This window comes from Psittacula echo (assembly GCF_963264785.1).
Source record: "Psittacula echo genome assembly, chromosome: 12".
Taxonomy (NCBI): domain Eukaryota; kingdom Metazoa; phylum Chordata; class Aves; order Psittaciformes; family Psittacidae; genus Psittacula; species Psittacula echo.
Window position 1 is genome coordinate 9,423,122 of NC_137747.1, and position 116,995 is coordinate 9,540,116.

Genomic DNA, 116,995 nt, shown 5'->3' on the forward strand with positions numbered 1-116,995 from the left:
GGCCCCGCTGCAATTTACATTCAGAGGGAGGAGGAGGAGGAAGAGGATCCCTTCAACCGGGCACAGCCTCAAACTCCATCCTCACTGCGATCAGCTCTCAGCAGCTGGTGTCTGGGGAGAAAGGGGCTGATGTGAGGGCAGAGCTCATTGCCTCCAGCCTCTCTGCCTCTTCCTCCTCACTCCTCTCCACCACAGGGATGAGCTCTGCCTGGAGGAAGCAGGGACGGGACGGGGATGCTGCAGGGAAGCTCCATCGCAGCGGGGCAGCCCTGCCTCTTCCTAGGGCCTAGGCATGCCTGAGATGGGAGCAGGGAGCCTCGACCCTCGCTCTGGCTGGGGAACCTTACCTTAGTGACACATCTACACACACGCACGCACTCACACATGCAAAAATAAGTCTGTTTATTCTCTTCCAAGTGACCTGGAGGACCCTGCGGGGACGGGGGCACCTTCTGCCCCCCTGCCCGGGTCCCCCCAGCGTGGGAGCTGGTGGCTGAAGTGCTGCCGTGGCCTCAGCGCCTTTAAAACACAACGGGAGGGAGGAGGAGAGGGGGCGCGGGGGGGCCCCGCGGGGCTCGGTGCTCGGGAGGAGTGTAGTGGATGGGGGGGGCCGCGGCGGGGCCGCTCACTTGCGGCTCAGCAGGGATCCCAGCAGGAGCACCCCGGCCACCGTCGCCCCGGTCAGGAGCCATTTGTTGAAGGTCTCTTGGCCCTTCCTCACCTCGGCAGCAGCATTGTTCCCATAGAGGTCCACAAAGCGCTCCTGCGGGAAGAGGGAAGCGGTGAGCAGAGGGCTGGGAGCGGAGCAGAGACCATCTCTGATGCTTCCCCCCACGGCATGGGGCAGGAATGCTGCCGGGCTCCTGCCGGCAGGAAGGCGGTGGCGGGGAGCAGGCGGGTGACAGATGCCGTGTGCTTCCCTGCTCTGAGTCATGCACAGAGGGCAATGGGGAAGCACAGGATCAGTCATGGGAGAAGGGGATGCCAGGAAGGATTTGCAAGGAGAGCACCATGCGGGCAGGGTGGGAGATGCTGCATCCATCACGTGCTGCGAGCATCAAAGTGTGATAGAAATCATGACAGCAGGAGGGCACTGGGCTTTACCCCATGGCCAAGGCGTGGGGAGCTGCAGCAGGGCTGGTGCCCATGGATGGAGCAGGAGCCCACAGGGTTCATCCGTTTGCATCCAAAGTGGAGCCTCCCATCACCACCAGCACTGCCACATCCTGGCCGGCACAGGTTACCCTGCACCACGAGCTGGATTTCAGGAAGCCCTGTGGCAAAGGCAGACACTGGGTTACCAAGCTGCTGCCTTCCCCTTGGGGAGAGCGGCCAAGCAGAAGGCCTGGCCAGGAATGCAGCCACTCCAGCCCAGCTCGTCTGAGCCAGCCGGCTCCAGTCCCTCACCTCCAGCACCAGCAAGAGCCGGGCAGATCCCAGCAGAGGCACAGCAAAGAATGGAGCGACAGCCCCTGTCCTTGAGGGAGGCAGGTGACAGCACTGGGACACGTGGCATGGCCTGGACTATGGGAGATGGGGGCAGAGAAGAGCATCGGAGAGCATGTCTGCCCCTGCACCCATGCAGCACTCACGGCTTGGAGCCACCCTCTGCTCAGCCAGGGACCATGGATCACCGGTCAATGGCTGCTCAGGTCCCCAGGGAAGGAGGGGTCCATGCGCAGGGGCCTTTAGCCCCAGCAGCTCCCAGGGTTATCAGGGCTGAGCAGGAGCCCCAGGGCTGGAGGAGCTGGAGCTGAGCTCCAGGCTCCGGGCCCAGGCTGGCACAAGCAGGAGCTCGCCATTGTCGCACCTCGAGCCCATGTTCCCAGCAAGGTCCCTGCTCCCTGATAAGTGAGAGCAGTTCCAGTAACCCGGCGGCTCTGGGAAAGCACAGATAAGCCCAGCTGACGCTGTGCTTGTGTCACGACTCACCATGGCCTCCCCGAGGCAGGGGCAGCATCCCTGCCTGCCCTGCCATCCCTGCCTGCCCTGCCATCCCTGCCTGCCCTGCCATCCCTGCCTGCTCTGGCATCTCTGCCTGCTCTGGCATCCCTGCCTGCTCTGGCATCCCTGCCTGCCCTGCCATCTCTGCCTGCTCTGGCATCCCTGCCTGCTCTGGCATCCCTGCCTGCCCTGCCATCTCTGCCTGCTCTGGCATCCCTGCCTGCTCTGGCATCCCTGCCTGCCCTGCCATCCCTGCCTGCCCTGCCATCCCTGCCTGCTCTGCCTGCAAACTGCCTCCCATACCTGCCCAGAGCCCACAAAGACCTGCAGTCACTGTCACAGGACCTGCAGGTGTTCAGTGCCTGGATCACATCTGGGATCAAGAACCTCTTTAGGCAGGTGCCCCTCCATCACTCATGGATAGATGGTACCAGTGCTCTCACTCCTCCAAAACAGCCCCAGCGTGGTCACAGCATGTGCTTACCTCCTCACCTTGCCACAAACACACAGCTTTTTGACAGCAAGGTGTGCAACACATATGGCTGCTGAAAGGGAGCATGATGTGCCCCTCTTCTTGGCCACAGGCCTCCTGCCTCAGGGTACCTGAACAACCACCCCTGCACCTCAGCACCACCTCTCCCCCCCAAGCACCATCTCCAGCATCTCAAGACCCCCCTTGACCATGAGCAGGTATCAGCAGATGTTGGGCAGGGTGCTGGGACCGCAGGGACTTTGGTAACTCACCGCAGGGCACATCACTGCTCAGCCCGAGTCCCCTCCAGGGACATGACACCATCCCCATGACTCCACACAGCATGGCAGGAGCTCACTTCCCACCAGCCTGCCAGTGCCTTCAAGGTGCTGCACAGCATCCCGGGGTGGGCAGGCCAGTGGCTCACACACAGGGGCTATCCAGGGAGGAACAAAGGGAAGGCTGCGCCCTCCTTTTTCCCCAGGGAAAGCCACTTTTCCGAGGGATTCGTTAAGGTCAGCCCCACTGGAAGCCCCACACATCACCACCAATGGGGATGGCAGAGGTGGAAGGAAGGGACAGCCAAGCGCTGGGCAGGCACCAGGAGAGGGCCCCCGAGCCAGCTGGCAGCGGCTGCTGCCCTCCATGGTGTGTGCCACGAGTGAGCGGGGGGTGAAAGGCGCTTCCAAGAAGTGAGGTTTGGGGCCTTGCTTCTCAGAAAAGGAAGTGTTTGCTGAGCAAGAGATAAATGCAGAGGGGGCAGCGGGAGCTATCGGGTGCTACAGGCAGAGGAGAGCAGGGAGGGGATGCGAATCCCTCTCCTTCCCCCGGGAAGGGAGCAGCAGATGCTGGGATGCAGCTGGGGCTGCAGGGACCCGGAGGAGGGAGCAGTGCCCTCCCTCAGGAGCCCCGGCACGACTGCGATCCCAGATGTGACCGCTGGGAACGGCCATCCCAGAGTAGGGGCAGTGGGAAACAGGCAGCAGCGGCCTCCCTTCCGTCCTGGGAGCGGGTTGAAGGTTAGGGAACGGCAGCTTGCTGGGTTCCCACACGGCCCCGGGCCCTGCACCTGAAGCTCAGGACTCCCAGCACCGATCCTGCCCTCTCGGTGCTGAGATCGGTGCTAGGACCTCAGGCTTGCCCAGACACGTCCGGATATTTCTGGCCTTCCCCAGTCACCTTTATCTGAGAGGAAATACTTGGAATTCCTGAGTCGATCACAAGGACTGTGGTAGCAACAGCACCGCAGGGTCCCAACAGCATTGCAGTGTTCCAGCCGCCCGTCCCGCATGCCCGCCGGCCCTTCCACCCAGAGAGGACAGGACAGCACAGGACAGAACAGGACAGCATAGGACAGGACAGCATAGGACAGAACAGGACAGGCTGTTCCACCACCAAACACTTGTCACATCCCCTTCCCCACCATCCAAGAGGAGGATGCTCGGGGCCAGGCAATGAGGAAGCAGTGTGATGTCTACGTAAAGGGCTTCCCCTGGCTTTGCCTCCCCCCTCCACCCAGCACTGGGGAAGGAGTTTGCTTGCTGGAGCCTAAAGCAGCACTCACTGGGGAAGGGGCTCTCTCCGGATGCTTCTGCTGTGTGCAGGGAGAGAGAACCTGGAGATCAGACTCCAGCAGTGCCCAGGACCCTGCAGAGCTGGGCAGGGAGGTTCTGCAGTGCCAAAGGCTCTCCAGACACCTGCAGTGCCCCGGAATGCAGCCCAGCACCAGGGAGGATGCAGCAGCTCCTGAAGCCGTGCCCAGTGACAACACTGCGGTACTGAGGAGAGCTCTGACCCAAAGTGCTCTCAGGAGCACGAGGTGCAGCTGAGCCCGAGCTCACATCCTGGAAAGGGGAAGGGAAACACAACGGTTCAGTCTCCTGCGGGTGTCCCCCCCCGAGGTTCAGCTGCTTTCATTCACCAGCACTGCCCAAGAGCTTCCCCAGCTGAGTGGAGGGGGAACCGCTGCTGGATCCCATTAAGGGAGAGCAGAGCAGGTTCCTCCTTCAAGGTAAGAACCATCACTTGGGGGAAGAAGATTCAGTGACACTGAACCACGAAGGAAGCAGATGTTGCAATGAACGACATTGTCTGGTCTCTTGTGAGCCAGGGGCAGAGCAGAAAGGGCAGATACGGGCTCTACTGGGACTATTCATAGAATCCCAGCCTGGTTTGGGTTGGAAGGGACCTTAAAGCTCCTCCAGCTCCAATCTCTGCCACGGGCAGGGACCCCTTCCACTGGAGCAGCTTGCTCCAAGCCCCTGTGTCCAACCTGGCCTTGAATACTGCCAGGGATGGGGCAGCCACAGCTTCTCTGGGCACCCTGTGCCAGCGCCTCAGCACCCTCACAGGGAAGAGCTTCTGCCTAAGAGCTCATCTCAGTCTCCTCTCTGGCAGGTTAAAGCCATTCCCCTTGGCCTGTCCCTACAGGCCCTTGTAAAGCTGTTCACAGTGGCACTCAGCTTCAACACAGAGACCGACCCCAGGAGCGACAGAGCTCCCCCTGACCCTGCCTGGGGGTGTCCCAGGAACAGGAACCAGCTCAGTACATACAGGAGCCTCTCCCACCCCAGAAGCCCAACGTGTTTTATCAGAAGCCTCCCATGTGATACATCAGGACTGTTCCCACGTGGACCGACAGAAGTGCAAAAGTTAAGTGCTTGCCCTAGAGCTGCATGAGCCGCAGCATCTGCCTCCCAGCCCAGCACTCTCGTCATGAGGCCATGTTTCACTTGCAAACAAGGCTGTTGCTGTTCTACCTTGGCTGTAACTGCAGCTGTGTTACTGCTGAGGGGTCAGACACTGCTCTCCAGCCAGGAGCACTCATCTGCATGACCAGGCATTTGTTAATGAGATGCTGGGAACAGTTTTGTGCTGAGCAGTGCCCCAAGCGTGGAAAAAGCAAGGCAGGAGCTAGGCACAGAGCACACAAAGCCCTGCATGGAGCAGCCTGTTCCCCGAGCCCCTGCAGGCTGCCAGCTCTCCACATGGGACCGGCATATGTGAACCTGGAGCTACAACAGGGGGGAAAGGAGATGATCCTTCAGGAAAGAAAGAAAACAGAACTATTCCCAAAGGCCGCTATTAGGATCCTGTAAGCACAGCTCAACGGGTCGGGTCCCTTTGTGCTATGGAAATGGAAGGGACACCCTGGAGGTCCTCCCTCCACCCTAACACCGCACCCATGCTTGTCCCCATCACCCCCAGCCCTGTCTGAAGCCCAGGCCTGAAGAAAGAGCAGCAGGGACAGGAAGGGGCCCACACCATCATGCAGCATTGCCTGCAGTATCGGGAGCATGCCTATGGAAACCTGCCATCCCAGGCAGAGGCCTCGGAGCTTCTCCAGATCCCCACCCTGATCCCCACCAGAATGCTGGGCAGGCTCAGAATGGGGAGGGGAAGAGGCTCTGGGGACATGGGGACATGAAGGGGCTCTGGGGACAGCACAGTGCAGGTGCAAATGCTCCAGAGACCCAGCTCTAACTGTTATGCAAATGGAGACCTCCAGGGAAGCAGCTGCTGATCTCCATGACAATGGCAGGGAATGCCACTCGCCTGCTGCATCTCCTGCCCTGGGAACAGTGTTGGGGTGCTGCGGATGCTGGGATGCTGCTGGGTGCTGCTGCCCCAGCCCAAGCTCCAGGGCTCTGCATTGTGTGGAGCTGGCAATGCTGAGGGATGCAGCCATAAACTCGAAGGGGTTAAGAGAATAAGCACATCCCTGCCTTGCTCTCCTCCTGGCTGGCCAAGCCCCTCGCCATCAGGGATGGAGGCTGTCCTGGGGACCTCAGCCCAACAAACCTGCGGGGTTTCTGCCTGGTGAGGGCCAGAGCCAGCTCTTTTCCAAGCAGAACCAAGCCCTCACTCGCACATTCCAGCCCTAATCCTCGCCGCAGCAGCTCCTGTCAAACTGGTTCCATCACCAGCGCCAGGGGACCTGCACTAACCCTGCACCATTCAGCACGATTCCAGCATTTCCCAAGCACATGAAAGGGGTGAGAGTGACAGCTCTGACCCCCGTCCCTGCCCCGGGAGACGCTGCGCACAGCACGACACGGAGAGCCGGGAATTGCGCTCTCCCTTCCAGAAACCTCCTGAAACATTCATGTGCGTTCCAGCTGGAGCTGGTGCCAGTGACTAATCCACTTGCATCCATCTTTCATCAGTGTTTCTCCCGGAACTAATGGGGCTGAGGGCTCCCAAAGGTGCGGAAGCACCAGGATTGGGCACGCTCGGCAGCGGCGCGGCTGCGGGACAAAGAACACATTGGCTGAGCCGGATCCACTCAAGAGATTAGCACCTGCTGGGAATGGGATTGTTTTCCAAAGGGCATTAAGTGGAATAGTCCCAGGAAAGACGGTCTCTCTGATGCTTCTCCCCACCGGACAGATGGTGTCTGAGCCCCGCAGCAGAGCCTTTGTGCGAGGGGCGCGCTCGGGGGGCAGGGGAGGGCTCAGGCTTTCATTTCATGGTTATCTGCTCGCTGCACCGGGCACAGGCACCTCGGCAGGGTCCCTGGGTCGGGGCACACAGCTCCATTTTCACCTTGTCATCGCTGCTCCCGGACGTCAACAGCTCCTGTGCAATCTGCCCTTGTGTAACCATGGGGAAACCTGCGCCGAGGGGACGGGATGTGCTCGTGTGTGGCCACCGCGGAGCCACCTTCCCTCCCAGCCAGGGGCTGAGCTGTGATGCAAACACATCCTGGTCCTGGTCCTTAATAGCACCGGGAGCCTCACCCAAACCCACCCTGCGGGGAACAGCACCATCACCAGAGCCTGAGGGAGTGAGGCGAGGTGCAAGGACAGGCCCCAGAGGAGATGGGTCCCACAGGGCTCTCCCACCTCAAGCCATTCATCCTCATGCACCCCGGAGCAGCCTCCCCACTTCCCACTTCAGCTCCAGCACCTCACGAGGCTGCTGTAATTCTTCCATGCCACTTGAATGAAAAAGGGGAAAGGGTGGAGGTGCAGGAAGATGTCCTCATTCTGTTTTCACTTCCTGTTAGTCCACATGAAATCTCAAATGATTCAAGCCACCAAGTCCCTTTTAGCAAGCTCCTTGCTGGCTGGAGGGCAGGAAGCAGTGGAGGCAGCAGCTGATGCAGCACAGGCTGGAGAGAGGGATGCAGCACGAGAAGGAGACTTTGTGCCCTGCCCTGGGCTCCTCCATACGTGTTGTTGCACGCAATAATCACTGGCTGGTGCACTGGAAGCTTCTAAATGAGGTCAGTTGCTCTAATAAAAGGTATTAGCTCTCCGGCAAGTTTACCACACTGGTGAGCCATGTCATTACAGGATGGAAGCACTTGGAACACCATTATGGCTCTTTTACAGGTAGCAAGAGCTCATTTTCTCCATACGTAAGCTGTGTGTCACCCAGCCACTACCCAGGCCCACACACACACACCCAGCCCGAACCCGGAGCCAGCTCACCACGAGTCACACACAGAGCAATGGCACACACTGCCACAGCCCTGCACAACACTCGTGCTGGCTCCAGCCTTCCTCAGCCCCAGTGATGGCCCGAACCAGCCTGAGGTGCAGATGGGACTGGTATTGTGTGGAGAACTAACGAAGTGATGCACACAGCTGTGCTGCTCCACCTGAGCGTGGCATCAGCTGCATTCAACCCAAACCAGCACCGTGCCAGCCCAGGCCTCTTCTCTGAGCTTCCTAAAGAGCCCTTTGCCCTCCTGTAGAAGGAAAACCCTTCCATGCTCTTTCAGGAAGCAGAAGCTCCCTCCTGTCGGGCACAGTCCTACCCCCAGTAGGTCCCTGCATGGCTCTGCCCGTCACCCCTCTCACACCTATGAGCAGCTCCTGCTCCAGGCCCTGTCTGCTGCCCTGCTGTCACGTTTTGGAGTGCTTGGTTTCAGTCCTGAGCACCCAGCTGGCAGTGGGACAGGGAGAACCTGCCTGCTCTTTGTTTTTGCCTCGCTTTCCCCCTGAGCTCAGGAATGGGGAGCTCTGGGTCCATCCCAGATCAGGAGCAGAATGGCTGAGCCTGGCCCTGCTCCCACTGGATGCTCCTGATCTCCTGGGCTCATGTACCCCAGCAGGATGCTGCTTCCAGAAGCCAGCTACTAATTGGATGTACTTAAGTCAGAACTACGTCTGCAGACACAGCTCAAACACGAGCTTGAGCAGGAAGGAGGATAATGCAATAAATTCAAGCAGCTCTCCCCAAGGGAATTGCACAGACCCCTGCACTTCCCCTTTGCACATACAGCCTATTACCCCGCCTTGGGCTCGCGGCATGAATGCAAGTATTGGTTGAGAGAATAACCATCCCAAAGCCTCCCGAAACACCGTGCTCACCCTGCTCGCAGTAGCAGAGGGAAGGCAGAGCAGTTACAGCACCGTGTTCAAACAGTCCCCATGGCCTCTCTGGTTAAAGCTTTGAATCCTGCTCCTCCCTCCCTCCCTACCCTGGAGGCAGCAGCAGCAGCAATGAGTGTGCTGGGTTTCCCATTAAAGAGATCCTGAGAGACAGCACTGGGCTGGTACACGTGAGCACGTGTCCGAAGGAAGACACGGGCGGCTGCAGAGATGCTTCCTGCCCGCAGGAGCTGCGGCCGGCGTTCCTGCCTGCAGGCATGGCCCTCCTTCCCAGCACTGCTCAGCCCTCGGATCCTTCTTTCTTGTAACTAAATTAAACATGAGGAGCAAATAAGCAAAATACCCAACTATAAAGAACTCAAGCGTTTCCAGAGCACAAGTAGGTCACAGCTCCCCAGCGCGCGGAGCCGCGGCTCAGCCCCCCAAGCCTCCTGGGTTCAAAACTGATGTCTCTCTTAGAAGGCAGCTTCCCAAAGCCACACCTGCGCCCCGGTGAACCCATCTGCAGCCATCTGCCAACGGCTCCGCACCCTCACCCCACCGGGCCTGGCTGCTGCCGTGGCCAAGAGTCACCCTCGCCCGCAGTCCGGTGCGAGCGGCAAAGCCCCGGTGTCCCCTCCATGGTGCACTGTGGGGAAGCACAAAGCACATGCCTTGATTCAATCCCTTGGCATTTCAAGGGTGATTGGGAGCGGGACTGTGGAGAGATCTTGTGCCAAACACCCCTCTGCATATCCTTCAGGTGAGGAGCAGGGAGCAGGAACAGTTTCCCTGTCCAAGGCCAGGGCAGTGAACCAAGGAGTGCCCTGGCACTGAGGGAGCCGTTTCCCTTTCATGCCTTTCATTATCCGTGTTAATCTTTAGTTGCTCAGAACAATAGCGTTTCAGGGTAACCTCTGGGAGTGGGGAGGAGGAGTGTGGCTGCTTCCTGCCACCCCAAGGCAGGGCCACTGCGGAGCAGAGCATTCCTTCACCCATGAATCAGCCAGCAGGAGGTCAAAGCCCCTCTGCTATCAGGGTCACTGGTGGGGAGGGGAGCAGCTCCCCCAGCCCCTTCCTGCTCCATTGCTAATCCCTCACCTCGCGGTTCAGCAGGTCTGCAACACTTCCACAACTGATATCCATCCCTTCCCTTCCCCCAGCTCCTCCTGGGAATACTCCAGCACTACAGCTAGTGGGGAAAGAGCTGCTAGAGAAATGCTCCCTGCAATGTCGAGATGGGACCGTGCCTTCAGCTGCCAGCAGCTGGGTACACAACAAAGGAGAGGAGCTCCAGCAAAGGCCTTGGAGCATCGCTCAGCCTGCACCCGGGCTGAGTATTGCTGCTCCCGGGGTTAAACCACATCACAGATCACACAGGAGCTCCATCAGCTGCAGCACCCCAAAAACCCACAGAAAGCTGCAGCTTCCACAGGGGAAAAGAGCACATTGCTCCCTCTACTTGTGCTGTGGTGGGACACCCAACTGCTTCTGAATGGGGAGAGAGCCCAGTCAGCGTGCAGGGAGATGCAGAGCCTGCTTCAGAGAGGAGCAGGGTGATGGAGAAGACTGAGATTACCAGGAGCAGCTGTGAACACAGAGCAGCACCAAACACTCTGTTAATTATTTCACAGGTCTTTTTTTACATGACACTCCATCCTCCGGATTAAAGAACCTCGGAGTGCTTTACAAATCCCAGTTCCCAGCAGCTCCCCTGGGAGGGAAGGAAACACAATCCCTTCTGCTGGAAGAGCACGGGGTTAAGTGGGCTGCTCTGAGCCCCGGATGGGCTCTGGGGCTTTGCCTTGCAGGCCCTTGCTCTGATCACAGATCTAAGGAACGTAAGCAAACTGCACCGCACACCCAGAGGGAGCGAGGAAAACCAGGGCAGGGCCCCAGCGAAGGAGAACCGAGCGAGCAGGGTGAAGAGCAGAGCTCTGAAACTCGCCTCTGCGTGGGTCTCGCTCCAGCAGCAGGAATGCTGCTGCGGGCCGGGCAGGAAGCTGCAGTGGAAGTCATTCCAATGGCATTTCCTGGAGAGCGCTGCAGAAAAGCCTCCCAGGTCGCAGGCAGGGTGAGGAGCTGCCAGGGATCTGCAGGCTCAGGCCAGAGCAGCCTTCAGTGAGGACAGAGCAACCTGGGACAGCCCGAGCCAAGGCCCTGCCAGTTCCCATGGCCAGGGAGGGATCCCCAGTCCTGCAATGGGACAAGGCTGGCAGGAGGACAGTGCTCTTTTCATCCCAAGCAGGTGATGACAGTGGGGGCATCATCCCAGCTGCAGGGATCCAGGCTGTAAAGTAATCTTGGTGGACAACAGCAGCACAATTCAAACCTGTGCTTATCCCACGCTGCCCAAAAAGCTTGGACTGAGAAGATGTGAGGATCCTGGAGCACCTGGGATCACCCAGGTAACGTGGTGGCTGCAGGGAGGGTGTGTGCGGGATACCTGGGCAGAGAAGAGAGCTGAGAACCAAAGGCTGGCTCTCAACCTGAAACCATTGAGGAGGCTGGAGCAGGAGCCCAGGATGCAATCCCAGCTGTGCTGTCATATGACACAGGCTGAGTCATTTCCTATCATTCAAGAAGAAAATGTAAAAGATACAAAATCACAGAATCATAGAATAGTCAGGGTTGGAAAGGACCTTAAGATCATCCAGTTCCAACCCCCCCTGCCATGGGCAGGGACACCTCACACTAAACCATGCCCCCCAAGGCTCTGTCCAACCTGGTCTTGAACACCACCAGGGATGGAGCATTCACAACCTCCCTGGGCAACCCATTCCAGTGCCTCACCACCCTTACAGTAAAGAACTTCTTCCTTATATCCAATCTGAACTTCCCCTGTTTAAGTTTGAATCCGTATCACTACAGTCCTTAATGAAGAGTCCCTCCCCACCATCCTTATAGGACCCCTTCAGGTACTGGAAGCTGCTCTGAGGTCTCCATGCAGCCTTCTCTTCTCCAGGCTGAACAGCCCCAACTTTCTCAGCCTACCTTCATATGGGAGGTGCTCCAGCCCCTGATCATCCTCATGGCCTCCTCTGGACTTGTTCCAGCAGATCAACTGAACCACACAGCTTGGTGTCATCAGCAAACTTGCTGAGGGCGCACTCAATCCCACTGTCCATGTCACCCACAAAGATGTTGAACAAGACCGGTCGCAGCACCGATCCCTGGGGAACACCACTCGTTACTGGTCTCCAGCCGGACATCGAGCCATTGACCACAACTCTTTGCGTGCGGCCATCCAGCCAGTTCTGTATCCCTCGAGTGACCCATCTGTATAAAATGAGATGGTTCTATTCAATCTGCTAAGGGTTTTCCCCGAACAGAACCATGAGCTTCCAGTCCAGCACAGAGCGACACAACACATACATCCCAGCACTACGGGCTGGCTGCGAGCCCGGGATGCACAGAGCCGACATGGGAAGCACTCTGTGTTCCTTCAGCCTGGCCCAGTTTGTCAGGATTCAGATGCCACAGACTGGTGACAAAGATGCTGTTTGCTCTCCATCCCAGCCTGACACTGCCCCTTCATGCTGGTCCCCATCATACGCATGGAAACAGGAAGCCTCTTGCCTCTGGGTCCGCAGTTCCAGCTCCCAGTCTCACAGAACACCCTCTTTCAAGCCCACTCTGATTTAGCCTCAAAGGAGAAGCTGTCATCCCCTGGAGGGGCACAGCCAGGCAGCAGCTCCTGCTCACTTCCCTCTCACACAGATTAAGCACGGTCAGTACCTTTCTGCCTGCCGGGCTCCCACCCCACCAGATTCCTCCCCTCACGATTCCCCATCCCCACTGAGATCAATGTTTGAACTTCACAGTCAATGGGACCTGGTCCTGGCCAAAGCACCTGCCCCAGAAAAGCCTCCTCTTTGGTGCTGATGGCTCACAGAGGCAGCAGCTCCCTTCTGGCCGTTAGTAAATGCCCCCCTCGGGTTGTTCTTGTTTGTTTGTTTTCACAGTGCCAGATTGCAGAGGAGGCAACCCAAGAGCCAGCAAACGTGACAAAACACACCCACGTTCACACCACAGCGAGATTTACCATTTCCCCCTCGCCTCAAAGCAGCCTTTACAAGAGAACTGCTGCAGCCCAGCACACAACAGCCTCAACAGGCCCCTCCAAAGGCAACCTGCATCCCGCTGCCATCCTACGCTCGCCTTTGTTCCTCTGGTGGGGAATGAAAGAGCTTCCTACGCAGCCAGGCTGTGCAACACTTGGGATGCAGCCACGCTCCTTCCCTCTCTCAGTGGGGCTTTCCAGGAAGAGCAATGCTGCAGCGCTGCAGAGCACAAACCAAGGGCCTGCCACAACTTGCATCCCTCTCTCAGGACCTGCCTGCTGCACCTCTCGGGAGAGCTTTGTTTGCATGGGACAGGCTGTAACAGCTCAATGCACCAAACAGGCTCCCTGTGCAAACAGGGTGGCAGGAGAGGGACCCTCCATCACAGCAAGTGCAGGGTGGCACTTGCAGGGAGAGCTGGCAGCAGGCCACTGCTTTTGTGCCTGCAGCTGGAGGCGAGTGAGAGCAAAGTGAAGCATCCCCATGTGTGAGGCACTCGGGAGCCCTTATATGAGATATATATCCCTTAGACCCACTGCTGCTGCGCTGTCCTTCATGTAGAGTGGCACAGCTGCCCCAAAAAGGACACCGTGAAACCTCAGCACAGAGGAAAGCTACTGAGACATCAAACAAGCTGCCCAGTGCTGAAGTTTTATGGTGGTGGGGTGGATTCTCCCCACTACAGCCTTTACCACCCTGCCCGGGTCCCCGTCAGGCAACAGCACAGCCTGAGCAGCGCAGTCAGAAGCCCCGTTCAAGGTTAGAAGAAGGGAGCAAGGTTGTTCCCTTGGGTGGGAAACACAGGGAATGGCGATCTTCAAAGGCAGCGCTGGTGGGAGGGTCAGATAAAGAGGAGTCCTGACCCCTCCGCAATCTGTTGAACAAATATTTGCTCCAAACGATTAATTTAGAGACAGACAGACAAAAAATGGACGAGCCTGGCTGGGGGTGGGGAGGCGGGAGGAGGGGCTCCATTCCCTGCGCGCAGGAGCAGGGATTTTCCACCACTGATTTAATCTAAATCCACCCCCCCCCCCCCCGAGAGTTCATTTACAAAAAATCAGATTGCATTATCGCCGGGTCTCCAGGATACAGCCCAATCCGTCACCACCAGCAACAGCCGCCCTCCGCGGGAGAAACCTCCATCTCAGCGCTCAACGCCAAGACTAATCTGTGCCTTTAAAAGCCAAAACCAGAGGGGAGGGGGAAGGAACTCAGCATTTGGCCAGGGGGATGTGCAGGATGAGAGAGCTAATGGGCCACATAGAGCCTGATGAAATGGGCAGCAGATCCCATTATTAATCGAAACTCCCCTGCCTGGGCAGCCCCACCCAGGCAGTGCCCCAGGGCAGCCACATTCCTGGAATTCTTGCACCGTGGGTGAACAGCTTCCTTCTCCCTGGGTGCTCCTTTTCCATGGGTGCTCCTTTCTCCGGGGTCCCCAGCATGGCCAGCCGGGTGCAAGGAGCTGGGAGCTCTTTGGGGCTCCTGTACCTCTCCTTTATCAGGAGGGTGCAAAGCTCCAAGGTTCCTGCTCCTTCCCGAGGTGCAGGGCCCTGCTGACGGATGAGGAGGGCTGAAGGCCTCAGCTCACCAGTGAGGCAACTCCCTGCCTGACAGCTTGAACTCTTCCCAGTGGGTGCCGGTAAAGGTTACACCAGCAGGGAACCACTGAGATGCAGCAGCAGAAAGAAAACTGAAGACATCTGTAGGTCACAGACCTCCTGTTCCCAGCAGCATGGCACAGCCGGACCTGGCATCCCAGGAATGCTTCCTGGAGAAATGCTTATTCATGGTAATACCTCACCACCGGGAGGGAGCTGAGGGGTTTGCTGCTGGGGCAGCTGGGAGCATCACTCCCTGCCAAGCGGGAAGCAGCTGCAGGTCCAGCAGCTCCCCAGGGTGGAGGCTGTCCCCACCTCAGGCCCCAGCAGCCACCAACCCCCCAGGAGGTGCTGGGGGGTCCCTTCCCTGTTAGCACGGCAAAAACCAAAGTCTTGACTCCAGAATGAAGTCGCTGTTACCTCAGTAAATCACACATAGGGTGCCAGGAGAGGAGGAAGCTCCACTCCCTGCTGTTAAATGACACCAGGAACATGCCCAAGAGCTCCTGCTTGAAGAACAAGCTTGGGTGACATTAAGTTCCCAGAGACTCCTGGAGAACAGATCTTTTACGTAACGTACAGGGAGAAGGAGAACAAACAGGGATGGAGAAGGACACATCTGAGCATAAACTATGTCACTGCAGTGGACTGACCCTTTTGGGGCAGAGTGATAAGAGCACAGAGGGAAAGGCCAGGCGCCCCTTGATGTCCCTCCAAGGTCTAGGACATGAGTTAACACAAACACTGCTGGTCTGACCAGCACCACTGCCAGCCCGGAGCGAGGGAAGACACAGGCAGGGAGAAGATCTTACCCATCCGCCATTCTCCTGGATCCAGGGATCTAGGTGGTCGGTCAAGTAGGTGGTCATCCAAGACACAATGCGTCCCACCAATACCCGCATCTCCTTGTCAACGCTCTCCACACACAAGGCTCCTCCGAAGGAGAAGAAAGCCACGATGCGCCCCCAGTTCACTCCATCGCGGAAGAGTTCATTCACTACCTGCTCAAAGCTCTGGTATGCGGTGCCAGGGGTGATGTGGAGCTGGGACGTGAGGTCGCTGAACGCCCGCCGGTACCGAAGCTCAAACTCATCCCCTGCCTCTCTCAGCGCCTGCCTCACGTCGGCCGCTTGAACCATGTTGTGGACCTGGAGGCTGCTCCGGTGCACGGTGGCTCCATTCACTACGTGGCTGGCGGGCGGGTGCCAGGAGGGGCTCCCGTTGAGAACGCCGTCCATCTCCACCTCCTCGGCTGCAAAGTCCGTCCTGTTCTCATCCTCCTCCTCCAGCTGGCTCCAGCTGTGGCCCTTCTGCGAGAGCTTGTAGGACACAAAGTCAATCACTAACGCCCGGTTGCTGCTGGACATTTTCACACCTGGGGCGCCCTCAATGAGTCCATGGTCCGGAGCACGCACAGATCAGCACTCAGCAGCTCTCTCGACCCCGCTCTTGTTCTGCAGCGCCGATGGGAGCATCTGACCTTTGCACACACAGCAGAGGAGAGAGGCAAAGAAACGGTTAATGCCATAGCTCCGAGATGCACCGGCCCGCTAATGCGGGCAGCTCATCGTTAAACCGAGCTCCTTTCTGCCGTGACTCAGGGCCACCGGATCGGAGCTGCACCAAGGACCGGCTGCCATCTCCCCCCCTTCCCTTCCCGGGAAACCAACCTGGACCCCAGGGAGCCCCCGGGTCTCACCGGCTGCGGGCAGGCGGCTGCGGGCCGGGCCGGGCCGGGCTGCGGGAGGCGGCTCTGGCGCTGCGCTGGCTGCGGGCCGGCCCGGCCGCGCTCCGCCAGTCCCGGAGCGCAGCGGAGGCGGAGGCAGCCCCGCCCCCCGCCCCGCCCGTTAAAGGGCTCGGCTCCCCCCGCCCCCCTCCGCCGGCGTTGCCCAACGGCTGCCGGCGGAAGCGGGCAAGCGGCGTTGCCAAGGGTTACGGCAGCCCCGAGAGGGGCCCGGTGTGACGATAACCGCGGTGTCACCCTCGCACCCCCTGCACCCGGCACAGCCCCCCCCCATCCCCGAAGCCCCTCGCTCGGCCGCAAACCGGCGAGCCCTCGCCGCCAGGGCCGGGCTCACGGGGCACGTTCAGCGCGGGGACGCCGCTGCCACCCGGCTCTTACAGGAGCGGTTCCGGTTGGTCGCTGCGGTTCGGGCCCTGCTGCCGCCGGGACCGGGGCGGGAGGCGGCAGGGGGCGGCCAGCAGGGGGCAGCCTCCCCCCTCCCGGTGCCGTCCCGCCCCTCGCGGCCGCCGTACCGGGGCGGGGCGGTGAGCACGGGACCCGCCCCTCACCGTCAACCAATCAGCCGCCGGGAAAGCCGCGCGGGGCGGGGCCTGGAAGCGAGCTCTCCCATTGGCTGAGCATCGCGTCGCTCAAGGCCTGCCCCACTCCGCCCCTCACCTCACGGCCGGTGGAGCGTCCGGGTCGCTCCCGCCCCTACCCCGCGGGCCCGGCTGGCAGCGCCGCCGTGAGCCGCCGGGAGCGCCGCCGGGCCTCGGCCCGCTCAGCAGTCCCCGGGCTGCTTCCGCATCGCCCGCCGCGCTGCTGGGCCGCGCCGGGGGGGGTGCGGGAGGGGGCAGGAGGCGGTGGAGCGCATGCGCCGAGCGGCCGCTGTCAGTGCGCAGGCACACAGCTGCGGGGCGGAGGGCGGTGCTTTGTCGCCCCCTGTTGGCCCCGCCAGCCAGCGGCGGCTCCGGTAGCTCCAGCCCCCGCCGGTGCCACACCTCATGGGCACGGTAGAGCCCGCGGCCGCCTGTCCCCTCACAGCAGCCTAGCTTTCTCTGTGTGATCGCTGTTGTGACTCCACAGTGCTGCGGGAGCTCGCGGCCACCCCGTGGGTGGTGCCGCTGCTGCAGGCGGAGTACCGGGACGTGCAGCCAGTTGCCCCGGTAACCACGTGCGGTACAGCCGTGCACCGGCGACCCGCCCCGCCAGCCCGGCCGGGGGACACGCCTACCGACAGCTGATAGGCCTCACCCAACACCACTCAGCCCGTCGCTTCGTCTGATTGGCTGGGCCCATACCGCGCAGTGCCTTATGGGAGTTGTTGTTTACGGTTCGCCTCCCCGCTGTGGCGCCTTGCTCTTGAGAACTACATTTCCCTTCAGCCTTTGCGGGCAGCCGGCTTTGTGCAAGGTGGGGTTTACTCATCCGGGTTCTTTGGCCTCTTGGCGGCTCTCCCAATCGGCCCTCACCGAGGGCGTTCCCGAGTCGTTGATTGGTCCGTTCGGAACAACAAGCCCCGTTTGAAATCCGTTAACGGTGGCGGGTGGAGGCGTCGCGCAGGGCGGCCGCTGGACGGAGGTAAGGAGGAAGCAGCCGGGGATGACGGGGCATCGGGCGGCTTCCTTTACCCCTGCTCTGTGGTCACGGTTTTAGCTCCATCTTCCCTAGCCGGTTTGCTGTTACCTGACGGTCGCCGCGGCCCTACCCGAGATCCGGTGCTCCGTGCCCGGATATCAGTAACGCGGGTCGGCAGGACGCGGCTGGGAAACGAGGGCCCAAAGCAGGTCGGGCCTCTGGGTCCTCCGGAGCCGGTGGGTGTCGGGCGGAACGCACCGGAGCTCCGTGGGGCCGGGGGTGTGGGGAGCGAGCTGGGCACGGAACTTGCCGTGCTGAAGCGGTCCGCGCCGTGGTGGTGCCAGCGCGGCCCGCTCGGCTCTGTCATCGATCGCTCCTTCGCAGCCGCTGCTCAAAGCCTGCAGGAGTTTGTGTCTCCAGTTTGGAGCGAAGGATAAGCTGGCGTGGCCTCTGCTCAGAGTAAATCCTGCTTCTTGGAAAAGGAGGGAAACAACCCGGGCAAAACCCGGCTTAAGTGACAGGAAAGGTATTAAGGAAGTTGTTTTTATCCAGTGTATTTTTAAAACTAGAGGAGCCTCAGCTTAACCTAACAATAATTTGAGGTTATACCAGCTAAAAATAATGTACTTTTCCTTGAGCAGCTATTCTTAGGCGTCCCATCTTCCTGTCTTCTGAGGCTTGTGGGACCTCATTTATGGAGTGCGAGGCGTCAGGGTGGGTTATTCTGGGCTCTTGGAAAGGACGCGGGGCTGGGCCCAGAGCAGAGCAAAAGCTCAGCTCCAGCACCTCCCTACTCATACCATGGGCACAAGCTCTCTGCATCCTCATCTCTTGTCTGTGCAGAGGCAAAGGCTTTGTCTCCCAGTTTGAGTGTCATGTGGTGGAGCAGCAGTGCTGCCTGTACCCAAGGGGATGAGTTCAGGGGTGTGCGGTGGAAAAGCAGGTGAAAGCATTGAGTGAGGGGAAGGAGAAACTGGAAATCACTTAACCTGTGGAAGAGCAGGGATGAGTCCTCTTAGTGGCTGCTGGTGTTGTGCTGGAGATGGTCAAGTGACAGCTTTGGGGTGGGAGCTTTCCACCAAGCTGTGGTGGCAGGGTTGTACCTATGGAGAGGCTATTTCCAGCCCTTTGTAATGGTGCAATTCACATATTAACCACTCAAAAGCATCTGGGATCTCTGGGTTATTGTGCCTATGAAGGGGAAGGGAAAGCTTTGGGCTGCAGGACAATAAAGAGCCTTCCAGGCTGAGTTAAACCAGTTGCCTGGTTAATGCAGCTGGTGTTGAGCACCCAGCAGAAGGCACTGGAGTTACTGCAGCACATTACTATGCAGCTTTCTTAGCCTCCAGGAAGCTTCTTTTGCTTGTTCCCAATTGCCCATATCGGGTTTTGATGTCTGTGGGTCACCTGGCTTCAGATTCATCTGCTGAAGTAACTTGGGATATCCGGTTGTGTCTGTTACAATGCACTTGGTGCAGTTTGACGTGCTGCAGCAAGGCTGGGGCTGCACAGGTCTGGTTGGAGTCCTCCTCTCCAGCCTTGGGTGGCAGAAGTGTTTCGGGCAATAAATTAACAGCTACATTGAGCAAACGATGCTGAGTGCATCCATGATGGAATCGTGTTGGCATTTCAAAGCTAATATGGATTACAGGGAGGTGTGAAGTTATTCTGAAATACCTGTTGCACTTGCTGTTGGATCAGTCTTATTCTGGGATGGGAATTCTTGTTCCAATTTAGCTTAATCCTTTTCAAAGCTAACTAATGTAAAGTAGGCCAAGGCACTCCTGGAACGTGTCAAAGTGTGGTTACTCAGAAGAAACCTGATGTGCAGAGGAGCCCTTCATCAGTTCCTCTGTGGGGACATAGCTGTGCTGCTCTGTGTGGGGCTGTGAGAGGAGCAGCCCTGGAAGAGCATAAAGGTTTCAGTCACTTTTACCAAAGGGATCTGGGCTGGTTTGGAAAGGAGAGGACCAGATCCTCCTCCTCCTCCTCCTCCTCCCGAGCACCAGTGGGATGTGAGCAGCTCCTGTGAACCAGGAGAAAGCTGATCCTGTGGGCCAGGGGTGAGGGTTCTCTGACCGGCTCCCTGTGACACTCTGGACCCTCGTGTCAACATGGAGGGTGATAGATGTGGGGAGAGCAGGGTGATGCTTGAAATCCACACTGGAGCTCTGTGGGGTTACAGTGTGTAACCAGGGTGGTGAATGCACACAGTGCCTGCTCATTATCAAATGTCCTTATTAATAAGGAGAAGTTTCTGCACCTCACTTCTGGTGGAAAAGTGCCCCAGTGTGGAGAGGGAATTTTGTCTCCTGTCTTTAAGAGGAGGCCATTTGGATCAGGGGCTGGAGAAGAGAAGCTGTGTGGAGACCTCATAGAAGCCTTCCAGTATCTGAAGGGGGCTACAAGGATGCTGAAGAGGGACTTTTCATCAGGGCCTGTAGGGACAGGCCAAGGGGAGACTGAGATGAGCTCTTAGGTACCTGTGAGGGTGCTGAGGTGCTGGCACAGGGTGCCCAGAGAAGCTGTGGCTGCCCCATCCCTGGCAGTGTTCAAGGCCAGGTTGGACACAGGGGCTTGGAGCAACCTGCTCTAGGGGAAGGGGTCCCTGCCTGTGGCAGGGGTTGGAGCTGGAGGAGTTTAAGGTCCCTCCTGACCTAAACCATTCCCTTGATTCTCTGGAAATGCCTCCAGGGGTTGGGCAGCAGCTCGGTGGCGCCTGTTCGGATCTCAGGAGCATTGCAGTGGACACATCGCAGTGATAAATCACTGGAACGTTCCCAGCTGACTGGAGCTGTGTCCCAGGCTGAGCCCATGGCTGGAGGAGTGAGATGCCTCTCGGTGCACTGCGGCTCCTACTGTTCCGTGCAGCACTCAGGGATACGGAGGGATTTGAGGAGTGGATGCCGTGAGCTCATCTGACTGACATGGACCCCCTGGAGCTCAGTCAGAACTCTCACCTCCCACTGACTCTTTCCAGAAACTTGGAGTATGAAACCATGGCACTGATGCACTCCCGTTCTTTCCATGACTGTTCGCTTCTGCCTGGGATGGAGGGAGGGGAGAGCTGGGTCCTGACGCTGTGACAGGACATGGGCTTTCCGCAGTGAGAAGCTGGAAGCAGCAGCAGTGGACACAAGTAGCTGTGAAACCTGATTCCCGAGCTCCGGCTCTGGGCACTGGGAGGCTGAGGGAGGAATGCAGATGACGCATTTGATTTTTAAAAAGTGGATAGTGCTGACAGAAACCTTATCTTGATGAAGGGCAGTAGGAAAGCATTCGGTTCCAGCCCTGTCTCCAGCTCCATTACAGTTGGTTTTGGCTGCAGTTCTTCTCTTTGCCTTCTTTGGGTCCTACCTTGACATCCTCACAGCCATGTAGCTGATGGGGAGCTGAAGGCTTCTCCATGCAGCCATCCTCAGGAGTGGGACACCCCCAGACCTCTGCTTTGATTTCCTCTTGAGCATCTTATTTGTGGTGTGTGCTGTGTGGGTTGAGCAATGTGTGGTCTGCCTGGCCAGATGGTTTGGGTCTGAGATGTTGCAAATGAAGAATATGCTGCTTTAGAAGTTGCTTGGACCCATCAAAGCAGAGTTCAGGTGATTTCCTCAGGGAGTGTTTGATAAGGAATGCGTCCTCATGGGCTTTGCCCTGCAGCTGTGTGAGGCATCAGGAAAACACCTTCACAAAATGAAGGGTTTGTTACAATTTATAAGGGTTTATAAATTGTCACTGGCTTTGTTCCTGTTCCCTTGGGTTCAATATCACCTGTTGACACAGGGACTCCTCCTGCTGTCAGTGCTCCACTAAATAACTGTTCCTGACACAGAGCTTGGCTTGTTTATAGCCTGGCCAGCCCGGGGTAGTGCCCTGGAATGCAGAAGGGCCCTCCGCTGCCCTTCTTCCTGCTTCTTGCCCAGTAATAATGCTCTGCAGAACTCTCTTCCTGCTTTGAGCATCATTTTAGCTTGTAGAAGAGCCTGTTTGTGTCATTAGCTCTTGTTTGTAGCCTTTCAGAGGGAGAAAGGCTGCGCTGTGCAGTGCTTGAGGTCAGCCTCAGCACCAGGCTCTTGCTTCATAAACCTGTGCCCTGCTGAGGGTAAGAGCCATTTGTGTGAGGTGAGTGGGCAAATTGGCCACTCCCTGGGAAACCTTTGTACTTCCCTTTAAAAAACACAGTTCTGGCACCTACAGCTACACAGAAAACCTTCAAAGGCTGGGATTTACAAGACAGGTTCAAACCTCTCCTGTGTCTCTCTCTAGAAGCCGTGCAGAGGAAGAGAGGTGGGGAACAACTGAGCTGACACTGCCTCGGGTTTGGTTTAGCAGGTGACCAGTGCTTGTTGTCCAAAGGAGCACGAGTGGGACTCACAGAGACGGCTGCAGGTGAAGATGTCCCACCAGGAATCTCGCTATTCCTTCGATGTCCCAAACAATTGCATCAACTTTGCAACTCTGGGCGAGGAGGATGATGTACCCAATGCAGACTCCTGGTTTGGTAGGTTGCTTCCAGCTCCTGCGTTTGTTTTCTCTTCGGGAGGGGGCTTGGTGTGATCCTTGTTTTGGGCTTCCTGTGGCAGTTGATCAGTCATGTTGTTCCCTGCATCCCGCCTCATGCCTGGGCGTGGTTTTGTGTTTAAACTTTGATTGTCATCTTTACCTTGTCAGATGACTGTTAACATCCTGATGGTATTGTGAGGTATTGTTGAAAACATACAATGAAAGTCTCTCTTTCCTAACAGACCAAAAAGCCAACCTGGAGAACATCTCTCCTGCAGGAAACCTGGTAAATGGCTCCCAGAACAGCCCTGCTTTTTCAAAGCCTGATATTATTCTGTCTGTCACATCACAAGAAATAACAATGGGTAAGCTGGCATGGTGTGCAGGGAGGGGAGAGATGTTACCTGCTCAGCCTGGCTTTTGTGGGACCGTCTTTGTTGCTGTCTAGCAAGGTCTCACATAGCTTCACTTGAGTGTTCTTCTGTGCCTGTGTATGTGTGTGTATATAGGAGTTGGTGTTTGTCACTGTCCTCAGGTGAAAGCCACGGCGAAGGCAATGGGGAAGCAGAATGTGTGCAAGCCCATGAGGTTCCTCAGAATATCATTGGATCCCTGACGAGCTGGAGAGCTGCTGCTCCTGCAGATGCCCCTCAAAGGTGAATTACTTCTATTCGCATTGATAACTGTAACTAAGCAGGTCTGTGCTCCCAGGATCTGCAGTGCTTGCTGTTCTTGGGGCATCCTGTGAGCCTGAAGTTCTTCTTCAGCAAGAGATCTTATATTGGGATATCTGATCTGCTTGCTGAGCTGGAGGGACAATCTCCAGGGTGGAAATGTAATGCAGTGTCTCACATACTTGTGAAATGAGGCTCGGCAGCACCAGGAGCTCCTGGAATGTGAGAACATCTGAAACTGAAGTGGCTTATAAAGTTTGTTTGTATCTGCTGGACTTGGGCAGAGCTCGTTCCTGCAATAAATGCAAGGGATTGTCTATTATCATAAATCCTAAAGAATATTAAGTTTATGGTTTGTTAACCTGAAGTAATTAATGCTGCATTTGGGTTGTTGTGTTAAACACCCAGTTTGCATAGGGGACATGCTGGAGTTAGGTGATGCACTGATGTAAAATGTGTTAGATGGACCCTGTGTCTTCTCAGAGCTGTGGAAAAGCTAACCTCTGTTTTCTGTTCTACTCTAGAGCAGGCAGAAGACAGGCCATGAGGCAGAGAAAAGCACAGCAACACACCCAGCCAGCTAGAGTCAAAGCAGAGGGAAATGCCTTGGCTAATAAGGAAGAGGTTCCACCTCCAAAGAAAAGGAGAATGTACGTCATCAAAGTTTGGGGCTGGGAAGGGGGATGCAAGTGTTCCATTGGAAAGGATTTACACATGGTCAGAGGGTACTTGCAGGAAGGTTATGAGGAGGTGACTGAAACCTGATTCCTGATGCTGGTTTCATAAACAAGAAGAAATGGCTGTAAGACCTGAAGGAAACACTATTTAGAGATAGAGATGTGCATGAAACAAGCTTGGGTTTCTGAACCTTCTTGCTGCATTGTCAGTGTCTGTCAGCCAGCTTGAAATTGGGCTTAACTTGTCCATCAGGAAGTCATTGGGCTACAGTCATAAGCTAGGAGAAAATCACAGCCAAAATAGTTCTCAGATAAATGTAACCACTAAGATCACCATATGGTGATAAACTTGAGATCACAAAATTGAACTGTGATCTTTTAAACATTGCTGGACCTAAATGAGCTACAATACATCTGCCTCCTCCAGAAAAGCCACAGTTCCCATAACTCAGTCATTCATCTTGCCTTCTACAGCCCTAGGGCACCAGGGAAAACCAGGTGCTCTCTCCCTGGGCCTGTGGAGAGGTAAGGATGGTCTGGCACAGCTTGGAACTCACCAGTGTCAGGGTGTTTTGCATGGGGTGAGCACTGCAGGTGACCTTTCATTTAGAGCACAGTTAATTGGAGTGGTTTGTCACAGTCCAGAGGAGGCCACTGAGCTGCTGTGAGGGCTGGAGCAGCTCTGCTCTGGAGCCAGGCTGAGAAAGCTGGGCTGGGTCAGCCTGGAGAAGAGAAGGCTCCTTAAGGGGAGACCTTAGAGCAGCTCCAGTGCCTAAAGGGGCTACAGAAAACCTGGAGAGGGGCTTTGGATAAGGGCCTGTAGGGACAGGCCAAGGGGAATGGCTTTAACCTGCCAGAGGGGAGATTGCGATGAGCTCTTAGGCAGAAGCTCTTCCCTGTGAGGGTGCTGAGGCGCTGGCACAGGGTGCCCAGAGAAGCTGTGGCTGCCCCATCCCTGGCAGTGTTCAAGGCCAGGTTGGACACAGGAGCTTGGAGCAAGCTGCTCTAATGGAAGGTGTCCCTACCTGTGGCAGGGGTTGGGACTGGATGAGCTTTAAGATCTCTTCCAACCCAAACCAGGCTGTGATTCTATGATGATAACTGGTTACCTTAGTTCTAGCAACAGAGAGAAGCAGACAGAAGGATCCACCAAGAAAGAGCCGCTGCAGAATCCTGGGCTCTCCCCAGGGAGAGGGAAAAGCAAACTGACCATGCCCTCCACGCCAACCATGTTAAAGTACGTATCTTTCTTGTGACTTGTGCTAATCACGGTTGATTTAGGTGACAGCCTTGGCTAGAGTGTTTTCAGCTTCAACTTAGCATGTGATGGTATCACATTTAGCAAACACCAGACTAAGGCAAACAATGTTAAGATGAAATATACTTCACCAGCTGAACATGTGCAAAGGAAAGCTTTTGTTTTTAACTTCAGGAGAAAGCCATTCTTGCTGATGGTGTTCATACAGCATGCAAGTGTGCAGAACAGCAGTTAACTGTGAGCTTTCAGCTCCAACAAAATCCAGCCAGATCTCTTCTAAAGAATATACCTCTGTAATGTTTTTCTTGCCATGAAGTCAGATAAGCATGTTCCTTGCACTAACTTCAATATGCCAATAACCAGTGAAGCAGGAAGAAATGTCTCAGCCTTTAACATGCTTCTGCAGGAGGACCAATCATTCTGGCAAACTGAAGAGTACAGAGGAACAGGAGCTGGAAAAGATGCAGCAATTCCAGCGGGAGGTTATGGAGCTGAGGAGGAAGAATGAGGAGTCTCTGAAAGCAGCGATTGCTGGAGCAGGTGAGCTCTACCTGAACTGCAGCTGTACTGGGCTGGGCTGGACAGTGTTGCACAGAGCTGTGTGAACACGTTTCAAACCAAACACTCCAGATGTTATGGATCTTGTAATAAGTATTAGGAGGCTTTTAATGTAGAACAGCCCCTAAACTGGCAAGAAAAAGGCTTGCTTGGGTTTTGTTGGGTTTTGAAAGGTTACAGATGAGTTCTCCAAAACTGTCCAAGTTATAAATTAAATGCCACACACACACATTTCCCCCACACGGAAGTCCCTCCCTCCCCACCCCTCCAAAAGGCTTCCAGACCTTACATGTTCTTTTTTCTTTAGGACAACCTGTGAAGAGAGCTGTTGGTCAAGTAACAAAGGCAGTTGACTTCCACTTCTGCACAGAGAACAGAATTAAACAACATGTGGAAAGCCAGCCCAGGAACGAGTACAGGGAGGTGGATTTTGCAGCAGAGCTGAGGAAACATCCTCCCTCCCCGGTGAGATCTGGGCTCTTCCCAGCAGGCAGCTGACTCCTTTTTGACATCACCCTCTTTCTGCTTTTGCAATGCACTGGCAAAGAGGGTGATCAGAGAAGAGGCAAGCTTTGTGCAGACCTAACTGTTAACTCACTGTGTATCTCCATTGCCACTAAGACTCTAAAGGACCCTGTAATGTCAGATCTTTGTGCTTGTATCTTCCACTTCATACAGTTTCCCAATATGACTAGCATTTTCAGACACTTAAGTCTATGTCTAATGTTAAGTGTTACCTTTTCAATAAGAGAAGGGATAGAGACTGTCAATTGATGGGGAAAGGAAATGTCATCCCAGTGTCCTGTGTGAAATGGCCATAATGACCAGCATGTTCTGTCTCCAGCTGCGGATACCGAAGGGACCCACTATTGCCAAACCTTTCAACCTGTCCCAGGGAAACAAAAGAAAACTTGAAGAGAACACATCCGAATACGTGTCCCTTGCTGAGCAGGTAGAAGCATTCCAAAAAACCACACCCCCTCGTTACCATTTGAGGAGCAGGAAATCTGATGAAGGTGAGCAGTCCTGGTGATGTCCAGCCAGGAGGCTGGCCACAGTGCTGGTGGTAGAGCAACAAGGGTGTTTTGACTGCTTTACTGAGAGCAATTTGTGGCTACTGCAGGCCTTGCCCTTAACTGCTGGTCTCTGTGACTTGAATTTATAGGCCCACCTCCAGGGAGGACTGTGAAGGCTCGGTTTACCAACCCTAAAACACCATTGCTTCTGACAAAGCAGCGCTTCAGACCTGCCACCTGCAAAACTACAGCAGAGTTAGAAGCAGAGGAAATAGAGAAACTTCAACAGTAAGTAAAAGATTATTCTAGTCCTATGGCTGTGATAGGGATGTGAGAAGTAGCCAATTCATTTTGAAGAAAGTGCACTTAGGAAAGCTGATCTTGGGTTGGGTACAGCTTATGACTAGTAAAGCAAACCCACTGTAGCAGGACAGCCTGCACACACTTCAAAACTCCTTTAGACAAAGGTTTGGATTCCCAAGAACACAATCCTTAAGATTTTCCTGAAATCTTGATGTTTCAGAAGCCAAGGAGTTGCAAACTAGAGCTGCACACTATGGAACATGTGTGTGGCACAGTTCCTTCTGGACCTGCTTATTTCTCTTTTATGCTGAAAGAAGTCTTTTGCTAGAAGCTGCGTCTCACTATGTACAGTGTCGTGACTGTCTCACCTTTCCTGTGTAGGTACAAATTCAAAGCACGAGAACTCAATCACAGAATCTTTGAGGGTGGGCCACTCCTGCCCAAGAAACCCACTGTGAAGGCACTCACACAGCCCATTGGCTTTGATTTGGAAATAGAAAAGAGGATTCAGGAGCGCGAGAGTAAGAAGCAGCAGGAGGAAAAGCACTTTGAATTCCATTCCAGGCCATGTCCCACGAAAATCCTGGAGGACGTTGTGGTAAGAAGTTTGGTAATACCTAGACCTGGGAGTTGGGACTGAGGTGGGGATTGGCATCTGGATGTCCTTAGCTATGTTATGTGTTAATAATGTACAGTAAACACTGTCTGTCATTAGGTAAGAACTGCTACAAGTATGTTCTGTGCTACTTCAGGTGGCTTCCCTGTAGTGTTTGTTCTTGGGTAACTCCTTACTGGTTCTTCTAAACAGGGTGTTCCAGAGAAGAAAGCTCTTCCTGTTACGGTCCCCAAGTCTCCAGTCTTCACCTTGAAAAGCAGAACCCGAATGTCTGGCAAAGATGAAGAAAAGGTAACTTGGGACTAAGCTGTTGTTTGGCCTCATGGTGCCACTGCAGTGATTGCTGTACCCCTGCCTGCTGGGTGCTGGGGTCTGCTTCGGTCAGCCCCTCCCCTTCTGCTGGGCAGCCTCCCCCCCGCAGTCATCTTCCCCTGTGCCATTCCCTCTGCATGGTGCTCCTTTAACAGCAACTGAACTCGCACACAAAATAACTCAGTTTAAACAACGGCATTGGGGGTTTCTGGGGGTTGCTGCTATGAATGAGGGAAGTGAACAGCTTCAATTTCTAAAGGATGTTGCCCTTCCCTATTGCATTATTGAGAAGGGCAGATATTACACATGACCTTTCTTGTACCCATACCTCCTAGATCCCTGGAGATGGGGAGCAGGTTTCAGAATGCATACAGTCCTTCCTCCTTTTCCTCTTGTGAGGAGGATGTTAGAGTCTAAGTTGGATAAGTACTAGAACTGATAGTGGATTGGAAATAAGAAGAGCTTGTCTATGGTACTTTCCAAAATACTAATTCTTGCAGCGTCCAGAGTGTTTGCTTGGTGCTGCTGTGACACTGGTTAAAGGAACTTGAATATTCCTGGCTTTGTTTGGCAGGACTTGCAATCTTCCTACAAATATAATGTGGTGCGGTGTCAGATCCTAACACTAAAATCCCTTTAGGAAAAAGAAGAGGTGCCCGTGATCAAAGCCAACCCCATGCCACACTATGGAGTGCCCTTCAAACCTAAAATGCCCGAGCAGAGGCACGTGGAAGTTTGCCCCTTCTCTTTCGATGCCCGTGACAAGGAGCGGCAAATGCAGAAAGAGAAAAAGATCGAAGAACTGCAGAAGGAAGAGGTAAGAACTAAAAGCTGCCCTGGATCCCATCCCTTAAACAATACCAATCTGCAGGACTTGCCTCTTGTTGTCTGTTAAACTCCCAAAGCTTTATGCCTTTGACGAAAGGGCAGGAAATATTTCAAGTTGTTTCTTTCAGGTGCCCAAGTTCAAAGCGCTGCCTCTGCCGTACTTTGACCACGTGAAACTGCCAGAAAAGAAGGTCAAAAAGCCAACTCAGCCTGAGCCCTTCAATCTGCAGGTGGATGAGCGGGGAGCTGCCAAGCTCCAGAGCTGGAAACAGCAGGTAGGATGGGAAGGGTATAATGGGGTGACCAGACTTAATGCAGCTGTTGGAGTTGTAATAGACTTCAGGTGTCCTGCTTGGGGGCAATCAAGAGCTGAGCTTGAGCATGAGACTTGTGCTATGGGTTAAGGATTGGTGGATTGTTTTGGGATGGTTTTTCTTCCTTTATGGTAAGTGATAGGATTTCCTGCAGCTGGATCCCTGTGACCATCTCTGTGCTTGGGTATTTCTTGACATATAAATACCACATTGCTCTTCTCATGTGAAGTCTGCAGTGGACTCCTGAAACTCCTCAGTTTTCAGGCTATTTTTGGCAAAAGTAACTGGAAGGAACAAGTGATGCAACTTTTTGGCTTTAATACAATTTTATCTGCAAATGACTTGATCCAAGTCAAAGTGGCTTTTCCAGTGTTGAGAGGGCTGATGGGCAGGGATCTTCTTGCTATAGCTGGCACTTGATGGGCTCTCTCCTCTTGCAGCTTAAAGAAGACTTGAAAAAGCAGAAAGAAGTGGCTTGTTTTAAAGCTCGTCCCAACACAGTGGTGTACCAGGAGCCTTTTGTGCCCAAGAAGGAGAATAAGTTGTTATCAGGTGCAGTACTTGCTACATGGGCTTGGCTGATAACTCATGCAATTAAATGATGTTTAGACTGGCTGTTGCCTCCTCTTTATCAGCACGGCCAGTAGTGCCTTGCTCTTAATCAACTAATTCCCTAACAGCTTGTGTCCCCAGGGAGCGGGGGGAGTTTCCTCTCTGCTGCCCCTGTCCTGCAGTAACCTGGCAGCTGTATTTAGCAGCTATGCTGCAATTGGGGGGTGATTGATGTGTACCTGCTTGGGAGAAGGGTAAATAGCGTGTGAGGAGCTCCCTGTGGGGACAGCTGGCATTTCTGCAGCAGCTGTCAGTCTTTTCCTCCCATCTCTAATGAGATGAAGGCATCTACAGCATGGGGTAGACTAAACTTTGTAGGGTATAAACCAGCCCAAAGCTTGTTTGTACTAACAATTGTGTGTGCTTGCTCCCTCCTACAAGAACACCCATGATGGGGTAATGTCTGCAGTAACACTGCTGGAGGTATCTACTAACTACCCTTGCAAGGTGAAGCGCTCCAGAGGGAGGCTTCCATGGCACTAGTACTGCTTTGCTTTACCTGACTGCCTTTGCACCAATGTTATCTCCTCTATTTCTAAACTTAGAGAGCCTTTCTGGTTCTGTAGTTCCTGAAAGCTTTGAGCTGGCAACGGAAAAAAGGGCTAAAGAGCGGCAAGAGTTTGAAAAGTACTTGGCAGACAAAGAAGCCGTAAAGGAGAGGCTTCAAGAGAAGGTGAAACAGGAGCAAGAGGAGCGTGAGAAGGAAGAAGTTGCTAAGCTCAGGCAAGAAATGGTAAGTGAGCTGTTTCTGAACAGGAGCTGTAGAGAGCAACCCATGGGGATGTGTGAATAGAATAAATGAGCTAATGTCAATGTGGAGCTGCCTTAAGACTCTTCTAAGGTTCCCTGTTACAAACTGACTCCTTGTTAACTTTACAACTGGTCTTAAACAGACCCAAAAGGCAGCTCTGCTCAGGTGACTGATTTCTGGAGCTGTACCCATTGTCACTGGAGCACATTCATCTCTGAAATCCACTGCCCCAAAACTGCTGTGTGTGTTCCCAGTCACTCCCTCACCTGCAAGGTTCAGCTTCATCATACCTCAACAGTGTCCTTCATTTCATCCTGTACTTCTGGTTCCACAGGTTCACAAGGCAAACCCAATACGCAAATACCGCAGCATAGAAGTGAAGTCCAGTGAACGGCCACTGACCACGCCGAAGTCTCCCAACTTCTCGGATAGATTCCGGTGCTGATTCACATCCATGTGATGGCAGGAGGGAGATCCCATCCTTCTCTGCTCTCTTAGTAGAGAGGGAACAATATTCTTACGTGACTGCTCAGTCTCAACCTCGTTCCATTATTGTTCTCTTGAGTAGCTTACCTCCACCTGAGGCACAGCAACGGGCCCTGCCACACAGCCTAACTTAATCTCCCCACCTCTTGCTCTCTGAAGACTAAACCAGGGTTTGGTCATGTATACAAATATTGTGTACCTGAACTAAATAAAACTCCTAACCTGCTGGCTCGCTCTTGCCAGTGAGCTGAATCCCTCTCCTACAGATGGGTTTCTGGTATTTTGCTTGTGTGCATCTGGAGGAGCTGCCGTTGTCCATCTAACTATTGGTTTCAAATGTCTCTTTCTGGGGTTTTAGTTTGTATTAAGCTTGATTTGTGTTAAGTAGTGTGAGGTTTCTGCAAGTCAGCATATTGCAGGTATGACCTTTCTTGTTGATGTTTATTTAGATGAGCACTAATGTGAATCTTGCCCACATTTGATAGTTCTCTGTATATGCAAATATTAAACCTTCTCCTGTTTTATAGCTTAAGTCATTCTATTTGGGGAATTGCTTCAATGGCAAGTGACTGTCTGAGAGCTGCCTCCCTGGCTCCTGCCAGGGCCCTTCTCTTGGCTGAATAAACGTCATCTCCTCACCAGTCTAGTGCAGACAGAACTAAATATAGACCAAGTGCTTCGATGTGCTGGAGGGCAGAACTTCCAGCATTGTGGAGAGGTGATTGAACTTAGATTAAAACTTACTGAGGATGGTTTTTTACCTTGTAAGATTGTTTTTAGGCCTTTCCTTGGACTTGTCTTAGCAAGAAAGTTAAATCCAAAAGGCTGAGTGAGGGCAAGAAAGGGGTTAGGGGAACAATTCCATCAGAATGATGATCTTGAATGCTGCTGCTGCCCACTGATGTGCCTGTTTTGCTGTTACTGTTCTGCTGACATGGTGATGGTGTGGTCCAGAAAGGGACTTGCAGGAAAAGGCTGGTGTGGCAGGTGTTGGGAGCTGTGCTTTAAGCTGTCAGCAGGAAGGAGAGCAAGCTCTCTGGTTGAGGCTCGGAAAGGTGTAAGGCTCTTGGGGCTGGCCTGGCCTGACCCGGCTGAGGTGCAGCCCATGGGAATGACTGGAGCAAGAGGAACTTGTAATGATGCTCTCCTGAAAGCAAAGACTTGTTGGGCTCACTGCAGGGGTGTGGATTGGCCCTTGCTCTGCCTTCACCTTCCTGGCACAGTGGAGCTGCTCTGTTTCATCTGCTGCATGGGGACATCGCAGGACCTCAACAGTGCAGTCAAGGAAACTGCTGCAGCCTGGAGTGCCAGCTCCAGGAGCTGCACATACCTCTGGTGAGTCAAGAAAGCCTCAGTGATGATGAGCAGGGGAAGAATGCAAAGGCAAGCGAGAGAACAAGGCTGCTGAGCTGGAGCAGATGCCAACCCTGCAAGGATGGAGCAAGGATTTCCGTGATGGCCCTACATGGCCTCTGCCACAGCCCTGAGGAAGGCTTTGTGTGCCCGACAGCTTGTCCGTGGTTCCCCAGCCATCTCACGGGTCTAATAAAAGCAACCACAGCCTCCTCTAGTCCTCAGCACGGGGGCTGCTGTCCCCTACAAGGGTATGGGACACCTGGGGGGGCTCTCTGGCGTCATGCTGTGGCTCCCTTGGGCCAGTGTCAGTGTAACCTGTCCTCGGGGGAGGAAAGTGCTGACATGCTGGAAAACTGCTCTGTTGAGGAAGATGTAAAAGATGGGGTCCTGGAGGAGCTGAATGTCAGGGTGTGGTTGAGGCTTCAACAGGGTCACGGGGGCAGAAGCCGTTCCCAGGCGCAGGGGAGGACAAATGGGAGAATAACAGGACAGGGCTGGGGTTTCAGGGTGCCCCTTTTGCACCTGCCCTGTGGCCAGGGCAGGCTGGCAGATGTGTAAAACCCATACTGTTGAGTGGGTTCTGCAAAACCATTCCTGTGTTCAGGACTTGCATCTCATCACCTCCCTGAGGGTGATTTGAGAGCAAGTGGTGCTGGAAGGGGGGGGATAACCCAGCAGAGCTGGAGCTGGGAATGGAGCCTTCCTCTGATGCATTTATAGTTGAGTTGTTACCGAAGTGATTTGCTGAACTTGGACTAGAGCTGGAGCTAAGAGGCAGATGATGTTTTTTTCCATGGACTTGCATGTTGAAGAGGGGCTGAGCAAGGCACTGATCTTATCAGCTGGTGAATGGGGTTCTTACAAAAAGCTTTGATGCTGCTTTCAAACCCACAGCTTTGCTTCTCACTTGCCTCTCTACTGGGATACCTTGTTGGCTGCCAGCTTGGCCTGGCACGACATGGACATGTCCTGGTGCTTTGGATCCATGCTGGCTGCTCCCTGGTGTCACTGCTGGCAGCCACGGGGCCCCCCTGATGTTGCAGGGTTTCAGAAGCTCTTTTGCTGTCGTTTTTCCCTTGTCTTTCCCTCTCCCATCAATGGGCCCGGCCACAGCCCAGAGGCAGCTCTGCCGGGGAAGTCCTTGGTGCTGAGGGCAGCGGCGCTGTGCCGCTCGCTCCCCCGGGGCCGGGCTGGCCGCTTGGCTCCGCTCCGACTGCCGCGGCCGGGGCTGGTCTCGATTTAGCCGGGTGTTGGGTTTCCCGGGGCCGGGTGTGCGCGAACCTCCCCGCAGTGCGAGCAGAAAGGTTAAAGAGCGCTGCTGGGTTGTGACAACCCCGTCGCTAGGGAGCCGCGTGCTTGATGCTGCGCCAGAGCCCCCGGGACAGGCTGGTTTCCAGCGGCAGCCAACGGGGACTCTGGCTTCAGCTCGTGAATGGGGAGGGAAAGCAGCCCAGCCCCATTCTGAAAAGCCCCGGTGGTGGCTGGGTTTGCCCCTGGGCTCTGCAGAGCTCTGCAGCGCTGTGCTGTGCGCTGGGGTGAGGGTTGTTGGACCAAGGTATCCGAAATCCTGGTGTGCAGCAGCTCTTGCCCTTCACTGCACATCTGTCTTTGGGGGATGGTTTTCAGCTTGTTTCTCTTTACTCACCACTGAATTTCATCTTATATCAGCAGAACACTCACCTTTCACATGTGTCCCCTTTGAAGAGCCGTTCCCATGGCTCCCCAGCACTGCCGTGTCTGCTTTTACTTTGCTTCCTCCCCTTGTCCCAAGGCTTCACACCCAGACACCAGCCCTGGTGTGTGTGTAAGGCTGCAGGTGCCCTGGGAAGGTTGGTGGCTTCCAGGTAGGTCCTGCTCTCCCTGAGGGATTTTATCCCAGCTCCTGGTGAGTGGATGTGCTCCTTCCACTCAGGATTAGCTGGGGGAGGGTGGAGCAGTGGCAGCGTTTGCCTTGAATGACATTGGTGGCCTCCAGGTGCCTGGCAGCTCTGGGAAAGGTGATTCCAAACTGTATGCTGGCGATGACAGTCAGTGGGCAGAGGCCCTGAGCATGGCATTAGCCCGTCATTTCCCTGGCATTCCCTGTGGAGGCCAAGCTGGAGGGGCTCCTGCTCGCCACCGGAGCAGTGCCTGTGCTGGGAACAGGCGCTGTGGGTGCCACCATCCCTGAGTGCTGCAGGTGCTGGTGATACTCCAACCTCTGCATGTGCGCAGGTGCACTGGTGCTGCTGGTTGGAGCTGTGTGCCTGCTCCCTGCTACTTCCCATCACATTCCAGGTTCTGACCCTGGTCTCAGGAAGAAGGATGCTCGCTACCTCCAGTGTGGAGCTGGGCTCCTTGGAGCAGCAAATCTGAGCTGTGAGGGCTGGAGCGGGAGAGCCCAATGTCTGCAGCACTCTTGGGATGCTGCCACCGGTGGCCACACACGAGTCCCTGCGGAGAGCAGATGGGCTCAGGGTCTGGCAGGACTTGAGCTCCATGTGCCTGTGGGACAGAGAGCTCTGGAGGAGCCCCCAGTAATTCCAGCCTCCCTGGGGGCACCTGGAGCTGCTCTCGCTGCTTTGTCACCATCCCTGAGCCCCGGCCTCCCCTGTCCCCCCCAGGGGAACACCATTGCAATGAGGGGCTGAGCCCTTCCTCCTGCAGCCGTTCCTGCTGCCCTGACATTGACAGATGAGGTCTTGGGGTTTTAATAGCCAGTAGCACTTGAGAGCTTCCCCCTGCAGCAGTGGGTCCGATTACCAGGGGTTCCTCCTGTACCCCCTGCCTGCCTCCACCCCAGCAGCAGGCAGCTGCCTGTGTGCCCTTGTGAGCGAGGCTTTCCTCACCTTAGGGTTCCAAGGCTTAAATGGGGCTCTGCTGAGTGGGGAACCTGGGGTAGCCCTTAGGACACCACCAGCTTCAGTGCCCTCCGTGGTCATGGCCCTGCTCTTGCCCAGCTCCATTTGTGGTCACTGCAGCCCTGACGTGGAGCAGCCCATGGTGCCCCCTCCCCAGAGGTTTTCCATGCCCAGTTTCAGCACTGCCAGACCATACCCTAGGATGCAGCAGCACCTTCAGCAGGGGCTGGTGATGCCTGATCCCTTCAGCAGCCCCCACTCCTTTGTTTCTTCTCCTAAACCCCAAAACTCTTCATTTTTCAGGGAATCAGTGTCTTTCAGGTGGTTCCAGAGGATGCTGCCACCGGCCAGGGCCCAGCTCCCAGCTGCTGTCAGTTCTGCTACAGGGACCTGTGGCCATTCCCTTGGGTGCCACATTGTGCTCCTGGAGGTGCCCTCCCAAAGGGCTGATGCCCGGGGGACGGAGCTGACCACAGCTCATTGCCCGAGGGCCAGCACTGTCACTGGTTGCTCCCAGCTGCCATCCCCAGGGATGGGCAGTGGCCATCTTGTGTCCCCTGTGGGCGCCTTGGAAACCCTTGGCTGCTTGTGCTGTGTCCACCTCAGCCATGGGATGTCCCAGGGAGCTGCGTGGCCGGTGCCGGCCTCCCGGGGGTGCTGTGCGGGGCCGCCCCCTGCGGCGGGTCCGCGCATCCCGGCCCTCGGGGCAGTGCCGTGTCCTTTGAACGGGCTCCAGCGCGACAGGTGCTGGGAAAGGGCCGGCTCCCGCTGCTGTAACGGATCCTCCTCTGCCCGCGCTAATCCGGCTCCGTTACACCCGGCATAGAAGAGGCTGCTCCCTCCCGGCGCTGCCACAGTGCGGATGCTGCCGTCCTTACCGCCCTCTGCACCGGCACAGGTAAAGGGGCCGGGAGGGGTCCCTGAGGCACGGGAGCCCCCAGACAGGGAGGAAAGGCTCCATCCCCGCTCTGAGCTGCGAGATGTGGGTCTGCTCCGTTAGAGACAGCTCTGCTATCCCTCCTGTTCCAGTCAGACCAGCAAGCGCCTCCCCTCTTACTGCGGTCGCTGGTGGGCTTGTTCTGGGACTGTGCTGGTCTCTGAGTGGGTTGCACAGGCAGCGCAGGGGGTGTTTTGGGGCAGGGTGATGGGGGTGGCAGTGCAGGGAGAGCAGAGGAGCTCCGGACAGAGCTTGCATTTGGGGATCGGGTGCTGGTTTGCAGGCAATTGGTTGGCATCAACAGGTCCCCTTTGTGGGAAGGGCACAGAAAGAAGCTGTGGTCACCACCAGGCAGGGCTGAGCCATTGGGGTGGACAGTGCCAGGGATGCCCACCCTGCAGCCGCTCTCTCCTACCCCACCATCGAGGGACGTGGCCCTAATCTGGCACCAAGGCTGCGCCGCGGCGGCTGTTTGGGCTCCAAAGGCTCCGTGGCAGCAACAGGTGCTGGTGTCGGGACCCCGGTCAGTCACCGAGCGGCAGATATCGGGGCACAATGGGGCAGTGCAGGGACCTGCAGCCACGTGAGACCCCCGGCCTTGTGCCACCAGACGGGACACGGTCCCTGGCTCAGTGGCCTCTGCTTGCCCCTGTTCTGTGGGAGCAGAGCCGCTGCCTGGGTCCCGCCGTGCCCCTCTGCAGGTTCACAAAGCCCTCAGCTCCTGTCTTCTCTCCTGCAGGATCCTCGCTGAGCCAGGAGCACCCCAGGGCAGCTGCCTCCTGCCCGGAGCATCCCCATGGAGCAGGGCGGTGGGGCGGGCAGCGTGCCCGGTGCTGGGGGGGCTGGTGGCACAGCTCCCCCTGAAGAGGGCAATGCAGTCCCAGCGGCCCCCCAGGCTGCCCAGCCCCAAGGGGGTATGGAGACGTCCACCACCGCGGTGCAGGATGGAGGGAAGGACAAGCCCGGGCAGGAGAAGGCTCCAGCTGCTCCTGTGGCACAGGATGGAGGGAAGGCAGTGCCTAAGCAGGAGAAGGCAGTAGGAGAGGCTGGAGGAGGGAAGGCAGAGCCAGCCCTGGCTGCTCCAGAGCTCCAGGATGGAAAGAAGGAAGCGCTGGCAGAGGGAGCTTCAGCTGAGCAACACAATGGAGGGGAAGCAGCGCCTACAGAGGAGAAGGTGCAGGATGGTGCCACGGCCCAGGATAGAGGGAAGAATGAGCCAGGGAAGGAGAAGGCTGCAGGAAAGCCTGAAGGAGGGCAGGCAGCATCCATGGAGGGGAAGGTTCCAGCTGCTGCTAAGGCTCAGGATGGAGGAAAGGATGAGCAAGGGAAGGAGAAAGCTCCGGCTGCAGGAAAGCCTGAAGAAGGGCAGGCAGAGCTCACAGAGGGAAAGGGCCTGGCTGGAGCAGAGGCTCAGGATGGAGGGAAGGATGAGCCCACGAAGGAGCAAACCCCTGGTGGGTTAGAGCCTGAGGGTGGTGGGAAAGCAGAGCCCATGGAGGAGAAGGCTCTGGCTGCAGCAGAGGCTGAAGAAGGGAAGGCAAAACCCACCAAGGAGGCTGCAGCACAGGCTCAGGATGGGGGCAAAGAATCTGCAAAGGAGAAACCCACATCTGGTGCCAAGGAGAAGGCTCCAGCTCCTGTGAAAGCCCAGGATGGAGGGAAGGCAGCAGCAAAGGCAGAGAAAACCCCAGCAGGTAAAAAACCTGTGAAGACGAAGGCTCCAGCTCCTGCAAAGGCTCAGGATGGAGAGAAACAAGTGTCAAAGGCAGAAGAAGCCTCAGCTGCAAAAACGACTCAAAAGGGTGACAAAGAGGAGCCTGCAAAGGAGAAAGCCACAGGTCCTGTGAAGAAGGCCCCAGATGCTGCAAAGGCTCATGGTGGAGAGAAGGCAAAGGAAACCCCAGCTGCAAAGAAGCCTCAAGACAGAAGCAAAGAGGAGCCTGCAAAGGAGAAAACCCCGGCTTCTGCAGAAGTGCAGGATGGAGGGAAGAAAGCTCCAGAGGTGGAAAAACCCCCAGCGGCACCAAAGGCTGAGGATGGAGGCAAGGCAGAGCCTGCCAAGGAGGAAGCAACGGCTCCTGCAAAGGAGAAGGCTCCGGCCGCTGTGAAGGCTCAGGATGGAGGGGTGAAAGCTGCAGAGGTGGAATCTCCCCCAGCTGCGGCAGAGGCCGGGGATGGAGGCGAGGAGCCCGCAGAGGCAGCGGCCACGGCTGCGGCCCCGGGTGAAGGGGAGCAAGCAGCAAAGGCGGAGGAGACCGGCAAGCAGCAGCCGAGGGGCGCCGAGCACCCGCGCCCTGCTCTGCTGCAGAGCTTGAGCTGCCCGGCCGCCTGCCAAAGGTACCCGCACCCTCCTGGGGTGGGTCCCGTCCCTCGCTGCGCCCCGGGTCCCGCCGGGCAGAGGCGCTGGGCTCGAGGCGCTGCGGGCTCGGCTCTGCTCATCTCCTGCTCCTGCTTCCAGGGACGAGCAGCCCTGGGCGGAGGGGCCGGCAATGGAGGTGATACTGGAGGAGACCACAGTGATGGAGCCGGCAGACGGTCCGGCAGAGCCCAGCCCGGTCCCGGCAGCCCAGGGGGACCTGCAGCCGCCGGAGCAGCCCCCCAGCACCCCGCAGGAGAGGACATTGCCCAGTGCCACGGGGCAGGCCCCGGGCCCCGCCGGGGCTGTGGAGCAGCCTGGCACTGCGGGACAACCGTCCTCGACGGAGGCAGAGCCACCCCCGAGCCCCTACCTCACCCCCGATTTCGGGAAGGAAGACCCTTTCGAGATACTGGGTAAGGCTGTGGGGCACCTGCCTTGTCTCCGCACCCCAGGACACTCTGTGGGGCAGTAGCCGGGGGGTCCCCGCACCCTGCCTCAGCTGCCCTCCCATGCTGCCTGCTCATGCTCTTGGCTCGTCGCCTGCCCGGTGGCCTTCGAGCTCCTGTTTCACTGTAAACAGGGCTAAATGCGTCGTGTCCCCTCCCTGGGCTGCTCCGGCCGCAGCCTGGCACCGGGAGGAAGAGGAGCCCCGGGAGTGACAACCGCCGCCTGGCCGGTGGCTGGGGACAGTGTGCCCCTGTGTCCGGCAGCACTGCCCTTGTGAGGCCGCAGGGCTGGGGGTGCGTGTGGGGCTCCTGCAGTCGCCTGGGGAAGGGGGCCCAGGGCTGGGTGCTGGGGCGCACTGGGCGAGCAGCACAACGTGGAGGGCTGGTGGCCCAGAGAGGGTGACACGCAGCAGCGTGGCCTGGAGAGGGCGAGCGTGACATGCGGGATGGTGGGGAGCGGGTGTGCAGTGGGGTGGGTACCATGCAGTTGGGTGCTATGCTGCGGGGTGATGCTGTGGGCAGTGGTGAGGGGCCCCTCAGGGGATGCTCCATCCCCTGGTGCAGCCAGAGGACCCTGATTTGCAGCGGGACACTCGGTACCTGGCTGCATCCTGCACCCACAGGCTTGGCTGGTCAGTGCCACTGGGTGCTTCACTTCACCCGGCACCTGGATGTGCTCCCAGCCCAGGGCACCCTGGGGTGCCCATCAGCGGGGTCCGGGCCGTTCCCCTGCTCACCCCAACCCTCCTCTCTGGGCAGATGATGTCCCCCCACCACCAGCGCCCTTCTCTCACCGCATCGTCACCCTGCGGTCTGCCAACATCAGCTCCCAGTTCAACCTCAGCTCCAAGGAGATCCTGGGGGGGTAAGGAGGGGCCTGGGGAAGGTGGGGGGCACCCGGGGTTCCCCCAGCACTGCCCAAGTTGCTATCCTGCCTTGGGCAGTGGCTTTTCGTCAATGGGACTTACTTTGTCATGATGGGTTGGTGCTTTAGGCAGAGTGGGTGCAGATGGGTACGCAGGGTGGGGGTCTCCATCAGCCTGGGTGACTGATGGTGATGGCGTCACCTTCTCTCCCTCCCCAGGGGCAAGTTTGGTGAAGTCCACACGTGCACAGAGAAGCAGACGGGGATCAAGCTGGCGGCCAAAGTGATCCGAAAGCAGGGTGCCAAGGACAAGGTTTGAGTGATGCCAGAGTGGGGCACCTCCTGGCCATGGTGCCACCAGCAAGTGGTATGGCCTAGGTGGTGGGTGCCAGTGTCATGCATTGTGTGTCTGTGATGCTGTGGCACAGCCTGTCCCAGTGCCGGTGGCCAGGAGTGACCACCACAGGGCTCTTCTGCAGGAGATGGTGCTGCTGGAGATTGATGTGATGAACCAGCTGAACCACCGCAACCTTGTCCAGCTCTACGATGCCATCGAGACGCCGCGGGAGATCATCCTGTTCATGGAGTTGTGAGTGCTGGGGCAGTGCTGTGAGAGGCCTGATGCCTGGGTGAGGGGCACCGCCATGGGGATGCTCCAGAGATGGAGCAGATGTGCTGGACCCTGACCAAGCAGAAGGGGCTGGCCCCAGGGAATGTCCCCCCACCTTGCCTGTTCCCTCTTGAGCACCTCCCTGGCTCACTCCAGGCTTAGAGGCAACCTCAGGCTCTTCCTGGCCAGGACAGCATTTCCCTCTCTCATGGCTGTGTTGAGGGTGGAGGTGACTCAGGTCTTTGCATGCAGCTCTATCAACCCTGGGGAGCTGCGGTATCCTCTCTCTACACCAGCATCTCTATGGAGGGGCTGGACCGGGGTACCAAGGGCACGTAAGGGTCCCCAGGTGACCCTGCTCTCTGTCCCCATGCAGTGTGGAGGGCGGTGAGCTCTTTGAGCGGATCATCGATGATGACTACCAGCTGACGGAGGTGGACTGCATGGTGTTTGTGAGGCAGATCTGTGAGGGCATCCGCTTCATGCACCACATGCGTGTCCTCCACCTCGACCTCAAGGTGTGGGGCTGGGGGCTGACAGCAGAGACACGGGGGGCATTGGGTGGGTCAGCACAGGACCCCTGGGCTGCCAGATCCGTGCACTGGGGACATGTTCCCTCTTGGCAGTGGAGCAATGGTCTCTGTCCCCACAGCCTGAGAACATCCTCTGCGTTGCTGCCACTGGGCACATGGTGAAGATCATTGACTTTGGGCTGGCTCGAAGGTCAGCTCCATCCCTTCTCCTTGCCTCTCTCCCATCCTGCAGCTCTGCAGCCCTTTGGGGTGCTGGGACCCCCAGGACCTGCTCTGGGCTGTGGTTTGGCCATGGCTGCCAGCCCTGGCTCTCCCTGGCTGGCACAGGAGGGCTGGGGAGGGCAGCAGTGGTTTGGGGGAGCAGCCCGTCCCCCTCCTGCTGACTCCTCCCCCTGGATGCAGGTACAACCCCCAGGAGAAGCTGAAGGTGAACTTCGGCACCCCCGAATTCCTCTCCCCTGAGGTGGTCAACTACGAGCAGGTCTCCTACACCACGGACATGTGGAGCATGGGTGTCATCACCTACATGCTGTACGTCAGGGCTGCCAGTGCCAGGCTGGGGAGCAGAGCTGTCCTGGCTGCTTCATGGGGTGCTGGTGGGTGCTGGATGGGGAGATGGGCAAGGGCGCTGGGGTCTGTGCCCACATCTGCAGGCAGGATATGGTGCCAGCAGCCACACTGTGTGTGTGGCTGGGGCAGCCCTGGGCCAGACTGGCTCATCCTGGGGGTCTGCAAGGTGCCACAGCCTGGGGGCTCTCACTCCTCACCCCCTGCACCCCCAGACTCAGCGGCCTCTCCCCCTTCCTGGGTGACAATGACACTGAGACGCTCAACAATGTCCTGGCTGCCAACTGGTACTTCGACGAGGAAACCTTCGAGACCGTCTCTGATGAGGCCAAGGACTTTGTTTCAAACCTCATAATCAAGGACAAGAGGTGCGGGGCTGGCAGCAGCCATGGGGGTCCTGGGGTGGCATCCAGGCTGTGTGCCCAGCCCCTGGGTACCACACACCAGCAGCATCTCCTGATGTTCTGTACCAATGGAGCCTCATGTGGCCCTGCCCTTGCTGCTGGCTGTCCCCAGCAGAGCCCCTTGCACCTCTAAGTGTCACCTGCCCCAAGCAGGATGTGCTGAACCCTCGGAGTCCTGCCCAGCCCCTCTGATCCCTGGTCCCACCCCTCTGGCTTGTTCATGGCGTCCTGGGGCCCCTGGGTGGGCGGAGAAGGGGCTGATCGGGGGTGATGCTTCTCCTCTCACCCCCAGCGCCCGGATGAGTGCCAGCCAGTGCCTGGAGCATCCCTGGCTCAACAACCTGGCAGAAAAGGCCAAACGCTGCAACCGGCAGCTCAAGTCCCAAGTGCTGCTCAAGAAATACGTCATGCGGCGGCGCTGGAAGGTGTGGGGGACAGCCCGGGAGGGGCAGTGGCGCTGGGGGGGTGCTAGCCTCCACTTGTCCTGATGGGTGGCTTCTGGGACATGGATGGGTCTGTGTCACTGCCTGGGTACAAGGGCTGGGTACCCTGCTCATTGCAAGGGGTTGGACCTTAGAAGATCCCTTCCAACCCAGTTATTCTATGCTTCTCTGACCTCCTCACTTGGAGGAAGTGCTCCCCAGCTGCAGGTCCCCTGTGTGGTTGCCCCCACGGTGGGATCCCTATCAGTGTTGGTCCCTTCATGGTCATCTCCCCTGAGCCCATCCCAAGAGCATTTTCTAGGGGCAGGAGCAGCATCAGGACAGGGTAGGGGATGAGCCGCAGCATCAGCCCTGTGCTCCTATCCCATGCACCTCAGCTGTACCCGGGTGGCTGCCTCCCTTGTCCCCAGCCCTGGGTGCAGGGTCCGGCTCAGCCTCCGGTGCTGCAGCTCCTGCCTCCCCTTCACAGAAAAACTTCATCGGGGTGTGCGCTGCCAACCGCTTCAAGAAGATCACCAGCTCGGGGTCACTAACGGCGCTGGGCATCTGAGCGAGGGCTCCTCCGTGAGCCGAGGCCAGAGAGGAGCCGCTTCAGAGGGTCTCACGTCAGTCTTGCTTCTGGATGGCAGCAGGACCCTGCTGGGGTCCTCACTTCCCACTGCGGAGCCGGGGGCTGGAGCTGCTCAGCCCTGTCCCTGACCGTGCTGCTGCGAGATGATGCTCTGGATCCCATGTCACTGTGGCACACGCTGCACCCCTGCTCTGTGCCCCACGCCACCACCTCCATGGGTGCTGCTCTGCTGTGCTCCTGAGACTGCACCTGCCTTGGCACCCAACCGCTGTGGGACTCACTGGGACTGGAACACCACCCGGCTCCTCACCTGCACCCGCTGCTGCACTGAGCTCATCCCACCCCAGGGACCTGCTGCTGAGAATGCCAAAAGCATCCCTGCCCATCCCTGTTGAGCTGATGCTCCTGCCTGGATTTCCTTGGACTGCGAGGCTGCTCCTGAGCAGTGGTTTCCAATCTCATCCCTGGCCTGGCTGCGCAATGCCCAACCCACGGCACCTCTGCTCCATTTGGGCTTCCTTCCTGTGGTTTTGGAGGAGAAAGGCTGGTCTGGCGTGAGCCCCACGGCCTGAGCTGCTGTCCTGCTTTTGGACTGTGTGGTGCTTGTTGCTGGCTGGGTTTAAACCACGGCAGCCGCCCTGCGCCCTCGCTGCTCCCTTGGACCCAAGACTTGCACACTCTGCCTGTAAATGCCGCAGCCCTGCGCTGCCTTCGCTGACTCTGGACCCTGAGCTGCCCTTCCCAGTGCTGCGGTTTGGCGTGAGGACGTGGAGGGCAGGCGTGGACCCTCACCCCGGCGCTTTGGCACCGGAGCTGGGGCTGAGCCCCCTCCTCCTCCTCTTCCTCCTCCTCCTCCTCCCTGGCCGGCCACGCGTGCGGGCGCGGAGCTGGCCCCGAGCTGCGGCTCGCACAGGAAGGGAGGAAGCGGCGAGCGCTCTTCCAGCACCGTCCCCAGCTGGGAGCCAGCGAGGGAAGAAGGAGGCTTTGTGTTCTTGCTGCCCTCCCTGCCCTCCGGCTCTGCCAGCGGGGGAACAGCGCAACCTCTGCTTCCCCCGACGCCGCCAGATCAAGATGAGCGAGGAAATGCGGAGCAGCTGCACCGCGCTCCCCCGCTCCTGAGAGCACCGCTCCAGCCCGACCACCAACACAGCGGAACTGCCGGGCGGCCGCGCGCGGGGCTCCTGGGACCGGCCGGGCTGCGGGAGCCGGCGCTGACCCCGCTCCTCTGCCTCACCCCGGACCCCTTCCCCTCTGCCTGCGCCCGCGGGGCTCCCGGGTGCTGCTGCAGGATGAGCATCCCCGCGGCTCTGCAGCTTCCAGCCTTGCCCGTGCGGGGATGGGGACTGGTGGGAAGAGGTCCTGGGGTTCCCTTGCCCTCCAACTTTGGCTTTTGCTGTGGCCAGGGCTGTGTGTTTGCTCCAGGGCTGCCTGTGCCCTCTGTGCCTGCTGGAAGAACCCTGGGGACAGACCAGGGGTGGCATCAGACCCCCAGCCCCACCGAGGGCTTTGGGCTCATCCCCATCGGGCAGGGGACACTTCTCGTGGGGTCCTGCTTGGCTCTTGTCTTCTTGTAAATAAATGTACAGGTCTTCCCGCAGCCCCCCCCACCCCGCCTCCCTGGCATTTTGGGGGATCACTCCAGCCACCTCCCTGTACCTCTGCTCCTCACCACTGCAATCTGAGGGCTGCAGATAACCGAGGAGGGGATGGGATGGGATGGGATGGGATGTCTTGTCCGCAGATTCGAGGGGACAGAACGGGGCCACAGCTGTGCAGAAATGGTCTGAACACCCCAGCGTACTGGGGGAAAGGAATGGATGGATGGTCAAAGGTGTCCTCACAGTTTCAGCGTCTGCCCGTGGGGGGTGAGATGCCCCGGTAACGGCTGGTGTGGGACAGGTGCCTCTGTGCCCGGGGGTGCAGCCAGCCCCGAAGCAGTTAAGGCCACCGGGGCCCGGACGTTGCCTCCCGCCGCGGGCGTCCCTCCTAGGCGCTTCCTGCCGGCAGCCTTTGACCGGTTCCTGTCGGTGACCACCCCGCAGGCCTGGAAGCCAGCGCGGCCCCATCTGGTTTGAGTTACGCTTCGCGGCGATGACGTCTCCTTCCTGTCTGGCCCCGGGGGCTGCAGGGCCCTGCCGTGGGGTGGCCCATGGGGCTCCCGGCCAGGCCGTCACCCATGGCTGCTCCTGGCATCCTGAGCTGCTTTAGGGGATCTGTTCCTGGACATGGCACAGGGATGCAGAGGCACCAGCACATCCCAGTGCTCCAAACACAGGGTAGGGGACCCCCACCCCTACCACCCCACCCACTTTTCCAGCCTCTCCTGCCCCGAGATCCCCCAGGGGCACCCATTGTGCCTTCATCAGAGCCAGGAGAGTGGGGTTGTGGGCTGGCACTTGTGAAAGCAGCCGTGGCCCTGTCCCATGCACCCAAAGGAGGGGCAGAACAGGGGACAGGAGCCCCCAGAACCCTGGGGAAAGGACCCATTTTGCTGGTGACAGTGGGCCCAGTGATCGGGCTGATCCTCGTCCAGCAAAGGCTATAGCAGCCAGTGCCATCCCTTGTATGGGGTGTCCTGGTCACCCCCACTTATACCTGGCTCAGTCTGGGGTGTTTGCATGACTGCCTACAGCATCCATCCTGGAGCCTTGAGCACTCGCACTCAGCCTTTCCCCATCCCTGCACCCATCCCTATGGCACCCACCCTGTCCGCACAAGCACTGGATCCTGCAGGGAAGGAAGGGAAACAGGCAGACCTCCGGCATCGGCACCACCGGCAGCAGGCTGAGCCTGTGACCAGGTGCAGCCCAGTCCCCATCCACAGCCCGGCCCGGCCCGGCCCGACACATGCTGGGAACGGGCGAGCAGGCTGGGGGCCAGGCCACCCACTGCGAGCAAGGGAGGAGCAGGGAGAGCCGGAGCCATGAGCCGGGGTGGGTGTCGAGGAGGAGAGCGCTAGGACTCCCCATCCCCGGAGGCTGCAGCTTGTGGGGCAATGGGATGCTACATGCGGTGCCGCGCTGCTCCCAGGGCAGGGACCCCATCCCCGTATTCCCAGGCACCGTGAGGAGCCGGGGCGGGCTCGGGGCCTGGCCACGCTGCGTGGGAACCAGACGGCCCCTGGGCACAGCCGCGGCCTCGCTTCCTCCGGCGCCCCCGGGGAGCGCGCAGGAGGGGGCTGAGGTCAGCCGCGCTCGCCGCGCCGGAGCCGCCAGCATGATGTAGGCGCTCAAATATTGTTTTCCACTGGGGAAGGGAAAAACTAAAACGGGAGAAGAGAGAGGCCGGGGCTGAGCGGCCCCCCCTGCCCTGCCTGGGGCTGGGACGCAGCCATGGCCCCGCCGTCTGGGGGCTGATAACGGGGCTGACGCGGCCACAGTGCTCCCTGTCCCTGAGTGACGCAAGCGCTATCCCTCGGTGCCAGCGCAGCCCCCGCAGAGACCCTCGGCATTGGCCAAACTGGGGTCCCGTTGGGCTTGAGGAGCCTCAAAACCGCTCCCCACATCAGCGCGAGGTGCCCTCCGCAGCCCAGCATCCTCCCCCTGTGCCTGCCTGAGGCTGCTGTGCCGTGGGGTCCTCTCTCCCAGTCTGGGGTGGGCAGGATGAGGGCCTGGGCACAGCACCCCACTTGGCAGCATTGCTCTGCGCCTATTCCAGCACTGCAGGAGATGCTGCTCCAGTGGAAAGAGGTTGGTGGCTGGGTCCCACCCTGCCCACCCGGTGCTCCTCAGCCGTCCCTGGTGCCCAGCCCGGTGCCGGCAGCGGTGACTCAGCCGGTGCCTCCTCCCCAGCAGCCGCCCGGTGTGATTCAGATCGGAGGAATCCGCTTTCCCTGCCCGTTCCCACCGCAGCCCCTGGCACAGCCGGGCTCTAGGGGTGCCCTGGCCTCGGGGTGTCTGCAGAGACCTGGTGGGACCCCAGCCAGACACCAGTCCCCTGAGCAGGGACAGAGTGGGGAGGGAGCCCTGTCCCGACAGAGCAAAGCCCGACACAGAGTGCCACCACCTCACCGGTATCTTTCTGGGGCCGTGTCCTGAGGCTGGTGCTGGTTGTGCCAGGAGTGGCACATGGGGAGAAGCCAGATGCTTTGAGTGGTCCCAGGCACAGTGAGGCAGCAGCAGGGCTCCGTGGGGGCTCATTCCTGCTGCAGCACATTCTCTTGCCCCTCATGGATGTGATTCCCTCCTGCTATCTCAGAACAGGGATTTGCATGCTCCTGGCTCCATGTTGGAGCAGGACCTTGTCGCCAGCATCTCCCAGGGACAGAGGACCTGGATGCAGGTGCCTTGACCCAGGCCATGCCCTGTCCCGCTGCAGCCTCACTGCATCCACTCAGTGATCACCAATGGAGGAACCAGCGGAGATGAGGGATGTGCTGGTGACCCTGGGGACACGTGTGCCCCAGCCAGCGCTCAGGATGGGGCAGAGGGTCCCCAGCTCTCCCCTGCCCACCCCGAGTCGGGCACTGAGACCACAGAGGCAGCATTGGGGAATGTGCTTTATTTGGTGCAGGGGGCCGGTCCCTCACTCGAAGAAGAACATGCCGGGTGTCCGGTACAGGCAGGGGGGCAACCCCAGGGGGTACCCATTGCCCGCCTGCAGCGGGATCCCCCCCCCCGGCCCCCACGGCTCCTTCTGCTCACCCGCCCGTGGCCCCACGGTCCCGAAGGGCGGCTGTCTGGGGGCAGCAGGGGCCGGGGGCGCCGCTGCCAGGAGATGCTCCAGAGCGGTGCCGCAGGGCCGCTCCTTCACGCAGAAGCTCAGCGCCTGCACCCGGCACTGGTAGCTGCTGCCCAGCGCCTCGGGGCCCGAGCGGCCGAAGGAGCCGAAAACGGGCAGGGGGGCCTGCGCGTAGCCCTCTCCCTCTAAGAAGCAGGACGGGGGGGGCTTGCCTGTGCCTAGGAGGGCGCTGGGGAATGCGGGGGGCACCTGCCCAAAGGATTGGCCTGACCCCAGCCCCGGGGGGGCCGGTTCCTCACCCTCCAGCTGCCCCGGGGGGGTGCCTGGCGGGGCCGGCGAGTCCTGCGGGGGGTCCCTGTGCTGGGCGGGCAGCAGGGCGGGCAGCAGCGCAGCGTGCGGCGCCGGGCGCTCGTACTGACCTGGCCGGGGCAGCTGCAGCGCGGCCGGGAGCCCCCCGAGGGCAGTGTCCTTGGGCAGGCGGCTCTCCGGGGGGGAGAGGAACGGCCCCTTGGGCTGCGGCACGTCCGGCAGGTACAGGCAGGGCTGCCTGGCCTTGGGGGGCTGCCCCCGCACACAGGGCTCGGAGCACCCCGGCACTCCGGCCCCCTCGGGCAGCGCGGTGGGGCTTGGCAGGCGCCCCGTGGCCACCGGTGAGGGGTAGCCCCCCTCTGCCTTCCCCTCCTCGGGCAGTGAGGCGGCGGGCGGCCCCCGTGCCCGCTGCCTGGGGGGCTTCCCGCGCCCCTCGTCCCCATCGGTGCCCGGTGCATCCCGGAGGCCTCTCTTCCTGGTGAAGCGCCGTCGACGCCGCAAGAAGCTGCCGTTCTCGAACATGTTGTAGCAGTCGGGGTCGAGCGTCCAGTAGTTGCCCTTGCCCGGCTTCTTGTCGTCGCGGGGCACTTTGATGAAGCACTCGTTGAGGGAGAGGTTGTGGCGGATGCTGTTCTGCCAGCCCTGCTTGTTCTCCCGGTAGAAGGTGAAGCGGCCCATAATGTAGCGGTAGATACCACTGAGGGTGATGCGCTTCTCGGGCACGCTCTGAATGGCCATGGTGATGAGGGCAATGTAGCTGTAGGGTGGTTTGGTGGCCTCGGCGCTGGGGAAGGGGCCGCCGGACGGCTCGGGGGCCGCTGGGCTGCGCAGCACCGTGTCGCCGACGGGGAGGTCTGGCTGCATCCTCCCTGCAGCCGCGGTGCTCCCACTCTGCCGCCCGGCCCCGGCACGGCCGTTAAAACCCGCTGGCAGCCCCTCCTCTCCCAGGGCGGAGCAGGGCTCCGGCGTCCAGCGCTGGTCCCTGCGGGCGGACGGACGGACAGACGGATGCACTGCCAAGGCCTGCGGCCAGCACCCGGCGGCCCCGGGGCTGGCACGACGTGGCCTCCCGGGGCAGAGATGGGCAGTATCGGCCTTGGCTGAGCCCCTGGTATGGTCCCCGGGTTCCCCAGTTCCTTTTCCCATGGGAAGTTCCAAAGACCTGGGTCTCATCCTGAACTGCCCACATTGCGCAGCTGGGAACTGGACAAGGCTGATGGAGATGGGGCTGCTCCCCCTGCCCACCCCAGAGCCTGTTTTCTCCCAGCCTGGGGCTGTGCCAGATTGTGCGCCCTGTGCCGGATCCTGTGCCCTGTGCTGGATCTCTGCTCTGTGCCAGGTCCCCACACCGTGCCCAAGGAGTTGCTTCCAGGTTACAGCAGGGCCCCCACCTCCCAGGAGCCCACTCACTCCATTCACCAGGGGAAACTGAGGCACAGGCACTGACTGCCTCTGGGACAGGCTCGGCAGAGCACCTGATGGGCACCCCACTGCTGCCTGCACCCCTACCAAGGGGCTGGACCCGGGGCAGAGCAAGTCTAGCTCCACCAGCTGCCTCTGCCCCCCTTAGACCAGCACCAGCTCCCCACTGGAGCCAGAGCTATCAAAATACAACCTTTATTTCTAAGGTTTGCAGACGGTGAGTCCTGGTGCTGCAAGGAGTGAACGCAGAGCTGGCTCTGCCCCAGCTCACCAAACAACACAGCAAATCCCACCTGGATGGCTCCCAAGAAATAAATACAGCGATGCTGGGGGTCTGCAGACATCAACTGCCCCTGTCAGTGACTGACTGCATCCAGCCCCACAGTGCTGAGCCCCACCCACACCAGAGCAGGGCCTTGGGAAGGATGAGCATCCTGCTTGCAGGCTTTGTCACACCTGGGTTCTCCCCTCCCTCTGCCCGGGCTCAGGGCTGGCAGAGCTGCCTGAGGACGGGGGTGATGTGGCTGGAGGTGCTGGGGGCGCAGGGCTGGGGGCAGTCATGCAGCAGCGTTGGCCCCATGCGCTGGGCGTGATGGAGGAGCTCCCGGGCAAACACCGGCTCTACCTGTGGGGGCACAGAGGTGATGGAGGATGGATGAAGGTCTGGGTACCACAATGGTCCCGGTCCTGGGATGCTGTGAGCACCAGTGTGTACTCACGTGGGCCATGATGAGCTTCTGGAAGTGTTGCCCAGCGCTGGTGGGGAACTCCTCCCCAAAGCACAAGTGGATCTGGTACTGCGGCATGGGCTGCCCATGGCTCAGGTACCCCCGCAGCTCTGCAAGACACCGGCACCGTCAGGGGACACGGGGATCCCACAGGACCAGGATCTCCTGGGGAGGGCAAGTGGGCACTTACGCTGCAGGAACTGCTGCGTGTCCAGCAGCTTGTAGGTCTTCTCCCTCTCCAGTTTGTTGGGCCCATCCCTATGCGGGGCAAGGGGCCCGTTCCAGTACACCCTGCCCTGGCACTGCCGCTTCATGAAGACGCCCTCGGGTGCTACCCACAGCAGCACCCCGCGCTCCAGGTGGGGCAAGAGCCGCTCCAGCACATCGGTCATCCCGGCCACCCTCCCGCTGCCCCCAAGCGCCCGCGGCGGGGGAAATTCGATCTGCTCCATGCAGGAGGGGCCGTAGAGCCGCTCCCTGTCGGCCGGCGCGGGGCGGGAGGTGATGCGGCAGCCCTCGGCCGTGCGCGTCGTCACCTCCTTCACCAGCAAGTCGCAGTAGTAGAAGCGGACGTGGAGCCAGGAGTCTGGGGCGAGGGGAGGATCAGCCTGCGGCAGCGCGGGCGGGGGGGCACAGCCCGGGCACTGCCTGGCCAGCGCGGCTCCTACCTGAGTGGTTGATGTCCTCCATGGGGAGGTAGGACGGGGGCCTGGGGAGGACGTGGCCGTGGGTTGGGTTCCAGCCGTAGAAGACTCCCCTCATGTGGCACCCTGGGCCAGGGCAGAGATGAGGTGGCAAAAGAACACGGGCAGGTGTCCCCAGGGGATCCCGAGGGCTCCAACCCCTGGGCCAGAGGGGCAGCAGGGTCCTTCATGCTCCTGCTGCTCATTTTTGGGACCCTAAAGCCCCTAATGGTCATATGGGGCAGGGACAGAGCCCCAGCCCTGGTCTCCATCCCCATGGGCACTGTCTGCGCAAAGAACAGGCTGCAGAGCTGTGGGGAGCTGGGTCCCTCCTGCTGGGCAGCGCGTGCCCCCTGTCCTCAGCCCTGTTCCACTGCCAGGGACCCTCCTCACCTTGCTCTGTCTGGTGGGCAGAGAGAAGGGGCAATGGAGACACGTGGCACATCTCCACTGAACCCTTCTGGGCATCCTCCTCTGGGCTCCCCACGGTGCTGTCCTGGGGAGAGCAGCGGTGGGGAGGGATGAGTGGGGTCCATGAGGGAATCTGGGGGTTTCATCTTTTCCAGCCCACAGGCAGCTCCGGGGGCCTGGCTCACCTGCTGGTCCTTGGCTGGGGACTGTGTGTCACCGTCCTTCTCTGTGGAGAGCAAGTAAACTTGATGAGCTCCCAGCAAACGGCAGGAACAGCCCCTGGGAAGATACCTGCCTGCCTGGGACACCCAGAGAGGAAAAGGAATGGGGAGGAATCACTGAATCCCAAACTGGTTTGTGTTGGAAGGGACCTTAAAGCTAACCCAGTCCCAACCCCTGCCACGGGCAGGGACACCTTCCACTAGAGCAGCTTGCTCCAAGCCCCTGTGTCCAACCTGGCTTTGAACACTGCCAGGGATGGGGCAGCCACAACTTCTCTGGGCACCCTGTGCCAGCGCCTCAGCACCCTCACAGGGAAGAGCTTCTGCCTAAGAGCTCATCTCAGTCTCCCTTCTGGCAGGTTAAAGCCATTCCCCTTGGCCTGTCCCTACAGGCCCTTATAAAAAGTCTCTCTCCAGATTTCTTGCAGCCCCTTAGGCACTGGAAGACCATTGTAAGGTCTTCCTGGCACCTTCTGTTCTCCAGGAAGGATGATGTCTGTGGGACACAGGGCTTGTACAGGCAGAGTGCAGGCATCAGCCCCAAGTCCAGCACAGGAGGAGGGATGGCAGGGACGTACCTGCAGCCCCGGTGCCCTCGGACACAATCTGGTACACCTTGTAGGGCTCGGAGATATCCAGCTGGCTCCGCTCGGGCACCTCCTGGAAATCGGTGCTCTTGTTGAGGGCGCAGCGGAGGCGCGTCTTCCATGTGGAGGGGTCTGCCTTGTCCGTGCCCTCGTGGTACTTCCCCTTGTAGATGGCCCAAGCCTGGGGGAGCAGAGGGTGCCCTGTGCTACGGGGGCTGCCAGCACCCCGGCCCCCACTCTTCTCGACAAGAGGTCCACTGGGGATGGGGGGGGCAACTGGGGCTGTGTGCCCTGGGGGGCTGCTGGGCGTTGGGGAGTCCCAGGGGAGCACATAGAGCTGAGCAATGGGGAGCCCCAGGGTTGCACATGGAGTCGGGTGGGGGGTCCCAGGGGTGCTCATAGAGCCAAATGGGGGGGGGGGTCCCAGAGCAGCAGAAGGAGCTGGGCAATGGAGAGCCCTGCGGGCGCACCCGGAGGTGGGTGGCAGATCCCGGGGTGCTCCCGGAGCAGGGCGGGGGGGGTTGTCTCGGCGATCCGGGAGTACCTTGAAGAGCGCCGCGTCCTGCTGCTGCCGGTAGTCCTGCTTGGCCGCGTGCTTCCAGGGGATGCGGAAGAGCGTGCGGTGCCGGTTCTCCCAGCGCAGCCCCGGGTACCGGCCGCTGTCGATCTGTGCTATCAGCCACTCCTTGAGCCGCATGGGCCCCCCCGGCGCCGCCATCGCTGCCCCGTGCCCCGGGAACGTGCTAGGGCTGAGAAAACGAAAGCGCGGATCCGGGTTTCACTTTCCCTTCCACGCCCGGCGCTGCCGGCTCCGACTGCGCTGCCAGCCCCGGGGCGGGGGAGGGGGGGGCGGTTCACGGGGCTGCCACGGGAGAGGAGACAGGGTCGTTCATGGGATAGGGAACAGGGCAGTGCACGGGAGAGGTGACGGCACCAGGAAGTACAAGGGACTCCCCTGCGCCCCTCCTGGGTGCCTCCTCTTAGACTTTAAGGATCCACACACACTCCCGGCAGGGGACAAGGGACCCGCTCCCCCATCCTCCTGCTTACGGGACCAGGACACCTCCCTGCCCCGGGGCCGTGTCCTCCCGTGGGACCAGCATCTCAGTCCGTGGGTGTGGGGATCTGTGGGACCAGGCACAGGGTTTCCAGGCTGCTGTGAGCAGGGACATTGCCCCATCTCCCTGATCTCTGCTCTGCTCTAACACTTTCATGTGCCTCGCGGGGCTCTGGCTGCTGAGCTGAACGGGAATTGGGTGGGAAAAGCCGAGATGAGCAGTGCCAAGGGCTGCGGGGGGCCGGGGATGGAGCCTGACTCATCCCGCGCTGGCCCCGGGATCCGGGCAGAACCGGTGCCCGTGGTTACGGTGCTTCTGGGCACCTTCCCATGCCTCAGGGTGCAGTTCCCGCACCCACACTGCTCTGTTGGGAGGAGGGTGTCAGCACCGGGACCGAAGTGGGCCCCGCGAGGGTCCTGAGCAGCCCCGTCGCTCCCGGCTACCTCCTGAGCATCCTTCCCCTATGCCACGGCTACCAGCAGGGTCTGTCCCTCTCTCCTCCCAGCCATCCTTTTAGGAGGAAGAGGTATTTCACCCTGAGTGAGGTGTCCCTGCCCATGGCAGGGGTTGGAACTGGATGATCTCAAGGTCCTGTCCAGCCCAAACCATTCAACGATTCTGTGATCACTGCTACAGAGCCACGTGTTGCTGCACGGGGAAACCCGGCTCTGCCTCTCCTGAAGCCACCAGGTCTCCTTTTGCAGCCCGTTGGGTTTCCTTTCCAGCTCTGAGTCAGAGAAAGTCTCCTCTCGCAGGGAGGAGGATGAGTGGTGGCACACTCAGGGCTGTGGAGCTTTGAAATGAATAAGCAGCATCACAGCACTCAGCCCCGGGCTTTCCCAAAGGACATGGGGATGTGGCCACGTGGCACCGATGGCACATGGGGCACACAGGGGTGTTCATTGTCCTCACTGAGCCTGCCCGTGGCCCCTTCACTGATGGAGAATCTGCATCTCTCCTTGGGAAGGAGGGCGATGGCAGGGGGTCAGCACAGCCTCTCCCAGCGGCTTGCACAGGTTACATGCAAGGCCAGGGGACAATGACAGCCAGCCCCAGCCTGACGGGATAAACCTCTATCAGCAGGGATTTCAATCTCGTGTGATCCACAGGACCTGTGGGATCTGATTACCGCAGGATCAGTGAGGATGCTCTGGGGTACTTGAAACTTTGTGCTTTGTGCAGGTGAGGTGAAGCTGCTCAACCCTTAAACTTTTTATGCCAAAATGAGCTTCAGAAGGAGTCAAACATTAACTCAGTGCTCACCGAGCCCTCACCTGGGCTTTTCCAGTTGTGCAAACCAGATCTGCCAAACTAAACACGCTTTGCTGGGCTGCAGAGCTGGGCTGGAGGTGCCGTTGCTCTGAGTGGGTTCACAGCATGAACAGGGAAACCCTGGGTTATAGTCTGCCCCGGCATGGGGCTGACAGGAGGGTGCAGCCATGTACGAGGCATGCATACATCTCCGTGGCGTGGTCCTGGGGTGCTGCGGGGGGCGGGGATAAAGGGTGCTGGAGAGCCCTGGCCTGGGGATGAGGGAGCTTGGAGGAGAGTGGGACCCTGCGGTGGAGGGTGCAGGTAACTCCATGGGCTCAGTGCCTGTCCAGCAAGGTGGGAATCGGACTCCCAGCCTGCCTGGGTCACCCCAAGGCAGCACCAGCCCTGAAGGCAGAGGTAGGAGCCATGGAGCTGAGGCTCTGGCAAGGAGCTTCTCACACACAAACCTCGGGGCTCCCAGGAGCTGCTGCAGCACTTCCTCAGTTACCCTCCCAGAAACAAAAGGGAGCTTCAGGGTGCCAAAAGGTGGAGCTTGGTGTGGCACAGCCAATAGGAGTAACACCATAACCACCACAGCCCCTCCTGCCCTGCGCTCTGTGCATCCCCTCCAGCTCCCACAGCATGGGAGGCCCTGCACTGCCCCAGCCGCGGCACCATGGGCACCAAGGGACAGTCGGGATGCCTGACTAGGTGTTCACCTTCAGCCACCATGCAGGGCTGAAGCAGTGATTATTCGTTACTGATGGGCACGCTCTGCCCCATGCTGGTGTCTCCAGGGAGTGGGCAGTCCCTGCTTTCCAGGAAGCTCTTTCACTCTGGCACCCCATCACACACAGCTGGCATTTGTCCTTGTCCCTGTCTTGCCTCGGGGTCACATTCCCCTGGGGTAGAGGGGTGACAGGGACCCCAGAACCATGCTCTGGCTCCCAGCAGAGGTGCTGATGACCCAGCTGGGCATCCCCAGCATCTTCCCCATCTGGGGCTGTGCCCCAGGGAAAGGTTTAAATAGGGCAGGTCCGGGGAGGAGCTGGTGCTTGTGATGCTCAATTGGTGCCAGGCTCTCAGCAGGCTCCTGGACCTGGTGAGTGAAGGGGCTGCAGTGAAACAGGCTCCATGTGAGTGCCCTCCTGGAGCAGAACCTGTCCCCATACAGAGCCCTGCTGTGGCACCTGGGTTTCTGATCCCCCCTTGTAATCTGCCTGCAAGGCAGCAGGGTGGTCCCCAGCCCAATCTGTCCAGCCCACTGCTGCCTGCTTCCGCAGTCTCCAGACCTTCCCCATGCTGGGACCTTCCTCCTCAGCATCCCCCTTCTGACCTGGCCATTGAGGGGAGTACAGCTGTGCCCCAGGCAGATCATGGAGAAAAGGTGTTTATTACTGGGGGGACATAGAAAGTCTTTAAGCAAAATGGCTTAAGGCTCTGCTTTAGTGAGGTCTGGCCAGGTTAAATGCTTAGTTCCCACCTTTTGTACAGATTGTGCCCTGGGATGGGTGGGAATGGGGTGCAGTGGGCTCCTAAAGCTACAGTGCTCGCTCAGGGCTTGTGCTTGGCCGGGCAGGAGCTGGACCCTTGCTGTGGTGGCATTACCTGCTAATGCACCCACGTCCCTGCTCCACATCCACCTCGGCTCTGGGAGCTTGTGCTGCTGGTGGGGAAACCCACACCCTGTGCGCCCCGTGGGCTGTGCAGCGGGTACCCAGGTGCCAAAGCTGCTGCTGGCATCACCTGGGTGCTGGCCCCGCGGCACGGGAGACCCCCTTGGTGGCTCTGTGGGGACAGAGACTGGTGCCTCTCACCAGGCATCCCCAGAATGCTGGATGTGAAGAGGCTGAGCCCACCGAGTGCTGCGGAGCCCAGCAGTGCATGTGAATCCCTGCCTGGGAGCCAGGGCCGGAGATGGCACGCTCGCACCCCAGAAGAGAAGAAGGAGCTGGGCTCGGTGTGGGTCCCTGCACAGCCCCCTGTGCAGTGGCTCCTTCGTCTCTCCCAGGCTATTGGGTGATTCTCGCTCCTTTCCCGTGGCTGGGGTCACTTCAGACAAGCCGGGATGCAGGAGAATGTCCTCTTCACCCGCAGCAGGAAGGGAGTTGTGCTCCTGATGTCTCTGCCTCTTGGGACCCGTCCTTGCAGTGCTCCCTCTGTCCTGGAGGGTCCCCCTCTCCCTGCTGGCAGCAAAGCTCTTATTTCTTCCTCATCATTGAAAGGGGATGCCCCATACCTCTGCTTCAGGTGCCTGCGGACCTGGGGAAGGAGGAAGAAGCAAACTAAGGTGCCTGTTTCCAAGGGCAGATCCCAGCCTGCCCACAAGGGGAGCGCGGGAGCAGCCTGGTCCCGTGGGGACCCATCCTTATTCCAGGAGCTCTGAGGAGCAGAGCAGGGGGGCAGAGGCCGGTCCCACCTTGCGGGCTGCGCCGCCGCCGAACTCAGCCAGCTGCTGCCTGAAGCCGGGGTTGGGGTTGGCCACGGGCCGGATGGTCCTGATGGCCTCCAGCACCTCCTGGCAGCTCAGCTCCGTCACGGCCATCACGTAGGCGACGACCACGGTGGTGCTGCGGGAGATGCCAGCGAGGCTGGCGAGGGAAAGGGCCGCTGTCAGCAGCGCACCCTGACCCCACGCCTGCCCCTTCCCTCACCCCCAGCTATTTCGGTTCCTCTTCTCCGGGAGCTTGGGAGAACTAAGCCCTCCCAAGGTCCTGTCCATCAGTGCCTATAAATACCCGCTCGTCCCGGGGCAGTGAGAGCAGTGGCTGCAGCCTGGCTGCCTGCCCCAAACCCTGCTCTGCTGCTTGCCCAGCGGTAGCAGGAGCTGCCCCGTCTCCAGGGCTGCCCCATCCCGCTGGGTCTGAGTCACAAGCCACAGCCCAGGGTGGATCCATGGGCACGGGGCCCTCTGGCACGGGCTGGCTTTGCTCTGGGGGTTGGGGGCTGGATTGTCTCTGTTGCGCTGGGGGGGCACAGCATCAGGCATGGGAAAGGAAACGTTACCAATGGACGAGGCAGTTCCCTCCGTGCAGGCGACACTGGTGGATGAAACTGATGCATTCCTTGAAGTGCCTCTTGCTGGCAGGAGAAACAAACCAGATGGAATAAGGACTTCAGGGGTGGAAGGGGAGTTTTAGGCTGGAGGCTGAGCAGCCCTGCATGTCCAAGGATGAAGCACTAACAGAAACTGCCTGTTGCTTCACAGGCACTGCCAGCAGCTGCTGAGACTGGAGCAGCTCGGTGCTGTTGTTTCCCAAGGGAAGGTGCAGGGGCCAGCTCAGGCCATACTAGGGATGGGGACGCTGTGCTGGGGATGTGTGGGGCTGCCCTGGGACTTGTGTGACTTGTGCTGGGGCAGCAGGAACTTGGCTGCTCACACCTCCAGCCCTGCCAGCACCCTTGGCTGGCTCCAGAGCCTTCACCCACTCCAGCCACGTCCCGCTTGGGCCAGGACCTGCTCCCCAGCAGTCACTGGGCTGGGATGCTGTCATGGCCCTGAGCTGGTCCCCAGCACCGGGACATCAGCCTGTGGGTCACTGAGCCTGGGGAGCTGGAGGCAGTGCCTCAGCCCTGACTGCCCCTGCGGCTCCCAGTTCTCCCTAGGGTACTCACATGTTGGCCTCAGGGGTGTCAGGCAGGGGGATGCGGAGGTAGGTGATGTCCTGGAAGACACAAAAGGGAGAGGAGGAATGTGGGATGCTGTGGTTGGGGTGTCATGGATGCTTGCGGCCAGTTTTTGGAGCTTTGTTCCCCCAACACAGCATCTCTTGGCAGGGGAGGGCAGTGGGGGAGAGATGAAGCTGGAAGCTGGAAATTGTTTCCCATTAGCATTCAAGGCCAGGTTAAATCACACAAGGGCCAGTTTCCCATGCGGGCTGGCTGCCCAGCTCCTCTGGGACCACTGACCGGGGAGAGATGCATGTGCTGTGGGATGCTTGGGGGGAAGGAAGATGCTGCAGCACGGAAGGAGCTGTGGGGATCTACAGGGTGGCTTTGGGTGCAGGACCCTACCTGCAGCAAGGGCTGGGGAGATTCATGGATGGAAACGATGTGTGTGATCTTGTTCCGGGTTAGCTGTTCCAGGTCTTTGGCATCTAAAGGGTAAAACTAGATGTTTAGCATGTATTTGTTTCTTATCCTTCTCTTCCCACAAGCACATCTGCCATGCTTCTGCAGACAGCCAGCACATAAAGCCTTGCTCCAGCATCACACCCGCCACACGCAGCAGTGAGACATGGGCAAGCACTCAGATGCACCCTGGAAATCTGGAGCCCAAACACTGTGATACCAAACCAGATCCCCCTCCCTGTGAGCACACTGGACCCTGCTGCTCTGCTGTGGTACGGATTCACACCTGAACGGAAAACTCCCTCCTATGCGAGCCAGCAGCTCCTGCCTGTGCTTGTTCCAGTGTGGGGAGGAGATGCGCTGCCTGCACCTCCCCTGTGCAAACACACACATGGCAATGGGACCCGCTGCACCCTCAGGGATTGCTTTGTCAACTGTGGGAGTGGAGCTGCAGTGATTTGTACCAACCCTGAGTTCAGCTCCCTCTGCCTGAGCGCTTTAGCACCTCAGGGGTCTGCAAAGCACACCTCAGCAGTGACCCGCAGCACTCTGTGCCCTCTCTCCTGCTGCATGCACAGAAACTGAGCCTCCTCAGCTGTCTGGAGCAATGATCTGCATCTTGCTAATGCTCCACATCCCAGTCTGTGGTCCTGGTCACTGGTCAGCACAGCAGTGGTTGCACTGGGAGGGGAACATGCTCCTCTTGCTGTCTGGGCAGCTTTGAAGCTGTCTCCCTTTGATGCCATGACCAGCCTGAGAGGAGGAGCAGTGTTTCCCATCTCATTGCATTGGGTTTGTAAATGTTCACGTGGTGTAAAACCTTGGCTCGTGAACCCAGCCCGTGATGTGCCAACAGCGTGATGTGAATTTTAATAGGAGTGAGTCTCAAGAGGGATGTTCTGCAGGGGAGCCGGGCTGGCTGCATGTGGGGATGGAGCTGGGGACCATTGTGGGGCCTTGCACTGTGCCCATCACCTTCACAGTGCCTCGGGCAGGCAGTGACAGCAATTGGTGACACTGGCATCCAGGCTTACAGAGGCTGGAACAGCTTTTGGCTGGAGAAAATGCCTGTGAGCAGTCAGAGCTTCATGTAGGAGGCCTGAAATCTCTGTCCTCACTGCATTGCTTGGCAGAGCGATGCTCAGATGGCATCAAGCCAAAAGCCCACTTGCAGGATCCCCCATGATGAACCTGGGCCCCTCTGCTGCCAGCAAGCCACGGCTCCCCCAGCCCATCCCAGCACGCTCCATGGGGAGCACAGGGTGCCCTAACTGGGGCTGTTGCTCTGGCTCCAATGACATCGTCTTGGCAATTCCCACCAGTGGTTTTAAACTTTCTCACACTTCCAGCAGGAATCCAGCTGCCAAAAGAGCCATTAGGGAGGCAGGAGCACTAATAAATGCTGGTTCGTCGTGGCAGATGCCAGGATGTGATCATGAATCGCCCCTGGAGAATGAAAACTCCTTAAAATAGTGGTTGGTGTGAGAAGGGGTGACTCTGCCTCTGGGAGAAATTTCCTCTTGAGGATGGGCAGCCCCCTACTGCATCTACAGCTGTGAAACTGAGGTGCCTCACCCCCAACCAAAGCAGAGGTGGAGGGTTTCTGCCTGGTGTTTCCCCCCATGCCTTCACCCCCACTGCTGCCAGCACAATCCCAGCACAGGGCAGAGCACATGTGGGTGCTGGCAGGGTGTTGGGCAGCGCTTGCAGGCAGGGAGGCACCAGCTCAAGCCCAGCTCCTCACTGGAGGCCGTCTCTGTGGCAGCAGGGCTCTGCTTACCGATGAAGTTTCCGAGGTAGAGGCCGGGCAGGATCTGTGGGACACAAGGGGAAGGGCAGGGTGAGCAGTGACCTTGTGCCATGGGACCCACCATGCCAGGACCCCCGTGGGAAGCAGTGGCCTTGGATGAAAGGCCAAAGTTCTGCCATTAATGGACCATCACCAAGCACAGGGCAGGAGTAATGCCAGTGCCCCTGATCATGGGTGCTCCAGGGGCTCCAGCTGCTCTGGGATCCAGCACATGGGGCTGGATGCAGCCCTGGTACCCTCATGGGTGCTGCAATCCAGCCGTGGCTTTTTTTATTGCTCTTCTTCCTTGTTATCAAACTTCTTTATCAGAGCTCATTATCTGAGCTCAGCAAGCAGTGTACACCTCATACAGCCCTGGACTCTACCCATGACTTGTGGAAGTCCTGCTGCCCAAGGGACAGGGAGCAACAGGCATGGGGAAGCCATCCGGGGATGCAGCAGTTCCCCGTGCAGCCCCAAGCTCTGCTCCCCTCGCTCAGTGCTGCAGGGAGCTTGTTCCTAACAGCCAGGAATAGCTCGCTCTGGACACCGCATCTTCATCTTATTTTCCTTGGGAAATTCCACTCCTCGTGATGAAAAGATAATTACGTGACGATGCCTCTGTTAATAGCACTGCAGATGCACGAGGAGGACACCTTCTTCCCCTGAGCTATTTTATACTTCCCTATCTCCCAGCCTGGGCAGTGAGGATCCAGGGCTGTTCACCCTGTGTCCAGCTGGTTCCCCTCTAGCTTTTCCCTCTGGTGATGTTTGGTGCCCAGGACCTGGTCCAGCAGAGCTGATTCCCACCAGCACAGCTGGGCTCCCACTTATCCCACTGCCCACGTTTGAAAACGTTTCTCTTGCCTGAACAGCTTGAAGAGGGTTTTCTTTATGATTCGTACTATTTTAGCCCGGTTTTCTATCAGCAGAGAACCTTCAGCTTGCAGCTGCGGCACTGAGAGGAGCGGGTGGGAAAGCGCCAGCCGGCAAGGGCAGCTCCCAAGGGCAGGACACCGAGCCATGAATAAGGACACGTTCTTGTCCCCAGCACCCTTCTGACCCGCTCCTTACTGGAGGATAATGGGGCAGAACAGTCTGCACCGGGCACTTCCCCAGATACTGAAAGGCTGGGGGGTAGGGAAGGGGGATGTTTAAAGCTTAGGACCTGGAGATTTTTGCAGGGAGAATTCTCTGTTCAGCTGTGACAGGGAAAATCTCAACCAACCATAACAGGGTGCCCGTTCCCTCTGCCCCGTGGTGCTGAGCCTCACGCACAGCCCGGCCCCGCTGAGCAGGGAGTGTGAGACTGCAGGGTTTGGGGTCACACAGGGCTCCTGGTGGGTGCTCGGGAGCCGGCGCCTTGGCTTTAAAGGATCCCCCCTCCCTCGGAGGGGCTCGCAGTCACCCCTGCCCTCCACAAGCCCCGGCGTCTGTCGGACCGAGCCCCCGCTGCCGGCAGCGTTTCCGCCTGCTTCTCCTCCGGTTTTGCACTGCCGGCAGCAAACAGCCCGCCTGGGATGCGGTGCCGGCAGCTGAAACGCCGCTTGGCACCGCAGAGCGTGTCCCACCGCCGCCGCCGGGACAAGCGGGCTCGGCATGGCCGTCCCAGTGCTCCCCGTTACCTGGCTCATGCCGTTTCCCATGGCCGGCAGCGGGCGCCGAGGGGGGAACGGGGCGCGGGTGTCCTTGTCCCCAATGCTGCCGTCCTCCCCGGCCCCAGGTGCGGCTGCCGGCCCCGCTCCAGATGCTCTCCGGTCGGGTTTCCGTCATGAAGAGCTCGGCTCCCGTGGCGAGGCCGAGCCGGTAGCGGCTGTGCCGGAGCAGAGCGGACCTTGGCCGCTGTCCTCCGCTGCTCCTGCCAAGGCCCTTCCCTGGACGCTCCGGTGCGGCTCTGGCCGGGAGCAGACAAAGGAGGAGAAGCTCCCCCTCTGCGCCGTGGCGTGGGAGCACGGGGCCCGCGCTGCCTGCTGCCTGCCGCCGCTGCCCGCCGCGGCCGCACAAGGCTGCAGTGTTGGGAGAAGAACAAAACCTTTGTCCCGCTCCATCAAGGAAGGTCTGTGTGACCGCGCGGGGAAGCGCCCGGCAGCGTGGCCACCCCTCCTGCGCCATGCCCATTCTGCGCCATGCCCATCCTGCCCTCGCAATGCCCATCCTGCCCTCGCAATGCCCATCCTGCCCTCCATGCCCACCCTGAGCCGTGCCCACCGTGTGCGAGCCCCCGGCCCTGCACACCTCAGGGCAGGCAGCGGTGCCCACCCGCACGCAGATGCTGCGGGGTCCCACTGCGGGGGGGGGGGGCGATGTCCTGCAGGAATCTCTGGGACCGAGGGAATGCGGATCCCAGCCCCCGCTTGGCAGCGGGACCGCAGCAGAGCAGAGTAGGGGTCTTGGGGCCCCCGTCCTTGCCCCGGCACGGCTCCCCGCTGCCTGCAGCCCCGTCCTTGCCCCCCTGCCCTACCCCTGCGCTCTGCGGGTGCAGGTGGGGAGACAGGAGGGGACAGGAGGGGGGGTACCTGGGGGCACGGGGCGGGATGAGCGGGACGTGGGACACGGGTGGTGCGGGGGGGCTGGAGCACACGGGGCGGCACCGGGGGCCGGGGGAGCTGAGCGGACCCGGGACCAGCACCGGGCTCTGAGCCCCGCGGGGGTCACACCGGGGGGGTCCAGCTCCGGGTTTCCGGTCCCACGAGCGCCCCCTGCTGCACAGCGGCGCGGTTGCCATGGTGATGGTTGCCGCCTGGAGGGCGCGGGCGCAGGCGCAGGCGCAGACCCAGCCTTAAACTCGGGCCTTGACTCAGGCCCGAGGATGGATCGGGTACGGCAGCACCAGCGGCCTAGAGGCGGGCTTATGGTGCCCTCGTCCCCGGCTCCTGTGCGTACACGGGGCAGCGTGTTCAACCCCAGTGCAGGTGAGGGCGAGCACAGCACCAGCAGAGCCTCCTGCCGCAGGCTGTGCGCTGTGTCCTGCCTGCCCAGCCCAAGGGGTTTGTGTTGAAGCCCACTGGAGATGCTGCAGTGGATGGAGGGCCTCTGAAGCGGCTCTGTTCTGGGCAGTCTCCTTTGTATCTGTGGGCAGCAGGTAAAGCTCTTGCTGCCCTGTCTGCTCCAGGTCAGTGTTTCCACAGCAGGGAGGTGTTCCCCCTGTGAGCCTTGGCACTCCCCAGCCATGGCGGGAATGGAGCTGAGGGTGGTTTGTGATGCTGGGCTGTAACCTGTGGTGGTTCTGCTGCGGCGCTAGGGGCTAAACCTGCTCCAGAGTCAGTGTGGGCAGCAATCAGTGCTGCCTGCCCTGGAGAGGAGGGTGCTGGCTGCATGGAAGGCTATGGAGCAGCAGGGATTGTAAGACCTGATCTGTTCTAGCTCCCCATGGCCATGCAGAGATAAGGAAACTCAAAATTGAGCCTTTTGCTGCACACAGAGCAAGCTGTTCTCAGTGGTATCCATAGTTGTTATTTTTCTCCTCAAGAGTACGTGGTGCAGTTGATGCCCAGCAGCTCCTCAAGGGCAATTAAAGTGAGTCAGCCTGTGGGAGCGTCTGTTGTGCTGAACTGTGTATTTCTCTTTCCACCCAGCTGAGTCAGAGGAGCTGCTGAGTGAAGGATGTGAAGAGCTTTCGGAAGCAGTTAGAAAGAGAAGCAGGAAAGCCTGAGGCAACAAGATGTGCCTTTGTTCTGAAGGCTTTCAAAATGCCTTCAGAGCACCATGTTTGTGGAAGGATTTTGCAAGCATCCTGACATTGCTTGGATGAGGAAGCCAGTAAGTATGTGCTCTCCCAAGGAAAGTGAGTCCGAGATGAATGAGACCTTCATTCTGTGGAGGGAGAGGAAAGTATGCAGGAAATCCACAGGAAGAATTGGGCAGAGCAAGGTGAGTTTCCTCATCAACACATCCCACCAAAACATGTGTTGTGTAGCAGTTTATGCCATCAGTTGAAGCACAGCTCGGTTTATTTGTAGAGCCCAAATGAACTCAGTGGTGAAGATGTAAAGTGCAGAGTTCTGGTGTGGAGGAACAGTGCTCCTGGGGGCTCTCACTGTGGGGTTATGGGCAAGCTCATGCTCTGAATTCCTTAGGTTTGGCTGCAGGTGTGCAGAAGGTGGGTGGGTTTCGCAGGGCAGCTGCCTCATTGGCTTCTTGTTAAGCAGCATTCCAGGGCAGCCCCTAAAGATGGAGCTGTGAAAACATCTGTTTGGCTTTAGGGAAATCCCACTCATTAGATGTCAGCTGTGGTAAGTCCAGCTGATCACTGAGTGGACTTAATCCTGACAATATGAAGAGGTTCTGGGAGACTCCATGAGCAGCCTGGAGTGCACTTTGGGGTGGATTTAGTTGGCTTTAGCTTCTCTCTGCTCTGCAGGTGGAGACCTGAAGGGTAGCCTCATGCTCCACATCACATTTATCCCCTCAGACCTGGAGCTGTGCTGAATGCAGCAACTTCCACATCAGGCAGTGTCCTGGGGACCGAGGAAATACTGTGTTTCCTTTAGAAATTACAACAATACCTGATGCTGAGAAGCTCCGTGTTTCTCCCAGATAGCTGAAGCCATTTAACACTATGAGTATCATGCAGTGGTGCAGAATTGAACATAGCCCATCTGTGAGACCTGTGAAAGAGCAGTCACTTCACAGGTTGGGTGAGGAGGCTGGGCCATAGGATTCACCTCAGAGTCAGGCTTGTCGGTAAAGGCAAGCTTATGAGCAGTGAATGGGGGGTAATTATGCAAAGTAAAATGTGAATTACAGCCAGGAGGACAGCAGCCAGTGATTATCTAACTCTGCAAATAGGAATGTGTTAATTGGCAGTGGAAAACCTTACATTAAGCTGATTTTATGCCCACAACCTCAATTAACATGGTAAATAACCAGAACACAGTAAACAAGGATATGTGAGAAGCCTGTGATTACTGAAATTCTCCCAACTTAAAGGAGATGGTTTGTGGCTGACCTCAAAACTCACAGACGAGTAAAAATAAACTCTGTGTTACTGCTCCTGTGGGTCTGTGCTCATGAGCAGTCCCTGTTGGGATGTGTCTGGTTGCTGCTCCCACACGTGGATGAGGAGCAGGTCAGGGCATGCAGAGCCACATCCTGGGGCTGCAGGAGTTTGGGCTCCTTTGAGAGCTGCCCTGAGGAGGGAGCCTGTAGTACCTCATGTAGCCAAAGCTGTCTGCAGGGGTTTTCCTGCTCACTTGCTGTAGTTTTCTGGCACCTTTCATGACTTTCCTGGTTAATTAAGTTCTGTAACATACACAAATTTAAAATGTGACTTAACAAAATTCCAACAACATATGTTGTGTTGCTTATATCTCTGCAAACATGTGACAGAGTTTATTTGGTACTTCCCCACAGGCTGCCTGCTCTGCTCTTTTCCTCCAGGAATCCTCCTAACACTTACAAATCTGAGCTTCTTGTGCTGGGGATCCCCCTGCCCCCATAACATTGAATAAATGTTCCTGTGTACAAACACAAGATGATGAATTGGGTTGTGCATGGAAATTCTGGGAAGCCCTGGGGAAATGCTAATGTTAAAGCTTGTAACTCTGCTCTTCCATCTGTAGGTTGGCAGGTCACAAGGTGAAGGAGTTTTCCTATTCTTAAACCTGAAGGATATCATTGACTGAAGGTGAGAAGGACTCTGTCTTCTCTTTGGGGAATATCCAACAGGCATTTTGTTCTTTTGCTCTTATTTCCTCCTTTCCTCCTGCTCTGTTCTGTGCCTGTCTTGTGCAATTCCCCAGGGCAACACCTAAGTGTGTTAAAGGTGGATTTCCCCAAATGGGCAGACACTTTATCTGGGATCTGACTTCTTACACTGTGTACATATTCATATATAAACCTCTGATCTTGGGTACAGTTAACACTAGGCAGCAGTATCAGCAGCTGGGGTACGTTAGACATTTCTCTGCTTTGTAGGTTAGAATCTTGACTTGGGAGTCTATGTTCTGGTGATGTCTGTAAGTGCAAACCACTGTTACTGTGCCAGAAATGGATTTCCTTGCCTTCACACTCAGCTGCTCCTTCCCTCTTCTCCCAGTACATCCCACTGAAGGCCTGGTGATTCAGAGGTGGATTCAGTCACTTTTCTCACACAGGGTTTACTCTGAAGAGCAGAGATGATGGCTGCATCCCACCTGTCTGTGTGTGCCATGAAGGAGGGTAAGAAAAGGACCTTGTCACTCCCAGCTCCTGCACACACCTTCAGGATTTGGCTGTGCTGTCACTATCACCTTTTGTTCTCTCCAGTCTTTTTTTCATTGGAAAACTGGTGTCAAAAGAGTACTGGAAATGTCAGTTTGACAGATCAGTTAGGACCAAAGCTGAAATATCACTCCTTTTATTGTTAGTGGTTGAATTTTGGCAGCCTTTCTTCTTCCTCAGCCTCACAGACTGTGAGAACAGAGTGATTCATGGAAGAGAGTGATTTGATTTCCTACATGTCCCCCTTGCTGCTGTCCTGAGCTTGATAGCTTTCATTTGATTAACACGTCTTCCCAAAAGGAATCCCACCTCAAATTGATGGCTTAGGAGACAGGAAAATCCATCACTTCTGTCTGTGAAAGTTCAGCAGAGTTCATGCTTGCTCCGAGTGATTAAAAGCTATCAGGAGTGGAGTACAGCAGGCTGCCTTGGGTGAAGGGGTGCTGAGGTTTGGAGACACAGTGACATGAAGAGCTTCATGCCAGCCAGGAGGTATTGTACTAGCTCAGAACAGTCACTCTTTCATTTTCTACGTACCCCACCCTTGATTGCCTCTGATTTTTATTATTGCCTGCAGTTTTTAGTGAGATACCCTCATGTGGTGCTTGATTTAAGCTCAGATGGCTGAAGCCTGTGATTAGACAGGGAAGATAATTAACTGGCACTGGGGCAGAAGGACTATTTAGAGTGAGAATTAGGTAATTGCTTGTTCAGTGTCTGTCTTTGATCCTTATCTTTACTTCATTCAGATTCCATCTTTCAAATCATAGACTCCCAGACTGGTTTGGGTTGGAAGGGACCTTAAAGCTCATCCAGTTCCAAGCCCCTGCCACGAGCAGGGACACCTTCTGCTAGAACAGATTGCTCCAAGGCCCATCCAACCTGGCCTTGAACATTGCCAGGGATGAAATGTGGCAGGGCAGAAGCCTGTACCCAGTTGTGCTCCTGGGGAGTGGGGGTACACACTGCCTGCTGAGGCTCTGCTGTGGCCAAGAATGAGCTGAACTCCTCCTGGCAGCCACTTAACTGGTGCCCCGTCTCCTGATGGCTATAAATGTGATTTCATTGATAGCAGCTTTAGGGAAGAGTCTTAATGTTTGCTTTGCAGCTCTCTGTGCATCTGTAAGGTTGATCTTTTTTACTTTAAACCTAACAACTTTCTGGTTAGTGCTCTTCTCAAATGCATCTCAGCTTAGCCCTTCACTTCCAAGTGCTCAGCAGTACAGCAGGGTTGACTCTGCTGCACACAACTGTCACTGTTGATCCTCAGGAGGTGGCAGCTGAGGGAAAGAGAGGGAGGAAGAAAAACAATTAAATGGGATGTCAGATTCCTCGTGAGTCTGAGATGGGGTCAATGGTAATGGAGGGTGGTGTTGAGCTTCCTGTTTTATGGGCTGCTCACTTCCATAAATCTCTTGTCTGTGGGGAAAGGAGGGTCTTTGCAGTACCGTGATAGAAGAAATGTTGATTTGCTGCTGGGGAAAGTCTGATGGGGACCCGGGGACCCTTTTCTTCCTCTAGCTGTTCAGTAGTCAGGCCTGAAGGGTTTAACTGCACTGGGGGCTGGTGGCTTCTACCTTCTGGTCTCTGCCTTTTTACTAAGACTTCTTGCTGGGCTCTGGAACTGTAGGGTGGTGAGTGGAAAATAATTGCCAGGACTAAATGTGTGGTCATCTGTTGGGAATGGCTTTTTATAATGCAAACAGCATTTAGGTGCCTCAGGGCTGAAAGGAAAAATATATATCATTAAAAAGTTCAGCTGAGATTCTCAGAATCGCCGGCTACACACACACAGCCCAAGTGTTGCAACAGCAGGATCCCGAGAGTGCAACTGCCTTGTCATTACAGGAGCTGAGAGCAACAGAAACAGCAAATGGTATTCCAGAAATGACAAGCAGATCGGAGGATTATTCTTTCAGCTTTAATTGTGTGAGTGCAAAGCAGTTCTGCAGGTGGGGAAATTTCCCTCGGATGTGATTGATGTTGACAGTGCTCTCCTGTGAAATGTCTTCCCTGATTTGTTTCTTTTTAACCCTCCCCTCTAACAGGACATGGCAGCAGGTACCTGTTACAGCCCCGTGTCCTGGCAGCTTCAGCCCACTATTTAACATGGTGCCCCTGGGGACAGCTTGATTTCAATAGAGCAAACAAATGCAGCTCAGCTGTGGGCCTATAGCTCTAATGTGCACAATCTGCTCTGTTCATAGCCCCAGACCAGATTGCCCCTCAGGCAGCCTGCACGTAAAGAGCTGGAGTAACTTCAGTGGCTCAGGAGGCAGAATGCAGGTCCTGTATGTGGGCACAATGCTGGGTAGTGCTGCTGGGCTCCTGCAGGAGAGCGTTTGAACACTGTGTTGTGCTGGGAAGCTGTTCCCAGGAGACATCCACATTCTACTGCTAAAAAAAGGGCTAGTGCTCCTTCTGTGAATACTCCTCAGCATTTACTGCTTCAGCTAGACTTGGGGTTTCACTTGTCTGTCTGTCTGGAAGCTAGAAGGACTTTTTTTCTCTAGTACCATCAAGAACAGGAATAGAAACTTTGCAATAAGCTCAGAATGTTCTTTGGCTCTGTGCATGGGAAAGAGATTTAGGGTTGGATTTCCTATTGCTTCACACTTACTCCTGCCTGCTAGCAGGGTGACGGTTCTGTGCACAGGCGTTTCTCTTACATGAACTATTGACTGTTTCTCCCTAATTTACTGTTGTGTCTCCTCAGCTTATTTCTGGAGGTAAATGCTTCACTTTCCCTCACTACCAGCAGCCAGGAAAGACTCTGAACTCAGGGACATCTCAAAGACACTCTCCATACCTTGGACAGGGAGAGCAGGCAGGCAGAGATGTTTATTGCCTTCTTAGGGGTTTTATTAAGATGTTTGGAATGGATGGCCTGGTTCCAACTCTGTCTTGGCAACTGATCATAATACTCTATAGTGATTAAATGATGAATTTCCAGAAGTAGAGCAAAGCAAGCATGCAGCCACTGCAGAGTGGGGAAATGAAGCAGCGTGGGGCTGCAAAGGGAGTGGAGTCCGTGTCAGAGCTGGGCTTTGCACAAGAGCTCTCTTTCAGAGGCCCTCCTGCATTGTGCCTCCCACACTTGCTGCTTCTGGAGCACTCTGTTCCAAGCAGCTTGTCTTGCAGCATCTTGTGATTGACTTCACAACGTGCTAACCCCGGATATTAATAGCAGGGAGATGTCTGCTGCTTTCAGCTGTTCAGCTTTGTCTCCGATTGCTGGGAGTTCACTCCTGTGTGCAGACAGGTAGTTGTCATTGCTGAGGTACTTCAGTACCTGTGCTTGATGTTGCAGCCTAATGGGTAAGGAAAAGCACATTGGAGGCTTTGACCTGATACAGGACAACAGTGAAGGGGGAGGCCTGGGTACTCTGATGAACCAGAACATCACCACAGAGACACATTTAGTTGTGTGTCCATCCCGTGCTGGCAGGATGCCCTGCTCACATCCTGCACATCAGCAAGAGAAGAACAAGAAGAGGCTGTGAGCTCTTATGGGATTAAGAAACCCAAAGGAGCAAAAGCTCTCCAAAAGTGTGTGAGCAACCAAACTGCAGCAGCACTGTTGGAAACATGTAAATGTAGCAGGAACAGTTTTGTTCCTTGTGCTGCTTTTCAAGTGTTAAGTCACAGCAGTATCCTTCATGCACCAGCAAAAAACCCTCTGCAGTCATTGGTGGCCTTTTACTGGGCACTTCCCTGAAGTTTGTGTGTAGTTCACTCTTGGGAAATAGTACCTGGATTATGAAGTAATACTTCCAAGAGGCTGATGTGTATTGTAACTCTAATTTGCAGTACACAGCTCAGTGTGCCTACAGTTATCTCTAGGTGTAGTTTCTAACTAACAAAACACAACTGCAGCTTCACCTGAAAGCAGTTCTCTTGCTTCTACAGGAAGGAAGAGTAAGGTGGTGGGTAACTCCTGTTAATGTTTTCACTGCAGGCTGCTACAATGAACAACTGCACAGCAGCAAGTGTAACACTGATCCTGAGCTTGGGATGGGGGACATCACCATGGATGAAGTTCACTCTCTCTTCCTCACATCAGGCAGCAGCAGTTCCCGCTTCTCTCTGGACACTGACAGCTCAGCACTAGACTCTGGCCTTCTTCCTTCCGAAGCTGCAAAAGGCTTGGATGAGGTATGTGGTAATAGCTGACCCAGGACCCAAGCCTTGCTGGCTTCCCAACTGTCCAGCCCCACTTGCAGAGCTCAGTTCTGTAGCAGAAAAGAAAATAAAGGGGCTAAACACATTCTGCATGGCAAACCAAAGTGTTTAGGGAAGGCAGGCACCTGATCCTCCCACTGCTACTACTATGGAAACATGTCAGAGCAGAGAACCTGTTGCCATGATACTGTAAAAATAACCTGGTGTCAGCCACTGCGGAGATGCTGAGTGGCTGCTCTACATGGGCTGTGTGTGAGTGGCTGCAGCACAGGGACCTGGCGCTGTGCATGCAGGGACGTGGCTCTCTGAAAGCTTCAGGTAAATAAGTCCATGTGATTTTTAATCTGTGTACGTGAAACTTAAAGCTGAAGTGAGCAGCCTCCGTTTGTGCAGATGTGCGGTTAGGGTGTGTGGGGTTAGCTGCAGAGTTCTAAAGCAGATCAAGCAATGGTAACTGGGGTTTAGAGTTAAAGAAATCTCATTTCAGATTTAAGGAGTTGGAAACAGGGTGGGTTTTGGAACTCTGTAAATTGGAGCATGTGTGGAATGGATGAGGCTGCCTGGTGAAGGTGCCTCTGAGCTCCAAGGTGGAAGGTGCTCAGGGAGCCAGGAAAGATGCTGGTGCTTGGTTTAAAGCCCTGGACACATGTACAAAGGGGAAGTGAGCACAGGGTCAGGCCCAGCTCTGTGCTGCACCAGTGAGGTTTGGCAGAATGGGTGAGCTCCCTTGAGAGCTGCAGAGAGCAGGACAATGGCTGTTTGAAGCCTTTAAATTCTATCCAGAAACACCTTTACAGCAGTTCAAAAACTTCAGGGCTTGGCCTTGCCCAGACCCTTTCCTGTAGACAGCAAAAAATCAACCCCTCTGTAGCCTGTTACAAACTGTAAAACCTTTGAAGAAACTATTACTGGTTGAATCAATTTTCCTCTTACTACAAGGCTGGCTCAGGACTGGTCCTGCTCAGCTCTCTTCAGGCTGCTTTTTTTTTTTTTTTAAATATACATGTTTTATCCCCCATTTCTTTGGTCTTTTGCCTTCCAACTGAACAGCAGAACACGTTTTCCCAGTGAGACTAAAAGGATGCTGCCTCCTCCCACTCCATCTTCAGAGATTCCTGACGTGTTTCAGATGTACAGCTTGGCTTTGTTTTAGTAGCATGGGCATACACAACTCCTCCTCTGTGCTGCAGGCGTGCTGTGGATTCCCAATTCCTCCTACTCCTGTTCCCAACATGACAATGAGCCAGCTCTGAAGCCCAACTCCAGAAGCACTCGCATAAAAACCCAACAAGAAGCACACACACAGTCAGGAATGTCTCACTGCTCTGACTTTAATAATCCCACTTCCACCCCAGCCATGGGCGACTGCCCAGAGCTGTGTCCCAGCCCATGCCTGGGAGTCGGAAGGAGCAGGAAAGTGTTTGTGATCCAAGGAAGCTGCAGCCTTGTAGGTGAGAAGCCAACCAGTCCCCAACTCTGGCTACAGGGACCTCACCTGAGGCGGGCTCCAGGCACATGGATCTCCTCCAGCAAACCCCACAGGATGTTGTGGTGTGAGCTGCAGAGGTGCCAGCCTGAGTACACACAGTGACAATGGCAAGGCCACTTCAGCCCTCCAGGATGCGGTTGATCAGCTTCATTTCCTCGGCACTCATGGGGTTCAGGTTAAACCCCTTCAGCTCAGGTTTACCTGAGAAGAACACATGGAAAAATCAGGACTTTGCAACACAACCAGTGCAGCAATCCCTGCTGGGCTCCTGAGGGGCTGCAGGGAAGGCAGGGGCAGCCCTGGGAGCTGATGTGGGATTATCCTGGTCAGTGGCTCCGCACCAGTGCTGCTGGAGCAGGGAAAGAATTGCAAAGTAAGTGGGAAAGTGGCTGCAGGAGCACACAGAGATCAGGAGTTTCTGTACCTTCCTGATATGTGGCAGCTGATGCTGAGAATGTTCCAGAACATGAGTGTTACCTTGGGCTTCATAGAGGCGGTTCACCTTCACACGCAGCTCTTTCCGGAGGTTGTTTATCTCCTCATCCAGATGTTCCTGGTCTGAGACAATCACAGAGTGGTTTGTGTTGGAAGGGACCTTAAAGCTAACCCAGTCCCAACCCCTGCCACAGGCAGAGACACCTTCCACTAGAGAAGCTTGCTCCAAGCCCCTGTGTCCAACCTGGCCTTGAACACTGCCAGGGATGGGGCAGCCACAGCTTCACTGGGCACCCTGTGCCAGCGCCTCAGCACCCTCACGGGGAAGAGCTTCTGCCTAAGAGCTCATCTCAATCTCCCCTGTGGCAGGTTAAAGCCATTCCCCCTTGTCAAAAGCCCCTCTCCAGGGGGAGAAGTGGGATGGGGGTGAGGAGGGCTCTGGGCTGGAGGCTGAGCCTTTGGCAGCGCCCCCAGCACAGGAGTGGGCTCTTTCCCACCTGCCTGGGGGTGCTGGGGGCTGACCCCTGCCTTTGTGCCCAAATGTGTGAGCCAGGAGAACCGGGCGACAGCCAGGACCTGCCCGGGTGTGCTGGGGGGGGTTCGGGAGCATAGAGTGAGGCTGCGCCCCCCGTTAGCCGTTACCGTACCCTTTCGCAGCATGTCCCGGGTCTGCGCCGCGGGGAGCTCGATGAACATGCTCCCGAAGCAGACCATGGCCTTGCCTGCGGGAGAGGGACGGGAAACGCTTTGGTCAGCGCGGCCGCTTCCGGGCCGGGGCTCAGGGCGCACCGGGGAGCGCGACCTCACCATCGGGCTCCGGGCTCTTGTGCAGCGCCCGCAGGGCCTCGCGGTTCCGGTTCCGCTTCACGTCCAGATCCACTATCTGTAACGGGAGAGATGCAGCTGCGGCCACTGGCGGCGGGGGAGCCCCCACCGGGCCGGGCCGTACCTGCTGCCGCGCCGCCAGCACGTCCTCGGCCAGCTCCTCCACCTCGGCCAGGTACCGCAGCACGAACGCCGGGTCCCGCGCCATAGCCGGCGCCGGGGCCGGCTCCGGTCCGTGTCCGTTACCGGTCGGATCCGGGTATGGGCCGTGTCCGTTGCCGCCCGGTTCCGCGCCGCAGCAGCAGCCGCACCGGCGGGTTCCGCGGAGGAAGGGTCCGGGTCGCAGCGCGCCCCCTGGCGGTCACCCCCGGAACGCTCCGCGGCCCCGAGCGAGGGTTTGGAAACCCGTGGGACAACGGGAACGCCGGGACACGGCAGCAGCGCCACGGCACAGGGAGGGAGCGGGGCCCAGCCCCACAGCCCTCCGCGGGCCCCCACGGGTGCGAGTGATTCAGTATAGGCAGAAGCTCTTCCCTGTGAGGGTGCTGAGGCTCTGGCACAGGGTGCCCAGAGAAGCTGTGGCTGCCCCATCCCTGGCAGTGCTCAAGGCCAGGTTGGACACAGGGGCTTGGAGCAAGCTGCTCCAGTGGAAGGTGTCCCTGCCCGTGGCAGGGGTTGGAGCTGGATGAGCTTTAAGGTCCCTTCCAACACAACCCATTCCATGATTTATACCATGTCAGAACCCATCCCCACCAGCGCTGCACTTCTGGCTCTTCCTCGCCTCTTCCCAGCATGGTGCCGGTGCAGGGCAGCTGGGCTTTTAGAGCACGGGGTGGCCTTTCTGTCCCCTTCTTGTCCCCAGGAGGCAATAAACAGCGCTAAAAGCACAGGGCGATGAGCTCAGATTTCCTTTGGTGCAGCTGAGCGGCTGCTCCAGAGCTCTCTGGTGAGGGCTGCATCCCCAGGGAGGGAGATGGCTGCGGCCCTGGCTGCATCAGGCTTCTGTCCTGACAGACCCTGCCCGCGGGAAGGGGGAAACACCTCACCTCGGAACGGCCTCTGTTCCCTTCCTCCCAGCCCCTGAGCAGCAGGAGATGGAGAAATGCGGGGTCAGTAGCCCCAGCCCCATGGCAGGGTCTGCCGAGCCGGGACCCATGTCCTGAAGCAGCTCCATCCGGGAATGCTGTTGTGAGACAGCCCTGGAGAACTGCTTCAGAGCCCTGAGGCCAGGGTGGAGGGCACTGCACAGCGCCAGTCCCACCAGCTCCCCTCTGCGCCAGGGATACTGCTCAGCAGGAGGGTGCTGGTGCGCAGAACGATCTCTTGGGTTTCCAAAAGCAGCCCTGTCCCTGATGCTGCCACTCACTCAGCATCGCGGGGTGATGGTGACGGTGAGGCTGTTTGTTCCACGTTGATGGTGGAGGAACATCCAGTCTTAGAGAGGGGCTTTTGTAGGAGGGAGCCCCAGTGAGGCCAAGCATGGGCTGGGGGAGAGGAGAAATACCAGCAGTGGTGGGGACACAACAGGGCCTGTTGGCTCCTGCCCTCCATGGGACTCAGCTTGGTGAGGAGCTCCCCAACGGCACGTGGTGACCCCAGTCCTGCCAAACACCACACAGGGACCACAGGGGATGAGGAAGGAGGGAGCAAGGCAGCATCTGGCCAGTGGTCACCTCACTTGTGTGGGCAAATAATCTCTTAAAGGAGATTACCAGGCGGGAAGATTACCTCCCTAATCCCGTCAGGTTGTTTGTTGCAGTTAACTGGGGAGATCTCCTCGGCTGCATGCACAGAGACCAGGCACTCCCAGGGCAGCGGTGGCAGTGAGCGGCTGGCCTGAGATGGAGGCATTCATGCTCTGGTTGGAGCTTTTCCTGACGTGAGACAGTGGGATTGGGGCTGGCACCAACACTGGAAAATGCTCCTTTTTCAGTGGGGGTGTCTGGCTGGAGATCTGCAGTCTGGATCTGTCCCGTGTCCCAGGGCTGGCTCCCATGGCATCCCAGTAGGATGGGGGCACCGGGGCAGCTGCAGGGTGGAATGCAGGACATGGGGTGCAAGATGCAGGACATGTATCTGCTTTTCTCCTGCAGCCTCGCACCACAGCATCCACCATGGAATGATTTCCTTCAGCTTTCTGCAGGCGCAAAGGCAGCATCTGATCCTTGTTGCTTTGGAGGAATGGGAGGAGAAAGGCCTGATGATTCTCACGCTGAGTGCTGGGACCCACCTGGACCTGGAGCTGTATTTCCCTCCTGGGGACACAGACCAGTGGCATAAAGCTCTGTGGGCAGGGAAAGCCAAACTGCCCATCCTGCTGCAGACACACAGACACGGGTGGGGTTTGGCTCCAGAGCTGGAGGTGGTGCTTGGGAAGTGTGTCCTGTCTGGGTGGTGGCAGTCCCCTTCGGTGGGCTGGAGACCTCCTGCCACCATGTCCACCAGCAGCTCTTGTTATGCACAGAGAGACTGGGAGGAGGGAGGACTTTCAAAGTCAATGTGGGAGGGATGGGATGGGGACAGGGATTGGGATGGGATGAGGATCGAGATAGGGATGCGTTGGGGTTAGGACAGGGACTGGAATGGAATGGTGACAGCGATGGGGATGGAGATGGGAATGGGATGGGGACAAGGATTGGGTTGTAATGGTGACAAGGATGGGGATGGGATGGGGACAGGGATGAGAAGTGGACAGTGATGGGGATGGGCTGCCACCTGCCCCCTCCAATTGCACAGAGGGCAGGGGAAGCCTGCGTCCCAGGTCAGCACAGACATGGGGGAAGCAGCAGCAGATTCAGCTGCAGCAGGAGGGATCCCAAAGCACCTGGGAAACATTCCCTGGGCAGGGAGCAGCAGCTGGTGCTGAGCTCTGCAGCCTCTCCCCAGCCAAGCTCTGAGCCAGCCGCAAACCATCCCAGATCTCTCCTCCTGGAGCCAGGACAGGCCTTCTGCTTGGCAGCTGGACTCAGGCCAGGGACCAGAGGTCTGTGAGGGCCAGATGCACCTTGATGTGCCCTGCTGGGGACCAGCAGTCAGGGACCAGCCATCCACCCGCTGCTGAGGGCTGCTCTGCTTCGCTCTGTACTTTGCTGTGGAAAGAGCAGGCTTGATTTCAGCCTGTTCCTTTTTCTTCCTTGCAGCACTTTTATGTATGCAGCTAGAACCCATCCCTGCCTGCTGGCAGCTGCACAGGAAGCTTCGGGGCTGTTTATGGGGTTTTTTTCTCTCTCATTTTACCATGTGGCTGCTGGGGCCTGTTGTTCAGACAGATCAGACTTCAAACCACTGTCCCTGTGTTGCCAGGCTGTGGATCTTTAACGCTGTTTCAGAGGGGGCATTTCAGGATCACTGAAGGAAGGTGGGTCCATCCCTCCCTGGTTTCCAGGTCCCCTCTCCTTGGTGCTGTGCCCACTATTGCAGAGGCACCAGTTCTGCTCTGTTGCCCAACCAGGACAGAGACTGGGATTGACTTGGCACTGAGGAGCTCTGGCCGGCAGTGCCCATCCTCCAAAGGGGCCCAGGCTCCTGAAAGACTCCATTACTCAGGCTCTGGGATGTTGGGAGCCTCCCCTCCCCCAGGCAGGCATTTCTCGAGGGGATCTGTCAGGAGCAGCTCAAGGTTAGGTATTTAAGTCACATTACCCATGCTAATACATGCAGCACAGAGAGAGCCTCACCGAGGGCCCGACTGCTCCCTTGTGCCAACTAACACCTTCCCCCTGTGCTCCCTCAGCTTTGTGAACCAGGATCCAGGCTTATCCCAGGTTTAGAAGTTGGCTATTTCCTGGGATATAACATGCCCCCCTCACTGCGTGCTGCCGGGTGCTCACTGTGCGCCAGGCTTTGGCCACGCATGAGGCTCCTCCACAGGCACACAGCTTTGGGGGCTGAAATGTAGTAAGTCAGAGCCTGTCCGTGGAGGTGATACGCTGCAAAGGAGCCAAAAGCTCTTCCCCTCCCAGCACTGCTGGAATGCCAGCCCAGAGCTGCTTCACGTGTCCCACAGGGGTACCAACCCCTCGTGCTGCCCACTGGGCATCCCAGTTGTGATGGGCAACAAAGAAGGAGAGGTGGTGGGGCAAAGCCAAGGAGCAGGGCAGCGTTTGAGCTCATGGACACCCAAACCCCAGGTCCATTGGGTGACCTTGGCACTTCACCGGCTTGTGCAGCGCCTCTGGGGGCTTCCCTAAGGCTGGGCTGTTCCTGCAGAGCAGGACTCAGGTCCAGTGCAGCAGCTTCCTGCGGGGGTCCCTCGGGCAGGAGCCCGGGGTCCTGCTGCGCTGCCCCTGCCCCGAGGACCGGAGGCACCCGCTGCAGCCCCGGGGGGCTCTCACCGCCCTGGAGGGGGTCTCACCTGAGCTGCCCAGGGAGCCCCGGTCCTTGATGAGCCGGGCGGGGGGCGGCGGGGCGGAGCGGCCGCTGCCCCAGGGGGGTCCTGTCGGCACCGGGCGGGGAGCCCCGGGAGATCGCGACCGGTTGCCCTTCCCGGCGGGGCGGCGCCCACCGGCACCGAGCGCTCCCCCGGGACCTGGCGGCGGCGGCGGGGCGGGGCCTGCCGGGGCCGATCTCGACGGGGCCGCGGGGCGAGGCCGGCGGGGCGGGCGCTGCCGGGGCGGGCTCGTCGGCGCCGTCCTCCCTCCGGAAGTCTCTCCCGCTCCCTCCTTTCTCCTCCTCTCCCCCGACAACATGGCCGCGAAGTCGGACGGCGGCGACGGCCCGGCCGTGCTGCTGGAGAGCCCGGGGGGGGGCGACGGCGGGCGGCGGGAGGGGAGCGCGGCCCCCCCGGCGCGGCGGTACCGGCTGCGGGACGGGTGCTGGGTGCTCTGCGCCCTCCTAGTCTGCTTCGCGGACGGTGCCTCGGACCTGTGGCTGGCGGCCCATTACTACGTGCGGGGTCAGCGGTGGTGGTTCGGGCTGACGCTGCTCTTCGTGCTGCTGCCCTCGCTCGTGGTGCAGCTCCTCAGCTTCAGGTGGTTCGTCTACGACTTCGCCGCCGGCAGCACCAAGGACAGCGCCGGCAGCACCAAGGACAGCGCCCGCGGCCCCCGCGGCTGCTGCCGCCTCTGCGTCTGGGTGCTGCAGGGCCTCATCCACCTCCTGCAGCTGGGGCAGGTCTGGAGGTACGGGGGTGCAGGGGTGTGGGGGTGCAGGGTGGGGATCGGGGTGCTGCAGGGCCTCATTCACCTCCTGCAGCTGGGGCAGGTCTGGGATTGTGGAGCCGGGCTGGGCTGGAGGGAGTGGTGGGGTGCAGCAGGGAGGACTGAGTAGGGGTTGGCAGGGGTTGGGAGGGAGAGGGTGTAGATGGCGAAGTGCAGCCCGTGCATCTGGGGTGTGCTCGGGGATCGACCCCTCTGCATGCACGGCAGGATGGGTGCTGGGGAGAGCCCCAGGACAGCCCCAGCAGAGCCCTGCTGTGGGTGCGGGTGGGCAGAAGCTGTGGGTGCAGGTGAAGAGGTGCTGGTTGTGCAGGGCCTGGGGAAGGCAGCTCTGGGCAGAGTGGAGCAGGCACCAGGAGGCCCTTTGCCTGCATCCCTGCAGCCCCTCCAAATCGAGTTGGGGGTTTGCTGGCACCTTCCTGCCTTGTGCCATGTAGCCCTGCTCCTCCCCAGTCCCTGCTGAGCTCCATCCTTGGGTGCTGGGGAAGAGCTGTGGCTCTGGCATCGAGCTGCTTCCCAGGGTTGGTGCTGGGAGGGGAGTGGAGACAATGGCAAATTCCGGGAACAATGCACGGAGCAGGCAGTGCTCAGCTCGGGTTTCCATGCTGTTTCCCCTCCTGGGCTTCTGTCGTACCAAGGATCCTCCACTTTCCATTGTTGCCTGCATGCATTGCTTCATCCACTGCTTTTCCCGGGATGCTCTGGGATGTCCAACTTTGCTTCACAGTGCAGCAAGCACCGTGCTGGAGGGGGCTCCTTCCCCTTCCCTCACCAACAGCTGCTGCCCATCCACGTGGCAGCCCTCGGGGTATGTGGGGGGCAGGATGGGTGCAAACCCTGCCATGGTGTGCAGGAGGAGCTGGTGAGGGAGGGGACAGGAGCCTGCCTGCAGCGGCCTTGTCCCTGGCACCCTGCAGGCAATGAACCCATCCTGGCTGGTGCTGGGGCTGGGCTGTGGCTGGCTCTTTGCTCCCAGTAGTGTCAGCCACGCTCTCCTGATCTGCTGCACCACGGAGCCTCTTAAGCCAATTAAAGCGGTAACTCAGCACTGACCCTCCAGGACATGTTGGTCTCAAGCTGCAGCTGAGGCTCTTTCTAAGCCCGGGATTTGGGATTAGCTCGGGTGAGCAGTTAAATGCAGTTTGCTAAACCCATTAGTGAGGCTGGATGCGGTGCAGGTGGATGTGGCAGTTAAGGAAGTGTTGACTGAACGCTGCATGTGAAGGGAAGGCTCTGCCCTGGCCAAACACCTCTCCCCTTCCCCATTTCCCTGCCTCCTCCCTGCCTCAGCAGGTCTCACCCCCACCAAATCCCCTGCGTGTGCCTCCCACCGGCAGCGTGCCGGGGTTCCTGCCACCTCCATGGGCTGGCAGCTGGTGGGGCTCTGTGCATCCCCTTGCACTGGGGGACAGCCCTGCCTGTGCCCACTGTGCCCCTGTCTCCACTTTAGCCCAGGGTCACGCCTGGTTTGGCTGCCTGGGGTCACCAGGACCAGACCTGGGGTGCTCTCTGCACCTGCGGGTACTCCCCAAGGACCTCCCATCAGTTCCCCCATCCTCTGCTGGCTTGGGAACCCGGTGCCACCCCTCGGTCCTGGTGCCAGCCCCATGGGGCACCCTGGGCTCCCCGGGTGGGCTCATGAAGGGGGGCAGATCTGGGACACACAGGTCCCCCCCAGCCCCCCTGCTCTGCTGCTGGGTCAGTCACTCCCTGGGGTCTCCACTTTTTAGGGCTGGACCGAGCCTGTCCCTGAGCACCCTGGTGCCCCAGGCACATTGGGGTGCAGGGATGGTGGCATCTAGGGCTTTCCTTGGCCTGTGCAGCTCTCCCTGATGACCTGACTTGGTGGGATGTGTGGGGATTAAAATGGCTGCAACAGGAAAGCAATTTCCTTGTTTCAATAAAAGATTAAGGGCTGATATCCCAAATTGCCTTCTAGGAAAATCATGTTCTGTGAACCCAGGGGTCCCACATCCTGCTCCATCTGAGGATGATGAGTAGTGGATTTGGTGATAACCAGAGCTCCTTACACTTCTGTTTGTCCAAATGCTTTTGAATTGGGGTCAGCAGCTGGGAGCTGGTGGCAAATGGGGACATTGGTGACAACCCCCTCCGTGGTGGGGCTCTGGCAAATCCAGCACCCATCAGCACCCAGCACCTTCCCACTGCAGGGGTTTCGCTGCGTTCCTCTGTGCCCCACTGAGCAGGGAGCAATCAGCGCTGCGAGCACCACGCTCAGCTTCTGCCTCATCATCAGCTCTTTGAAAGTGAAATGAGTCCCCCCCGTGATTGATTCTGTGTTTCCCACCATGTGCAGGGCTGAGGAGTGCCCGCCTGCGCTGTCAGTGCGGGGATGTTTCTCTGGGCTGAAACCCCACGGGGTGATCAAATGCATCACAAACAGGAACCAGCGTTTCATTCTGATGTGTGGATGGGAGATGAAACCTCGGGTTAATGAGATCTGTGGAGCTGATGGGCAGATAGGGGAGAGCGGGGCCCTTGCTGGAGGCTGGGGGAGGCTGCAGGTCACTTGTTGAGCAGTGGAGGGGCCGGGGACGTTGTGGTTGTGGGGTCTGCATGCAGCAGACAGCGGGATCACAGCTGATGAGCCCAGTTAGTGAGTCTGATTGCAGGGAGAGGGTGAGGTCACTGGTGCCTGGGCCCATTCATGAGTGGGTGCCCTGGGACCAGCGGTGATGCCCCACAGCATCCCAGGCTCTGTGCTGCTTCTCCCACTGTGTTTTCCCTAAGCTGTGCCCCCCATCCTGCTCTGTCCCCTGGTTCCCCCTGCCAATGAAGGGGGGTCTGTCCCTGGGGGGCTGGTGAGGAGGGGGCCGGGGGGGGCTGGCAGTGATGCCACGGTTCAAACCTGTGCCAGGAGCTGAGCAGCTGCAGCCTCCCCCTCTGAGCAGCGAGGGACAGGCAGCAGCAAAGCCTAAAATCAGCTGCTCTCCCCGAGGTGGAGGTTATTTTGTCACCAGTGCAGGGAGGGCCTGGGGCTGGGCTGGCTCCTGCTGCCACCGGCACCCGCTGCAACCGGGGCAGAGCTGCTGAAACCGTGCTATTTGACGACAGCAACATCCTGCCTGGCCACCGGCTCTTGGGGGAGGTTTTGAGGGGGAGCTGTAGGGGATGGAGCAGATGGTGTTGGGGCTGCTGACACCCAGCAGGACCATCAAGGAGGACCATGGGAGCCCCATGGGACCAGGATGCTCCCCCTGCCCTCCCATGGCTGCAGTGGGGTGCTCCCAGCTGATGACCCCCACTGTGGTCTTGGGGCTGTCCCTGCAGCGGGAGCAGGGCTGGCTCCTGCTCCTTCCGCTGACGGATGAGCTGAAAGTGCTGGGATCAGGGTTTCTCCAGCACTCCGAGATAATGGATTTGGCTGGCAGCGCTTCTGGAGCTGATGGAGAGGCTGTCGCTCTGTGTGAGTGTTTTATGGGGCTGGGAGAAGCTTTATGGCCTGATATCCTCCTGCTTCAGCTTCCTGCCTTCCCGTGGTGCCGGCAGGGCTGCGGGGATGTCCTGCCCCTCCGGCCATGCCCCTCTGGCAGTGCCCGGATCCGTGCCCATGCCACGGGGAGGGGTCCCCGGTGGCGGTGACTCATCCGGTGCGTGTCGGTGCCACACACACCTCCAATGACCCCGGCCCAAGACCAGATGGCCACGGCCAGTGTATGCCTGCACCGGCGGCAGTGCCAAGAGCCGAGGCAGCGCCAGCACCAGCGCCCCGTGCTTCCCGCCGGCAGCGCCGCACGACCAGCTGGTGCCTCCGCGCTGGCCGGGGCAGGGGACACGGGGGGGATCTGTGCCATGGGACCAAAATATCCCCTTTGGGAAGCAGCCGGAGGCGGTGCTGGGCTGGGGCACCCCGAGTCCATGGGTGGCTGGAGAGTGGGGCCGGGATCCCTGACCGGGGGGGGAAGCCAGACCTTGCATGGGAGAGACTGCGCAACGGCAGCACCCAGAGGTGGTGGCCGGGTGAGCCCCGGGTGCTGAGCTGGCTTTGTGCAAGCTGCTCCTTCTTGGCACCTCGGGGTGGGACAGCAACATGTGTTCAGCTCTAGGCCCCCAGCACAAGAGGGATGTGGACCTGCTCGAGCGGGTCGGGTCCAAAGAAGGCCATGGGGCTGCTGCAAGGGCTGGAGCAGCTCTGCTCTGCAGCCAGGCTGAGAGAGCTGGGCTGGTTCAGCCTGGAGAAGAGAAGACTCCTTAAGGGGAGACCTTAGAGCAGCTCCAGTGCCTAAAGGGGCTACAGGAAACCTGGAGAGGGGCTTTGGACAAGGGCCTGTAGGGACAGGCCAAGGGGAATGGCTTTAACCTGCCAGAGGGGAGATTGAGATGAGAATTAGGAACTGGAAGAGATTTCAAGGTCCCTTCTAACCCAAACCATCCTATGCAAGGGTTATGCCCTGCATGCTTGGTGTATGGGGCTTTCTGTGGCCCCAGATCATGTGGGAAGTGCTGCTGGGTAGGGTTGGCGGCGGTTACAGGGCATGGCTGGCATGGGCAGGGGCTGAGCTCAGCTGCCTGGGCGCTGGGGGCTCATCTCACCTGCCTCCCCCGCAGGTACCTCCGCACGCTGTACCTGGGGCTGCAGAGCCGGTGGCAGGCTGAGCACCGTCGCCGTCACTTCTACTGGCGCATGATGTTTGAGAGCGCGGACATCAGCATGCTGCGGCTGCTCGAGACCTTCCTGAAGAGCGCGCCCCAGCTCGTGCTGCAGCTCAGCATCATGGTGCAGCAGAACAGCATCGAGCCCCTGCAGGGTAAGGGGCACAGTGCCCGTGGCAGGGGATGGGATGGCTGGAGAGGGGACCCGGGGCTGCTGCAGGCTCTCACTGCCCCTTCCCTGCACAGGGTTCTCAGCCTCGGCCTCGCTGGTCTCCCTGGCGTGGATGATCGCCTCCTACCAGAAGGTGCTGCGGGACTCGCGGGAGGACAAGATGCCCATGTCCTACAAGGGGGCTGTGGTCCAGATCCTGTGGCACCTCTTCACCATCGCCGCCCGCGCCATCGCCTTTGCCCTCTTCGCCTCCGTGTTCCAGCTCTACTTTGGCATCTTCATCGTCACCCACTGGTGCATCATGACCTTCTGGATCATCCAGGGTGAGACGGACTTCTGCATGTCCAAGTGGGAGGAGATCATCTACAACATGGTGGTGGGCATCATCTACATCTTCTGCTGGTTCAACGTCAAGGAGGGCCGGAGCCGCTACCGAATGTGCATCTACTACATCATCACGCTGTCGGAGAACGCCGCCCTCACCATCCTCTGGTTCCTCTACTACGACCGCGAGACCACCTCCGACTTCGACGCCTTAATCCTCGTCTGCGTGGTCAGCTCCAGCTTCGCTCTCGGCATCTTCTTCATGTTCATCTACTACTGCCTCTTGCACCCCAACGGCCCCATCTTCAGCTCCAGTGGCGGGGGCTGCATTTTCCGGCAGCAGCCGGCCCCGGTGCCGGTGTCCCCTGTGGAAGCCGTCACCAGCCCCCCCCGCTCGCTGCCGCGGACTACAGGGGGGGAGCGGGACGGGGCGCCGGGGGAGCGGGACAGTTGCGTGCCCGTCTTCCAGGTGAGACCCTGCGCGCCGCCGGCGCCGGCCGCCCGCGCCCCGCGGACAGAGGGGCCCGTCATCCGCATTGACCTGCCCAGGAAGAAGTACCCGGCCTGGGACGCCCACTTCATCGACCGGCGCCTGCGGAAAACCATCCTGGCGCTGGAGTACGCGTCGCCCAGCACCCCGCGCCTGCAGTACCGCACCCCCGGCGCCCCCCAGGAGGTGCTGGAGTACGAGACCACGGTGTAGGGCGGGGGGCGCGGGGCCGCGGCGGGGTCCTCCGGTGCCGTCCCGACCACCCTGCGGCTCCGCAGCCGTTTGCCTTTCTGTTGGGTTTGCGGGCGCTGCCGAGCGCTCCGCGGGAAGGGGCCGGGGAGGTCTCTTGGTGCTATCCCCGCCCCGGGCCGCTCTCCCGCAGCCGAGACCCCTGTTCCACCCCATGGCTCCCCCCCGGGGCTCGTCCTTGCCAAATACCTCACCGGTGCCTGAGCCCGAGGCGGGGGGTGCTGCGGCCCCGTGGTGCTCAGCCGTTTCCATGGTGCAGGATGGGGGCCGGGGGCACTCCGGGCTGGGGGCCGGCAGCTGTGAGGGGCTTGGGGCACGGTGGGGCGCAGTGTGACCCGGGCGGTCAGCATGTGGGGCACGGGCGCCTGTGTCACAGCAGCGCCATGGGGCTGGAGTGTGGCTGAACCGGGGTGTGTGTGGGGCTCATCACCCGCATGGAGCTGGGGTAGGGGACAGCCAGGGTCCGGTCAGCCCCTCCATGTCACCTTCTTGCCCCAGGGGAGCCCCTTTATCTCCACTCTTGGTGCCCCTGGTTCAGGGTTGAGCCATGTCCCCAGCCCCGCGGGTCCTGGCTGTGCTGTGGGGTACAGATCCTGTCCTGGGGTCCTCTCATGGGACCCTGCTCCCCCTGGCCCACATTATCCCTCCTGTCCCCATGGGAACCACTTCATCTCATCGGGTTTGTTTTCACCTCAGTGGTGACATTTTGTGTGACATTTTCTACCTCCACTGCAGCCAGGGGGCAGGGTCTGGCGCCACTGAGGGGGGCACATGGGGCCACCGGCATTCCAGGGGCTCCTCAAAGTGGGATTCACCCCCAGATGTTCTCCCCTCCCGGGTTCGGCATCTCTATCCACCCAGGAGTGTTTCCATTCAACCCGCCATCAGCATCAACCCCCTCCAGCTCCCCAGTATGAACCTGAGCGAGAATCCTGCCTGCCCCTGCCTGCTCCAGGCTTGGGGCTGCCCCGGTCTCCGGGTTTGAATGTGTCCCTGGTCCAGATCCATTGGTGTGCACCCATCCAAAGGACTGAATGTACTCCATGTCCCCGGGGCAGGCACGTCCCAAGGGGGTGCATGTGTGTGTGTGTGTACATGTGTGTGTGCATGTGTGTGTACATGTGTGTGTGTACATGTGTGTGTGTGTACATGTGTGTGTGTGTACGTGTGTGTGTGTGTGCATGTGTGTGCAGGGGCTGGCAGGGTTTTGCAGAGCTACGATGCTGCCGGACCCCCATAGCCCTTTGCCCCCTGCTCCCATGGCCCCTGTGCCTTCCCCGTGTCCCCTGTGCCCTCTGCCACAGCCACGTAGGGTCCCAGCCACCGGCTGCCCCGTGCCACGGTGCCAAGCCCTGCCACGGGATGAGATGAGGAGCGGCACAAGGGGCCAGCCGTGGGGAGGGCTGGATTGTGGGATCTGCACTTGGGAACGGCTCTAGCTGCCACCCACCGTGCTGGGGCCCGGCTCCCGAGGGGCAGCGTGCTCCCCATCCTCGTGACACGGCGGGAGCGCGGTGTCGGTGTCATCACGTTGTTTTTCTTTCCCATTTCTCTGTAGCTGGAAGGCCGGGGGAGGGGGGGTGGCAGCGGGCAGGGCCGGCGCTGGGGACACTGGTGCTAACTGGTGCTAACTGGAAGCCTCGGAATCCCTTTCGGAGGAGGGGCCAGCACTTGGCTGGGGCCGGGCTCCCCGTGAGCTGCACCCCTCCTTCACCACTGGTATCAGACAGACCCCGCGGTGGGTACTGACGGTGCCAGGGGCAGCGCCGGGTGTGCGGCAGCTTTAGGGGGGTCTCATTTCCTCAGGGAAGGTCGGGAGCAGCGGCCGGGGGAGCCGGGCAGGGGTCGGGGCTTGTCCCTGCGGTCCCTGTGCATGGGGACCGGGTGCCAGCATGGGGAGGCTCCTGTGAGCTCCCCCTGCCCCAGCCCCTCTCCCTGTACCCCCAAGAGCAGAGAGAAGCCACCGGTCGGGTCAATCTGAACCCCTCCCATGCCCTGGGGTTTGCGCGGGGACCCTGGGCACAGAGGGACACTTTTCTATGCACTCAAGCCACGGTACCCTCAGCCCTGGGCTGCTCCAGGCAGGGGTCTCAGCAGCAACGAGCCCCAGGGCTCAGCCACCCCCTCAGCCTGTGCCGCAGGGGAAGCCAACCCCAGCGCCCCGGTGCCAGCGGCAGCATCGGGACCACGGCGAGGGGGCACCACCTGGGGCCGAGCTGGGTGCTACGGGATGGGGCAGCTCGGGGGGTGCTTGAGCTCCCGCTGGGGATGAGGGTCCTGGTCCCTAGGGGTGTCCCTGGGGCCATCTCGGCTTCAGGGAGCAGGGAGAGGTTTGGGATGGGGCCCTTGGTCAGGGTTTGTCCCCGGTCAGGGTCGTTGGATCCCGGTGGGGGCTGCCGGGGAGTGTCGGCCACGTCCCTGTCCCCCCCCATGCCGGGACCCGGCAGCCGCTGTCACGTACTGTAAATACTGTGTGCCACCTTCTCTGGGAGCCGGCGCGGGCAGGGTCGAGGGGAGGCCGGGTCTGGACCGAGACTTTTTTGTACACCACAAACTTTTTGTATATTTTTAATTTTGCTGCAACATGAGAAATTAAATTCATTTCAATAACCCTTGCCTGCGGGCCCGCTCCTTGCCACAGCCCCGGCCCAGTGCCCTGCTGCGGGGCAGAACGCTGTGTCCCGGGGTGCTCGGGGATGCTGGGCATGGAGCAGGATGGCTGCGGTGCTGCTGTGTGCACAGTGTTGGTGCCTGCAGCCGGCAGCGAAGGGGTGCACGGGCAGGATGCTGGGCAGGAAGCTGCTGGATGTGGCTGCTGCGGGACCAACAATCTCCTCCCTGCCGGAGCCCCTGGGTAGCCCCCAGACCCACAGTGGGCTCGGAACCCATGGGTGCCCATGGGGATGGGGAGCTGGGTGCAGTTGAGCAGGATCCTGCTGGTGCCGTTCCCTGTGTCATGGTCCCATGGGCAGGCGAGAAAGGGGCAGTGAGGGCCAGGAGCTGCCAGCTCTGCCATGAAGATGAGGCTGATGTGGGGCCATGGGGCAGCAGAACCAGGCGAAGCCCAGGGGGGAGACCTGCAGCAGTGAGGGGCAGGGGCTGCTCTGCAGCTGGGTCCCACCAGCACCCCCAGCCCCAAACCCAGCCCTGACACCTGCTCTGGTCCCATCCAGCTCACTTTAGTCCCTGCTGCTGACCAAATCCCAGCCCACTCCCAGCACAAATCCCATCCCTGGTCCTGGTCCCAGTCCCTGTTCCAGCCCAGCACCAGCCCAAGCCCCTTCTCCAGTCTCATCCCAGCCTACTTCAGCCCCAGTTTCTGCCCAAGTGCCAGCATAGTCCCAATCCTGGTCCAAGTCCTGGTCCTAATCCCAAATGCAGCCACAGTCCCAGTCCTATTCCCACTTCTAATCCCAGTCCCAGCCCAGCCCAGCCCAGTCCCAGCACCCCCCAGGAGGGGCAGGAACTCACATCCCGGCCATCCTGGTGGAGTTTCCGACACAGGAAAGCGCAGCGGCGCCGAGCGGGGCGGCCGTGCCGAGAGGCAGCGCCGCGGCCGCCATGGACTGCGAGGCCAAGAAGGGGAAGAAGGTGCTGGGGCTGGGGGTGGTGTCTGGGAGGGCTGCAGGAGGGTGGTAGCGGGCGAGACACATGAGACAAAAGGGCCTTGCAGCCCTTTCTATAGGGTGGTGGGGACAGGTGGGGTCTGCACTGGCTGCTTCCCACCCACCCAAATGGAGGTCAGGGAGCAGAGGGGTGCCCGGGCACCCTGGGGTGCCGGGGTTGGTTGGGTGTTGGTGTGTCCCTGCACCCCTTCTCCCTCCAGGGCTTCGTATCGCCCATCAAGCGGCTGGTGTTCCCCAAGGCAGCCCGGCGGCACGCGCCCCGCAGCAGCGTCTACCGGCGGCCGCTGCACTCGGTGCCCCTCTACCCCCCCGATTACCTGATCGACCCCCAGATCCTGCTGCACGACTACGTGGAGAAGGAGGTGAAGGTAAAGGGGGTGGGGGTGTCCCCAGGGATGTCCGGGTCCACACCATGCTGAAAGGGACCACCCATTGTGGCCAGGAGGGTCTTGGTGCCCTTCCTGCCCAGACAAACACTCCGGTGAGGGTATGGTGGGATGGGACCCCCCTTGCAGGGGACCCCCAAGCTGCCCTGGGTTTTGTGTCCCAGTTTTTAGGCCACCTGACATGGGTGACAGCCTCCCTGAACCCCTCCAGCCGGGATGAGGTGCTGCAGCTGCTGGACACAGCCAGGGTAAGAGCAGTCCCACTGGGCTGCCCCAGTGCTGCCCAGAGGGTGGGTGCCGGGTGCCCCATGCCGCAGGGTGCCCCATGCCCATGGCACACACTCTGCCCACAGCAGCTGAAGGAGCTGCCGCTGCAGACGACGCCAGAACAGGACAGCATCCTCAGCCTCTCTGCCCGCTGCCTCCTGCTCACATGGCGCGACAACGAGGAGCTGATCCTGCGCATCCCCACACATGAGATCGCCGCTGCGTCCTACCTGCGGGATGATGCCCTGCACCTCCTCATCCTCAAAACCGGTGCGGGCATCTGGCCAGGGCCACTGGTGCGGCACAGCTGGCCCCAAGCATCCGGTGTGCCCAGGGCATGAGGGGCTGGAGCTTTGGGTGTGATGGGAAGGTGCTGGGTCCAGTTGGGGCATAAAAACCCCACCTTGCCCCGCTGAGTTGGTGGGGGCTGAGCTCCAGTGTGCACATAGAGCAGTCTTCTAATCTTTGTCCTTAATCCTCCAATTCACTGGGGCTCCCCCGTCCCCATTCCATCACACCCATCCCAAGGGGAAATGGCTTTAACCTGAAAAAGGGTTAGATTTAGATTAGATATCAGGAAGAAGCTCTTCCCTGTGAGGGTGCTGAGGCGCTGGCACAGGGTGCCCAGAGAAGCTGTGGCTGCCCCATCCCTGGCAGTGTTCAAGGCCAGGTTGGACACAGGGGCTTGGAGCAAGCTGCTCCAGTGGAAGGTGTCCCTGCCCGTGGTAGGGGTTGGAACTGGGGGAGCTTTAAGGTCCCTTCCAACCCAAACCACTCTGGGGTTCTACAATGCCTCTGCACCGCCCCTGCCTGGGGCAGCCAGGGCAGGGTCTGGGCTCGGGGCAGGGTGGGCAGCGCAGCCCCTGCCCTGACGCCTGCCCTCTCCCCGCTGCCCCAGGCCTGGGAGTGGACCCGGTTCCCGCCGGAGCGCACCCGGAGGCGGCCCCCCCCGGGTTACCGGAGTCCTTCCCCGCCGAGAAGCGTGCGGGGGGCTCGTGGCCGGAGGGCGGGCGGCTGGGCGGTGCCATGGAGCGGCGGCACACCATCTGCAGCCTGGACTGGCGGGCGGCGCGGGGCGGGCAGGACGGGCGCCAGGGCGGCAGCCTCGAGCGGCGCCGCGGCGGCAGCTGGGAGCGGCGGCAGCGCGGGCGGCCCTCGGGCAGCTGGGAGCGGCGGCAGCCCTGCGGCGGTAGCTGGGAGCGGCGGAGACCCGGCACCGCCGGAGGGAGCTGGGAGCGTGGCACCGGCTTTGGCAGCTGGGAGCGGAGGCACACGGGCAGCAACCCCCTGGAGCCGCAGGAGCCCTGTCCTGACGCCTACTCCAACCTCATCATCCTCGCTGTGCCCAACAGGGTGAGATGCGCCGGCACATGCCCGCCCAATGGCACATGGCATTCACCTGTGGGCACCCAGTGACACGTGGGCACCCAATGGTACATAGGCACCCAATGGCACTTGGGCACCCAATGGCACATGAGCACCCAATGGTACGTGGGCACCCAATGGCATGTGTTCTCCCTGTCCCTCCCACTGCAGGATGCTGCCGAGGAGTCCTGCGCACTCATATGCCAGGTCTTCCAGATCATCTACGGGGACCAGAGCATTGAGTGCGTGGACCGTGCTGGGTACCACTACACCTCCACCCCAACACGGCCCTGGCTCTCCAGCCGCAGTGAGTGGTGTGGGGCAGGCATGGGGACACCAAGCGGGTTGCATGGGGTTGTGTGCAGGGGCAGAGGCTTGGCCCCACTCTGAGACCCTCATTTCTCCCTCCCCAGGCGAGAGCTGCCGCACAGATGGGACGTATGCCTATGATGCCGACTTCAGCTGCTGCAGCTCCTTGTGAGTCTGGCTCCCAAGGGGTGCCCCGGCCCTGGGTGGGTGCCCTGCACTGGGGTGGGTGCCCTGCACTGGGGTGAGTGTCTGCAGAGATGCCCCGATGGTGGGTGCTGTGCAGTGAGATGGGATCAGACAGGCAGATGAGAGGTGCTGGGACCCGCTCACCCCCATCCTCCCACAGCAACAGCTCCCACGAGACCTTCGAGGCGTATTACAGCGGTGCATCCTCGCCCTCCTTCCACCAGTCCCACCACAGCCTGGCCACTGCCTGCAGTGGCAGCGACCAGAGCGGCGTGGGGCTGGAGCAGCTGCAGGACTACATGGTGACGGTGAGGGGACAGGGACGGGAGAAGGGCCCTGCTCAGTGCCAGCAGGTCTGAGCCCCTGTGCCCAGCAGCCAACAGGGAGCAGGGGCTCTGTGCTGCTGGTGCCCCCATCGCTGACCTGTCCCTGTGTCACTGCAGCTGCGCAACAAGCTGTCACCACAGGAGATCCAGCAGTTCGCCCTCCTGCTGCGGGAATACCGCCTGGGCACGCCGGTGCAGGAATACTGCGCTGAGCTGCTGCGCCTCTATGGGGACCGCAGGAAATTCCTCCTCCTGGGTGAGTGTCTGCGCTCCCTGTGTCAGTGTGTCGGCCTGCGGAGGGGGTGCGTGTGCTGGGTGTGCTCTGGGGGGTGTTGGGATGGGACGGGATGAGCCAGCAGTAGGGATGGTTGGCATTGCACCCCAGCACTGCCCGCCCGGGCAGGGCTACTCCAGCACTCACAGTGGCCATGGCAGGAATGAGACCCTTCATCCCCGACCAAGACATTGGGTACTTCGAGACATTCCTGGAGAGCATCGGCATCCGGGAGGGCGGGATCCTCACCGACAGCTTTGGCCGCATCAAGCGCAGCATGAGCAACACCTCAGCCTCAGCCGTTCGCAGCTACGACAGCTGGTCTCTGCGCTCTGAGTCCGAGTCCTTCAACCGCATGATCACGGACATCACCCACGACATCGAGGCGCTAGCGCGGGATGAGGAGGACGAGGAGGACGAGGAAGAGGACAACTACCTGTGAGGAGGTGCCCTCCCTGCTGCCAATGACGTGCTGCACCTCCAAGGTGCCCAGCTCTGCCCCAGTGCCTGGGAGGGAGGACATTGTCCCCCTCTTTGTCACCATGGAAGGGGACAGGGGCTCTGCACTGCCCTGGCAGCTCTCGACGGGGCTGATGGCATCGCAGGTACCCCATGATGATGGGGGAGCCCCCAGCCAGCAGCGCCATGTGCTGTAGTCACTGCAGATTGCAATTAAATGCCAGAGTTGGGAGTGGAGCAGGTTCTTTGCTGGGGAAAGGACATGCAGGGCACATGGGATGCTATGGCTGGGGGTGAGCAGGTGGGGGGCTGCTGCAGCCCTGCCAGGCACCGTGTGGCTGCTGGGCTGGGGCACGCTGCTCACTCCAGTGCCACATGCAGGCTGGTCACAGTTAGGGTTCCCAGGGGACAGTCCTGGCAGCGCGGGACCCCCGGGGCAACACGAGGAACAGCGAAGGTGGGATGGGATGGGAGGGGACTGGGGCTGCCTGCCTGAGCAGGGGCTGCTGAGGGCTGCCCCCATCCTGCTGCCAAGCCCTGGGGTGAGGGCCGGGCTGGGGCACACCGGGATGGGCCATGCCATGAGCAGCCGTTCCCCATTCCCGCGGGTGACGTCCCTGCAACACCCGCCCGGCTGCGGCCGAGGGTGTTTCATGAAAGGAAGTTCCTGCCCCGGGCCCGGCTTCCTGCAGCGCTGCCGCAGCCCTCCCGCTGCAGAGGGACGCGGACGCACGCCTGGCCCCGGATGATGTCCCATGGCCGATGTCCCTCGTTGGGGGTTGCAGGATGGAGCCCGGGCCGCAGCGTGGGCAGCAGATGTGGGGTGACTGGCAGCAACTTCTTTTTTCTCTCTGAAGATTTCCATATGCAAACCCTGTGCAGGAGAGGCCCTGGCTGCTTCCTTCGATGCTCCAGAGCCAGAGCACGGACTGGGTCCGGCTGTGCCTGCCCACCATGGTGGGTGTCACCGCAGGGCCCTTTGCTGCTGCTGTCTTGTTCCCAGCTGCAGGGGTGCTCTGGCTGAACCAGAGCAAAGGCTGGAGAGGGGACCTGGGATGATTTTGGCATGGGAACATGAGGGCCAGGAGAGCAGGAGCCCCATGCCCTGCACCCCACTGTGCCCTGCACCCCATCACGGGACAGTGCTCAGGGGTCTCCTCTTTCCCCTCTGCAGGGGTGGAGATCCAGGCTCACCCCACACCAGCCTGGGCTCACCCCACGATCTCTGCTGCCAGCCAGGGACCACTCTGGGGTGTTGGACCCCAAATCCTCCCGAACCCTCCAGGGCAGCAGGGCTGTGGGGGGCGAGCAGGGCTCTGGCACCCATTGGGAGGACATAAAGGGGACCCTGCTCCCATCACAGGGCCAGGATGGGACGGGAAGTCCCTGCGGGTATTACAGGTGCCCTCGAAAGCCTTCGGTCGGTGGGGGTCCCGCTTGGAGCAGGAGGTCCTGTTCTGTGTGCAACGGGATCCCCGCTCCAACCCCGGTTTGGGACCCCGGGGCCGGGACACGCGGTATCAGCCGCGCCCCCCGGTCGGGCAGCACCGGCGGGACAGGGGCGGGGCCTTACCGGGAGAGGCGTGGTTTCACCGGCGGGTGTGGATTTACCGGGGAGGGGCGGCGGGAGCGCAGCCGGGCAGAGCGGAGCGGAGCAGCGGTAGCAGCAGCAGCGGAGACCGGGAGAGGGACCGGGACCGGGACGTGACCCGGGACGGCAGCGCAGGTGAGAGCGGAGCCGAACGCGGGACCTCGGGAGGGGCGGGTGGAGCCCCGGTGCCGGGCAGCCCGGTGGGTCCTTCCCTGCCTCCGTCCAGCCGCTGCTGCCCCGGTCCTGCTCCCTGCCGGCCCTGCTCAGTGAGGCGGCCCCGGGTGCCCGACGGGAGGCGGTGGCAGCGGTCCCGGGGTGTCCCGGTGCAGTCCCGGGGATGTGGTCCCTGCCGGTGTCCTTGCAGGGGCCGCAGGGGACCCCCAGAGCTGTTTGTGCTTTGCAGGGCTGAATGAGGCCCTGCCACGGGCAGCGGGGCTGGGCCAGGCTTTGAAACACTGGGAAGGACGAGGAGCGACTGTTGGGTGGCTGGGAGGCGACAGCAATGTCCCTCGGGAGCCATGCAGCAGGGACAGCGGTGCTGAGCACATCGCAGGGTCTTGCTCAGCCCCGAGCTTCCTCCTTCAATGTCACCCTGGGCACCTTCTCCTTTCCCTGCTCCGAGGTCTCCCCCGGACAAGGGAAGAGCCTTTGTGGGGTTTCCCCCCACTCGGTGCTCTTTGCAGCCGTTTCCCCACGGGTGTTTCTTGGGAGCTGCAGGATGCTGAGCACTTGTGTTTGCCCTGGGCTGGCGCTGGGTGCGGAGCCCTCGGCTGTGGGAGAGCCCCACTGTGATGGGGTCCCGCTCAGCAGAACGCACCAATCGGCTCTCACCCCCCGTGATGCTCAGTGCCTGCATCCCGGGCTGGGGAAGGGCTGTGAAGCTGCTCCATGGCAGCCGCTGTCACCTGCCCAAAATGTGCCTCCTGTGGCTTCTCCTTTCTCTGCACAGGGAGATTCCTTTTCCCCTTCACATGCTGGGCACCCCGGCTCACTGATGGGAGCAGAGCCCTCCCTGCCCATGGCAATGCGGCATCACAGCCCCGTGCCAGGCGCCCCATAGCAGGGGCTGGAGCGGGGCTTTCACCTCTGTCGCAACAGCCTCACTTCCCCTCCCCTGGCTCCAGGATGGGTTGCGTGAAGTCAAAGGAAGCTGGTGTCCAAGAGAAGATAAAACCCGACCCTGACCCCAGCCCCAGCCTCCAGCAGGGCCACTACGTGAGGGACCCCACGGCCACCAACAGGAGGGTGAGTGGGAGCCACCGGGTGAGCTGGGGGCACAGGGCTGAGCCATCGTGGGGCTCAGCCCCACTCCCCATCAGAGCTGCCAGCACCAAGAGCAGGACTGGATGTGGGTACCAGCAGGGGCTTGGCCATGGGATGGGAGCCTCGTCTGTGCTGGGGCAAAGCAGAAAGTGATCCTGATGGGAATCAAGGAACCATGGAAAAAGGGAGAGGAAAATGAAGGTGCTGGGAGGAGACAGAGGTGCTAGTGCATTGGTGCGCTGGGTGGTGCTGGTGCTGCCCCTTGGGTGCCCACTTGCGCCTCCTTCTAGGGACTGAGACCCCCCCAGGGTTTGAATCCCTGCTTTATTCTCACCCCTCTGCTTTATTCCCACTTTCCAGAGCAATAACGTCCCCAGCGTGGCCGTTCCCCTGCCTGAGGATGGTAGGTCTGGGGGGGTGAAAGTGGATGCATGGGGTGGGAGGGTTGGGTCCTCTCCAAGCTGGGTCCAGCGCTGCTGGTCCAGGCAGGATGGGAGCTCTGGGCTTCCTCGAAGGCCAGACGTGACCGTGGCACAGTGAAGCTGGAGGCACTGGGTGCTGCGGGGGTCCTGGCTGGTGTCCTGGTTGTCTATGGCAGGGATGGGTTGCCCCGTCCCATCCCAGCAGGGTGCCCAGGGAGCTCCCTCGCTGCAGGCTCCGGGGACGCTGTGGTGCTGGCGCTCTATGACTACGAGGCGATGCACGCCGGGGACCTGAGCTTCCAGAAGGGGGAGCGGCTGAAGGTGCTGGAGGAGTAAGTGCTGCAGGGCTCCTGAGGGCTCCGTGGCCCTGCTGGGGTCTCATTATGGAATTTGCCCTGGAGCTGCCAGCAGTGCCCAGTGCCATGGGATGACCCAGGGCAATTTCTGTCACAGGTCAGGGGAGTGGTGGCGAGCGCGGTCGCTGGTGACGGGGCATGAAGGCTTCATCCCCAGCAACTACGTTGCCCGAGCTGACTCGCTGGAGACAGAGGAGTGAGTCTGGCCCTCAGTGGCACATCCCGGCGCCATGGTCCCACATTGTGGCTGTTCCCAGCCCTGCCCCACGCCAGCCTCAGCTCCCCAGCCCCATTCTGTGGTTCCTTCCTTTCTGCAGATGGTTTTTCAAGGACATCAGCCGGAAGGATGCAGAGCGGCAGCTCCTTGGTCCCGGGAACGTGATCGGATCCTTCATGATACGGGACAGTGAGACAAGCAAAGGTCTGGAGGGTGCCCATGGCGGTGGCTCTGCTGGGTGATGGCACCGTACGGGATGGGTGGTACAGGGGATGTGATGCCCTCACCCTCCCGGGACAGGCTGCTACTCGCTGTCAGTGCGGGACGGGGATGGCGCGGTGAAGCATTACAAGATCCGGACACTGGACAGTGGCGGCTTCTACGTCTCCCCACGCAGCAGCTTTGACACCCTGCAGGAGCTGGTCCAGTACTACAAGGGTGAGCTCTGGGGTGTCTGGGTCCTGCATCCCAGATGGGGCTGTGACCCTGAGCTGAGCAGCTGCGGGGCAGCCAGGGGCATGCAGAGGCCATGGGGCTCCTGCCCATCACCGCTCGGCTCCTGCTGTGGTTCCATCAGGATGTGCAGTGAGGACTGGACCATCCCTGGGCGCAGGGGCTGGCTTTTGCTTTCTGTCACATCTGGGGGTGTTGGTGTCCCTGAATGTCCGCAGTGCCCAGGACCCCCTGACCTGGGCTCTGACCACCAGCACAGGGCAGGGCAGAGCAGTGCTGTAGGGGCCAGGCTGCAGTGGCTGGTGTCCAATGTGTCCTCAGGGTTGCAGCAGGGTGTGTGATGCCAGGATGTGCCCTGTGGCCATGGAGGCTGCAGTGGGCTCCAACATGAAGCACTCTGTGAGAGGGACCAGCTGATGGCTTTGGCTGCTCCCCGCAGGGCAGAGCGATGGGCTGTGCCAGAAGCTCACCTACCCCTGCTGCGTGCCCAGACCCCAGAAACCCTGGGAGAAAGATGCCTGGGAGATCCCTCGGGAGTCACTGAGGCTGGAGAGGAAGCTGGGAGCCGGGCAGTTCGGAGAAGTGTGGATGGGTGAGAGTGGGGGAGGCAGCTGAGAGGAAGGTGAGGGTGGTGGTGAGGGATGAAGGGTGAGGGATGGGAGAGGAGATGGAGGGGTGGAGGAGGCAGGGAGGGAAGGACTTGCAGGAGGAGCAGAGGGAAGAGGAGGTGGCCTTGACCTTCATGCAGGGACTACTTGAGGCTGGGTCCATGGGGACAGCCCTGGGCTCCAGAATCCAATGCCTGGGCACTGGGAATGGTCTGTTGTGCATCTCCCAGCTACCTACAACAAGCACACCAAGGTGGCGGTGAAGACGATGAAGCCGGGCAGCATGTCTGTGGATGCCTTCCTGGAGGAGGCCAACCTGATGAAGACGCTGCAGCATGACAAGCTGGTGAGGCTGCACGCGGTGGTCACCAGGGAGGAGCCCATCTACATCATCACTGAGTTCATGGAGAAAGGTGATGCCCACGTCCCTGCGCCGTCACTGGTGGTACCCGGGGATGGTGCAGCAGTAACCAGCCCCTCCTGCATCCCTGGGGTCAGCCATGGGCTCTGTGCTGGCCCCTGGGACACCGAGAGTGGGTCCAGCTCCTGCCATGGCACATTTGAGGGTGCTAGATGGGGGGATGCGGGGACAGCCCTGCGAGATGGGGGGATGGGACAGACTAGGAGGGCACCTGCAGCGGTGCTGCTGCTCATCCCAACCCATGGTAGTGGGATGGGGGCTCAGGTGTGCCTCCTGAGTGAGTCACCACATTGTGCTCGGCTCCCGGGGCCCTGAGCCGCTCCCTCCCCACTCCACAGGGAGCCTCCTGGATTTCCTGAAGAGCAGCGAGGGGCACAAGCAGCCGCTCCCGAAGCTGATCGACTTCTCCGCACAGGTGAGGAGGGCGCAGACCTGCCCCAGCTCCCCCTGCGCTGGGAATGGTGAGAGAGGAGCCCAAGATCTCAGCTGGGATTGGGCAGAGCCGGGTTGGACCAGGCAACACCGGGACAGCGGATGCAGGGGAGGAGGCGGCTGCCTGCTCAGCATCCCCTGCTGCTGGGATGGTTACCTGCAACCAGCCCCCTGCGTGCAGCAGAGCCACCCAGTGCTACCCTCACCGTGCCCCGGGCAGGACCCACCTACAGCTGGGTTAAGCTCTGTGGTTTAGCAGGAGATCTACAGCACGGTGCTGTTGTGTTCACGGTGCCTGGGCATGGTTTCTAGAAGGAACGTGCTGTGCTATCCCACAGGAATGCCGCCGGGAGGGCTGTGGTTAGGTACAATCAGCTCCCTGCCAAAGGGCTGTCAGGGGCTGCGGGAGGCAGGAGGACTCCAGGGAAATCTCTCACAGAGATTTTCAGGAGCTGGTTTGAGCGCGGCACATCCAGCTCCATCTGCACGGCCCCTGTCCTGTCCCTGCTGCTTTTGCAGTGCCCCCAGGTGCCAGCCAAACCCGGGGACCCTCTGAGCTAAGCTTGGTGCTGCTATGAGAGGATTCATGGAGGGTCCTGAGCAACAGTGAAGCAGGGACAGGAGCTCAGACCCTGCGGGTTAGCCCAGGTCCCCGCCTATGGGGCGGCTGTGCCAGGGCTGCAATGAGCCCTGCACTCCTGCACCATCTGCTCCCAGGAAGCTGGCTCCTGCAGGCAGCCCATCCCTGCTCCGGGGGGCAGCTTCCTGCTGCTCGGAGAACACAGGCTGAAGAGCTCCCCTGTGCAGGCAGCAGGGCTGGCACCCAGGCTTATGCTGGGGCTGAGTCACTGTGAGCACGGCAGTGTCAGCGCTCATGGAGATAATCCTGCTCCTGCAGCGCCTGCTTTCTGCTGTGCTTTGTGTGGGGAGCTCAGAGCCACTGCACCTTACCCTGGCTGGGCAGGCGTGATGGGGATGGGGGGTGTGTGTTCCCTCCGGCTGCTCCAGCCCCTTCCCCTCACAGATGCTGGTAGCATCCAGCTATGGGATAATTTGGCACAAATGGGGTCATCTCTGCATGGATCAGGGCTCCCCACCCTCCTTGAGAGACCCAGCACCGTGCTCTCCTGCCCTCACTGTGGAGGCTCTGCAGTGCTGCTGATTCAGGTCCATTTGCTGTTCCCTTGGTGTAGGGAGGGAATCACTCCCTGCTCCCCTGAAGTTTATGTGTGTAGAGACTGGTCTCGCGTTGTCTCTGAACAGAGGATGATTTACCCCCCATCTGCACAGCCAGGGATGAAGCACTTGCACCTTGTCCTGCATCATCCTCAAACGTGCTCGTGAACACACCGGCCCCTCAGCTGCCACTTCTTGCTGCCTTTCTGCCGCAGGGTGGTGCTGGGCCGGACACCCAAAGCCTGACCCCTTCCCTGCACACAGAGCAGGTCCCACACAGCAGGGTTAGCTGCTGCTGCCTCTCGGTTCCTTTCACCCCTCCACCAGCGCTGCCCACAGGAAGCTGAACTCCTTCCCTTCCCGGTAACCCCCCCATGGAGGGGGTTGTGTCAGTTCAAAGGCCTCTTTGCATGTTGTGTTCCCCCTTTGTGCAGATTGCAGAAGGGATGGCTTACATTGAGAAGAGGAACTACATCCACCGAGACCTGAGAGCTGCCAACATCCTGGTGTCAGCGGCACTGCTGTGCAAAATTGCGGACTTCGGGCTGGCCCGAGTCATTGAAGACAATGAGTACACAGCCCGGGAAGGTGCGGGGGGTCCTGGCCATGCTCTGGGTGCTGAAGGGTTCTGGGATTCCCTTGAAGTCATGCACCAAGGCCCCACCTCTGTGCAAGGCCCCTCGGGGACACACTGTGTAACCGGGCAGAAAAGGGAAGTTCCTCATTTGCATCACTCCACATCTTCCTCTTCTATCTGTTTGCTTCTTGTTCCCCATATTTCCCCACCAGTTTCTCAGCACTTGGGTTACAGCTCACGTTTCCCATGGGATCTCTTTGCCAGGTGCCAAGTTTCCCATCAAATGGACTGCACCAGAAGCCATCAACTACGGCTCTTTCACTATAAAATCAGATGTTTGGTCCTTTGGGATCCTCCTGACTGAGATCATCACCTATGGGCGCATGCCCTACCCAGGTACCTTCCTTCAGGGGGAAATGCTTCTGTACAGGGCAAGTAAATGCTGCCACAAACAGGCTGTGATGGCTCTAAGGTGGCAGAAAGGGCTGTTTGGGACATTATTGGAAGGAATGGCTCTTTAAAGGCTCAGCAGATGGAGAAGCATAGTTATGTATAAATTTCATAGATAAAGGCTATTATAATTCCCGCCTGATTCGCTCAAGTGGGTACAAACCTGCATGCCACAGCTCACTCAGCACCTCAGCTGTCTGCATATTTCCCTGACCAGGAGTTGCAGTTCCCCCTTCCCAGCCCCTCTAAACCTGTCCTTTTTCTTCCTAGTGCCATTGCCCAAAGGGTGCTTTAGGGTTTTTATTGCCTTTTAAAGAAAGCAGTGATAAATCAAGCTCCATTCACCAACCTGCCCTGTTCCTCCAGGGATGACGAGCGTGGAGGTGATCAGGGCGCTGGAGCATGGGTACCGGATGCCCCGCACTGAGAACTGCCCTGAGGAGCTCTATGATGTTATGATGAGGTGCTGGAGGACCAAACCTAAGGATCGTCCCACCTTCGAGTACGTGCAGAGCATTCTGGAGGATTTCTTCACTGCCACAGAGAGCCAGTATCAGCAGCAGCCGTAACGCAAGGAGCCTGGGGAAGGCAGGGGATCCCCCTCACTATGCACGCTGCACTGATGGCAGTGAACACAGGCTCTCTGCTCTTCCCATCCTACTTGTGATCTGCCTGCTCCCACCCTCCTCTGTCAGCCTGGCCCAGGAGCTGGAGCCTTCCTGCTGTGGTTGGGCTGGAAGCGGGGAAGGAGGAAGCCAGATGAAGGGAGATGTGACCCAGGCATGCACCTTGTGCCTTTCACACGTGCCTCAGTGGCCTCAGCGCCGCTGCTCCGGGAAGCACTGGCTGGACAGTGGGTGCCTGCACCAGTGGCATCACACAAGGAGGGCCAAGACTGGGCCTGTTCCAGTTGCAAAGAGACAAACACAAGTTGTTATCATTAATCTTACCAGGCTGTTTGCAGAAGTAGGTTCTTCAGCTGCACTGGCCCAGTGCATCGCTCCTACGCTCCGGGTGCGCTGCTCAGCACCCATGTCCCCTGGTCCCTGTGTGTCAGGGGAATCCCAGTGCGTTCCCATGGGATGTGTTGCAATGAACCCCTCAGCTCCTCCTCATCCATGCTCCTGGTGTTTGAATGCCAAGCGCTGCAGAGCCCCAGCTCCCTCCTGGGGGGCCGCTCATGGTGCCTGCTCTGCACAGGGTAGCCGGAGGGAGGCTGCACTGGTGCAGATGAAGCCAGATCGAGCTTTGCTCCACTCCCAGCTGTGATTTAACATCGGCCAGGGACTGGCAGCCTCAGCACCGGGCCGGGCACCCCTTGCACTCACTGTATGTTGTTACTTTCAGTGTTTAATAACGGGTTACCTGGGGAAAGGGGAGGAGCAGCACTTGGTTTCTATGGGATTGTCCCGTGTGCCTTCCAGCAGGGCCTTTCCTGTCATTGCGTTTTCCTTCTACATGGAGGCAAAGTCCGGTGCTTCTGAGCTTTAGTGCCCACTTTGGAGCTGCTTTCTGTAACCAATGAAGTAGTGATCAATAAAGCCCTCACCTTGTGGCCATTCCTCCCGTGCCCCAGCCCGGGCCGCGGACGCGGCGACGCTGGGAGCGCTCAGCACCTCTGGGAGCGGGACAGAGGGGTCGGAGCGGAGGGACCGCAGGGTCGGTGCCGCCCCCAGCCCCACAGCTGCAGTGCCCGCACCGGACATGGCGCCCGCGGCGTCGGGGCCGCTCTCTCCGCGAAGGCCGCTGCCCTCAGCAAAGATGGTGGCGCTGCTCCCCTGTCCCCCCCGCCCTTCCCCAGCCGGCTCCTCTGGGCTGGTCCCGCTGGACACCGGAGCTGTGGCCCCGGCCCCGCTCGGCGGCAGCGCGGGGCCCGGCCCGGCCCCTGGAACTCCGCCGCTGGGCCCGGGGCGGCGCGGCCTCTGTCGCCATGGCGATGAGCCCCGCGGCTGACTTCCGCTGACGTCACGTGCATCCCGACACGTGGATCGAAGATGGCGGCGTCGGCGGCGATGGTGAGTGTGGCGGCCCGGGCGGCCCGGCTCGGGCCCGGCTCCCCTGGGGCCCGCTGGGCGCGGGGGCTCCGGGCCGGGCGGGCTCCGCGCGGCGGAGGACGCGGCTCCAGGTCCGCAGCCCCGCCAGCCCCGCGCCTCGTCCCGCCCGGCCCCGCGGGCTGCTCTGGGCCCGGGCCGCGGAGCGCTCCCGCGTCCGCCCGGGGCCGTGCAGCGATCGCGCCTCTCCCGGGGGTGTCCCCGCGGCAGGGGCGGCGGCCGGCGGTGGCACCGGGGGAGGGCAGGGGCGGAGCGGGGCCCGGCTCAGCCCTGCCCGGCCCCACGGCGGCAGACTCGGCTCCGTGTGCTCCACTCACGGTGCTGTCCGGGCAGGAGGGACCCGGCGCGGGGGGAGTGGGGACTTCAGGCGCTGTTGGCTGCCCCGAGCACCGGGGCGTGTTCTGCTCCCGTGCGGTTCTCTGCAAGGGGAGCGTTGGCTTGCACCGGGTGTTGGTGTGAGGCAAAGGGCTGCTGTGCGGTTTTAACAAGCGTTCGGCAGTGAGAGCGGCTGCTTCGCCTCCCCACATCTCAATTACTATTATTGAGTTATTCTGAGTCCTTGGTGAGCTGGAGATGTTTCCCATGGGGATTTGCTAAGGTAGGAGAGCATCGGTGCCACCTCACAGAGGAGAAAACGAGCTCTGAGATGTTAATTATCTGCCTGAAGTCTTGTAGACAAATGGGTTTTCCTCCTTGCTTTCACAGAAAGATGTTTCCTTGATGTCGTGGTGCAGAAATAGCCGCATGAATAAAGGATGTGTGCTGATACAAGGGTCGCTGCTGGCTGCGATAGGTGATGTGAGGTGGCATAAAGATCGGCAGAAACTGGAAGGGAGGTTGGAAGAGTGGAGGTTTTCATTTATTCTGCTTCAGGCACCTTCAAACTCCACTGGCTTTCTCCCAGGCAGGGAGGAGGGAGAGCCTGAGCGGGCTGGGAGAGCTGGGGATGGTCCTGCTGAGAATTTCCCTGTGGCCTTCTCTGTTGTGGAAGCAGAGAAGGCTGTTACCAGCTCTCGAGGCGTCAAAGGAGCTCTCTGAAATCAGTGTGAATGCAGCACTTGTCTCCTTTCAAAGCTTTCAGGGACTCCTCTGGGTGCAGGGGTGAATGGGGAGAGGCACAAGAAAGATGAGTTTGTCCAAGTAGTTGAGAGCATCTGAGGAGGCAGCGCTGGGGAAAGGGGGTGAGCACCAGGCTGGTCCTCAGGGAGTGCAGAGCAGGTGCCATTAGTGCTGTGTGTGTCCTCTTGGTGCGCCTCAGGGTAGAATGGATGGTACACATGGGAGAGAGCTTCCGTTTGCTCTATTACCTATGGGTCCTTTGTTTCCCAGTTGTGGGTTGTGTCTTTCTTCCCTTTCTGTCACCAGAGTAAAAGCTCCTAGTAAGTGACCAGAGAAGCTGTGGCTGCCCCATCCCTGGCAGTGTTCAAGGCCAGGTTGGACCCAGGGGCTTGGAGCAGCCTGTGCTAGTGGAAGGTGTCCCTGCCCATAGAATGGCTGCAGGGAAGGGCTGAGTTAACGTCTTCTCAGAGCCAAGTGCCAAAGTTGATCACAGAAATAGATTTCAAAGTCCCCCCCGAGAGACCCCACAAACACCAGGGTGGTTGCTGCTGCCCTCGGAGGCTGGATGTGACAAGTGTGTGTGCCAAGGGGGAGAGCAGCTGATGCAGGAGAGGTTGATCCTGCTTCTGCAGTTGCTACTCTCATTCAGCTTCTTTTCTCATAAGGGTCTCTTGCAAGCTTGTGTCTGCATTTGCTCATATGGTAAAATCATCAGGCTTAGTCCACCCCTATTGTTTTGTCCCCATGCAGCGAGGTTTGTCTTGATCTAGAGTTGTGCACGTTTGGTGTGTTACCTGTTGCTTGGTGTCTGATTTCCTGGCACGTCAGATGTGCGACTCTCAGCTGTGAGCCTCCTGGGTGTGTTTTGAGGTAGAAGTAGTTGGTGAAGGCCACGAAGGTGCCTCCCGCCTGCTGAGGTCGGAGCCTCGCCAGGGCTCTGTGGCTGAGCTGAAGTGGGGCTCTGCCCTGTGAGTTGTGACCTTGCAGGGGAGATAACTTGGCCTGCAGCATCCCCCAGCTGAGCTGATGGCCTGGCCAGGCCCGGGAGGTATGTGCGTGTTTTGGCATTGGGCTGTGTTGTCCTTGCTGAGCTGCTGCCTTCATCTGGAGAAGATGAAACGTGTCGGTCCATATGAAAGCAAAGACCCTGATAAGGAGGGACCCTGGCTTCACCCTGCGCTGTGAGCTGTGTTTTAGGAACCTGCACTGGGCATTTCCTTCAGATTCCACTTCCTGAGCTCCCCACTTGTTGCACGGCAGCAGCATTCCCATCTCTTGCTACCGAATATGTTTTCCTGGCAAGGCTTTCCATGGTCCCCCTCGCGCCTTTTCTGTTGCCGGGTGCTGCCTGAGTCATCGTCATCTGCATGCGAGGAGCCTCATTTCTGCCAGAGCTCATCAGAAATCTCATCTTCCCCATGCATGCAGGTCTCCTGAGCACCTCCCGAGCTCTGGCCTGCTCTTGTCACCCACAGGGGTGGCACTGGTGTGGTTTTATTGGATGCTGTGCTGGATGCCTGGCACTTCAGTAACAGAGGGAGCAGGTCAGTGGCTGCCCTGGAGCGTGATGTAGGGCAGGAGTTGTGGTGTCCTTCCAGTGCTGCACCTGCCCTGGGACCTTGTCCTGCTTGGTCAGAGTGTCCCAGAGTCCCCTTTTACCGAATGGGACAAGACAAAGTGTAGTGGAGCATGCAAAACAGCTCCACAGTGTTCCGAGGTAGAGCGGGACTGAAGTCCAAGCAGTTTGAAAGAGTGCTGCCCACTTGCTTTCCAGATGAAGCTTTTTGCTGGTTCTGATTCTGTTAAGCTGTGCTTAGAATAGATCTGAAAACCTCCCTGGTAAGAAAAAAAGACAGATCTGATAATTTAGTACTAAACCATTTTTGGAGGTACCTCGTGTTTGCGTTTTGGATACGTTTTACATTTTAACCCCCTGATATTCCTGACTTTTTCCTTTCATCCTGCTCCATTGCAGTAACTCTGGATACTCTGTTGACCCTTGCTGGTGTCTGGGCCAGTTGTACCTTACCAGCCTCAGAATAAGGCAAAGGGAATGTGATGAAGAGGAAGGGGCTGTGGGGCAATAAACACAGATGATCCATTTGGAATAGGCTCTGCAGGCGGCTGCTGGGATCCTGGAGCTCCGTGTGCTTTCCTCTCTGCTCCCTGTGGTATCCAGCTTGTATCCATGAGCCAGCCTCAGGTTTACTTCCCTCCTGGCCTGCCCAGACAGTGTCGGTTGGTGGGAGGTTAGAGCTGAACCCTGGGCCCTGCTGAGCCAGAGCAAGCACGAGGCTGGTGGAGGTGGCTCGTTCCAGTTTTGCTTGGTCAGGCTGATTCCTCTCCCTTTCCCGTCTATATTTGTCTTCCAGCCCTGATTGCCGAGCTCCTGCTTGTCGGTGGGAGGGCAGTGGGTCACAGAGCTGCTGGGGAAGGCAGCAGCTGGGTTTACAGTGACTGCAGCATGAGCTCAGGAGGCATCCCAAACCAGACTCAGGGTTTCTGTGGTTGTCCAATGGTGCCGTACACACAGGGGGGTCAAGAGGCTGGGCTGGAGCCTGTAATACAGTGAGATTACACCAGAGCTGCTGGTTGAACCCAGCCAGGATACTGCTGTCTAATACTCTTTAAAGCTTGTTTTTCATCTCACAGCTTTCCTGCTGTGCTGGAGGGGGCTGTCACCTCTGGTGACAGGGGGGACCGAGGAAGCAGCGAAGTATGCTACTGGGTTTGCTGCTGCTAGTGTACGGGGCCTGGTTTGTGTTGGAGCCCCCATGGAGTTGAACCTTCCAGCCTGACCCATCTCCTCGCTCCCTGACAAAGGGGTGGAAGCTTGTTTTGCCTTGTTACTGAGCTGTGCTCTAGCCTGGATGGGAGAGGGAAGAAGAGGGGAGCAGTGATGTGACCACTTTGTGGATGCAGCGAGTGGTTATCTCAGTGTCAGAGCTTACCCTGCATTAACTCCTGACGTGCAGAGCTGGCAGAAATCCAGCCCCAGGGCTGTGCCCCCTTTCTCTGGCAATCCCTGGAGTTTCTAACACAGGCGTGTTGGCTGGGTAGGAGTGGAACACTCAGCTGACAGCCCACTGCATGGAGCGTGGTACAGAAGTGGCTGAGCAAAGCCAGTGTTTTCCTAACTCAGATGAAGAGGCAGAGAGTGGAAGGGGACTCAATGAGAGTCACAAAACAAGTCAAGGATAGCGCTTCTGAATTCAGTTTGTGTTTGATCACTTGAGTGCAGCCTTCCCAGCCCTGGGATGAACACGGTCGGTGCCATTGCCCATCTCTGATGTTCTTCCATGTTTCTGTTGTGCTGATGTTTCTTCTCTCGCAGGAAAGGCTGAGGTACACACTGCTCCTGCTGTTGCTGCACAGTACAGACTCCTTCTATGTACCTGGGGTAGCTCCTATCAACTTCCGCCGCAATGACCCTGTAGAAATTAAGGTAGGATGAACTCAGATGGAACTGTTAGTCTGCCTCTTTGGGGTTTTCTTGTGTTTTCTTCTTTATATCGTAGCAGATAAGTGGGACTAGGAAGTCAAATTTGGGGATCCTGGTTCTAAATTGGGGGCAGGTACTTTCTGTTTTTCACAGTCATCATCTTACCCTGCAGTTCACAACATGATTCTCTTCCTTACTTCTGAAATCTACCCAATTCCTTCAGCAGCTGCACCAGAGTCCTTGAGATGTGGCTCTTTGGCAGCCCTCTTTCTCACCATAGCTGTGAATTTATCAGAGGCTTTTCTCCAGCATTGTACTGCCTCTCAGTGCTTTTAGAGGGTGGACCTTCAGGGGAATGATAGAATAAAGAAGTGGTTTGAATCAGACCTTTTCAGTTCCCTCTTCTACCTGCTTATCTGCTTGGCTCATGTTGTGTCTTCGAGTCCAGTGAAGTCCATGATAAGCCCTTTCCAAGTGCAGGTGTTTGTCCTTGAGCAGATCTTGCCGGCCTGGCTGGCTGCAGAGCTGTTCCTGTGCAGTGTTGCTGGTAGGGAATGATGGAGCAGGAGGAGGCCAGGCTTCCTTTCCACACATCAGCAACTTGTAGCCCATTTCATTTATTTCTCTGAAGCTGTGGCCTGGCCTCAGCAGAATCCAGCCCCTGTGGGAATTCTGAGGCTGGGGCTCCCACAGGAAGCACAGCTCAGTTTTCTCTTTGGCCACAGGCTGCCAGACGTAGGCTATTTTTAAGCAAATGAGACTTGCCTGTGGCTACAGGGAGCTTCCCAGCAGAGGGGGCATTAGAATGGCTGTTCCCAAAGGGATTTCAGGAGCCAAATGCTTCCTCAAGTGATAAGGCGAGTCAGCCACTGCCAGCGCTCTTCCAATAAGTGAGCTTGGCAGCGTTACAGATGCTTCTGGTCTTCAGAGCAACCGTGGCCTTGGCTATCGTGGTGCTTCTCTGCACTTCCCTTGTGGCATGTGATTGGTGGGAGCTCTTCAGAAATGCCTGGGGTTGGTCACCAGCCCTTGTCTTCCTGATCTGATGGCTCTGGAGGTAAAATCTGCCAGAGTCTTCACATCACAGGAGGCCCAACCCCTGCAGCCAGCGTGACCTGGTTGGTTTCTTAGGACCTAACTGCACTTGCGTATGAAATGTGGCTCTTGAGTCTCTTTTGAGGTTTTTGTTGTTTCCTAGGACTCCACTGAGTCATAAATTTGTGAAGCCACTCCCCAGTGCTTCTTCCTTCAAGTGTTCCTTTGTGAATGAATTGCTACTAAACCGTAGCGTAGAGAATGTGCAACAAGGAACTGTGCAGAGGAAAGGGAGTTGGATCTCTCCCAGGAACATCTGTCTCCTTTTCCATTATTGAACAGCTTCAAAAGTGAGCTTTAGGGGAGGTGTCTTGTATCAGCTGCTGGCTGGTGCTGAGAGGGGACAGAGAACTCGGTCCTTTCATGGGGGTAATCCTTCTGTTCTTCCTGCAGGCTGTGAAGCTCACCAGCTCCCGAACCCAACTCCCGTATGAGTACTACTCCCTGCCCTTCTGCCAGCCCACCAAGATAACATACAAGGCTGAGAACCTGGGTATGTGTCTGCTGAACAGCGCGTTGCCAGCAGTCAGTGGGCTGCCGTTCATGAGCTGTGTGAGGGTGTTTACAGGATTAAAAGCAATTGCAAATGTCATCTCTAATAAACTGTCTGTGGGGAGCCTGCTTCCTCTAATCCATGCTGTGCTGGCTGTTTGCAAACTGGGATTTCGCTGTAGTGGAAAGGGGCAATGCCTTTCCTCATGGAGGGCTTGTAACCTGCTGCACAAGTAGTGCTTGATGCTTCTGACACAACAGCTGAACTGTCCTTCAGTTTGTCCTTGCATCTGTGCTAACAGAGCAGACGTGCTGCCATCATTCCTGCTTACACTGCTCACCCTGGGCAGGATCCGTGCTGAGAAGCCTGGTGGTCTCCAACCCTGCTCTTGTTTTCGTGTTTTGCAGGTGAGGTTCTCCGAGGGGACCGAATTGTAAATACCCCTTTCCAGGTCTCCATGAACGTGGAGAAGAAATGTGAAGTTCTGTGCAACTTCCCCAACAAACCAGTCACTCTGACAGTGGAGCAGAGCAAGCTGATCGCCGAGCGGATCAGGGAGGATTACTATGTCCATCTGTGAGTTACCTCAGGTGTGGGTCTGTGTCTGTGGGGACTCGGTGCTGTGGCCAAGTCTCATCTGGAATCTCTGTTTTCAGCATCGCTGATAACCTCCCTGTGGCAACACGGCTGGAGTTTTATTCCAACCGTGAGGAAGAGGAGAAGAAGAAGGAGAAGGATGTGCAGTTTGAGCATGGATACAGGCTTGGCTTTATGGATGGTAACAAGGTAGAGAATCCAGATGCTGTCTGAGGGATGCCTGGAGGGGATTGGGGTGTCTGTCAGGGGGTGTTAGAAGTCTGCCAGGGAGTATCAGAGTTGGGAATGCAACCAGAAGCTCTTACAAAGAGTGGAAAGATGAGAGAGAGGTCTCTCACTGGAAGAAGGGGGTGGCTGCCACGTGGTTGGGATGTGAGATACAGTGATGTTTTTCCGGCCAGAAGCAGACCAAAGCATTGTCCCTGGTGCTTGGGGTGGTTGAGGTGTTACCTTTTCAACATCTCTGTTCACTCCTCTTGTTCCTTTAGCCTTGAAAAGCATTAGCCTGATGTTGCTCTGTAGCACAATGTATCTGGGAACAGTTGGAGTCTTTAGTTTCCTTTACTGAAGCTGCTTTCTGAACTCATTCCTTCTAAACCTTCCCCGTTCCTCCCTTGGGGTGCTAACGCCTTATTTAATGTTGATCTGTTTCAGTTCTACCTGCACAACCACCTCTCCTTCATCCTTTACTACCACAGAGAGGATGTGGAAGAGAACCAGGAGCACACCTACAGGGTTGTGCGCTTTGAAGTCATTCCCCAAAGTATTAAACTAGAAGGTAAGAGGCTCTTCAGGAGGGGCACAAGGGAGAGAAGTGTCTTGTAGGGCCAAGAGCTGAATGCCACTGGTGTGTCAGAGGCCTAGAAATGAGAGAGTCCAAATTACAGGATAAATAAAGCCCTTTGTTATTAAGGAAGTGCCAACGAGAGAGATCCTTGAAACGGAATCCATAGAAAATTGAATTTAAAAGTAAAGGCTGGGAGGAAAACACTCCTACGTGAGTGAGCTCAATGGGAAACGTGTGTTGAAGGGAAGTTGCTCATAGTGTGTGGCATCCCTCTAGCAGCAGCAAGCTCTGCTGAACAGGTCTTGTTTCCCAGCATATCATATGGAATAGGGGATTTGTTCCCTGTCTACATCTTGGTTTCTGAGCCTCTGGCTTTGGTTAAGAGAAGTTTTTCCCCTGTTTGGAGCAATTAAGGAGCACATTATGGGTGCCTGGGATGAGGATGAGCCAGGCGGGAGGTGGTCCGGAGGGATGGGCTGGCCTCCGGATCTCCGGTGTGCCGTGTTTTCCCTTACAGACTTGAAGGCTGATGAGAAGAGTATGTGCACCCTGCCTGAAGCTACAGGCTCTGCCCCTCAGGAAATAGATCCTTCTAAGGAGAACCAGTTGCTCTTTACTTACTCTGTCCACTGGGAGGTGAGGAACAGAAGCTGCTTGGCAGCTTGCGCCCTGCTCCACATGTCTGTCTGAGGTGTGGTGGGAGACACTGGGAATGTGCTGGTGTTAGAAGGACTTTGCTGTTCTTTCAGGAAAGTGACATCAAATGGGCTTCCCGCTGGGACACGTACCTGACCATGAGTGACGTGCAGATCCACTGGTTTTCCATCATTAACTCGGTTGTGGTTGTCTTCTTCCTTTCAGGTGAGTGAGAACTGGGGAGGGAGAAGCCTTTCTTATTAGTGTGCAGGGAACCTCCTGTAAGCCTCAGCTGCAGGTGCCTTGAGGGGATATGGCTGTGTGTGAACCTGGTCAGAAGGGGCAGGAAACAACCATCAGCAGATGAAACTTCCTGTTCAGGCAGCACCCCTGGAGTCAGACAGTTTTACCCACTTCTGCTCTCTGAGTAGGGCAGGTGAGGGAGTAGAGTGTGGTTAATGCCCAAGTTGCATGTCCATATTTAAGGAAAAAAAACCCGAAGTGCCCCATTCCTGCTGGAATACCACCCCACTGCTCCCTGGGGTTTGTTTCTGTCTCTCTGAAGGCTGTGGAGATGGGTGATGACTCAAGGCCTCCTGTCCTAGCCAGAACTATGTGTTGGTGGGCACCGTGTAGCTGCACATCATGAGAGCAGCACAGCCATGCAGGAGCCTCTGAGCCAGCCTCACTTTGTGCTTGTTTCAGGTATTCTCAGCATGATCATCATCCGCACGCTCCGGAAGGATATTGCCAACTACAACAAGGAAGATGACATTGTGAGTGTGTGTTCCAGGGGCTGGGAGCAGAGAGGGTGGGAAGCACAGATGAGGAGGGATCTAGGATGAAGGCTTGGATGTCTTGTCTCTTTCTTTGCCCCTGTTTCTTTGAGCCCTGGAAACAGGAGGGACAGTTGTGTCACATGTGGTCAGGACACCTCTGGCTGTCTGTGTACAACAGCAGTTCAGGTTCAGGTGTCTTCAGACCTAAGCAATGACTGCAGACAGGTCCCTGAATGTGTGCCCTGGCACTGGCAGTTCTGGTCTTAACTGTTCTAAGCTCAAGAGGAAAGAAGTTTCTTAACCAGAGTGATAAAGTTCTGTAGAAGAACCAGATACAGGGAAATAACCTCAGCCTGGCTGCAGTAGGACCTTAATTTCCACTGGAATATCGCACCTGAATAACCTTCTTTTTCCTGTTGTTGCTACAGGAAGATACGATGGAGGAATCTGGTTGGAAACTTGTCCATGGAGATGTCTTCAGGCCTCCGCAGTATCCTATGATCCTCAGCTCTCTCCTGGGCTCTGGCATTCAGCTCTTCTGTATGATCCTGATTGTCATCTGTAAGTGGCAGGAGGTGCATGGGGTGGCTGTAAGAAGAGGAACGATGCCTGAGGGTGTGTGTAGCTCCCATTGATGCTCACCTGGGCTGGAGCGGGGTCTGTGCTCAGTCTCTCAGTGGCACTTCCCAGCTGAGGCATCTTTTGTCTCTCTATTTCCTGTAATCAAGACACAAACCCTGGGTCACAGTGGGCTGAGAGACTCCTGCACGTGTGCACTTTACCCCAGAGCTGCACCTGCTCAGATCCCTGGGGAAACAGGCTAAAGCTGGGGCTTCCTCCCTCTGGCCAGTGCTGGAGGCTGTGGATGTGCTGTGCTTTAAAGGCAACGAGTCCATGCAGATGGCAGGCTCCAGGCAGCTGTGTTCTGCATGTGGAGAGGCCCCTGTTCTCCAGGTGCTGGTGAGCACACAGTCATCAGAGCCACGGTTCTTTGTCCTCTGCCTCTGCAGTTGTTGCTATGCTGGGGATGCTGTCGCCCTCCAGCCGGGGTGCGCTGATGACTACAGCCTGCTTCCTCTTCATGTTCATGGGGTAAGTGCTTCCCCTGCTTCCCCCAGCAGTGCTGTCCTGCCTGCCCTTCTCCCCAGCAATGAACACTGATTTTCTCTGTCTTGAATTGTTGCTGTCCAGGGTTTTTGGAGGGTTCTTTGCTGGCCGCTTATACCGGACTCTGAAAGGACATCGATGGAAGAAGGGAGCTTTTTGTGTGAGTCTTGTGGTGCTCTGTGCTGTTTACCCAGGTTTGCTGATCTGTGGGTAAGCTCCACGTGTACCTGTGGGTATCTGGGCACGGCCTGGCTGTACTGCAGAGATGTGGTGTGGGTCAAGTCCTTGTAGCTTTACGTGAAAGGGCAAACACCAGAGCACGTACTACAGCACAGCAGGAGGATTGTGTGAGATCCCCCCTGCAGCCCTTCCACTGCCCCTTAGTGCTAAGGAAAAGGGCTGCTTCCTCCGTGTGTGCCTTGTCCCACCAATGGGCCATTAAAGAGAAACATCTGCTCCATCAGGGCTTTCTCTGACCCTGTGTTGCTCTTGCAGACAGCCACCCTGTATCCCGGCGTCGTCTTTGGGATCTGCTTCATCCTGAACTGCTTCATCTGGGGGAAGCACTCCTCTGGAGCGGTGGGTACCTGCACCCTGCGGAGTGGGAGGAGGGTGACTGGGCTGTCAGGGATCCCTTGGTGTCACCGCATTTCCCCTGATGCGGCTGTCAGTGCAGCGGGTGACCAGAGGATTGGTCTGGCTGTGGTAACTTCAGTCTCCAGGGCAGGTTGAGCTCTCAGCCACACGTTGTGACTCTTGGTGTGGTTCCAGGTGCCTTTCCCGACCATGGTGGCCTTGCTCTGCATGTGGTTTGGCATCTCCTTGCCCTTAGTCTACCTGGGTTACTACTTCGGGTTTCGCAAACAGCCCTATGACAACCCTGTTCGGACAAACCAGATTCCCAGGCAGATCCCGGAGCAGCGGTGGTACATGAATAAATTCGTGGGGTGAGTGAGTAGCGGCTGGTGAGTTCAGGCTCCTCCCCTCGGTCTGCTTGTGCTGCTGAATGTCGCCTTCTGCTGGTCTCTGGGCACAGCCAGATGGCAGATGGGTTTCCTTGAGCAATGTGATACCAGAGCCATGGGCAGGACTGGTGCTTCTGGCAGTGGTACGTGCTCAGCTGTGCCAGTTATGGTGTGAAACTTCTTCTGGTGCCCTGGGGCTGCAGAGCTTCTGCTGGAAGTGCTCTGTGTGGTCACAGGGGACTCGCAATGGCCGGACAGTCGTATTGTGCTGCTCATGATCTTTCTCTCTTGTTCTGTAGGATTCTCATGGCTGGAATTCTGCCTTTTGGAGCAATGTTCATTGAGCTGTTCTTCATCTTCAGTGTAAGCGTTTAACCCTCTCTGCTCCTATTCAGGATCCGTCTTGTGCCAAAGCTTTTGAAGGGAGGGGGTTTCTCCTGGAGTAGTCTCCAGTTCCTGCCCTGGAATAGGGCAGCAGCAGGTTCCTTTCAGGCTGTTTCGGAGAGAGCTGGGCTGTGGGTCTCTGGAGTGTTTTCTTGCTGAAGGCACCTGGAGGTGTCTCAGGACACTCCTTGGTGCTGTGAAGGACAATGGGAGGGCTGAAAGGTGCTGTAACATTATGGCAGGGAGGGGTCCTGGTCTGGAGGCATTCCCTGAGCTGTTCCAGCTGCTGCTTTTTTATGGACAGGGAGGAATTTGCTGTTCCATTGCTGGGGGACGGAGGGAATGAACAATTTACCCCAGAGCTGTCTTTGGGCACCTTTTTGCAGCCAGATTCCTCTGAATTAACGTTGTGAAATGCATTAAACCTGCAGCTCCATGAGGCCTTGTTTTGCCTTGGGTTAACTACTAGTGTTAGTCTCATGTTTGCTGCTTAATCTCAGTAGTGTGGAAACAAATCTTGTGTTTTTGTTCCAGGCAATCTGGGAGAACCAGTTCTATTACCTTTTTGGCTTTCTCTTCCTGGTGTTTATAATCCTGGTGGTATCGTGCTCCCAGATCAGCATTGTCATGGTGTACTTCCAGCTCTGTGCTGAGGTGAGAGCTCCGTGTTTGTAGGTTCAGTCGCTCAGCTCACGTTAGTGCTGCTGCTCCACAGAAAGCCGGTGCAGCCCGGCCTCCCAAGTGGGGTTGTTGTTAACCCCTTTGGACCTCAAGGAGGGAGAACTGAAGCTACTTGATACCTGCTAGGCTGGAAACTGTGGCTTCATCCCAGGAATTCTGCTGGGAGTGGGGTGTTTTGAGCTGACGTCTCTTCCCAAAGGAACTATTTTATTCTATCCACATAGAAAAAGAAATGCATGGCCACAAGTGAGCAGTGTTCCTCAGTAGCTGTGATCTTCACTGCCAGTTTTTTGTGCTCTCTGTTTGGAAACACTTCTGTGACACAACAGTTCCCCAGCTCCAAACTGGGTTTCCTTTGAGTCAGGGAATCATAGAATGGTTTGGGTTGGGAGGGTTAAAGCTCATCTGGTTCCAACCCCTGCCACGGGCAGGGACACCTTCCACTGGAGCAGCTTGCTCCAAGCCCCTGTGTCCAACCTGGCCTTGAAGGAAATGGGTGTTCTGCCTGCCCCAGAAAGGGCCCAGCTCCCTGGGGCAGTGGCACAGAAGGCAGCCTGAGGGGTAATGATGCTTTCTGCCCTGTCAGGATTACCGCTGGTGGTGGAGAACCTTCCTGGTGTCTGGAGGCTCTGCCTTCTACGTGCTGATCTATGCGGTCTTCTACTTTGTGAACAAGGTATTGTCCTTCTCCTTGTACGAAAGTGCCGCCTTTCTAGAGGAGACTGTTGGATTTGGGAAAGGACAAACAGAGTCCTTCCAGAGGGGGGAGAGGGTTGTAGTGCCTGGGATCCCTGCCTGTGGGCGTTCCCAATCCCTGCCTTGAGGGAATCTCTTTTCAGTTCCCATCAAAGTGGAGGGATTCCTCCTGTTGTCCCCTTGCAGAGGGCACTGCCTGGTTTGGGGAGAGAACTCCTGTTACCTCTGCTTGATTTTGTGTGTTTCTTCCTCTTGTTTTAGCTGGATATCGTTGAGTTCATTCCCTCCCTACTATACTTCGGCTACACCACCCTCATGGTCCTGTCCTTCTGGCTCCTCACTGGCACCATTGGCTTCTATGCAGCCTACATGTTTGTCCGGAAGATCTACGCCGCAGTGAAAATAGACTGAAGGTGCAGAGACCCAGCAGGAAGCAGACACCTGAACGTGTGTCCTAGGAGCCAAGGGGACATCTTCTCCCAGCTCTTTTAAGGAAACAAAATCCCATGGGAGAGTGACAAGAGAAATAAATAACTCTTCGTTTTTGGAATGTAACTTTGGCACAGTGTACATGGATTCTGGGCTACTTCTGGGGGGAAGAGGGGTCTGTAGATACCTTACATTTTAACTTTATTATCCTGTTCCATATTTGAGGGAGTTTTTTAGCAGAGAAATATCCCTCTGTATAAGTAAACCCCTTTTTTTGCTAATTCATCCTTTTTTTTTATGTTGATGACGAATGGATTCGGGACAGCAATGGAAACACTTGTGAAGCCGTTTTCTTCCAGCCCCATGGGTACTCTAGGATTCAGGGAGACTCTTCAGACAAACACCAGACTGGGTTTCTTTCCTGCCTTTGTGTCTGCACAGAAGAGGGAGCTTGACTATGGCAAAATCCAAGGAGCCTGAAGGCTCCAGAGCCGGGCCTTTGGCTTGTTTACAATTGAATGGAGGTGCCATTTGGAGCCTGGGAAGTGCAATTTCACCCTGGGAGCACTTGGGAACTGCAGCCTTCAGCATCACTTTTCCCTCCCTCCAGCCTGGGCTGGCAAAGGCCACTTCGGATGCTCCACTGCTGGGATTCCCCTCGCTCGGGTGGCGCAGCCGCTGCAGTAGGACGGAAGTGACATGGTTGTGCTGGTGCTGGAGCCAAGGACTGGGAGGAAGCACGAGGTAACTACAAGGGTTTGTTCTGTCCATGGCTCTGCTTCGGGAGGTTTCCTTCCTGGGAGCCCCTGCAGAGCCCTGCAGAGACACGGCTGCGCCGCTGCTGTCACGTCAGTGCCAAGCAATGATGCAGTATTGGGCCTGAGGTGTGTGCAGGGAAGGGCCCCAGGAGCACTCCCGTGGCCAGGGGTGGGCTGGCTCCCTGCCTGCCCTTGCTGCTCCCTCCTCCTCCTCTTAGATTCTCTACCTCCAGGGAACAGAAACGCGGGCTCCCCTCAGCTGTGCTTTGTCCTTCTCCACAAGTGATGCAGGGCTCAGGATGGCCAGTGCGGGCTGTCCTGCGCTCTCCTGCAGCTCCTCTCTTCCCATGGCTCCGTGCCCGAACCAATCCATGGGAAGCTCTTTCTGAAAGAGGTGAAAGGTGGTTTCTGTTATTTTGGTCACGTAAATGCTCTTTACCTGTGAAAGGTCCCAGGTCACAGCAAAGGCTCCCTCCAGCCCAGAGCAGCTGGTTCACACCGGGCTGCAGGGGAGGTGTAGTGACATCTATAAACATTGTGCTCCTTGCTGTTGTGAGCAGCAGGGTCTCCAACCAACCAGGTGACACCCAACCAGAGCTGTCCTGAGCCCCCTGTTCCCAGCACTGATGTGCCCTGGTGAGGGCTCGGGGGCTTTTTGAACCCCAGTTGCCAGAAGGTTCCACCAGGTCCCCTCAGGTACCCATCTCTCACTGCTGGGGAGCCAAGTCCTCGGCACCGACTCTTCCAGCCTTCCCTGATGGCTTCTTTGGCCTCCATTGTGCCAAAGCCTAATCCATCAGGAAGCAAGGATGGGAAGAGGGAGCAGGGGATGCCTGAGCCAACTGTGCTGTGGAGTCTGTGTCGGTTCTGATTTGAGATCCCTCTCTAGCTTTTGGTTGATTTTTCTTTCCCCCTTTTCCACCCTGCCCCAGTGGAGGGGCTCTGCAAGCAGCGATTTCATTTCTCTCCCTTCCCCAAAGTGTTTTCTCTGTATTCTTTGTAATTTTTAATTAATGTATGTATTCTCTGTGTCCTATTGTAAATAAATCTGCCATTGTCCTGTTGTCCTGCTCTCTGCCTTCTCCTAAACCACCTCTGGGGATTGCCTTTTCATCAGCACCCACGTGGTCTTTGACGTGTGGCTTCAGCAGCAGCAGAGCCTGCAATGAGCCTGGTTCTCTCTTTTTTCCTGGTAAACTTGGCTGAGCTCTAGGCCTCTCCCTGTGTGGCACATCCTGTGTGCTGCTGTGCACCTGGATCAAGCACTTGGATCTGTGTCTCGCTGGGCTGCTCTCGTGGGCTGCCTGTGGGACTTCAGCAACCCGTCCCCCATATGTGAAATATGTTGTTTGACTCATGTAGTGCCAATGGCCAGAGCAGCTGGACTGGGACAGCAACAGGCTGGTGGTGCTGAGCAAAGGGAGGTGACAGCACAGAGGTGAGAGCGGGGGTAGGATGGGAGCCGGAGCATTCTGGAGGTGTGCTGGTGCTGTGGGAGCTGGATCTTCGGTGTTGGCTTCCAGCTTGATTCCTTTCCCAGAGCTTGTGTGTTGCTGCTGGGGCTGGGAGTGGCAAATACCTGAATGAAAGCTCAGCAATCACTGGAACAGTCTGCAAGAGAAACGCTGCCACATGGCCGGTAACCCCAGTGAGCCTGTCTACCAAACATGGCTCTCCCTGACAGGAGGTGACAGTCTCTGCTGTCCCTGTGTCCCCAGCAGGGCACTGAGTCTGGTTTTGGGTCTAATTCTTTGCTTGAAAGAAACTTAATCTCTGGATTCATGGAGGGACCTGGACCTTTGGCCTCAGGATCCTGTCTTTACTTCAAAGTAACCCTTCAAAGCACAGGAGGAGCCTCCTGGCTCCATCCCCTCATGCACACATGCACCCCCCCTCCACAGGAGCTTTCCTGGCTGCACTGCAGCAGCTTCCCGCTGTGTCTCACCCCCAGTCCCACTGGCAGGAGCTTGTCTCAGCCGAC

At 58.4% G+C, this 116,995-nt stretch overlaps 11 protein-coding genes across 21 annotated transcripts; 6 read left to right on the forward strand and 5 right to left on the reverse strand.

Annotated features, from left to right (window-relative positions):
- Window positions 1-381: 381 nt before the first annotated feature.
- Window positions 382-16,655, reverse strand: BCL2L1 (BCL2 like 1). 8 transcript variants are annotated; one of them, XR_013957865.1, is made up of 4 exons: window positions 16,075-16,229; window positions 15,217-15,884; window positions 11,731-12,015; window positions 2,716-11,307 (listed from the first exon to the last, which is right to left on the reverse strand). XR_013957865.1 is itself a non-coding variant. In XM_080627835.1 (3 exons), exons 2-3 carry the CDS (start codon window positions 15,769-15,771, stop codon window positions 626-628), a joined length of 693 nt encoding a protein of 230 aa, XP_080483961.1. In that variant the 5' UTR covers window positions 15,772-15,884; window positions 16,075-16,228; the 3' UTR covers window positions 382-625. The 8 variants fall into 8 exon arrangements, 7 of the variants coding, with proteins under 7 accessions (XP_080483961.1, XP_080483957.1, XP_080483960.1 ...); XM_080627835.1 differs by lacking the exons at window positions 2,716-11,307; window positions 11,731-12,015 and adding an exon at window positions 382-763 and having other exon boundaries at window positions 16,075-16,228; XM_080627831.1 differs by lacking the exon at window positions 16,075-16,229 and adding an exon at window positions 16,527-16,655 and having other exon boundaries at window positions 2,716-12,015.
- A 943-nt stretch (window positions 16,656-17,598) lies between these two features.
- TPX2 (TPX2 microtubule nucleation factor) lies at window positions 17,599-30,754 on the forward strand. Of its 3 annotated transcripts, none has more exons than XM_080628250.1 (17): window positions 17,599-17,708; window positions 22,032-22,203; window positions 22,448-22,570; window positions 22,741-22,861; window positions 23,404-23,529; window positions 24,671-24,793; window positions 25,221-25,354; window positions 25,680-25,837; window positions 26,217-26,388; window positions 26,538-26,676; window positions 27,073-27,289; window positions 27,500-27,598; window positions 28,260-28,436; window positions 28,576-28,722; window positions 29,202-29,313; window positions 29,919-30,106; window positions 30,459-30,754. In XM_080628250.1, exons 2-17 carry the CDS (start codon window positions 22,098-22,100, stop codon window positions 30,567-30,569), a joined length of 2,253 nt encoding a protein of 750 aa, XP_080484376.1. In that variant the 5' UTR covers window positions 17,599-17,708; window positions 22,032-22,097; the 3' UTR covers window positions 30,570-30,754. The 3 variants fall into 3 exon arrangements, with proteins under 3 accessions (XP_080484376.1, XP_080484375.1, XP_080484377.1); XM_080628249.1 differs by having other exon boundaries at window positions 17,677-17,708; window positions 21,969-22,203; XM_080628251.1 differs by having other exon boundaries at window positions 17,677-17,708; window positions 21,969-22,203; window positions 29,940-30,106.
- A 5,905-nt stretch (window positions 30,755-36,659) lies between these two features.
- MYLK2 (myosin light chain kinase 2) lies at window positions 36,660-42,520 on the forward strand (the record flags this gene model as incomplete). Its single annotated transcript, XM_080627688.1, has 12 exons — window positions 36,660-37,197; window positions 37,261-38,080; window positions 38,202-38,515; window positions 39,308-39,413; window positions 39,633-39,726; window positions 39,893-40,002; window positions 40,400-40,541; window positions 40,676-40,746; window positions 40,959-41,087; window positions 41,339-41,491; window positions 41,820-41,952; window positions 42,440-42,520. The coding sequence occupies 12 exons, from the start codon at window positions 36,660-36,662 to the stop codon at window positions 42,518-42,520; spliced, it is 2,691 nt and encodes an 896-aa protein (XP_080483814.1).
- Window positions 42,521-47,065: 4,545 nt separating this feature from the next.
- FOXS1 (forkhead box S1) lies at window positions 47,066-48,394 on the reverse strand (the record flags this gene model as incomplete). The annotated part of the gene is made up of 1 exon (XM_080627732.1): window positions 47,066-48,394. The coding sequence occupies one exon, from the start codon at window positions 48,392-48,394 to the stop codon at window positions 47,066-47,068; it is 1,329 nt and encodes a 442-aa protein (XP_080483858.1).
- A 1,042-nt stretch (window positions 48,395-49,436) lies between these two features.
- LOC308226226 (interferon regulatory factor 4-like) lies at window positions 49,437-52,300 on the reverse strand (the record flags this gene model as incomplete). Its single annotated transcript, XM_080627746.1, has 8 exons — window positions 49,437-49,577; window positions 49,672-49,790; window positions 49,871-50,266; window positions 50,349-50,450; window positions 50,757-50,859; window positions 50,960-51,000; window positions 51,574-51,763; window positions 52,127-52,300. The coding sequence occupies 8 exons, from the start codon at window positions 52,298-52,300 to the stop codon at window positions 49,437-49,439; spliced, it is 1,266 nt and encodes a 421-aa protein (XP_080483872.1).
- A 3,643-nt stretch (window positions 52,301-55,943) lies between these two features.
- Window positions 55,944-61,400, reverse strand: DUSP15 (dual specificity phosphatase 15; the record flags this gene model as incomplete). Its single annotated transcript, XM_080627771.1, has 7 exons — window positions 55,944-56,156; window positions 56,314-56,485; window positions 56,901-56,975; window positions 57,510-57,559; window positions 57,909-57,991; window positions 59,746-59,779; window positions 61,380-61,400. The coding sequence occupies 7 exons, from the start codon at window positions 61,398-61,400 to the stop codon at window positions 55,944-55,946; spliced, it is 648 nt and encodes a 215-aa protein (XP_080483897.1).
- A 10,050-nt stretch (window positions 61,401-71,450) lies between these two features.
- On the reverse strand, window positions 71,451-73,200 carry PDRG1 (p53 and DNA damage regulated 1). The gene is made up of 5 exons (XM_080627932.1): window positions 73,011-73,200; window positions 72,869-72,944; window positions 72,709-72,783; window positions 72,104-72,184; window positions 71,451-71,827 (listed from the first exon to the last, which is right to left on the reverse strand). Exons 1-5 carry the CDS (start codon window positions 73,092-73,094, stop codon window positions 71,745-71,747), a joined length of 399 nt encoding a protein of 132 aa, XP_080484058.1. The 5' UTR covers window positions 73,095-73,200; the 3' UTR covers window positions 71,451-71,744.
- A 4,372-nt stretch (window positions 73,201-77,572) lies between these two features.
- On the forward strand, window positions 77,573-83,855 carry XKR7 (XK related 7; the record flags this gene model as incomplete). The annotated part of the gene is made up of 3 exons (XM_080627952.1): window positions 77,573-78,006; window positions 82,612-82,811; window positions 82,903-83,855. The coding sequence occupies 3 exons, from the start codon at window positions 77,573-77,575 to the stop codon at window positions 83,853-83,855; spliced, it is 1,587 nt and encodes a 528-aa protein (XP_080484078.1).
- Window positions 83,856-87,452: 3,597 nt separating this feature from the next.
- Window positions 87,453-91,072, forward strand: CCM2L (CCM2 like scaffold protein; the record flags this gene model as incomplete). The annotated part of the gene is made up of 10 exons (XM_080627998.1): window positions 87,453-87,482; window positions 87,718-87,885; window positions 88,068-88,151; window positions 88,257-88,440; window positions 89,069-89,523; window positions 89,707-89,842; window positions 89,949-90,012; window positions 90,191-90,338; window positions 90,474-90,612; window positions 90,792-91,072. The coding sequence occupies 10 exons, from the start codon at window positions 87,453-87,455 to the stop codon at window positions 91,070-91,072; spliced, it is 1,689 nt and encodes a 562-aa protein (XP_080484124.1).
- A 1,656-nt stretch (window positions 91,073-92,728) lies between these two features.
- On the forward strand, window positions 92,729-99,633 carry HCK (HCK proto-oncogene, Src family tyrosine kinase). The gene is made up of 13 exons (XM_080628016.1): window positions 92,729-92,815; window positions 93,805-93,925; window positions 94,304-94,346; window positions 94,598-94,697; window positions 94,819-94,917; window positions 95,039-95,142; window positions 95,239-95,376; window positions 95,831-95,983; window positions 96,230-96,412; window positions 96,759-96,835; window positions 98,463-98,616; window positions 98,870-99,001; window positions 99,422-99,633. The coding sequence occupies exons 2-13, from the start codon at window positions 93,806-93,808 to the stop codon at window positions 99,622-99,624; spliced, it is 1,506 nt and encodes a 501-aa protein (XP_080484142.1). The 5' UTR covers window positions 92,729-92,815; window position 93,805; the 3' UTR covers window positions 99,625-99,633.
- A 1,416-nt stretch (window positions 99,634-101,049) lies between these two features.
- TM9SF4 (transmembrane 9 superfamily member 4) lies at window positions 101,050-116,040 on the forward strand (the record flags this gene model as incomplete). 2 transcript variants are annotated; one of them, XM_080627574.1, is made up of 18 exons in its annotated part: window positions 101,050-101,070; window positions 105,500-105,610; window positions 107,096-107,195; window positions 107,603-107,771; window positions 107,852-107,981; window positions 108,447-108,570; window positions 109,097-109,215; window positions 109,329-109,440; window positions 109,921-109,991; window positions 110,423-110,555; window positions 111,005-111,086; window positions 111,186-111,261; window positions 111,597-111,680; window positions 111,873-112,048; window positions 112,366-112,429; window positions 112,985-113,104; window positions 113,718-113,807; window positions 114,089-116,040. In XM_080627574.1, the coding sequence occupies 18 exons, from the start codon at window positions 101,050-101,052 to the stop codon at window positions 114,236-114,238; spliced, it is 1,932 nt and encodes a 643-aa protein (XP_080483700.1). In that variant the 3' UTR covers window positions 114,239-116,040. The 2 variants fall into 2 exon arrangements, with proteins under 2 accessions (XP_080483700.1, XP_080483699.1); XM_080627573.1 differs by lacking the exon at window positions 101,050-101,070 and having other exon boundaries at window positions 105,371-105,610.
- Window positions 116,041-116,995: the final 955 nt, after the last annotated feature.

Coding starts and splice junctions, on each gene's coding strand:
- BCL2L1 (XM_080627831.1), bottom strand. CDS start 15,771: ATGTCCAGCAGCAACCGGGCGTTAGTGATTGACTTTGTGTCCTACAAG. Junction 12,016..15,216: donor TCCAGGAGAATGGCGGATGG/GTAAGATCTTCT, acceptor CATTTTATACAG/ATGGGTCACTCGAGGGATAC.
- PDRG1 (XM_080627932.1), bottom strand. CDS start 73,094: ATGGCGCGGGACCCGGCGTTCGTGCTGCGGTACCTGGCCGAGGTGGAG. Junction 72,784..72,868: donor CAAGAGCCCGGAGCCCGATG/GTGAGGTCGCGC, acceptor CCTCTCCCGCAG/GCAAGGCCATGGTCTGCTTC. Junction 72,185..72,708: donor CCGGGACATGCTGCGAAAGG/GTACGGTAACGG, acceptor TGATTGTCTCAG/ACCAGGAACATCTGGATGAG.
- TPX2 (XM_080628250.1), top strand. CDS start 22,098: ATGTCCCACCAGGAATCTCGCTATTCCTTCGATGTCCCAAACAATTGC. Junction 22,571..22,740: donor ATCACAAGAAATAACAATGG/GTAAGCTGGCAT, acceptor CACTGTCCTCAG/GTGAAAGCCACGGCGAAGGC. Junction 26,677..27,072: donor GAAATAGAGAAACTTCAACA/GTAAGTAAAAGA, acceptor TTTCCTGTGTAG/GTACAAATTCAAAGCACGAG.
- HCK (XM_080628016.1), top strand. CDS start 93,806: ATGGGTTGCGTGAAGTCAAAGGAAGCTGGTGTCCAAGAGAAGATAAAA. Junction 95,984..96,229: donor GTTCGGAGAAGTGTGGATGG/GTGAGAGTGGGG, acceptor TGCATCTCCCAG/CTACCTACAACAAGCACACC. Junction 96,836..98,462: donor TGATCGACTTCTCCGCACAG/GTGAGGAGGGCG, acceptor CCCTTTGTGCAG/ATTGCAGAAGGGATGGCTTA.